This window comes from Paroedura picta, chromosome 12, assembly GCF_049243985.1.
Source record: "Paroedura picta isolate Pp20150507F chromosome 12, Ppicta_v3.0, whole genome shotgun sequence".
In the NCBI taxonomy this organism is placed as follows: domain Eukaryota; kingdom Metazoa; phylum Chordata; class Lepidosauria; order Squamata; family Gekkonidae; genus Paroedura; species Paroedura picta.
Genome location: NC_135380.1, coordinates 32,881,403 through 33,025,581, shown reverse-complemented (window position 1 = coordinate 33,025,581; position 144,179 = coordinate 32,881,403). Strand labels below are relative to the sequence as shown.

The following is a 144,179-nucleotide window of genomic DNA, read 5'->3' as shown; positions in this document are numbered from 1 at the left end:
TTTTTTGCTTTGTTTTTTGTTGGAAATATGAGGCTTTTGGTATCACATCCCATACAACAACAACAAAAAAAGGAAGCCAGAAATCGTTGGCTATCGTGTTGATCCATGGATGAAAATGAACCAAAAAAAAACAAAAAACAAAAAAAACCCTTGGGTAATGCCTTTAATATTAGGATTAAAAAAAAAATATATATATATCATAAGAGCAAAGTTTTGAGTCCAGTGGCTCCTTTAAGATTAACACCCTTTTAGTCAAGAGATAAGCTTTCATGTCAAAGCACACTTCTTCAGGTATCTTCTGATACCTTTATATCAGAAGATATACATAGAGCTTTATGTCTGAGGAAGTGGGCTTGCACACGAAAGATTATGAATAAAACCACCACCTTTGATCTTGGCCAAGAGGCCGAGAAGCGATAATAAAACTGTGTGGATCTTAAAGGTGTTTTTGGAGTCCAGCTTTATTCTGCTGCTTCAGACCAACACAGCGACCCGCCTGAGAAATATCACCTAAATAGTGAGTGCTGTTTTTTTGAGTCCCTGTAGATGACACAAATGGGGCAGGGGGTGGGGAGGACAAATTTGTTTCAAGGCCGACTGGCAAAGCCTCAAAGCCAGCAGTGGGAGCAGCTTTCTGAAAACAAAGATGAGGAGGTGTTCTCGGTGCAATTCGATTATGTGGGCCTGGGTGCAAAGGCAGAAACTAGTTTGGCGTTATCGAGCGGACTCTCATATCATTTTTTCCCTTAAGAAAAATATATTGGATGGAGGAGGAAAAAGGAAGAAAAAAAAAACTTTAATGGAAAGTTTTTTTTAAAAAACTAAGAGTGACAGAAAACATGGTAGTTACCTTTGTGTAAGTGGTCACCCAGAGGGAAGAGAAGGGAAGGGAATTTTGGGAATCAGGTGAAAATTTGATAATATAGTTAGACTCCCGTCATGCTGCTAAGCTAAGGCTTCCATCCCATTTGGCTTGGCAGTCCTCAGAGGCTCCCACTAATAAGACAAAAGAAGCGGGATATTACCAATAAAATGCAGGGAAGCAACATGTGTCCTGGGGGGTGAACCATTAGCCTGTTATTTCATTCTCTAAAAGCACGAGGGTCAGATGATTAGCTTGCGGGAGCCAGAGAGATCAGAGGCTGGTTGTAACCCGTGTCCCCATCGTAGCGGAGAGATGCCGTTTCCCTTTTTTGTGGTTTGAATTTTTTTTAAAGGGTCTCCCTAACTATTACCTTGCCTTGAAAAGGGTAGGATTGGAGCTCTGCATTTTGAGGCATCAGCCACAGGGTTCTGAGCATTTTTCATCTCATCGATTTCCAATGGGGCATCAAGATTTCCATTCCCCCCCTCCCCACGGACACTCAGTGCTTGGATGAGTGTGTTGTTCCCTTGCCTTCTCACGTGTGCACTAAAGGGAACCTCCTCTGTTTGGAGCCATTTCTAGATTCTCCTGGACAATCAAAGGTTACATATATTAATGCTCCCTTGCCAAGAACCTGTTGCAATTTCCACTTTTCTTAATGAGGTTTGAGTCCGGCGGTAGCTTTAAGAGGAACAAAGTTGTACACAAGATGCAGGCCTTTGCGTGCAAGCACCCCTCTTCAGATGAGAACACAAAAGCTTGCGGGTGAATAAGACTCCGTTGATCTTAAAGCTACCACTGGACTCAGTTGTTCTGATACTTCACACCAACCTTAATCTATCTGCTTTTCTTAATGTTATAGATATGGGCGGGGGAAATTCACATCTCATTTTTTTTTTCTTTTTGCTGCTAGGAAAGGCTTTGTTAGCTAGCTGTGTGTCTACCTGTCTACCAACCACCCATCCTGGCCTAGCCGTCCAAATTAGTAATTCTGAAACTACTGAAAGTTAAGTCATTTTAATTCCCCTCCCGAATTAAAATTGGAAGAACACTTACATCTACTCATGCTTTAAGTGTGTTAGAATAAGAATTAATGACTCACAAAAAGGTCTCTGGGCTTTTGTCTGAATCTCTGTTCTGAGTGTGAGTGTTGACTGGAAGGGGGATTCAAGCCCAGGACGTGACTCATGGAGAGAGGCAGCCCTCCTTTGGACTTGGGTGTTTCCCTTGTGAACCTGCACCGTAACAGTTCAAATGCATCAATAAACCCTGTGCGAGGGAGAGCATTGTGGGCTGATAGGAAAGAACAAAAGTGAATGAACTCGTGCAGAGAGATGACAGGCAGCCTCCCCTGTAGACAGGTCCTTTGAGCTTTCAGGAACCCTTAGTTATTTCATAACATAAATTTATTTCTAATTTGTTCTTTTTCATGGTAAACTAACACACATAACATGAAAATCTCCCATTCAAAACACATTTTCAAATTTCTCTGGAATTTCAAACTAAAATATAGTTGGTTTCAGCACAGGTTTGAAACTTATTTTTAGTACAAAGCATCATGCCCTAATTGTTTGCAAGGAATGTGGAAATGCTAATGGTACCGAGAGATCTGTGGCCACAGTCCAGACCTCGTAGAGTCTTGAGCTGTCCCTGGTCCAGTGGCTTCAGCCCATTTCCTTTGCAACTGTAGCCTACAAGAATTTGCCATTTGTTCAAAGGAGGATTTGGTCTGGCCAGAAACCTTTTTTAATGCATGAGTCACAAGACCTTTAAAAGCAAGCATTTCCTTGATGGAGATTAGCAATATGACATTTCTCTTGTTTTCTGCTGTTTATTTGTACAACCAAGTGACAGCTGTTAGAACTTTAAAAAAAAAACCTGGAATAAAATAAAAGTCATTTTCAACTCCTGGCAAATAGTTCTGAACAATTCTAGGGTTTCTGTCTGACAAACCATTTACTCTGAATTAATTTCCATTGTGAGGAATGGGACCAGTCCCTAAATATGTCATTTTAGGATGAGGTCCCCACTAACCTTGGTGTGACTTACCTCCTGAGTATACATACTTAGCATTTAGCTGCTATGGCTATCCTGTGCCGGTTGTCTTTGGAGCAAATTGAAGACTGAGGTCCCAGATCAGATATTATTGTTACTGTTGTCATAGAATAATATGTATTCAGTCAGCTGATGTGATTTTGTAGTCCACTGTTAATCCACCTTGAGGATATCTAGTTTGCAAATCTAATAAATAATCCTCCAAAGTATCCCATTAAGCATTTTGTAGCTAATAGAAATAACAGCAACAGTAACCACTGCACAGGAAAGATCTAGGTCCCGATCCAAAAATCATTGTATGAAGTTCCAGGTATGCTCCTTTTTCTGGACACTGACTCTTATGACACCCAACATGCTTTCCAAAGAAGGAAAGTTTCCATTCCTATACCCCAAAGCCTTGCATGCTCTGGATTGTGGCTACATATCATGTGGTATGAAGGTTCTGTTCTGAAACTTCTAGTCCTCCTGAATAATCCTCCTGAATAAACCCTTAAATAAATTTACTTCTTATTGCCTCTGTTCAGCTTATTCTTGGGCCGATTATGCATGGGTGTTTCCCCCTTGCTTTCATTGTGCATGTCCACTGGATTTTCTTTGTCATTCTGTATTGATTTCTCCTTTTGGTGCTCAGTTAACTTTCTGGTTGCTATTTCCCTGGGTTTTCTGAGAGTGTGTGCCATTTTTTTTTTTTTTTTGCTTTTTACTTCCAAGCTGAATGTACTCCAAAAGCACACAAACTGCCCCCTGCTGCCCTTTTTGCCACCCCTTCAAGGTCACTCCCGACCCATAACAAAGTCGTTCCACCCTCTCTGCATCTTCTGCCATCCTACCCTATTCATTGGTGCACAAGCTCAATTTCCTCTCCTTTTAAATTAAAACAAATATTTTTTTACCACATGGTATAAATCTAGCGATATGAGATTATCACTAGTCTTGGATCACTAAATTAAAAAATTAAAACAATGAGGGAAAGTTTAAAAGGAACTGTGTGAGAGGTTTAGTTCCTGGTATTGACTTGAAAGGAGGACTGGAGAGGAAGTAAACAGCAGTATCCCAAGTGCAAAAAAAGAAAAAAGTATTTCAGAGCTGCAGGCAAACAAAATTTAAAGGATTGTCAGTGCAGGATGAAACTGACATGAGATGTAAAGAGAGAGAGAGAGAGAAAGAGACAGAAGGATGGGAAGCCTAAAACTTTGCAAACATTTTTCTTTTTAATGTTTATTGAAAAACGTTGGAGGGGGGACCATTCTGGCAGGCTTGAGAAGCTTAGCATTAAAAGGGTAGCTGAGGCACCAGGACCTTCTGTGAACCACCGAACATAAGAATCACTTGGCCTTGATCCATTTGTAGGAAAACTGCAGTTCACACAGGACAGGCTTTTGAAAACTGCAAAGATACGTGAAGTTTCTCCAAACTGGAGAAACAAAGAGAAAAACTGCAAATTTGCAAGGAAGGGCAGGAAACCAGGATTACTATGCAGCTGCACACTATGGCATTGGCAAAAATACCTCCCCCATTTTTCTCAAATTAGTGACACAAGACTAAAAAAGCTATCCAGAGCTTCTGCTATAGGACTTCTCCCCCATACACATTGCAGCTCTGCATAAAGTATGGTGGAGTTGCAGCTGACTGCACAGGCATGCACACACAAACTCACACACACTGCCTGGAATGCCAGGGTCAGTGGGTCCTACCATGCATTCTGTACACACAATATGTTCCCCCATATTATGAGATCATGTGACTCTGCCATTTTTCACAGTGGCTGATAAGGCAACAGATAATCCCCTAGTGCTTTGTAAAAATGGAAAGCAGGGCTTTGCAGTTCCTTGTCAGTTTCAAAAAAGTCTGGTCAATTTCAGCATAGGGTTTTCCCCCTTTGCCTGCTTTTCTTTTACCTTTTATGCAACCAACGTATGTGTAAATGCATGTGCAAAAACTGAACCGCAAGGATTTGAATGAAAGGCGCTTCCTGGGTGCAACTTTACAGCTGTGGTAGGGCAATTGCATAACTTAAAAAAAAAACTTTGGACACCTCCCCTGACATACACATGTGACAAGCGATGTTCCATCCCAATTTAGAAAAAGTGCATTTTTAAAAATAGTAACTGCAGAATAATTATAATAGAGGAAAAAAGAATGGTGTATAATGCGGGCACAGAATCTGAAGTCAAGATTAAAGGCTTACTGCTCTGAAAATCTGCAGTAAGATGTGCGTGCGTAATGGGCCTCAGTTTACAGGAGCTTGTGTTTGGAAATGGTTATTGGCTGGTTTTCCAGAATTCCTCAGAAGAAGCTTTGCACGCCACTTTAGCTTTCCATTTTTTAAAAAAATCATGCATTAAAGGAGAAAGAAAATACCACCCACTTGAGACAGAAATTCAAGTGTAATTAGGTAACTTACAGGAGGATTCGGACCAGATCAAAGCGCTTTCAGAAAGGAAAGGTTTAAGAAGTTAATACAATATGTTGTTCCATAAATGGGTCCCCCTCTCTCATTTTTTCTTTAATAGATGTTGGGCAATGCTAAATCACACTTATTCCTGCAGCTGTAAAGTTTATGGCCTGCTTTCTAGAAGGTATCCTGGTGTTCTCATATCTTCCTAGGTGGAGAGAACTTCCCAGGCAAAAAATACAGCGCCAAGATAAATGTGTCATTCCAAAACATTTTATAGACCAGTCTAGTGGAGTTTTAAAAAATAAAAAAGCTAAGCATCATCTCATGGAAAACCAAACATGCAATGAAATGGTAAGTGTCTCAAATCTCTGGCCATTCCAGATGAAATAATGGGCCACTGAGAGCCGGTAATCTTGTAAACGATATTAAAGAAAATGTAGGTGCTTGCCAGGAAAGGGGAGGGGGGAGGCAACACGGAGAGGAGGAAGAAATCATCACAAGCTGGCCAACAAAACCCCTTTCCCCCCTTGATCCAGTGATGCCTTATGGTTGCCAGAAATCCATACTGGTCCTTGCCTCAATGGGTGATTCACCAGTTCATGTTCCTGGAAGTTTTAGGGGCCCCATGTGGTCTCACCAGATTTTCATGGATTTGTGGTGAATCCATTGGTCCAGAGCAGCCTTTCTCAACTTTTTTACCTTTGAGAAACCCCTGAAACATTCTTCAGGCTTTGAGAAACCCCAGAAGTGGCATGACCGTGCAGAATATGGTTAAGAAGCATAGCTGTGTCTATGCCCACCTGGAGCCCTTCCCCTTCCCACACCCTCCAGGCCATCACTGGCCATTTTGGGAGGGGGGAGGGCAGGTCGACATGAGCATATATGGTCATAGCATATTTAAAAAAAAAACAGATTAAAAATTCATTAACTCCCACCCATCTGGGAAATCCTTCCAGAGCCGTCAAGACATCCCGGTCCAGACACTCATTCTGAAGGGAAAGAAAATGGCTTGTAAAAGTTGAAAGCAACAAGGATCTTCCACGTGGATCCCTCTTGTTGGGTTTGGCATGGAATGCCCATATAGTTTTGCTCCATAACAATGAGACCTTCACTCTGGAATGACTATCAGTTTTGACAATCAACCACACAAAGAGATCAGGGACTGTGGCAAAATATACTTCTGGCTCTCTCAAAGACCTGTGGCAAATAGAGTAGACCGCAAGACTACAGAGGTGGGCCGGACCAATGGATTAGTTTCTGCCCCGAAATAAAGAGGGGTGAAATGTGTTGCTGGAATTCTGTGAGTGGAACTGCTGATGCCGCATCCCTAGAACTCAGCAGTTCTTTTAGAGCTCTCTCAGCCCCACCTACCTCACAGAGTGTGTGTTGTAGGGAGAGAAATGGTAGGTGATGATAAACTGCTTTGAGTCGCCTTTGGGTATAAAAAAGGTATAAAAAAAAACAGTTGTTTTTAATCCCCATACCATTTATGCTAACAAAAATGGTTGCCTTAACTCGCTTTAAACAACAGGGGATGATACACTTACCCATAATGCATCAGTGGTTTTTTTTTCTGTGCTTTGGCTTGAAGCAGCTGTGTGTATGTGTGTGTGTGAGTGTTTCTAAATTGTGGAACGAGCACAAGGAGAACAGTTAGCCCAAAGCCCAGCCCAATGAAATCGGGGACACTCTTCAGGGCTAAACATCACACTGGGAGATCCAGTTACACAACTGACTTCCCATTCAGTTTGGGCCTAAATAATCCTGCATGTGGCATAATTACCCACAATGGAGCAGTGTAGCCCAGTGGATCGGGACCTCCAGCATTCAAGACAGAGCATTTTGAGGAATGCAGCCCACATAAAAGCACCATACTTGAGAAGGATGGTTCAAGATAGCCCAGCAGTTCTTCTGGATAAAAGTGAGGTCTCATCCCGATGATCAAAGAGTTAACCAAGTTTGTCCCAACCCACAAAAAAGGCCGGGTGAGATAATTAGGAAACAAATTCTGCAGACATCTTGAAAGGGGCCAGAGACCTTTGATCTTTATAGACAAGAAAGCCCTCTGCTACCCCTTAAGGTTTCAGGGGCAGAGCGCATGTCATGAAGAAAAAGAAAAGAGTCAAACCGAGAGAGGACGATACCGTTCACAAAAAAATCAAGTCACACCTAATTCCATAGTAGCCTCATTATCTTAACCGGCTGCATATGTTGCGAGGTATTTGGCCAAAAGATTAGAGGGGAAAGCAAGACTGACAAAATAATTAAATCTGCAATTTGCCAAGCTTGGCCAATATGGCTTTGAAATCACCTTTGCAGGAAGTTTTACGGTTTGTCCCTTGACATATATATTGCTGCCATCAGATTCTTGGCTAAGCTCTTTTGATTACTTTAATGGATTAATACCTGGGTACCATTGGCTTTAAGGCCAACAATGTAACCTGCTTCTAATTTGGCTAAAATTGTCCCAACTTCCTCTTTGGAGTTTTGATCTCACCAAAATATTACCCTTCCTCATATCCTACGTGCACATGCGCTATATGTACAATCTCTGGTCTTTTAATAACCCTCCCCTCATTTTCCATGGGGTTTCCATGACCCTTTAAAAAAGGCCTGTTTTGAGCATCACATTAAGGCTGTTTAAGAGCTTTTACACATGCCAAGTACCGAAGAACAAAATGAGAACTCAGTTAAGCCGTTTCAAGTAGGCCTATCATTGTGGCAAGAGTTAGTGGAATTTCTCCATTACCCACCATGACTGAGAATAGGACAGCTGCTTAAAGGGATAAACAAAGACGGCCTTCAGTGTGGGGTCTGAATCCTTCCCAACCAAGCTGCTCCAGGACTAGATTTCTCCAAGCCGTGATGTCAGTGATTGGCAGAGGAGGTCCTAGCCCTACCTAGTGAGAAAGGCCCCTGCTCTGAACAAAGAGAGAACTTATGACTTTCTTCTTTAGGAGACGTTACACAGAAACTGGTCTGGAAGACCATTGCTATAGAGACCCTACAATCCATTGCACTTAAACTACACCAGCCATATTCATTCAGTGACATCGCATTGCCAGGTTACAATATCTTGAAAGGGTTAAATGAACTGCCTTCTACTGAGAGAGACCCTTGACCCATCAAGGTCAGTTCTCTTGTCTGTCCTGACCAGCAAGGGCTCTCAGACAGAGATCTTTCACATCACCTCCTAATTGCTCCTTTTTGCTGGAGATGCCATGGACTGAACCTGGAACCTTCTGCAGGCAAAGGCAATGCCCGACCTCCAAGCCATGGCCTTGCACCTTAGCAGAAAACACATAAAGCTGTCTTCTCCTGAGACAGCCCATTGGTCTTTCAAGGTCAACATCTCCTGGAAACTATGTTGGCAAGAGCTCAACATAGTTTCCAGGAGATGTTTTTCACATCTGTTCTTCACCTCTTTGAGGTGCCGAAAATTAAATGTGGGACCTTCTGAAGAGGCTCTACCATGAGGCCGTGGCAAAAGTCCTAAGATTATGGATGGAATGAAAACAAGGCATGCATTAAGGTATTTTGGTTCTTGAAGCAGAAATTTTAAACAGCGCCCTCCTCATGGTGCTGAAAAATCTGATTAACACACAAAGATCTGACAATATTTAGGAAATAAACCAATAGTTGGTATAAGATAGATTCATAGGCACATTATTTATTAGATGCTCTCCTTGTAGATACACCAGTTATTCAGGAGTGTTGCTAGCTGGTCATCCTGCAAGAAGAGCCCTGCTGGATCAGACCCATGGTCCATCTAGTCTAACATCATGCTCCCCACAGGGGACAACCCGTTGCCCTGGAGAAGGGACCACAAACAGGGCATAGAATATAAATTCTCCCCTGATACTCCCCCCAGCACTGGCATTCAAATGTATTCATGGGGCATTTCCGCACCCGTTAAATATAGTGAAATGCTTACCTTACATAGTCGTTATATTCCAGCCCCTCCAAATGATGTCGCCAACATCCAGCATCTGGGCAGTAACCGCTTGGCTACATCCTCCATTTTAAAGCGCTAGTTGGGGAACTGCATAAAGTGGATTCCTCAACCTATTTAATGCTAGCTACTGGACAGCAACCAGCAGAGGGAAGGTATGGAGGCTCAAACGCGCTGCCTCATCCCGCCCTTGCACCCACCTCCCTCTCCCTTGTTCCCGGGGATGGGAATGTTTTTTTTAAAAAGGTCTAACAGTGTGGAGCAATGATTAGGTGGACAAGCATGCAGGTGATGCCAGAAATAATCCCCCCCCAAATTGTAACACAAAGCATGCCTCTCTAAAGTCCCCCCCCAAAAAAAAAACAGGAACTAGATTAATTTTTAAAATCTATATGCATATAGGCATTTAAATGGAGAACTATGAATTTGAAAAAAAATTAGCGGGCATTGCAGGACATTTAAAACATGGAGAAACCGGATTGGCTGCCTGGATTGATTGACAGGTAGAAGAGGGTCGCATTTAAAGCGCATTACTCTCTTCTTCCATTTCCAGCAGCACTTGTGGAGGGTAAGAAGTGCAAAAAGGTAGCAGACGAAAGCAAGACAGCAAAAAAGAGAGGAGGGGCTTGGAGGCATGATAATATTATCGCTACGCCATTCAGCTGCCGTAATGCTATTTTTGCTGATGTGCGGAATGCCCATAGTCTCTGCTTATGGAGGCTCCCTTTAGTTACTACAGCTAGTAGCCACCAATAAGACACTTTCTTCCACAAATCTGTCTCATTCTCATTGAAAGCCATCTGCAATGACATCCTAAAATGCACTAAATGAACCAAATTCTCCTCGGTGAGTTTTAATCTTTTGAAGGAGTATAAAAATAAAACCAGTCTCGAAATCAGACATCAGATGGAGTTATCTAAAACCTGGGGAATATTTGACAACTCCCCCCGCAAAGTTGAGTCAACCAAATATTTGCAGAAGACAATTCTGAAAAGAGCACAACGGAAGTTGGCTTTAAATTCAAAGTAAGTCCTTTCACTTTGTCACATTTCACTCCTTCCAGGAACTTCAGGGGGCAGGCAAGCTCCTTCCAAGAAGCCAGTGTGGTAGAGGTTAGGCTGAGAGAACAGATCAGGCCCAAGGCTACTCCAGTGAGCGTCATGGTTTCAAACTCGGATCTCCTTGCCCTGCGCCTAACAGACTCACCCACCCCACACCGGATCGCACGTCTGTCCCCTTTTGGACAAAGAGATCACTCTAAATATATACAAACTTCGATGGTGGTTTATCAGGAAGAACAGTGGCCACGAAGGAAGTGCCAAAAGACTGAAAATTGGGCCATTAATATAGCCGGTGAGAGAAAAAACACAACCAAGAGAGGTTCAGACTGAAGTTCAAACTGTACACTTCTTCTCCCCCCCTCCCATCCTCATTTAAGACCACAATTTTATGGTGACACAAGAAAACAACCCTATTACAAGTACCCAGAGACCCCATCATTTAAATCTGGAACATTAGATACATTCCATTTATTTCAGGGTCAATTTCTCCCAGCGTGTTCCCTTCCTCACCAGTGCATAAGCAAAAAGACAGAGAGAGAGAGAGAGAGAGAGAGAGAGAGAGAGAGAGAGAGAGAGAGAGAGAGCACAAACCCAAGACATATTTATAGCAACCGCTACTTATTGGCTTGTTGTAAATATGTCTGTGCTCAAATAAATCAGCCTCGGGATTATACAGAGAAGTAATCCCACGGCTACTCGGGAAGTGTCGGTGAGATGCTGGACTGCCAAAGCAAAACCTCAAGGCTTGGCGATGAATTTATTTATTTAAATACGTCTCTCAAGCGTGCTTGAAGTTCGGGGAAGGCTCACGGCACTCCAGAATCTCCCGCCCCTCCTCCTGCAGTCCTGAGCTTTGAGGCATGCCTGCGTGCACAAGCGGGCTTTGTTTTATGGACTGGGTATTTCCCTTTGCACAAGGTGTACAATACCTGTCATGTGACCAGCAAGAGCCTTGTGCACTCACCTTTCCCCTTCTCTTGAAAGCAACAGAACACTGTTGCGAAAGGAAGGGGCCATGTGACCCTTCAGAGAACTGAGTGCAGGACCCAGCCCATCAACCCACTGATCATTTACCATTTCCACTGTGGATAACGAAACTTTGGCTTTAGTTGAAGGTTTCTTCTCTTCAGTGGGGGGTGGGGGGGAAGGCACCTGCAGAGGGTTAGGTCATGCCACTGCTTGCTCAGGTGGGGCTTGGTGTACTGGTTAGGAGTGTGGATTTCTAATCTGGCAAGCTGGCGTTGATTCCCTGCTCCTCCACATGCAGCCAGCTGGGTGACCTTGGCCTTGCCACAGCACTTATAAAGCTGTCCTGACCGAGTAGTGATATCAGGGCTCTCTCAGCCTCACCCACCTCCCAGGGTGTCTGTTGTGGGGAGAGGAAAGGGAGGGTGACTGTCAGCCGCTTTGAGCCTCCTTCGGATAGAGTAAAGCAGCATATAAGAACCAACTCTCCTCTTCCTCTTCCTCTTCCTCTTCCTCTTCCTCTTCCTCTTCCTCTTCCAGTTCTACTACTACTACTACTACTACTACTACTACTCAGATTCAAATTCATTAGATAGGCCTTACTGGGTGACCAAGGGCTGGCCTCCTAGTGACTAGCTCCACTCACCCACTAGGGAGAAACCTTTTCCTACCATTTAGCTGAAAGGTAAATGGAGGAAAGACTCTGGGGCGGCACCAACTCACAGATCCAGCATGAAAGCCCCAAAGACGATGAAGAGGGACTCCCGAGGCCTTTGGGCTGGGGCCTCTGACAAAGAAGAAGGATCTCGCAGAGGCCACTGATCCCTGCCCGAGGCTTCCAGGCCAGAGACCCAGAAGTCATGCAATCTGCGACAACTGCTGAGTGAGCCCCCCCCCTTCCCAAGGTCTCGGGGGGGGGGGTGTTCTTCCACTGCCAGGGAGGAACCCAAAGGTTGAGCTGCAAAAATAATTTTCAAATTTTCAAATATGTATTACATAAAGTGCACTAGTACAACATATTAAAAACATAGTCATCATACCTTAAAAGCATCACATTTCTAGCTGCACATGGAATAGACCAACACAGAATGGACCAAACGCATTTCGACACAGAGGGGTCTTCCACAGTGGTCAAATAATTGTGAGGGATGCATTCATATATAAAATCACGGGCCTTGCTAGGTGGCAAAGCAAAACCTGTTAGGTGCTGCAACAACTAGTCTTTCTAATGCAAAGGTATCTGATTTGGAGCCCACCCACTAAAACAGGGGTAAGCAAACTGTGGCCCTCCAGATGTCCATGGACTACAATTCCCATGAGCCCCTGCCAGATGATGGTCCTTTTGAAATCATGATATGTACAGTTTGGGTAATCTTTTTATACCCTTACTAAATATATAATTGCATAGTAGATTCAAATGGGTAGCCGTGTTGGTCTGAAGTAGCACAATAAAATCAGAGTTCATAGTCTGAGGAAGGGTGCTTGCACTTGAAAGCTCACACTTTGAATAAACCTTTGTTGGTCTTAAAGGTGCTACTGGACTCTGATTTTATTGCGTAGTAGTAATGTTTATGTCATAGCTCCTAATGAAATAAATTTTGATGTTGCCTAACCACGTCCCCATTTGCTTTTGCGTCTCCAGGTGGCTCCCATGGGCAAACCACCCAAAGCATTAAAAGCATAAAATTTAACCAACTTTGTAAAATGCCAACCAGAGCTGGCAGGATGGGAATGCTGCCCCCCAGAGATTCACCTGCTCCTGGTGAATTATCACTGCAAGACCCTTTGGGATGTTTTACTCTTCCACACAATGCAGGGATACTTTAACTGTAAGGTAAAGGTAAAGGTATCCCCTGTGCAAGCACCGAGTCATGTCTGACCCTTGGAGTGACGCCCTCTAGAGTTTTCTTGGCAGACTCAACACAGAGTGGTTTGCCATTCCCTTCCCCAGTCATTACCGTTTACCCCCCAGCAAGCTGGGTACTCATTTTACCGACCTCGGAAGGATGGAAGGCTGAGTCAACCTTGAGCCGGCTGCTGGGATCGAACTCCCAGCCTCATGGGCAGACAGCTTCAGACAACATTTGTGCCACTTACCACTCTGCGCCACAAGAGGCTACTTTAACTGTAGCAGTTTTTAAATAAAGATCTATAATCTCACTGGCTTTTGCATATTACTTTCCCTTACTGGCCTTCACAATGGCTGCTCTATTAGAATGGTGATGAAAGCCAGCACAATGTTTTGATTTGTGCACGAATTTCAGAATCATCCGCACTAGGATGCTTAAAACGTTAAAAGGTGCAGTGACAGAATTTTAATTGAGACATTCCCTTATGTACAACACTGTTGGGGGAAAATGTCTCACCGCACCCTTACCCAATGATATTACATGATAAACAGAGCCTCCATGTACAGTGGCAGTATACCTCTGTATGCTTCCTAGAGGCCCTGGCACACCTCAGATGAATATGGAATGCCTGGCTCTGGAGTGTAGCAAGGCAGTTGTTTACAATTCCAGTTAGGCAATGCATTTCCCAGTGGCTGCAAGACTGAGCCAGAGAAACGCTCCCTACTGCAGATCCCCCTTCTGTTTCCAGCCCCAGCTCTGCTCCCATCCCATGGTGCATCTGCTCTGACAGAGGTCACTCCTGGGGAAGCCGGGCAGCCATAAAGTGTGTGTGTCTAAGAAAAACTGTTTCCTGACAAACGGGGCCCCTGGGAAGGGCAGGCACCAGCCCCACAGCAGGTTGGGAAACGCTACCTTCTGCCAAGGCCTCAGGATTTGTCCCCCCCAAAAACAACAACAGAGAGCCTGTTGACCTTCATTCACCTCCAATTAATAACTCAATTCCTACACCAACCTCGATTTTACTCCTTGGCCCTTGACACAAACCAGAGCGATACACTGGGCCCAACCGCCTTGGTGACATTAGAAACGCAAGCTCTGCCTTCTGTAGGCCGAGATGTTTTTTTCTGCAAGGACAAGCTCCAGACGTGGCTGGGTTCAAGCAGCGGCTGGACAGATCCTTATCCTGAATGCTTTAGGCTGATCCTGCATTGAGCAGGGGGCTGGGCTAGATGGCCTCTATGGGCCTTCCAGCTATAGGAGTCTATCAGTTTTGATTCTCCCTTGTTAGAACGCTTGCCAGACTCCAGGTGGTGGCTGGAGATCTCCTGGAATTAGAGCTCATCTCCAGGTGATATTTATTGATTCCCCTGGAGAAAACAGACATGGGTGGGGGTGGATTCTAAGGCATGATACCTCATTGAAGTCCCGCCCATCCCCGAATTCTGCCCACTTCAGCCTCCATCCAAAACATCTAGGGGTTTCCAAACCGGTGCTGGAAACTCTGCTTGTTAGAGCCCAAAACAGGCGCCTGCCTTTTTTGTGTCATTTCCCCCCCTTGTGCTGAACTGAACTGGGTATTAAAAACTGCTGCTGCTGCTGATCCTCTTCCAGCAGCAATGAAAAGAGTTAAGGACTTGGCCTTTTTTTTTTTTTTTTAAGGTGGAAGTTCAGAGGGGCTTGGACATCATGGCCACAGGCTACATCCCTCTGCAGTGAGTGAGCAGCTGTTAGATCCCCGAAATCCCCAGTGGCCGACTAGTGGTGAGTGGGGGAATGGTAGCCCTACAGTGGCTGGAGCAGGAGAAGCGCTGGGTACTGCCAGGGAGATGGGCTGTGGCCGCTGCAAATGTTTCTGGAGCTGCAGACAATGGTCCCCATGCAGAAGCAGCCTCTATCTCAGCCTGTCTCAACTTCTTTACCGTTGAGAAACCCCTGAAACATGCTTCAGGCTTCGCGAAACTGCAAAACCAAACACCAAAAAAACGGAGTGCCAAAACTGTTGAAGAAATTGCAAAAAATGAAACAGGGAATGTTTGCACAGAACTACCTGGCCAAACTTTATTGACATTATTTACAGGCTGCCTGTCTCTCTTGGGCTCAAGGCGGATTACGCAACTGAGTCAATAGAACTGACGGATGGGGCATTCGATGAGCAATGTAATAGGATTAGGATTGTAGAAACAACCAGAGGACTAAAAACAGAATGAAAGCAAGGCACGAGTATTAAGATGGCACATTCAATGATGCAAAATTCCACAGAAAGATCCTAGTTTCAATAAGCCATGCACAAGAGTATTGCTGAGGGGTAACCAAACTGTCGTTCTCCAGAAGTTCATGGATTACAATTCCCATGGCAGGGGCTGGCAGGGGCTCATGGGAATTGTAGTCCATGGACATTAGAAAGCCACAGTTTGGCCAGCCCATGGCCCACAGTCCCTACCCTAGTCATTTTTCTTTATGAATTGTTTAGTACAGTGCAAGCTCTTGAATGTCCAGGAACTGAAAGCAATTGTTCAAAAGGCAGGAACATTAATAGCACACAAACTCAACAAAAAGTATGAAATTCTAACAAGTTCAGTATTACCTACTGGCAAGTCTCTCCTTGGCTGACCTGCTATGATCTCACAGAAGTTTAGACGGGAGCCAGAGAGACAGAGATGCTAGACGCTGACTGGCTTGGCTGGGAGGAGGAAGGGGAGTGGCAAAAGAAAGGGATTATGCTCAGGAAGAAAGACAGAGAGACAGAAGCGGGTGTGGGAGTGGAGAAAGCCTATAGCGGGGGAACCTGCCAGATTCTCTTTGCATCTTTGCTGCATGCAACAACAGCCAGAGAAGTGGCCCATGAGGCAAGCTTCCCTCTTGCAGTTCCCTCCTGTGGTTCATGTCAGCCTTTAGCTAAGCTGATGCTTGTGGGCTGATCCTGGGCAAGAACAATTGAAACCCCAGACTTCTTTGAAAGAAGCAAAACAGCAAACCTTCACAAGCTCCTCCCCCTCCCCCCCAGTTGGATCAAAATCAAGCTATAATGATTTAGGGAACCCAGCCAAAAAAATGAGTGAATCAAATTGCACAACTGATCAAGAGATCCTTAGACTGCTCCTCAAAAAAATTCTGATGGAAAAATAATTTGAGCTATGAAGAATTGTTTCTGGAGAATTCCACTGTGATTTGATTATTTTTCTTCCCTTGACACGGTGGGTCTTTTATTAACCACCGCTTGGCTTTCAAAAGAAGCCATTTATGGCTTTGCTCGCTCAAAAGAAACCCATGGTAATGTTTAAAATTATATTATATACATATATATATATGTGTGTATATAATATACCCTCCCCCCCCAACATTGTACTTCAAGTGTCAAGATGGATTACGTTGACCGGACTGTGTCATTTCCCAATGGGATGGAACTTCAAAACAGACAGTGTTTTCCCCTGGTAACGTATCATGGATTGCATTAGAGCCGGCATGTGGAATTCTGTCACTTAATGTGTTAAAGTTGGCACGCGTTTGTATCCTGGCGCAAGGTGAGAAATTACTTAGCACGAACAATACACTTTGCTTCCCGCTCAGGCCTGGTTCTCTCTCCCCCCCCCCACCCCGCCCCTTTATGAGCCTCCAAGTGTGACTCTTTCGCCAAAAAATCCGTGCCTTTAGCCGTGAAAAAATGTACATTAAAAAAACCCCAAAACACATCAAATGGAAAGAAACGACCAGCTGGTTTTATTCACAACCAGAATTAATGGCCTTTTCAAACTCTTTATAAATATTAGAAGCAGATGAGTTTACCGTAATCGAGAAAAGTTTCTTTGTGTTGACAAGACAGCTAATTATCTTGAGTTTCTACCAAATAATAAATGAATGTTTCCGGGGGGGGGAGGGGGGACCAGAGTGGGGAACTCCCAACTAAATAAATATTTTTTCGCATATTAACCATTTTTTGCGGGGGGGGGGGAACTTCTCTTTCCCCTGCTTACCAGAGCTATTTTGAAAACTGTCCCTCAAACCCCCAAAGTTGCAAACTGTTGATTTTCTTTTGTGGTCACCCTCAGTGTTCACATCTTTTGACAAAGCCAGGGAGAAAGTGGAAACATCTGAACAACGGTTACATCAAAAGAGTGTAGCTCAGTGCAATCAGGATCATACCGTGACTGTCTTTGTCTCTTTAAGATCTGGAGCAGAATGCTGGGGGGCTTTGAGCCATTAGCCTCACTTCTAGGCCTGAGCCATTGAATCAGCACACAAGTTAGCACAGGAGGCCAGGATGGTGGAAACATGGATAGCTGGCACCTTCCTTGGCAAGAGAACGAAACATCTCCTAGACCAGGGGTAGTCAACCTGTGGTCCTCCAGATGTTCATGGACTACAATTCCCATGAACCCCCTGCCAGCTTTTGCTGGGGCTCATGGGAATTGTAGTCTATGAACATCTGGAGGACCACAGGTTGACTACCCCTATCCTAGACCATTTATGCACTGGAGGTTTCATGATGGGCTGCAGGCTGGAGTTTTAGTTGTGGCAGGTTGCCCCACCTCTTCCTGCACCCACACGGGGGAGCATTTGGCCCGGTGCACCTCATCTGCCTCCGATTTGTGCTCCTGCATGGGAGCTGGGGCAGTGAAGTTCCCAGAAAATTGCCCACTGAGAAGGGCAGAACTTCCAGCTTTCCTTTTTAATTAATTTCCTCTGGGTCTTCCGCTGCCCAGTGCTTGTCAAGCACAGGGGCAATTTACTGCCTAAAGGAATAGCTGCTTGCCACTGCTAGCCTCTCTCCCTTTCCTGGGGCTCACCTTTTAATAGCTTTTCCAAGATGGTGGAGGGTCTAGCTGGTACAGAGAACCACGATCAGCATCCAAAGTAAGGACGTATTTATTAAAAACAAAATGTTTACAAGCACCAGATCGAGCAAGAGAATCAAAAAGAGATTTTGTAAAACACAATGCTTCTGGTCCACTTACTAAACACGACCTACCAGATGTTACAATATAGGACAGGCTCCTCTAGATTAACAAGTTACAGATCTCTACCACATTATCATTACTTGAAAGCCTTTTCCAGCTTTTCAGGCATCTCCATGGCCAACAGCTGTCTGGGTAGACCTTGAGAGAGAGCTTTGTCCCCCTGGGTGGAATCCATGCGAAAGAGAAAGTCTTCCTTCCTGCCAGGTTTAATCATATCTGTTTCTCTACCCACTGCCCAGGTCAAGCTAGGTCAGAGAAGCATACCTTGAAGTCTCTAGGAATTAGTTCCTGAAGGTTATTATGCCTGGAGCCTGTCTACAGTCCTCCACATTTCTGGTCTCTGCTTGGAGAAGGGGCGGAGATGATCATTCCATTACCTTTAGCCAGGCACATTTGCATTTGTATAAAGGTAAGTCATTAACTGTCTTCCTTCCTCCCTGCCTGGTTTCAGTCCAGATGGGGAGGTGGGGGGGGGGGAGGGGGATGGTTTACCTGCTCAAAACCTCCACAGAAAATACTTATTTCTTTACAGGCTCTAATCTGAGGAACTGGATTTAATTCCCTCCTCCATCTCCATCTGTAGTCTGCTGAGTAACCATGGGCCAATCCCAGTTCTCCCAGAGCTCTCTCAGCCTCACCTACCTCGCAAGGTGACTGTTGTGGGGAGAGGAAAGGAGGGCAAATGTAAGCCATTTTGAGACTCTACCTTAAGTAGAGAAAAGTGGGGTATAAACGCCCTTGCTAATTCATCTTCATCTTTGAGCTTTAGCTAATCTTTGAGCTTTAGGGACATTTATTCATTTCCAAATACAGTTTCGTTGGGCAAACCTTTTCACCCCCCCAAGGGCAGCACCTACCTTGTTGAATCAAGAGTTAAGTCCAAGGCTAACAAGATTTCTAGGATAGAAACTTTCACAAATCAAAGCTTCCTTCATCAGATATCTCATAAAGGGACCGTTGACTCTCAAATGTTTATACCTTGGAAAGAGGGATGCCAATCTCCAGGTGGGACCTGGGGATCCTCCAGTATTACAGCTCATCTCCAGACTCCAGAGATCTGTCCCACTGGAGGAAACCAGTGTTTTGGAGGCTGGAGTCAATGGCTTTAGACCCCACTGTCCTCCCTAGGCTCTGCCCCCAAATCTCCAGGAGTTTCCCAAACTGGATCTTCCCCCGCCAGTGGGGATCTGGCCACCCTACCTTGTCGGTCTTTAAGGCAGGGGTAGTCAACCTGTGGTCCTCCAGATGTTCGTGGACAACAATTCCCATGAGCGTTTGCTGGCAGGGGATCATGGGAATTGTAGTCCACGGACATCTGGAGGACCACAGGTTGACTACCCCTGCTTTAAGGTACTCCTGGACTTGAAGCAACCTTTTTTACTGCAGACCGTCATGTCTTTTCTGACACAAAGTTTTAATGCTGGCCTGGTTCAGCTGCCTCAGAAGCCATTTGGCAAGGGAAAATATAGTCTTCCTAAATAAATACTAAAAGACAAAACAAAACACTAAGCTGGAAAAACTGCAACCCCTATATTCACCAGAGCAACAAGAAACAGTGCAAAGAACAGCCTTTCATTTTGTTTCTTTAAGTTTTGCTTTTGATTGGCTACTGAACAGGGGAACTTCCACTTAACTTTATAACACTTGAGAAGTGGGGGGGGGGATCCCTGGGGTTAAGGGTATAATCCCTAAACATTTGATCCCAAAAAACAAAAGGATGGAAAATAAGTTAAAATTGGCAATACCTCCCCCCCCCCCCCGCAATAACAAAAGGGCTGGTTCTCTTTCACTAAGAGTTCCTCTGCTGGAGAAATAGTCCCCCCCCCATCAGAGAAGGCCTTTTTCCACTGGGGGAAAAACGGTCTTTGTTCACTTGGGGGGAGGCTTGGCAGAAGCAAGTCTGAGACTCGACCCAAGAAAAACAAACATTGCTAATAATGACTGCAACAAAAATAATCTTGAAATGAATATGACCCTGCAGGGAGGGGGAGAGAGGAAAATAACACCCCTGTGAACCCCAAACAATGGGCAGATGCGGTCACGCTCTTAAGGCACGGAACTTGGAGCTCCCTTCATACCTCTTAATTTTTCAATCAAGGAGTAGAAATGTTTGATCCTAAATGCCAACCCATTGGGTCAGACCAAAGCCCAGCCAGTCTGGCATCCTATTTCCAAAGACCACTGACTAAAATTTGTGAGAACTCTGTAAGGAGGGTGATTGCCTTATTTGGTTGTTTGCTTCCTTGATTTGTAATTCAGACGTAGGTAGCTTCTGCATATGGAAGTTTCATTCCACAGTTGTAATTATGAACCAATGGACAGACCTTGCCCACAGTCATTTTTAATAGCCCTGTGCTGGACACCACCATTATCTGAAGTGGTTAGTCCCACCTTGTGCGAGGACATGTAAAATGGACGTTAATGAGATATGAGTTGCAGAACAAAAACAAAAAAGAAGACAACTTCTGAGTTCAGGAAGAGTGTACCTGTGATCATTGGAAGAAGAAGAGGAGTTGGTTCTTATATGCCACTTTTATCTTCCAGAAGTCTGAAAGCAGCTTACAATCGCCTTCCCTTTCCTCTCCACACAAGAGACACTCTGTGAAGAGAGCCCCGATATTACTGCTTGGTTGGAACAGCTTTATCAGAGCTGTGGTGAGACCAAAGTCATCCAGCTGGCAGCACGTAGGGGAGAATCAAACCTGGTTCACCATATTAGAAGTCGCCGCTCCTAACCACTATAGTTTCTGCTGCTGTCTAAACTTTCTCATTGCTTCCTAGCGTCCTTAGAATCATAGAAACATAGAGATGGATGGGTTCAGTGCAGGATCAACCTAAAGTATCCACGATAAGCATCTGTCCAGCTGCTGTTTGAAGACCACCAGTAAGGGGGAGCTCACCATCATCCTAGGCAGCGGATTCCACTGCTGATCTGCTCTGACTTTCCCCCACTGATATCTAGCCGGTACCATTCTACACATAGTTTAAATCAATTACTGCAGGTCCTATCCTCAGCTACCAACAGGAACTACTCCCCGCCCTCCTCCAAGAGGGCCACGATGTCCCCTCTCAACCTCCTCTTCTCCAGGCTGAACATTCCCATGTCCCTCAGGCTTTCCTCACAGGGCTTGGGCCTCAGGCCCCGGATCATCCTTCTCGCTCTCCTCTGAACCTTTTCAATTTTGCCCGTGTCATTTTTGCAGTGAGGCCTCCAGAACTGTGCACAGTATTTCTGGTGTGGTCTGACCAATTCTTTGGTTGGTTGCGGTTCGAAACAGACTGCTGACCAGCGTGGATCTCGGTCTGATCCAGCAGGGCTCTGAAGAGATGTTTTGTCAGACAAGCACCCTGCATGCTGCTGGCAGAAAGACACGGGGCTGCCATTTTCAAAAGAAACCCTGTGATTCTCCCTTTTAGTCAACATCCACAGTATAAAAATACACCGTTTACTAAGTCTGGACAGGAGGCAAGGGGAGGATCTTGCTCCCAGACAGGAGGCCGGGTAATTCTGCTTAACATTCTCCCTGCACTTCACGTCCTCCCACTCTCGGCCCCTGAGATTCAGGCAGGTGCTGGTGATGGATCCCCCGCAGCCTTTGGAAAGACACCTCCTCCCCCAAGCGTTCCCCGCCTCCGTAGCTCCTCAGGGATGACTGCAGTTCGTTTGGAAGAGGAGGTTATCAAAACACAGAAAGCCAAAAAATAAGAGCATTCATCTTGTTTAATTCGAAGGCCACTCAAGGCAAGGAGTGGGAGGCGGCAGGGCTGGGGGGGGGGGGGGACGAGGGAACGAGAATAAGGAAAGCAGAGAAAATGCAGACGTATCACTTACCCAGCCAGGTTCCGTCAACGTTTCTGACGGAGTTTGGTTCTCCACTGTGAAAAGGCCTCTGCGCTTCAGCATGACAAAAGGAATCAATTCCCCTGTCTCTAGCTGGTGGGAAAAAAAGAACTTGAATTTCCAATTCTCCAAAGAGCCACTTCACTGGGGTTAATCACAGAGCATCAACAACTGTCTAATTCAGGGGTAGTCAAACTGCGGTCCTCCAGATGTCCATGGACTACAATTCCCAGGAGGCCCTGCCAGCGAACGCTGGCAGGGGCTTCTGGGAATTGTAGTCCATGGACATCTGGAGGGCCGCAGTTGGACTACCCCTGGTCTAACCTTTTAATGCTTCCCAAGACTTCCTGGCCCACCTACCTCTTGTTCCTCATTTCTTGTTTCATGCCTGCTGGTGACCAAACTGGTATGGTGCTTACAATTCGGGCAGCCGGCTCCAGGCTGGGAAATTTGGGTCAGTGGGCAGTTTGGGGTTCTGTCTGCTACTATGAAATGGCTATCATGGGAGGCCCGGCCTGTCACAGAATGGCTGCCATTTGGATTCAGCTATTTGTTTTCAGTTTCCAAAGAATGAGAAGGGTTGCTACCAGCAGTTTCAGAGAAAAGTTGCCAAGCCCAGAGACATGAGAAAGTCTGTGTTTATAGCCAAGCCGGGGGCACATGGCTGCCATGCGTTTGCTTTGGATGAGCTCAGCACTTTGTTGTTCAGTAAGCTCCTTTCTCCCTGCAATGCAAGAAGCATGCAGGTGCCAAGAGGGTCAGGGGGGTGCACAGGAGTCCCAGATTGGCTGCAGTTCCCTGTTATGCCTATATTACAGGGGTAGGCAAATTGTGGCCCTCCAGATGTCCATGGACTACAATTCCCATGAGCCCCTGCCAGCATTCGCTGGCAGGGGGCTCCTGGGAATTGTAGTCCATGGACATCTGGAGGGCCACAGTTTGACTACCCCTGGTAATTGTACAACAGTGCCATTGTGCATGACTTGTTACAGAGAGCCGGAGACCTTATGTTCTCTCAGAGGGAATGTGGCCATGAGAATAATGTCACACTAGAATCCCAAAGATCCACATTCAAATCACCTCTTGCACCGTGAACCTCACTGCTGATCGAGTGGTGATAAAAGAAATGATTACCACCTTTCAGGGGTAGTCAAACTGCAGCCCTCCAGATCTCTATGGATTACAGTTCCATGAGACCCTGCCAGGGGCTCACGGGAACTGTAGTCCATGGACATCTGGAGGGCTGCAGTTTGACTACCCGTTTGATCCTGCAGCTATTGGAAACTGGCTTTGGTCTGATCTCTCTTTCTGCACGAAGAAAAGCTGTTTGTTGTGCATCACTTTTCACCTGCAATGAAATGGCTTATCGTGTGCCTTCCAGATATGCTAAGAAATTATGTTTTAACAAAGATTCTAAATCGCTGTGACTTCACGTCATGGATGGAACAATGCCTGATACAAGCAGGTGTCAGGAGCGGAGGGTTGTTTAGAGAATACGCTTTGTTTCTATAAGTTTGAAGTTATGAGTCCTGATCTACTGATCCCAAGCCACATCAGGGGCACCGGGGCTACCTGTAGGCTTCGGAGGTGGTCCTGGAGAGGACACTGAAGGAGTGGCATGATTGCATTGGTCCAGGCCTCTGAGGTAGACATGAGTTGGAGGTATAAAACCCTACATAGCCCTCTGTTCTTTGCACAGGTTTTTCAGTCTGGTGTGTATTTGGATAACGCATGGTAAGCAAGGCCTCTTGGCCCAGGACTGACACTGGCTAACCTGAGGCCCGATGCTCTCTCTCTTTCAGCCTACCTCACAGGGATGAAACAGGGGATGGAGAACCATCCATGCCATCCAGAACTCCTCGGAAGGGCTGGGCCGGTCTCTAAGAGGGGGTTGTGTGTGACTGACGGCAGATGCCTGCCTGGATTAGGCCCTCCTCCCCAGATTGTAGCTTTTCTCCACAGCTGAAGATGCTTTAAAAAGCACAAGCGAGACTACTGTGGAGTGAAAAACTCCACATGAAACCCTGGTTGAGGAAGCCTGAGATATGTAATCAATTGCTGAGATCTTGCCCTTATGGGCAATTACCATGAGCCCCGGCCAGCGCCAGCATGATGATTGTAGTCCATGGACATCTGGAGAGTCACACACTTGGCCACCCCTGGTGTACACTTTGCTGTAAGCCAGTTCTTATTATGGAATCTTCATAGAATCAGAGTAGGAAGGGGCCATACAGGCCATCTAGTCCAACCCCCTGCTCAACACAGGATCAGCCCTAAGCATCCTAAAGCATCCAAGAAAAGTGTGTATCCAACCTTTGCTTGAAGACTGCCAGTGAGGGGGAGTTCACCACCTCCTTAGGCAGCCTATTCCACTGCTGAACTACTCTGACTGTGAATTCCCCCCCCCCCCTGATATCTAGCCTATATCATTGTACTTGTAGTTTAAAACCATTACTGCGCATCCTTTCCTCTGCAGCCAACGGAAACAGCATCCTGCTCTCCTCCAAGTGACAACCTTTCAAATACTTAAAGAGGGCTATCATGTCCCCTCTCAACCTCCTTTTCTCCAGGCTGAACATTCCCAAGTCCCTCAACCTATCTTCATAGGGCTTGGTCCCTTGGCCCCAGATCATCTTCGTCGCTCTCCTCTGTACCCTTTCAATTTTATCTACGTCCTTCTTGAAGTGAGGCCTCCAAAAATCTTGCTGTAAGCCAGTTCTTATTATGGAATCTTGCATCATTTAACTTATCATATTACTTTGCTTCTATTCTGTTTCTTTTTTTTCCTTTCAGAGATCTGGATGAAATCTCATTTCATTGTTTACTGGATGGCCCATCCGCTGATTCTATCTACACGCTCTGTGGGAGCAATAGAATATAAATGAAAAAATACAGGCTGCCCTCAGACCACACACAAAACCATGGTTGAACTTAACTCCACTATTGTTTGTTTAGGATCCTTGGAACCAGGATCTGAAACCATGGTTTGAAATCTGGTTATCCACCACCATTAATCTTACCTGGGGTTTTGCGTGATGCTGGAATGCAGAAATCTTGGCTTTGTTCCATGGTCACAGCTGGCCCAGGGGAAGGCGATGGAATCAGCATGTGTTGAGGCTACCCCAAATCTGAACCATACCCAGTTCATAAACATAGCATAATAAAAATAAGCCCCGACTCCCTGTGTTCTGAACGGAGCCATACTGGAAACAAGATCAGGGCAAAGTTTGTTTGCACGCCAGTCTGTGCTATGAGCATAATCTTGACACAAATGGTGTGTTGTGGTTATAACAAGGAAATAGATGCAAAGCGATTTCAATACCCTGTTGTCATATACGAATGCTTCAACCTCCTGGAAGCAGGGGATAAATTGGATGGGTTGCATGAAAACAAGCAGCTCTTCCAAAAGGAAGGCGGAAACTCACACCTCAGAATAGTGTGTGATCAAGTCCTCTCCGCATTTCAGAAGGCAGACAGAAGGCTCGTGTTTCTGGACATCCAGTTACCCTCACTCGTGGAGAGCCAGAATTTCAGGAAGGTCAGCACGCTTCTCCGAATGTACTAACTTTCTACATACAGGGAGATAATTGTTTGCAGGGGGGGAAACCTTTGAACATGCAGTTCCTCTGTCTAAAAGGTTCTCATACAATCAGCCCTCCATTGTTAAACACACTGCTTTGTTAAACACACTGTTTAGGCTCAGTGTTGCAGAAGAATACAGCTAGTCTTTCAAGCAAAGAAGAACAGATTAAAACAAACTTTTATTTAACAAATTATATTAAGAATACAGACTAAATCCTCACACACAAAAACTTCCCTTTGCAAAATACAAGGAAGGCCGTCTAAAAATAAATATGAAAAGATATTATTATTAATAGGATTAGTGAACAAGTTAATCCACTTCCAGCACAAATAAAATGCATAGCATCTTAAAAAAAATAGAAACAAGTACACACACAGTGACACACAACACAATCAAAGATTCTCAACCGTGTAACACAATGTCATTCTTTTTTGCCTGCAGGAGCTGAGAGCAAAATGAATGCTTTTTATCCGGGCATTTCACATAACAAATCCCAGAAACAGGGTCATTTCACCTCCGGTAGCCCCACTCTTTGAAAAAAACCCATAACACTTTTCAAGGACAAGAGGCGCAGCCCTGACCACAAGTGGAAGGTGATTTCCTGGCTCTCTCAAACTACAACGTCCTTTCTTAGGCCATTTGGAAAATGTTACATTTACTCCACAGGATTGGTCCACTTTGAACCAGTTCATACCATCAACAGCGGCCATGAAATCACCGACGGAAAGGAGTACGAATTAGGCTGCCCCCATGGAGACACCTGCAGATGTTTCCACAACTTCAATCAGTGCCATTTCCACCTATTTCAAAGACTGGTTTTTCTGTGCCCACCAATAGCCGGAATCACACTAGTGCGCTGCTTGTGTAATTCTGGAGTCAGGATTGGGCCACGGCTGCCCCAGGGCAGGAAACGTAATTGCATCACTCTGTCTCCCCCTAATGGCGATGGCTGGGATGGCACAGAGGAAAAACACAAAACTTCCAGAGACAGTGAGGAGAGCACACACTGGGAAACCATAGTGGGCAGTTTCTTAGCATGCACGCACATAAAGATAGACAGCGTGCAATACTGATAGGAGATACTGTACACACGGGCTGCATGCTCCTTCAAAGCAAGGCGGAAAGCATTCATGAGTTTTGAAGAGGCCCAGAGCACTTCAGGTGCGCTGTATCCCAGTGACTATCAAGAGGAAGAGGCTTGCATCTGAGCATTTCTTAGCCACGGCCAGTGGGGAAGGGAGAGAACATGCAGGCCTTGGTGCGCCTCAGCCCGGCTACCTCAAGGGGCAGGGAGACTTTGGGGGGGGGGGATGGCTCTGCCCAAGTTGTTGCGAAGACCAGTCTGTCTACAGGTGAAATGATGTGCCCTTCTCTGGCAGAGCCTGGGGCAGCGATCTTTCCAAGTTTGTTAAAAAAGGGATAAAATGGCAGAACACTGGCAGACACTATGCAGTAAAGAAGGCTTCCCACATTCAAGAAACTGACCACTAAGACCAGGAGGTCATATCTAACATCCCTGCCAAACACTTGATTTTTCTTAAAAAAAAAAAAAAGATTGCTAAATGTTCAATGTAGAACCAACCAACTAGCTAGAACAGGAAAGATGCAGTCACCACACTAAGAGGCACGACTGCTCCTGTATCAACCCCAGGAGTAAGGAACCCTCAGCCACTCACCCCTCTTTGCCTACAATCGCTTAGAACTTCACGGGCCACATTTTGGACGGGATCTGTTCCCTCAACCACAAAACGCTTCCACTGCCTTCCTGGAAACAACCGCGCTTAACTTCCCAGCTATGATCTCGGTGTATGGAGAACCCTTTTTTCCCCTTATGCAGCCAAACACTTCTCTGGCCAGTGCTGCCGATCCATTTCAGGGCCTGAGGCGAGAAAATTGAGCTGGCAGCAAGGAACAGGGTGGGGCAGGAGTGCAGAGGTGGAAGGAGCTGGAATTCTAGGCGCACGACGGATGGAGGTGCTGTGCCCGGGAGCTTGTGCTCAGCCCTCGGAGCTGAAGCAGAAACACCGAGAAGGCAAAGCCATCATGCTGACCGATCTGGGAACCGATGACTCAGGGGGCAGGGCCCTGCAAGAGCAGGTGACGACCCACCCCAGTCTGAGATATCTGTGCAAGTTGTTCATTGTGCGCAAACATCCAGCTGTCCCCCGAGCCATTGAGCACATGCGCAGGGAGGGAGCTGCCAGCTAACTGGATTTCGCCACAGGTCTAAATGGCAATGCCATTTCCCCGGAGGTTGGGCTTCCCTAAAAATGCAATTCTGAACGGTGGGGTGGGGTGGGAGAGGGAGTCCCTGTTGCCAAGAATGGGGACTTTCTTTCTGGACCCAAGCCACCTGCTAAGCTCTGCAAGAAGTGCAAAAGGATCAGGTGAAGGACAGCCAAACGACCCACATGATGAGCAACGTGACCACGGCAATTATTTGCATTTTAATACAGTTAGACAGTAAGTATATACATGTTCCACATCCCAACCTACCCACCCTTTTGTTTCTTGCCCTTTAAACAAACAAACACACACCCTCAACCCCCCTCCCCCCCCAAAAAAAAATCTGCCACAATGCAGAGCTTGTCCTCTGGCAGGGACTTGGGACGAAGCAGCACAAGAGATCTGATAGGACTTTCCAAAACAACGTTTCAGTAATAGGTTTCACGGTGGCATGCTCAGGGGCTCGTGTCAGGAGAGCGGCTGGAGAGCCCCGTGAGATGCATGCCGGAGGCTGAAGCTTCATTGTTTCTGGGCTGGACAAACTGTACCAGCTTGGTTAAAAAGTGGAGTCTGAGGTCCTTCCAAGAAGGTTTCTGGAGGCACACGTGGTGGTCGCTCTCATTTTAAGCTGCCGATGGGTGGGTCCAAGAGGAAAGAAGTAACCAAAGTAATTGACACTCTCTATTGGGCGTTTAGTTTGTTGTCGTGTTCAAGTAATTTTGGGAGCAGAGAGGAGGTCGATGTGTCTTTCGGGGCTTGTGATGCAGCTGCAGTTCTGAGAACGTCAGAAACATCTAGGCTGGTTGCTCTCCGTTGAACAAGGGAGGTAAAAGCAAAGGCTGGGAAAACTGGGTTGGGAGAAATCTCAACTGGAGAACAGGGCAAGGTGGATTCCAGGTTTCATGAGCCAGAAGGAAGTCCAGGCTAGGAAAGGTCTTGAGGACGTTCCAACCATGAATGAGCAGTTGTGCGATTTTCGTCACTAAGGTGGCAAATGATTGGCTTCATCCTCCCTTCATGAGCCAGTCCTGAACGAAACAACCACAGGTTTATAGAAGAGCACTGACTGACTGAACCAACACGTTTATTGTCTTTATACAAACTGGAGGGAACCACTTTTACTGAGATACAGGTCCAAGTTTAGGGCAGAGGATGGGTCATCGTTCTGAAGACTCATTTGCCCACTCGGTTAGCAGAAACTGCACTGAATTCCAATTCCGATCTCCCTTCCAGGACAAGCCAATGAACCAGGGATCACAGTTAAAATCCAAGGGCCAGGCGGGTACTCCTGCAGAAAGGGGTCTCAATGGGATTTCAGAGATTGCTGGCCAAAGCCAGTTCTTAAGTGGGGGAAGATGTAAGAGAGGATGGGCAGGAGCACCCTGCGAGGTCTCTGTTAATTCAGTCGTGAAATGGAGCAATTCCAGAAGAGGCCGGAAGATCGGGAGAGCCGATGAAAAGGGTTAGCCACAGCCCAATCCGACTCTCCAGAAAACAGATACAGAAAGCACACACAAACGCAACCAAAGAGTAAGATGTCCCCGTTGGTCCTATTGTACAAAAAATGGTGATTCATTAGGGGGGGAAAACCCCTTTTGCTAGGAGAGGCTCTCCAGTAACACTGCTTGTTGGGAAGGGTGGGGTGGGGGGAAGGAGGGCCAGAGAGTCCGTCCCCCCTCCCGTTCAGTAGTACATGTGCTTCCCTTCCAGGGCGTTGAGGGACCTCAGGACTGTGGTAGCTGCTGACATCTAGTGGGGCTGGGGGGAAGCCGGGCTGCAGCGCTCTGCTCCGTCCTGAAGCTGTAGTCATACTGTGGGAAACAAGAAGAGAGAGAGAGAGAGAGCAAGAAGCGGTCAGGCAGCATTCTAGGAAAATGGCCACCCCCTGCACCTGTCTAGAAAACAAAAGGAACACACAGAGCAGACCCGACCAGCTGGAAGTGCTTTTTAGTAGAGGTGGGCACAAGCCAACCCACGGGTCTCTGGGAACTCACAAAATGAGATAGTTTGTAGGTTGTGAACTGGGCTTGTGTGGCCACACCCCAACCTCCACGTACGACCACATATGGGTCTTACTCTTCTGTGGGGAGCGGAGTTTCCTCCCTTGGCGCATGTGCGTTGAGCATATGAAGTGCGCAAAATCTCTCTTCCAGCATAGATGAGGCTTGGAAGGGTTGCCTTTTGGTTTCTGTGGCTACTCCAATGATTACCCGTTTAGCTTGATTGGCATCCTTGTAAGCCAAGAGTAGTGCTCCCTTTAATGTCAATGAGAAAGCCTTCCCCAAGAGAGCTCATTGCATTCTTATGTTCCCGGTGGGAGAGGGTGAAAGGGAGACATGCATAGCTATTTGGAGGGAGAGAATTTTGCGGGATAGGTGGGGGGGGGGGGTTAGAGAGAAGGAGCACCTTCAGTGCTACCTGTGGGTCTTCAGGTGGTCATTTATGCCCCCCCCCCAAGAGGCTGACTGCCTGTTTATCAGAGCCTTGCTGAATGCAGGCAGACGTCTTTTCATTTTTGTCTTTGAAGGGAGGGGGGGATTTCCTGGAAACATTTTCTCCTAATGTTCTTTTTGGGAGTGGGGTGAAGGATCACAAAAAAATCCTGATTTCTAGTTACTTTTGAACAAAGGGCTTTTGGGAGGGCCTGGGTAAAAGCTGGATCGAGATGATTTCAGACGGCTCCTCATGAATTCATAGGATTTTTGCAATGAAATGAAATAAAACCACCTCCATTCCGTAGACCATGTCTTAGACCAGGGGTGGCCAACTGTGGCCCTCCAGATGTTCATGGACAAGACCCATAAACCATGTCCACAATGGGGCAATACAGTCAGGGGTCTCCACGGTGAATTTCACATGTATAGCTCCCCCCAGGAAACAGCTAAACAGTTCGCGAACCCTCTCGAACCCAAAGGTGTGCAGGTTTGGGGTTTGAGGTTCATGACGTCCCCCGGCCTGAGACTACCCAAAAATCCAGCAAACTTCCATTTTCCAGGTTTGTGCCCACCTCTACTCCTCAGATCACTCATAAAAGGTTCCTGCCCAATAAAAAATGTTTCGGTCCTGAAATGCACCATTTTTGGTGGACCAATTAAATCTGCATTGCCAGAGAAAAAGGACTCCACTTTTTAGTTGTCAGGAGGGGTTGGGGGATTTTTTGGGGTCGTCTAGCCCTTTCTAAGTTCCTGTCCCATGCCAGCATGACCATGGGAGGCTCTATCGGTCTGGGAGATGCAGAGCAAAGAGTAGGACCATGCAGAGTTGAGTCTCGAGTGACAATGGCCTCGTGGGTGAGGATATCCAAAGTTTCTCACTTCAGCAGTATCCCAGAGTCCCCCACAGAAAGGAAGATTTCTTTTTGTACTACCTGAAGGCCTCTCAAAATAGCTTGCAATCACCTGTCCTTCCTCTCCCTACAACCAACACCCTTGTAAGGTTAGACTGAGAGAGCCCTGACAAAACTCTGACTAGCCAAAGGTCATCCAGCAGGCCTTGTGTGTCTCAAAGCCGCTTACAATTGCCTTCCATTCCTCTCCCAAAAACAGACACCCTGCGTAGTAGGCAGGGCTGAGAAAGCTCTGAGAGAACTGTGACTGGGTCAAAGTCACCCAACTGGCTGCATGCAGAGAACTGGGGGAATCGAACCTGGCTCCGAGGCTGCCGCTCCTAACCATGACACCACCCAGACTCTCAATTACATTTAGATCCTGCCAAGCTGCCCCCTGGTTTGTACTCCGCCCTAAATTAGGCCTTCCTCCTTGCCTGCAAAAGCTTCTCAGATATCAGGTTCGAACATTTCCTCATTGAATGCTCTTCTGGAAGGCTGACAGGTTCCTAACTGATACAAATAAATGACAAATCCAAAACGTCCCTTCCTTGTTTCTTTTGCAGCATACTCCAAAATCCCTCTGTACAGAAGACAGCATAGTATTAAGAAATGCAAAAATGCCACCCCCTCGATGCAATGTTACTAACCCCCCCCCCCCCCAAATCGTTCTGAGTTCAGGGTTTTGAACTCTGGTAGCTATATAATGCCTTGTTGAAAAAGAGAAAAAAAGCTAGATCCTGCCTTCCTTCCATCCTGGACTCCCAGGGTCCCTCCCACCTGGACACTGACCAGACTCTGATCAGCTTCGATGTGACACAGTACTTTCTCTCTCCCCCCTGGGACTGATGTATTCTTGCCATTCATTCTTGAATAACCGGGGCAACGTGGCGTATTTTCTGGAGAGACCTGTGCAACTGTCCTGGCTGACCTGCTACTTGGATTTCTCCCGCAGGGGCTCCCCCTTATCCACAAGCTCCTCTGAGCACTGACTTGCATTGCTTTGGAAATCATAGTGTAGACTGAGTGGAAGTTAAGTAACAATGTCCCCACTGGTGCGGCAGGTATTTTGAATGCCTGCCTGCGATTCCCCCAATGGACCCTACAACTCACCTCCCCCACACCCAGGTCTAGCTGGTCAGGATGAAAGTGGAGAAAGGCATCCATTCCAAAGCCAACGCTAGGGAAGGGCATGTAGGGTTGGATGCCAGTAAAGGCCTTGCGATTTCTGGTTCTGAAATGGTAATACTGCCACCGTGTGGCAAAACCGCCACAATACAGCTAAACAAAATTTTCCTTTGGGTATAGCGGTGTATTCAGACTTGGGTTTTCGTAAGAACCAAGCAAGCTGCCTTCCTGTTCAGATCAAAGCACCATCCTAGCCCTCTGCTGAATTCCTGCTGCAGAAAATCTTAATAAAAACACTCCTATAGCACGTTTGAGGGTTCACTGTTCTTGGACAGGGTCGACCCCCATCAGCTCCAAGTCCCCAACTGAGCTAAGAGCTGCTTTGTCCAGGAGCTACTGCTCTGCTGCTCTCTAGGCCCAGCAGAAAATAATGCTTTCTTCTCATGCCAAGAGGTCAGTTCTATCATTTTCAATAGGGCTCATCTGCCAATTTAAGGAATCTGATTTTCAGCCTCCCCTGCAAGAGCCCAAGGTGGCAAATGCTGGGTTACTTCATTCAATCTTCACTAACAGCCACTGAGGTAGGCTTGGCTGAGATCGACGGCCTTAAGGGAAGCCAGGGAGCTTTTGGTCACAGAGTGGAAATTTGATCTTCCTGGTGGAAAGTTCAGCATTCTTCCCCGGGCGATCACTAAAGCAGCAGGGTCTACCTATCTCCTGTAATTTTAGCCTGCGCTTCTTCCAAGGCTCTCAGAGACATGTACATGGCTCTCTCTTCCCCGTTGTCCTCACAACAACCCTGCTAGGTAGGCTCAGGGGCGAGAACAGCAGGTGTAAGGACAGCCAGCAGACAAGCTTCCCAGATCCTAGCCATTTTGGGAGAGGTAGGTGGATCAAATTAGCTTCTAAACATTGTGTTTTGTCCCCAAACCAGGGTGCCCCCAGCTTCTGGGTCATGTAGGCATGTTATGTTAATTTCTGGCATTCTTCCCTTTTGGGAGGGGGTTAAGGCTGGTGAAGGAGAAGCACAGCCTGACAGCTGAGTACCCTTGCCCCGACCAGTAGGCCTGGCCTCCCTGCCATGGTTGCTCCCCACCTTTCGTTCAGTGGCTGTGGTGGGCTAGTGGGCCACAGAACAGGGGAGGAGAAGGGTAACAAGCCTTGGTTGGGAGTGGGTAGAAACAGACCCAGGTTGAAATCCCCACGGAGACATCCATGCAGCTGCCTTGTACTGAATCAAAACCATCAGCCCACCAAGGGCAGTACTGTCTCCTTGGATGGGGAGGGGGCTCTCCGGGGTCTTGGGCAGAGGCTGCTTGACTCACCTTTGGCCTGTTGACTGGCAATGGTGTGGACTGAAACTGGGACTTTCTGCAGGCCAAGAAGTTTCTTTCCTAGGAAGTCAAAGCTCATCACACACTCTGCCTACCCTCCTACTCAGGCTGGGCTTCCCTAGGATACGGGCTCAGCTGTGGGGCCGACTCCTCCAGGAAAGGGTGGTCACAAAAGATAAAATGGGGGAGAGGGCAGGCACAGAGCTCCTTGGAGGGGCGGGGGATCAATCTGAGCACCCCCGCTGGCCTGCCCAGCAGACAGTCACGCATCACAGACCACCCCTGAACCCCCACAGCTGTTGGCGTTCATTGATAACGATAAATCCACAAGGTGTTGAGCCAAAGCAAGTCTCCACTTCAAAGCTTGCTGCTGCCGCTAGGCCTTCACAAGGGGGCGAGTCTGTCCCACCCCATCTCTGACCCCCCCCTCATAGAAAGTGGGGCTCATCACATTGCCTTACCTTTCAGAGCTGTTTTACTGAAGATGGCTGGGGCAGGGCTTAGTTTGGAAGTTTCTAATTTGCAGGATGTTTGTTCATGAATGTTTTGATCTACATCACTCTGAGCCCCCTTGTGGAAAGGGGTGGTCTATACATCAAACAGCACCGTGCTCTGAACACCTCCAAGGTCCCAGGTCAACATTGTCCTATCTAGCATCATCCTACCTAGAGCGGGGTGGCCAAACTGGGGGTCTCCGGTTGCCCGTGGAATTGTAGCCACAGTTCGGCCGCCCCTAATCTAGATGGATCTTGGTGGGGAGCCAAATTTCCTGACCTTCAGAGCCACACGCAGTCAGCTTCAGAAAGTCAAGAGCCGGAAGAAACACACCGTGTGTCTTTGGGGAGGGCTTTTTCTTAATGCTCCGTCTAAGGCAGGGGTAGTCAAACTGCGGCCCTCCAGATGTCCATGGACTACAATTCCCAGAAGCCCCTGCCAGCGAATGCTGGCAGGGGCTTCTGGGAATTGTAGTTCATGGACATCTGGAGGGCCGCAGTTTGACTACCCCTGGTCTAAGGGAAGGGGAGCGGGATCCAGTAAGCAAGAGCTCTGGGCAGCTGAAGAAGGACAAGCCACCAAATATCCGTTCAAGGCAGGAAATAAAAGGTGCGCAAGTACTGAGGAAGCCACAGAGTGCAGCCACGTTTAAGCTAACTGTAGAGGTGACAGCTTGGAGTGGTGCTTAAGAGTGGGTGACCTTGGGCCAAGCACAGTTCTTTTAGAACTGCTCTGAGCAGTTCTCTCAGAGCTTTATCAGCCCCAACGACCTCACAGGGTGTCTGTTGCGGCCAGAGGATCGTAAGCCCTTTAGAGACACATGAGACCTGCTGGCTGACCTTGGGCCAGTCCACAGTTCTCTTAGAGCTTTCAGCCTTACCTACCTCACGGGGTGTCAGTTGGGGGGGAAAGAAGGAAAGGTGTTTGTTGAGTCCTTCGGGTAGTAAAAAATGAGGCACAAAAAAAGCAGCCCTTCTTCTTGATAGCTATGACCTGGCCCCCGCTGCTCTGTCTGATATATATCCCACCCACCTCCACCCACAAATTTCCTTCAGGGAGCACTAGACAGGGGGGTTCTTCATCATCACCATAACCCTGTGAGGTAGGCTAGGCTGAGAGAGAGAGAGTGACCCCAAGTGACATACTGAGCTTCCGTGCTCCGTGGGAACTTGAACTCAGGTCTTCCCAACTGATACACCATGCCAGCACTTTAGCTGTTGTTACTATTATGGAGCTTCAGGACGAAGGCAGCTTGCCCTCTGTGTTTTGAATATTGAGAAGGCCTGGTTTGTGAGAGAGACAAAACCTGCCCTGATCCCAGGACAGACCCACTCAGAAAAGCAGGATTCTCTCCCCTGAACCCCACCCTCCCAGAGGCCTGAGGCCGGTCATGATCCCTCGACCGCAGTCTCGGGACCTTAGCCCAGGAAGGCCCTCTTAGACAGCTGCTCCAGGAAGAAGAATAAGAACAAGGAGGAGGAGCTGGGGCTTTTTACTACTCAAAGCGGCTTACAATCGCCTTCCTCTCCCCACAACAAACCCTGTGAGGTAGGTGGGGCTGAGAGAGCTCTGAGAGAACTGTAACTGGATCAAGGTCACCCACTGGCTGTCTGTGGAGGAGGAGTGGGAAATCAAACCCAGTTGTCCAGGTTAGAAGTTAGAGCAGTTCCTCAGTGGAACAGGTTTCCTCGGGAGGTGGTAGGTTCTCCTTCTTCAGAAGTTTTTAAGCAGAGGCTGGATAGCCATCTAACAGAAACGCTGATTTTATTAACTTTGGCAGCTTGTGAGTGGGTGGGCAGGAAGGGATATGCCAGTGCTTACCTCTTGTGGCCCTTCCTCACATACCCAGGGAATTGCTAATGGCCACTGTGGGATGGTAGGTGAATTTCCTCCAGGCCAGGCTGGATTCTGGCGATTTTTGGTGGTGGTGGTGGTGGTGGGGGGGGGGAATCACTTGGGCATGGAATTGGGGTCACCATGGGTGGGCAGATAGTGGTGATTTCCTACAGTGTGCAGGGGGTTGGACTAGATGACTCTGGAGGTCCCTTCCAACTCCATGATTTTACAAGGAAGGGAGAAGGGAGAAACACCTGCAAATGCTCAGCGTGACTTCCAGCAGCAGGAAGCCATTCTGGGTGCTGTCCGGACCATTCTGCACACTGCCGGGCCTTTCCTTGGCTGAATATGCGCAGCCGACTGAGCACAAAGGGGACACTTGTGTTTCTCCTGTAAAAGGTTCCCCACCGGCTGGCAGGAAATGAGCGGGCTCCCCCCCTGCAAGCATGCTGGAAGGGAAAACCGCACTGAGAACAGGCCTGCCACCCTCGGTGCCAGACGCAAAACCCACCCGGTTCACCGCTCTTCATCCTCAGACCACCTGGCGCCCCCCTCCCCTTCACCCCTGGCACTCATCCATTATAGGCTCCTTAGCCTGGCCTCAGCCGCTCTGCCAAGCCTATTCATTCTCTCCAGGTGGGTGTGGTGCTTAAGAGCCAGCCTGGATTCCCCGCTCCTCCACATGCAGCCGGCTGAACGACCTTGGGCTAGTTGCAGTCCTGACAGAGCTGTTCTCACAGAGCAGTAATGTCAGGGCTGTCTCAGCCTAACCTACCTCAGTGGGTGTCTGTTGCGGGGAGAGAAAAGAGAAGGCAATTGTAAGCCGCTTTGAGATTCAAGTAGTAAAAAGTGGGGTATAAAAACCAACTCTTATTCTTACTGTTCACAGCTCAGCAGCCCCTGAGGCCTTAAGGAGCTTTCAATATGGCACCATGCCTTTTCTATCTCCTGCCTCTTCACTGGGGGTGGCCAAAACTGGGGCTCTCCAGATGTCCATGAACTACAATTACCATGAGTCCCTGCCAACCTGGAGCTCATGGTAATGGTAGTCCATGGATATCTGGAGAGGCACAGTGTGACCACCCCTGCTCTACACCTTCTGGACTTCCGTCACCTTCCCTTGACTGTCATCCCCCTCCCCATCTATTTCCTTTCTTCTTTTGTTTTTAAACATTGCTTTGATTTTGTTTCTGAGTTAACAAAAAATTACCCCAGGCCTCTGAGCTTAAAACTTTAGCCCAAATGAAATGAAGGCCAAGTCTGCATTTGCCGTTTTGGTTAAACTTTGGTTTAACTCCTTGGGGCAGAGATCTGTCCTTCTGTGCTTGAAGGATGGAAATTCCTGACTAGTGCGGGGAGGTGTGATGTGCCATGAGAAATATTGCCAGCATTTAAAAGCTCCCTCCGTGGAACAGCCAGCTCCAGAAGTGATACAGACGACTCCTCTGAGGAAGAGGCAGCTGCCAGAACTGACTGAGAATCACAGCCAGGGACAGAGGCATTGCAGGAGGAGACAGTCTCTGAGGAGCCAGGCCTGGATCGGCAGCCAAGCACCAGTGCAACGGCCCCTCAGCCCTCAGCTGGCAACACCTGCTGGCCCATCCACCTCCCCGGTCACCAGAACCACAGGAACAGCATAGAAGGAAGAAGAGGAAGGCGCTGCAAGGCAGAAGGTGCAATGCCCGACTGGCAGCACAACACTGGCACCACATCAGCAATGAGGATGAGCGTTTGCAGGAGCAGGGCTGAAGTGGCTGGCAGGCGTTTAGCCTGGGGCACAAAAGCAGCTAACAAGGAAGTGACTGTGTGGAAGTGATGTGTCTAGTTCCTGGCCTTGCAGCCTGTATTCTTCATTAATTCCCTTGACTCTGGCCCTGGCCTCTGTTCTAGAACTCTGCTTTTGGATTTCCCGATGGACATGAAGCTGAAGGTACCTCTGGCTGCCTGCCGTGGGCCTGCAATCGGGATACTCCCGTGGAAAAGGGCTGTCCCCTGCAAGAGACTAGGAAGCTCTCATTTCAGTTTGCAAAAGAAAAGAGAGGCTTCAGCTCTGACACACAGTGAAGGATCGCAGGAACCAACCTCACACTTTTCCAACCTGGAGTCGAGTGTAGAGTCTTGTGCAGGAAGCTGCGACGTCTGCCTGCCCTGTGAATCATGAGACTGCTAACAACACTTGCAGGGGCCCTTGGAAAAAGCCCGCATGGAAGATGCCAAACATGCAGGGAGCAAGTTACCTTCAGAATTGGAGCTAATCTTGCTGGAAGGAAGGCTGGAGGAAAACTGCCCAGTTTTGATTAGAGCCACTCCATTTAGTTTCCCTGCTATGGGCAACGCAGCTAGTTGGCTTTCGACACAATCCCTGGTGCTCGCTAGACCCTGAAGGTAATTTTCACCAAGAGGCAAGCCCAGACAGAGAACCCAGAGGCCTAGATCCTATCTGGTCTGAGTTCAATGTCCTATGATATTAAAACATTTAGATATTTGTGTGTGTGTGTCCCCATACACAAGACATAAGAAGCCAAATGAGGAATAAATTTATGATCTTACACACTTGCTAGGATAAGCAAACAAGAACTGATTGCTTATTGTGACTGCTGTGCTACTTGGTATGTTGTGGGACAACTTATGAGATGCTTCAGTTCCGTCTGGTGGCTTCTAAGATCCTAACATACTGGATGCTGGATGTCCTACTGTGTTGACTGTACTGACTCCCTCCCTATGTAGCCAGCCCGGGGAGCTTGGGCCAGTCACAGTTCTCTCAGAGCCGTCTCAGCTCGCAAGGTGACTGTGGAGGGGAGAGAAAGGGAAGGCAATTGTAAGCCGCTTTGAGACTCCTGCAGATAGTAAAAAGCAGGGTATACCCCCAGCTCTTCTTCTTCTGAGCCCAGGCCAAGCTGGGCTATTCAGGGTGCCTCCACATTTGTGCACATGTGTGTGTGTGAAGTACCACTGAGATGCTTCCAACTTATGGTAACCCTATTACTGTTATTATATTAATTATGTTTATTACCTGCTGCTATTGGACAAGCTGTCTCACGGCGGGTTACATAGAACTACTCCACATAAAATACATTACAAATCCTTAATCCTTATTAAAAACAGCAACTTGGTGGCAAAAAACTATCCTCCCCCCTCCCAATCCTACAGTTCATCCCCCCTCCCCATACCACACACAACACAAGAGATTATCTGTGGATGCTGACTCTACTGCAGATGATCTAAACTAGAAGGGCCCATCTGATCTCCTGCATCCTGGCCTCAGCCAAAGACCCAGCGGAAGAGCTCCGTCTTACAGGCCCTTACAGAATGTTCCTTCAGGGCCTTCAGCTCTTCCGGGAGCTCATTCCACCAGGTCGGGGCCAGGACAGAAAAATCCAGGTGAACCTCCCAGGTTGAGGCCAGGTGAACCTCCCAGGGGCCGTGTACGACCAGCAGGTTGGTACCCACAGAGCACAACCTTATGGGGGGCATAAGGCAGCAGGCGGTCTGTCAGATATGTGGGTCCCAGACCACGCAAGACTTTTAAAACCAAAACCTTGAACCTGATCCGGGCCGCAAGTGGCAACCAGTGCAGCTGCCTCAGCACAGGCTGGATGTGGGCCCTCCAAGGAGTTCCTGTGAGGACTCCAGCAGCTGCATTCTGTATCAACTGCAATTTCCGGGTCAGGGACAAGGGTAAGCCAGTGTAGAGCGAGTTACAGAAATCACGGTGACCATCACATGGATCACAATGGGTAGGTGCAATGGGGGCATTGATGGCGCTAGTAGCCTCGCCTGAAATATGAATTAATGGCCTCCAAAACATCCTTGTTGTTAACAGGTCTTGCCAACAGACTATTATAGTTTTATTCATGAGCTGCTAATGCGAACATCCAACTCAAATTTTTCCCCTCCCGATGCAATAGTCAGTGCTACCACTAGATGGCACTTTTAGGCCGCAGGAGGCCTGGTGTTTCTTTTGTGCGTTGTTCTTTAAGGTGAAATTATTCTGGAAAGTTTGACATGTCAGAAAAGTTTGGAGGAGGTGAAAGAAAGGAATTCAGGCGTTATCCCAGAAGTAGGGTGGTGTGCTGCCTAGGTAACTAGGAAACGGGCACGGAGTGGTTGCAAACAGCAAAAGGCATGCCTGCTATGCAAAGAGGGAATATCAAAAATGATGTACAGGAACGCTTCTCCCTTCACTTTTTTGGGGGGAGGGAGGGGGAGAAAAAAAAATTAAATGGCATGAAGGAGAAGGAGACTCCTTTGTCGAGAAGGAGCCTTTCCAAGAAGGGCTTAAAAAAAAAAATTGGCACGCATGTCTTCATTAATTTTATGTCAACGTCGCCATGTCGCGGCGAGCAATGAGTGCCCACAGCTAAATAAGCAATAAGCGCTATTTTTCAAACACGCAAACGCATAAAGATGTCATCTCAAACTGTTTACTAATTAACACTTAAAAAGACACAAATTAGATATGCGTGGGTAAGAGCAATTATAATCAAGACGAATTTCTCCAGTCATTTGGGATTGGGGGGAGGAAGGTAGAGGGTGGGGAACAACTCCCTCCCCCCCCCCAAACTCCCAGCTAATCGCTGGAATCAACATTTTTTTTTAAAAAAAGAAACCTGAATGCTTGCCAGTTAGCAAATCTGTTCGTTTAAAGACCACTGCACGTGACTGTGCTCTGGAGGGTTGGCTGCTAAAAAGGAGAAGCAGGGGAGAAGAAAGAGGAAAAGGGGAGGGCAATACCTCCCCAACCAACTTGCTGAGCTGCATCGCATTAAGCCTTCCGAATTCTTCCTTGTTTATAGTGCCTTTGTTAAAAAGGGCTTGGGAAGACATTGTTGCCGAAATTAAGCAGTTAAACAAACACCTCCCTTGTCAGTTTTAAGAGAGTGATTAATATTGAGCATTCGCACTGCTAATTAGAACCTCCCAGGCCTCTTCCAAGCGGAGAAGCTCAGAACAGGCTGCCTGGAAGAGGGAATGGAAGCTGTAGAGGGGCCTGCAGGGCTGGAAATGAGACACTCTCTGCCTGGGGTTGAGACCGAGTCAAGCGTGGTCATCGGGGACTCCTGCAGTTGTGCCTGCAAGCCCCCAGGGGTGGCCTAGGCTCCTAGGCTTTGGCTGGAGAGAGACCTCACGTTTCTAGCCCTTCTGGTTGGAAAGATTAGCTAGAGTGCATGAAGGCAAGGCTTGGTGAAGCCAGAGAAGTTTCAGGAGGCCCTGAATAAGACTTTTTGTAGGTTTCCTTGCCCTCATGGGGCTTTTTCAGACCTCCTTGGAGACTAGTGAAGCTAGAATGCATGATGCAAAACAGTAGGAAAAAAAACTGAAAAATTATGCAAGAGAGATATAATTTACAGACACTCAAGGATTTGGCTTTAAAGAGAAAAGAATTTAGGTTCCCTTGGTGGTTAAAAAAACCAAAAACAATCGAGCACATGCCAAGTCCTCATTGTAATGGAAGAGATTCTCACCGAACCATGAAAGGCACATGGGTGCTGAAGGAGTGAAAGACAACGTCCCCCTAAGAACTTACCTCCTTTTCAATTTCTGCCAAGGATTTAATGGTGATGCCCAGGAGATCCACAGGCTGCATCTAGAAGAGAAGCCCACAAAAGCCCGATTTAAACCGAGGGTATAATCATGCCAATTAAATTCTCTCGTTTCTAGCGTTCGCTAGCCCATCTGCAAACATAACTGGGTAATACAGTTCAACCCAAGCCAAAGATCTGCAAAAGGGTCATGTTTTTGACCAAGGTTACTGTCCACAACAGTGGATGTGTAAATTTCAAGAGAGCCACCTGTGTCCACATATCTCACTGCCCTTCTGTGGGGTGTTCTGTGTCTCTCTCGGGCACCATCTTCTACTCTCCACTTTCAATCATAGGATCCCTTTTCTGCTTTTAAAAAATCATCCCCCAAAGAGGACCAGCCATATGAACGCTATGGAAATAGCAGGCAAACACTAGGAAGGGGCTTGATTTTGACTCAGCGGTTGTTTTTAATGGATTGTTTTTAATGGATATGACCCGTCTTTAGGGTTCCCTTTTTTCCTGGGTTGAATGTTCCCAAGCACAGAGCTTACATACTACTCCAATGCCCGAAACTCTTCATGTTAAGCCAGGGGTTCATGGGAGCTCCAGAGGGGGTTTCAGGTACTCTGTCCTCTCCATCCTGACAATGGGGAGCTAAGTTCCTCTCCTCCTTCCTGAAAGCTGTTCCAAGGATCAAGGGAAAAGGGAAATACATTCCTGAGCATCCCTTCCAACCCCTTCAGGAATTTCAGGAATGGGGGATGGAGAGAAACATTCTTCACTTCCTGCTCAGGGTAACAGCAGATGGAACCAGCTCTGGACAAGCAGACCTGCTCTAGCTCTTGCTTCACAGTTGCAGTGGAGAAAATTAGGTGCGTGGGGCAGTGGGGAACGAAGTTTTAAAATTGTTTTTAATATATTAAGCCTTGTTAATTTTGTATTTGTATTTGGAATTTCGATGTTAACAGCTGCAAGCTGGCTGGGTCAGGACCAGAGGCCTATAAATATAATGAAACAAACAAATGAACAGCGAATGGGTATGAGATCACACCAATTTCTCTTCTCAGGGAGACAGATCAAGACGGGTATCCATGTTAGTCTGTCCGTAGCCTCGGAAAGAGTCAGAGTCCAGAAGCACCTTGAAGCCTAACAACGTTTGAGGCAGGAGACGAGCCTTCATCAGTCACTGCTTACTTTGCCTTGAAGGCAACTGGACTCTTGCTCTCTTCTCCCCAGGGAGTGGCTGTAGAAAGCATGCAAGGAGTCCCCCTTGCCATCTCATCCAACCTGAGAGCAATCTAATAAAAACTGTTTTAAGAACAGTGCCTTATAACTCTTTTTCAGAAGCCCCTTTGCCTTGCGGATGCCTTGTGGGCATGCCGTCTGCGCCAAACGTATGTTGGCAAGAGCATGTAAAGAATCTTAAAGGGGGATTAGCAGGGGCTTAAATTCCTCTGGCATTTGGCCTAGCAGCTGTGGAATTCCAGCATCCTGGCAGCAGAAAATGACCTGGAGACAAATACATTCCCCTGCCCCCAAAAGGCCACTCTCCAGGAAAGCTATGCTCTCTAGTCCCCAGGGCTGTCTAGTTACAGCACGGTAGTTGCATGCAAACCTCTGGCTCAAAAATCTGAGTCTGTTGTGTCCTAAAGGCACCTAGCAAGGAAGAGAAATATAAACAGATCCTGTAGGTCAGGGGTAGTCAACCTGCGGTCCTCCAGATGTCCATGGACTAAAATTCCCATGAGCCCCTGCCAGCATTTGCACCTGCTGGCAGGGGTTCATGGGAATTGTAGTCCATGGACATCTGGAGGACTGCAGGTTGACTACCCCTGCTGTAGGTTACAGGTCAAACTTTGAGTCCAGTGGCACCTCTAAGTCGAACACAGTTTTATTCACGGTATAAACTTTCATTAGCATGCACACTTCTACAGATATGAAAGTTTATACCTTGAATAAAACTGTGTTGGTCTTAAAGGTGCTGGTGGACTCGAACTTTGCCCTGCTTCTTCAGACCCACGCGGTGACCCGCCTGAATGTATGCTACAAGGTTGGTCAACTTAAAAGGTGTCACTGATTTAGTGGGCAGCGTATTTTTTTAAATGATTTTTAGAAGAGCTGTTTTGTTTAACACCTCGCTTTTCAGTACCTGAGGGAGTCCCAAAGTGTCTTACAAAAACCTTTCCCTTCCTCTTCCCACAACAGACACCCTGTGGGGAAGGTGGAGCGGAGAGAGCTCTGAGAGAACAGCTCTAAGAGAACTGTGACTTGCCCAGGATTGCCCAGCTGCCTGCATGAGGAGGACTGGAGTTCTAATTCCAGTTCTAAGACAGTGTTGTCAGGCATCATGCATATAAACATAGAAGTAAGCATCAGAACACTCATTTTTATTCCTATATGGCAGGGGTAGTCAAACTGTGGCCCTCCAGATGTCCATGGACTACAATTCCCATGAGCCCCTGCCAGCATTTGCCAGCAAATGCTGGCAGGGGCTCATGGGAACTGTAGTCCATGGACATCTGGAGGACTGCAGTTTGACTACCCCTGCTATATGGCTTTCGGCAAATGTAATCAAATTAATCAGATGTTTAAAACTCACAAAAGTAATCACCTAAGACTTAGTCAATTAGGTGACAGCCTTAATCTGTACGTTTCATTGAAATAAGGTGTAAGGCATATTTAGCGTTTGACTTTGCAATTATGCTGGCATGAGTCAGCTGGCATTGGACAGGGTGTAGTAATGAAAGAAACGCGAGACTTTATATATAAATATAAATAAATAAATAAAAATAAATAAAAAGTTACCAGCTCTCAAGGATGGGCAGAACTGGCTTGGAAACATGTGGGAAATGTCTCAAAATGCAACCCAGTGCCAGCAAACATTTATTAGGCTGGAGGGGAGGATCTGGGGTCTTCTTTCTTTTGATGCTTTCTTTGTATATTGAGTTGCACAGAAAGTCAGGATACACTTGGCTTAATGCTTATTTATTTGTACTTATATGCCGCCCTGCCTTGCGGCTCAGGGCGGTTACCTAAACATGTCCATGTGACAGCTAATGAAAATAGAGGGAACCCAAGTTTTGTAAATCAGACACAAGGGTCATGGGAATGGATAAAACGGAGAACTATGGAGCAGAGCTAGGAATGTACAAAGATGCCCCCACTCAAACACCTTCCTTCTTTTCTTGCCGTTATTGTTGGACTTTTCATTACCGATATCCCCGTTTCACTTCTTTTCACGGCCTTTCTGAGCAACATGCTGTTCATACAGCACTGACACAAAAATGATACGTGGGTTTAATTCGCAGAAGAAGAAATGAGACCGGAAGGGGGATTTTCGTGCAAAACTGGGACAGCTAAATTCGGCAGTGCCCAATAACAGAGCAATCGCTGCCCCCAGGTAGAAACTCTATACTCAAATCACGTACAAAATTAACCAGTTCTTGGGGGAGGAGGAGGGGAGAGTCTCCATTATCCTCATTTGGGAAGGGGAATGCACCTATTGCCCATTTCCATCTCCGAATACGTCAACAAGCCCACCACAACTTTCCAGCCAGAAATATTGGTACTGATGAAGGTCTTGAGTTGGTGGGGGGGGGGGGGGAGTGGGGAATGAACAGAGAAGATGGAAGAGGTTTTTCTTGAAGCCCACGTTTCTGTTGCCTGGACTCCAGCGGAGGTCCATCTGCTGCCTCATTAGGACATAACGACCTCTCAACTTCCTAGAGTGGAATTGGTAAACAGGGCCAGAGAGGCCTCTCGCTCTGTGGCGGCTGGAGGTCAGCCAGCATCACCATGGAAACCAAGCCGAGTTGGGTCGGCTAAAGTTACTTTGCACTCCATGGGTGGAATGGCTGACATTTTTCAAGATTTAAGCAGCTTCCAGAAATAGGGATCAGGAGGAGTCGCAGACTGGGTTTTATTTGGATGGAGAGCAATACTGGTGAACAGAGAGAGAAGGGGCCACCATTTTAGTCCTGGGTTTAAAAAACAAACAAAACCTAAATGCTTCCCCAGAACAATACCTTAGCAGCACTTATTTCTGGCTTCATTCTCACCAAAAGCAGAGGAGGAGTTAAATGGGATCAGCTATTGCATTTTCTTCATCCCAGTCTTTCTCCAAGAGGGTCAGGGGAGTGCACATCAGGAGTCTCAGATTGGCTGCAGTTCCCTGTTATGCATATATTACAGGGGTAGGCAAATTGTGGCCCTCCAGATGTCCATGGACTACAATTCCCATGAGCCCCTGCCAGCATTCGCTGGCAGGGGCTCATGGGAATTGTAGTCCATGGACATCTGGAGGGCCACAGTTTGCCTGCCCCTGATATAGTACATGGGAAATCTGACTTTGTCTCCATATAAGGCAGGGTTTCCCAAGCAGAGTTCTGGGAAATCCTGGGGTTATGTGAGAGTTCCCCAGTGGTTACGTGGCCTTTCCCAGAAGTTCAGATGGCCACTGACATCACTAGAGCCCACTTCCCCTTCTTCTACATGCCTACTCTTTTTCTCCGCAATGGAAACGGTAAATAATCGACTGATAGGTTACCTACAACCTGATATTTACTGGAGATGCCAGGGATTCAAACCTGGGACTTCCTGCAAGACTCATCCATGAGTCTTTCCTCTTGCAAGAGCCGTCTGAGCCTGCATCTTGAACCCATTTTGAATTGGCCTGCAGGGTGTTCCAGGCACTTAGGAAATAGGGGGGAGAGCGTCACTCCCTGGCAGCAACTGCAACAAGGTAGGCCATTTCAGGGTGGAGATGAGTTGTGGGTCAGCGGCGTTAACTCACCCCTTCAGAAGCGCAGGCAAACTTCTCCGAGATCATAAAAGGCACGCCTTCCATGGCTACAAAGAAACAGAAAGAGGGCATAGTCATCAGTGAATGTCTCGTTACCAACTGGCTGGTTTCCAGGGACCTTTTGCTTGACGCCTCCTAAGTGGTCCACAAGACCGATAACACACAACAGGTACAACGGAAGCATTTGGCCTGGCCTGGATGGATATCAACATGGTTTTCAAGGGCCTGCCCACATTCCAGCTCTCCAGATCACAAGATACGGATAGCTTTGCTCAAGATGCAAGAGCCTACTGAAAACTAAACCCATCAGGGGCTGGTCAATGCCTGAGACCTCCTGGGAACTGTATGTGAAGAACTTTAGATTCCATCATGAGGGAAGAGAAGCAAGACGTCAAGTGCAACAAATAAAATAAAAATAATTCAGAATTACCAAGGGACCATCTCCCTTAGGGCAGGTTCCATTCACCACTGTCCAAATGATGCTGATTGCAGGAAGGTAGGCACTTCTTCCATTAATATTTATTATTATTATTTATCGAATTTTTAGTCTGCCTTCCTCCTTGGACTCAAGACGGATTACATAATGGAACCCTATATAACCCACAGTCTTAAAACCAAGAACCTCAGAGGGAGTGATCTTAAAAGACCCGGCCTCAACCAAAGACCTGGTAGAAGAGCTCCATTTTATAGGCCCTGTGGAACTATGGTGGCTCCGTCAGGGCTCTCAGCTCTCCCGGGAGCTCATTCCACCAGGTTGGGGCCAGGACCGAAAAGGCCCTGGCCCAGGTCTCTGAGGCCAGGGATCACCAGCAGATTAGTACCCACAGAGCGAAGAGCCCTGCGGGAGGCATCAACAAAACATGTAAGTGCACAGCACTTGGAGATGCACAGTGGGGCGGGGTGGGCACATGTGTTCACTCAGCCTGCCTGTCCGCATAGGTTGTCTGCACAGGGCTAGTGTGACTATACATAGGATTGTATCAGGATTCTCTGTGGGATGTTTAATGATGGAGAGAACCATACTGGTAAAGCACTACAGGAAAAATAAAAGAACTGATACAGTTATACGCACAATCACATCAGGACTGCTTTGTTGTAAGGTTTTATTCATGCACACTGCTAAGATAAAGGGAAGGAATGGAACATCCTGTGATAATGGATTTAAACTGGAAAAATTCTCATAGTTAAACAGGAATTCAAAAGGAGAGAAAAACCCAGCACAGAGAAAAATTACAGAGTAATAAAGACAGGCGAAGCGTGTGCGTGTGTGTTAATCCTCTCACCCCTAAATCAAACCTTAATTAACTTTGTTTATTTTGCATGAACAGTAACCTCTCCACATCTTGGAAAAAAAAACCCTATGTGATATTTTATTAATTTGCTTGGGTAAAACAGAAGAGAAAATGCACACTTATGAGGTACACAAATAATTGCTGCTACAGTAAATCAAAGATGTCAATTATTGCTGGTGCTTTATTTTCCCAATAAAGTAAAAAGCGTTTTTCGATTTTTTAAAAACATTTTAATATTTCTCTTTATCCATGGTAATTTGTTAACTTGGACACAGTAGCGAGACTTGGTTTCTTGTTCTCCACAGAAATGCGAATGAGTGAAATATTCTTTAACTTTTTAATTTTCTTTTTGCAAAATGTATAGTAAGGAATTTCTTACGCAGGAGAAAGCGAACCACCGGAGGATGAGAATTCCTAAGCTTACTGTAGGTTTACTGTTTAAAGGCTACTAATTTTGTCCACAATTAATACGCAATGCGTACGGCAAAGTTCAATGCTTTCAACATTATAAAGTCTAACAAAAATCCAAATATGGTGCTAGCCCTATTGTGCATGTGTAAGACTGTTTCTGTAAAAAAAACAACAACTTTATTTTACCCACAAAGCTTTTGTTTCATATTTTCAATTCTCCCACTGTAACCCCACAGCATTCAGATGGGGGAAAAAAAATTAAGACACATAGGTTAAAGCAGCACAGCGTGCATTAGTTTACATCTCTCTCTCTCTCTTAAAGGTAAAGGTATCCCCTGTGCAAGCACCGAGTCATGTCTGACCCTTGGGGTGACGCCCTCCAGCGTTTTCATGGCAGACTCAATACGGGGTGGTTTGCCAGTGCCTTCCCCAGTCATTACCGTTTACCCCCCAGCAAGCTGGGTACTCATTTTACCAACCTCGGAAGGATGGAAGGCTGAGTCAACCTTGAGCCGGCTGCTGGGATTGAACTCCCAGCCTCATGGGCAAAGCTTTCAGACGGCTGCCTTACCACTCTGCGCCACAAGAGGCTCTCTCTCTCTCTTACACTGAGCATATTCACAACATTTCTTGTCGTGCAATCATCAGAACTGTGTCTTTCTGAGTCCATCAACTGCAGTGGACTTCACAGGGGACAAGTCTGCTGAGGCTGGCACTACGAGACAGTTCCTAAATATGCCACATAGTATAACCGTACAAGTTATAAACAATATATATTTTATTACTGTTAAAGCAGCAATTTAACTTCATTTATTGTCTTAAGGTAGAGGTATCCCCCACTGAGTCACGTCTGACCCTTGGGGTGACGCCCTCTAGCATTCTCTTGGCAGACTCAATATAGGGTGGTTTGCTATTCCCTTCCCCAGTCATTACTGTTTTACCCCCTAGCAAGTTGGGTACTCATTGTACCAGCCTCGGAAAGATGGAAGGCTCAGTCAACGAGACGGCTGCTGGGATCGAACTCCCAGGCTCATGGTCAGAACTTCAGACAGCATGTCGGCTGCCTTACCACCCTGTGCCACAAGAGGCTCAGTTATATTGTCTTAACCCCTCCCAATTTCAGTGTCTTCCTCCCCCCCCCACCCCCAAGACTGAGCTTAGAGATTTCTGCATACCACCCATGTGCTTGGAACACAGGAAGTTCCCTTTGATACCAAGTTAGATCATTGGTCCATCTAGCTCAGCCCCCTCTACTCTGTCGTGCAAACCATGTGCTTCACTGGTGACCCTCAGCCCCTCTAAGAACCTTCATTTCCTGGGCATTTCCAGCATAATGACTTATAGAATCCTGGAGTGGGAAGGGGCCATACAAGCCATTAAGTCCAACCCCCGACTCAGTGCACGATCAGCCAAAAGCATCCACGGTGATTATACAGATAGAATCAAAGACTTGTGTTGTCTTTGCAATCAGTTTGAGGGAGATATACCATGCCATTTTTTGAAAGTGGGAACAACAGCTCTATACCAGCTGCACAGTATTCTGTGAATCTTGGTTTTCAGGTTTGTCTTTTTTTTAAGCCCAAATTTCTGACCCATATGGTTTACAAGCTTTAGAAGAGCTGTTAACATGGTAGTCAGCTGTTTAAACATAGTAAGGTGTGCAGCAAGTTTAAGGCCCTATAAAACAATTTTTACAAGGAACGGCACTGAGTTGCACAACACCAGCCTCAGGTTTCTGGCAGCCAGCTGTACCCAAAGAGTATTGGCCATCTCCCTTCCCTTGCCACTAAAACTTCCTTGAGATTTGGGGCAAAACCAGACTCTCCCAACAAACACTGTGATCTCACTTTTGTCTGATCATAACGTAAAAGGAACAATTTACCTTAAAAAATGGTCCATCTCCTGATTCTGACTTGTTTGTCCCCCATATATTCTCCAGATCACACTTGCTTATACTAGTGTATTAAGACTGCTATTATTATTATTATTATTATTATTATTATTATTATTATTATTATTATAAGGATGTCCCCAAATTGGCCTTCATGAGAAATGGGTTGAAAGGATTAGGTGACCTTTGATCCAACCTAGCAGGAGTCTTCTCATGGAGTGAGGAAAGCATCCACTTCTTGCCTTTATCAGTCTAAAATAGCTAAGCAGAGAAACCTAGAAGGAGTTGCATCTGGTTGGCGCTGGTACCATTTACGACTTCTTGTCCCATTCCTTCTCCTAGACAGATGTCTTTGAGGAATCCTTTAACTTACAAACCAAAGTTCTTTATGAAAAAAGTAGATAATGTTTTTCCTAAGAATTTTAAATTTGCTTGTTGGCAAAAAAACAAACACTCTTACTATAAAATTCTACACTTGTACTCTAGAATTGGAGTTCAAATGGGACATTCAGATGTCATGAGTGAAATTCCATTTCTGGAGCCCCCACCCAAATGAGACAGCAGCCATCTGGTTGACAGCAAATTCAAGATTTGTTAAACAGCATTTGAGAACTTACAACGCCAGTGTAAAATTTAAGTTTGAGTGAAAGAACAATTTTGAGATGGAACTCTCTGCATTAAGATTTATGAAAATCTATGTACGATCAAAGGAGTCCTGTCAAACCCGAACCAATGATCGTTCAACTCCACCATCTTGCATCCTATGGGTGGCTAACTAGGGAGTCCACAGGCAAGGTACCAAAGGCCAGCACCTTCCCCTCCTGCAGATCCCCTGCAACCAATTTTCACAAATGCACTGCCTCTAAACGGCAAAGTCTGCCTGTGCTAGTTCCTCCAAGGGTACAAAACTGAGAGGCCAAGCCCAGAGAAGCACAGCCGCTCAAAAGTGGAAGATCTGCCAAACGAGCCTGACAGCGTAACGTGGGTTCTCCCAAGCAAACGCGTTTCCACAGGGCTGTAATTAAACAGGCATATAATTAAGTGGATGCCCTTTATCGGAACGATTGCAGTTAAAAATGGCATCATGCACAATGTAGCCTGTTATTAATGTCGTAATCCCAAAGAGAAGGAAACACACACTGGCAGGAATACGTTCCCATCAGGCCTGTCACTGCAAGATTGTTGGCAATATCTACGTGGGGGGAGCGACAGAAGGTGGGCGGAAGAGACACGAACATCAGAAAGGAGGTCGGACCCATTCCGTAGCTTCTTGTTTTCGAACGCTGAAAGTCAAGAGGGCAAGGGATGTTTTTCACCAAGACTCATTTTCACGTGGCCAGAGCTTGGCTTGTTCCTTCCACCCAATAATACCCCTGCTTGCCTGTGCTCTCAGCTCTCTGACTCCTCCTGAACCCTTCCTTGGGTCATCACGACCGCCGCTTGCTGAAAGAGGAAATGACCAGCTTGCTCTCTCTGCTACTCTTCAATGCCACCATGTCAGATGGCCAGAGGATGCTCCGACATCTACCAGTCCAGTAGAGATCAGGTGATCGACGCATACAGCAAAGGGTTATCTGGTCCTGTTCAGCTGCAGGGTCTCGCCTCAGTGCAGGTGGCTCACCGACTGCCTATCCCTGCTTTCTCCAGATCAGCCGGTCACTGTGTTTTTATAGCCAGTCCTACTTTTCTACCCCAGTCCTTATCTTCTGCAAGCTGGGATTTTGCAGCATGTAGCAGTCCTAATGTATACATGATCCCCAGTCATCTCTGGCCTGGATATGTTCATTCCCAGCTGCTATAATGGGAGACGAGCTATATCCCATGCCAAGTTCTTTAGCTCCAAATATATGAGTACAGCTGAAACAGGACACTGTTCTGTACACAGGGCCAGGGAAAATGCTCCGGGATGATGATGAAAACAATACTCATCCTTGTGCAAACCAGTGAATGGAGCTTCCTACCCATGGAACAGATAGAAGAAGAGGAGAGTTGTTTTTTAACACCCCACTTTTCACTACCCGAAAGAGTCCCAATGTGGTTTACAAATACTTTCCTCTTCTTCTCCCCACAACAGATGCCCTATGAGGGAGGTGGGACTGAGAGAGCTCTGGTGAGACCAGCTCTAACAGGACTGTGACTAGCCCAAGCTGGTTGTATATGGAGAAGTTGGGAATCATCCCAGTTCTCCAGAATAGAGTTGGCTGCTCTTCACCACTACATCCCGCAGGGCAAGACCAAGGGTCCATTCTGTAAAGTATTTCATTTATCTGGTTTCCCTCTTGTTTCCAACAAGGAAATGTGCTGCCGTGATGACATGCCAACTAAACTGTTTCCACTATATTTTTAATTTTTAAAAAAATATTTTGTTTTTCACAAAGCAGCAGAAGCCTTGGCGGCACCACTAACAAGAAAAGGGGGGGATACCCAAAAGCGCACTGTCACTCCCTCCCCGCAGAAGCACATTATGCGCTGTAATGAGCTTGCCCTTCTTCCTCGCACACCAGATCCTCAGCTTCAACCTCAATTGTCAAATCAGCAATTCATCTCTCTCCAAATAGCTATATTTTTAGCAAAGGCTACCAACGCTACCCTAAATTTAAACACGGCGATGAATCCCCATAGGCTGCATCCACTAAATATAATGAGTTTCGAGAGGACAAAGAATCTGAGCTGGAAGAGAACAACATTTCCCCAGAATAATGAGCACTTGTTCTCTTAAAAGAAAACAAATAATGGGATCAGAAACAGGAGGAATTCTAACTAATAATTGCTGTTATTATCCCAGGGGGGGGAAAAAGCAGCGATTCATGGTGATTATGAAAACGCGTGCCTTTGTTCCTTTTCACTCACTGAAAGATCAGATGGCTTCTTCAAATTGCTGCTAATAAAGATCACTCTGGGACAAAGAGGATGACAAATTCAAAAAAGGATCTTTCAAATAATAAAAAAACAACAATACCCGGTATTTCAAATATAGCTGTCAGGAACCACTGGAGCAAGAACAAGGGTGGCACTGAGTTTGTGCCCGCAAAAATGGGGGTGGGGGAAGGAAGAAAAAGTTTTGCAAGAAGCCCAGCTTGCTTGCTTTGTTTAGAATCCTAGAGATGGAAGGGGTCAGATAGGCCATCTAGTCCAGGGGTAGTCAACCTGTGGTCCTCCAGATGTTCATGGACTACAATTCCCACGAGCCCCTGCCAGCAAATGCTGGCAGGGGCTCATGGAAATTGTAGTCCATGAACATCTGGAGGACCACAGGTTGACTACCCCTGATCTAATCCACCCCCCAGCTCAATGCAGGATCAACCTAAAGTAGCTTTTCTGAAGCTTTTCACCGTTGAGAAACCCCTGAAACATTCTTCAGGCTTTGAGAAACCCCAGAAGTGGAGCAATTGGGCAGAAGATGGTTAGGAAGCCACCCACCCGAGGCCCCTCTCCACCTCCTTGAGGCTCATCATTGGCCATTTGGGGGTGGGTGGGCTGACATGACCATATGTTGTCATATCACCTGATAAATGTTTAATAATTAAAAAATAATTAACTCCCAACCATTCAGGAAACCCTTCCAGGGTTGTCGAGAATCCCATGAAACCCTGGTTGAGAAAGCCTGGCCTAGAGTATCCACAATCTGTCCAGCCGCTGCTTAAAAACTGCCAGTGCACTGCTCCACAGAAGCTGGCCTTAAAAAGTATGCATGCAAACCAGAAGCAGGTGGCAACTAATCTACCCAAACCTTGGTATCAAAGGGAACGTAGAGAGTACAAGAGCACTCTCAGAGTTAAATATGGGGTACAGAGACCCAATCCAACACAAAGCTCATGGGAAGAGCTAAAGGAATCTCAATACAAAGTTTTATTCAAATGCAAAAAGCTGGGAGATTCAGGGCTGGGACCAGTTATGCCAAGCAATCAAGCTGAATAACACATTCCAATTTGGGAGACTGGCCTCTGGCTATACACGTAAGTTTAATCTGAGTTCAGCTATCTTACAAGAGATTTGGGGCAAACATTTCCGAGAACTGAAGGGTGTCAGGGAAACTTGGAACAGAAGCTGCCATCTAAACTACAGCTTCAGCGCTGTTCAGAAAATACAATGCGGACCTCTTCCTCATTGTGAAGGTGTCACAGTAACACATGACACCCTCTCATCTCCAGTCATTTGTTTGTGGGTGACAGCGCACAGGAAAGACCGCCCCCAGTCAGGAGACTTTTACAATGCCCTGTTGCCAACTGGAGACTGGTACATAATACCACAAAGCCATATAAGAATGGCAGTTTCTGGTCTGAATCAACAGATATTTTCCCTTTTCTCTCCTCGAATTGCTGAGACATGGTGCAAATTTTCACAGAACGCATCAATTCTTGGGTCCGTGGGTCAATGCTCTGCTGCACTCTTGTGGTGAGGCACCAAGGGCTGCAGATCAGAGGACAGACAGACCCCTACAGCTCAAGGATAACTCCAACCACCAATAAGTTTACTTTTAGTTAGTAGGGCTATAAAAGCTTTGGGGGCACAAGAATGAATTTCCTTGCCAGGCACTAGCTGGCTCGTGTGTGTGGGGGGGGGAACACCAATACCCTAAATCCACCAGTCTTTTCAAGGATCTCTCCATTCCTCCCCCATGCAAAAGTCGGGAGGTGCAACCTGCAATATTAAACCATCTAAAATCACCTACAGATTCCACACTACTCTATACAAGCTGCAGAACAGAGAGGGAGTACCACTGCATGCCACAGAGATGTGTACATGTGCAGAACGCATCTATGTATCAAGGGCTTAAACTTTCAGTGCTCCACAAGAACTGCCCAAATCTATGCCTGCATGATGAAATCTTCCATGCCTCTAATAGTGTGGGATGCTCAGGCATTTAGGAAACACACAGAGCCTCCCCTGCCCCTCGACAATGGAAGAGGGTCACCATGGGCAACATTCTGTGAGCATGCTGATGCCAGAATCGGGGCCATAGTACTCAACTCCACCTCCTCTTCAGGGGACACCCTCAGGCTCCAGCTCCTCTGTACAAGGGTCCCTAAGAGCTGGGTTCGAGCCATTATTTATGCAAATAATTAATTACTCTCGTTCCCGTCAAGTGGTTTGTCACGACACATTAATGACTTGATAGACTTCCATGAACTGGCGAGAACCGGAACAGCCCGCGCGTCTTTATCGTCATTTAATTTAAAAACGATCCTGTGTGAAATTATCTAGTCGTGAGTGATGGGAGCATAAAAAACAGACTCAGCAAAGCTGCTTTTGGATCATTGCTTTATTAATGGGACCGTCAGGAAAATGAAAAATGCCGGCATTGTCATACTTAGGCTCCCGGAAGAACTGCCTCGACACTTGGAAGGAGAGCTGCGCTTGGCACACCACAGTGAGCGCATTGATTGGGACACAAAACAAACGAAGCCGTCTGATATGAAGCCGGAACGCTGGCCCGCCCAGCTGAGTCTGCTTTGACTCATCAGAGCTCTTCAGGGTCTCGACCAGAGGAAGGTCTTTCCCGCCACTAGGATGGCAACTAGAAATGAACATGGGACCTTCTCCATGCAAAGCATGCCCTAGAGCAGGGGTAGTTAACCTGTGGTCCTCCAGATGTTCATGGACTACAATTCCCATGAGCCCCTGCCAGCATTCGCTCATGGGAATTGTAGTCCATGAACATCTGGAGGAGCACAGGTTGACTACCCTGCCCTAGAGTGTGCTCTCTGCTATAGAGATGAAGATGCCTTATAGCAGGGGTAGTCAACCTGTGGTCCTCCAGATGTCCATGGACTACAATTCCCATGAGCCCCTGTCAGCAAATGAGTACCCCTGCCTTATAGCATTGATCTAATGGCTCATCAATGTCTACCAAACCTTCTGGCAGCTTCCTTGGGGGTCTCAAGTGGAGAAAGGCCTTTCCTAGCACCTGAGAGCCTTCAACCGGAGGTGCTGAGGATTGAAGCCGCAACCTTTGGCAAGCAAAGCATGTATTCTTCCCACAGTCTTCCTCTCTAAATCCATTAAGCTGCTTTACACTGTCAGATGATTGGTCCATTTGGCCCACCTTTGCCTACTTTGACCAGCTGTAGCATCTCAAGACAAAGACACCCCCCCCCCCCCACGCACACACACACCTTCTTGGTGTAGTGGTTAAGAGTAGCATCTTCTAATCTGGTGAACCGTGTTTGGTTCCCTGCTCCTCCATATACAGCCAACTGGGTGACCTTGGGCTAGTCACAGACCTGTTAGGGCTGTTCTGAAACAGCAATCCTGTCAGAACTCTCTCAGCCCCACCTACCTTACAGGGTGTCTGTTGTATGGAAAGGAAAGGAAGGTGATTGTAAGCCACTTTGAGACTCCTTCAGGTAGTGAAAAGCGGGGTATAAAAACCAGTTCTCCTTCTTCTGTTGCTGGAGATACCTGGGACTGAGCACATATGGACTGCTGCTTAGTTAAAGCTCCTCTGTCTAGTAACACTAGGACTGCCTTACACAGACTGAGATCCTTGGTCTATCTAAGCCCAGGGTTCTCCAAGCTAACCTCCACCGGCTATCCAGGTTCTCAGGGAGAGACATGACTTTCCCACAAGACCCTTTAACTGGAGATACCATTTCAAACCGACCCCAGGATTCAATGGCTGACTGGGAAATAATAGTAGTTTTTTGAGCAAGAGAAATTTGTTTTCTTTGGCAGCATCCCTAACTAGTATATTGAGGCATGGTTTGCAGATTTCAAGGGCCACCTGGAGAGTGTTGCATGGCTCCGTGCAATCTACACACAGAGACTTATGGCACACGTACACCCTACATGCACCCATTTACCCTTCCATGGCCCTTACCGCAACAGGAGTGACCAACAGCCATTAACAAAGATTGGGGTAGCTGAAGGGAGAGGCTAAGCTTGCTTCCTGCCCCCAGACTCCAGAGTGCCAAGCTGCTGAGAACCACTCGTTCCCTATCTGCACAAAGCCACCCCTTCACTTCAACTGCCAAATCCTGGATTTTCTTTGTGGTCACACCACATTAAGAATTATAACTGTGCAGGGCATCCCTTTTCCCCACAGGAACAAATGGCGCACGTGTACTTTTATGGAAGAACATCAAGGGGCAGACTGGGAGATGACACTGGGATTGGAGCCAAGTCTAGGGCCCCAGCCAGTGCCCATCCAACCCAGCTCCTGTCAGTACAGCCTCACTCGTTTCATCTGCATTTCTCTGCTACTCCCGGCCTGACCTTGTCAGATCTCAGGAGCTTAGCAGGGCTGACCCTGGCTAGTATTTGAATGGGAGACCTCCAAGGATTTGGGTGGTAGTTCCTATAAGGAACACTAGGGGTCATAATGTAGAGGAAGGAAATGGCAAACCACCTCCAAACATCTCTTGCCTGGCTGCCAGACAATCCTAGCATCTCATAGAATCATAGAGTTGGAAGGGGCCATACAGGCCATCTAGTCCAACCCCCTGCTCAATGCAGGATCAGCCCTAAGCATCCTAAATCTCCCGGCTATACTGCACACAGGCCGTACAATAAACAAATAAACATCTCTGCTTGTGAGTGCAACACGATGCTGGGAGCTGTGCCCTACAGACGCAAACCCTTCTTGCCCTTTTACTTTCCCCCACCACGAGATGCCTTCAGCACAGAAAGATGGGACAGAAGTATGCCAACGAGACCGAAATGGCCCCCCTCTCCCCAAAGCCTCCCTGCCTTACATCTGCAAGAGGCAGATGGAACACCTGAACAAAAATTTCACACCCGAACAAAAATGGGGATTGTGTGGTGAAGGGAAATAAAACGAGTCAACTCTCTCACCCAGTAGAGCGCCACGACATGATAAATAGGGCTGCTGACAGGGCAAAGACGTATGGAGGTTTACTTTGCTGTTTGGGCCTGCCATCTGTTGCCGTACCAACAGAGGCTGCCTCTGCAGTCTGCTCAGAGAGGATTAGCCAACGTCTAACAGGCCTCGAGAGTTCCACACGCTCAGCCCAGGAACCCAACCATAATCGTCTGGGGGACTCCCAAGCTTAAAAAATAACCTGCCTTTTTCAGGAAGATCCAACTATCTCTATTTGTCCTGGTGTGGGTTGAGATTGGGGCTTTTGTGCTTTTGTGATCTTGTTTTTAATTCTCGGAAGATCGGAAGCCACCTTGGGAGCTGCGGAGCTGAGCCCATGGGTTGCAAACAAACCCCAACTGGCAGCATATTCCATTCCCCCTCCCCAACCATCATTCTAAACACAACTGGGAAAGTTGTCTCTGTCAACCCTATGAAGCTTTTCACGAAACAGAATTTGTGTCCTGGACTGAACACGGCAAACGGAACGTGAAATCTGTATCCGAGTTTCAGCCTTCTAAATCCGCTTGCCTCTGATGGACTTAGAAAATCATGACTTGGCTTAGGATGGCCCCGTACACAGGGTACCTGACTGCTCTGTACGTGTGGAGCAGCAAACACATGCCTGGAATCCCAGAAGGATCCCACTCAGTGGGGGGGAAAGCAAAAAAAATACTTCACTGCTCTTGTTCACTGCTGTTGGATGCTCACTTATGGAGGCAAAGAGAACTGGGCAGAACAATGGTTGGGTTTCAGGGCCTTTGCTGTATTGTTCATTCATTCATTCATTCATTCATTCATTCATTCATTCATTCATTGGAATTATAGCCCGCTGCTCCCACAAGGCTCGCGGTGGGTCACATACAGTAAAAACACATTTAAAAAACCCAATATAATAAAATCCTCGTAAAAAACTAACAACCCAATCTGGCCCAACCCAATCCAAGTGGCAGCGGCTCTATATAACTCAACCCAATCCTGAGGGAAGGTATAAACGAACCACCAGAATAACCCTGGGGGGGGGGGGTCCGATCTACCGTCCAGGTGCCGGCCTCAACCATATACCTTGCGGAAGAGCTACCTCAATGAAGCCTCTGGAGAGGCAGCATATACATTTTCTTAATAAATAAAAGCATGACGTGGTGGTTGGACTCGGACCTGGGAAGCTCAGCCTTGAATCCCCACTTTGCTACAAAAGCTTGTTGGGTGACTGGGGTCAGCCTCACACACTCAGCCTTACCTGCATTGCAGGGGTGTTGTGAGGATAAAGCCAAGTAGAGGAGACTGATGTAAGTTGCTTTGGGCCCCCATTGGGGAGAAGGGCAGGGTACAAATAAAATTGATAAAGCTGAAGATCTGCTGGGCCACAGTGTGCCAATCTGCCATTCAATATTGCCTTGGTCCTTCTGACACTCCTCTCTCCAAATGAGGCCATGGCTGAATAACACAACATATACCTTACATGGAGGTTCTAGGTTTGATCCCTATCAAAAGGACTCTGACCTACTGGAGAGCTGCTGCCAGTCAGAGTAAGATGAATGGACTCAGGGACTGACTCAGCGTACAGCAGCTTTCGACTCATACAGCTTCCCTGCTCTCCTACAGCATCTTTACGTTCATTCATAGCAATCGCCCCAGAAGCCTCCAGTGAGCTTCCAGCTGAGCAAAGACCAGAACCCAAGTTTGATGCTCTGTTATCTGCCCCACAGTGGCTCCTTCTGCAGTGGGCCAAGAGGTATTTTCCCACAGATCACTCAATGCTCACAAGATCCCTTCTCTGCCTCTGATGCACGTGCCGTAGTTTGGCACAGAACCGGCATCAGGCAACACCTTCCTTTCACTCACTGATTAAATTTAAATTAATTCACTTAACCCCCTGTGTTAGACAGCCTCCTGTCTCCCTGGTATATTTAGTGGGTAGATATATTCTGTAGGAGTGAATTCATAAAGGAGAGCAATTCCGCTGCAAACAATTTAAAAACTATTAGGAGGGATCCCGTTGCCGAGAGTCATCTGGACAGCAGTGCCTTTCTACTAGGTATGTTTTACTTGCTAGGCAAACTCCATCAAAATATGATGCGCCCATTAATGTAATTGCTAATTACATAATAATAGCCACCAATCTCCATATAGATCAAATGCCCAAGTCTTGTCGCTATTAGGGAAATGGCGCTTTGTAATTAAGATCATCCTCCTTTCCAGATGCCAATTAACGACATAATTATTAGCTCCCTTTTGCTAATGCAAAATTAAGGATTTTCGCCCTTACTGGGTAAAAGGGTTTTTTTGGGAAAAAACTTATTGCTTTAAAAGGAATTGTGGCAACCAACAAAGCTCCCTAGAAATGTTACCCCATTTTCAAAGGTGAAAAGGTAAAGCCATCTTCCGTAACTCTTCCTAAAACAACTGAGCTTTGATTAATTGATTCAATGACGGAGCTCACTCAGCAATTAACACTGACAGAAAAGCCCCTCTTAAAAGTTATTTACTGGATGATGATGTAGTTACACAAAAATATAACAGCCCTAGTGGATCAAAGCCCATTATCCATGTGGTTCCACATCCTATTTCCAGCAGTGGCTGACCAGTTGCCCCCTAGCCAAGCCCTACAGTGGCTCTTTCTTTAGGTATTAAAGCAACAGACTTTCCCTGTTGCTGCCCACCCCAAACGGCTATGTAGACCTACACTGCCACACCACCTGGAGTTTTCATTTAGTCATTTTCGTTAGTAACAATTGATGGACCTCTCCTCCATAAAGCATCTAAATCACGGCCATCACGGCATCTTGTGGTAGCGAAATCTGATGAATTGGACAAAAAAGCACTTCCTTTTCTCTGTCCTGAATCTACCATCCACTTAGAAGAAGAAGAAGAGTTGGTTCTTATATACCGCTTTTCTCTACCCAAAGGAGTCTCAAAGCAGCTTACAATCGCCTTCCCTTTCCTCTCCCCACAACAGACACTCTATGAGGTAGATGGGGCTGAGGGAGCCCTGATATTCCTGAAGAAGAGTTGGTTCTTATATGCCACTTTTCTATACCCAAAGGAGGCTCAAAGCAGCTTACAATCACCTTCCCTTTCCTCTCCCCTGTGAGGTAGGTGAGGCTGAGAGAGCCCTGATATTACTGCTCTGTCAGAACAGCTTTATCAGGGCTGTGGCAAGGCTAAGGTCACCCAACTGGCTGCATGTGGGAGGAGTGGGGAATCAAACCCGGCTTGCCAGATTAGAAGTCCGTGCTCCTAACCACTACACCAAGTTGGCTCTCTCTTGGGTTAGCCTAATTTTACTATTATGGGAGAGAGAAAATGTTATTTCTATCTATTGTCTCCACATCACACATCATTTAAAACCCTGGTTGTCACCTTTTGTAAGATACAAATTCTCAACCACGTTAGCCTTTCTTCCCAAAGGAAAAATGTTCTGATGCTGGGCCCATTTTGGCTGCTCTTTTCTGTACCTTTTCCAGATCTACAAGTTCTTTTTTGAGTTGGGCCAACCAAATGTAGCTACACCATCCTTCTATACAAGGCCATTACGATACTAGCCATTTTATTTTCAGTCCCTTTCCTAATAATCTTTAGAGCAGAATTTGCATTTTCACCAGTGTGGCTCACTGAGAATGTTATACACTGCCTCAAAACATTTCAAAGTGGCATCAAAAGAAATCTTGCAAACACAACATGAATGTTAGAGCCAGATGAAATCAGTAACAAAGCAAAACAGAAAAATAACTCAACCAATAAGGCAGACTGGAAAAATCTTAAATCACCTTCCAAATAGATCAAGGGGAGGTAAACAAATTTCCCTCCACTGGGACAATGACAACGAGGCCTTGATCTTATGGAAGCATATTTAGTTGCCATGCCAGATGGAATTTTAGGCACACAGGAATTTTAAAGAAAAAAAAGTACCAAAGTAAATTATGATGAAGGCCATTGAGGACATTAAAGGTCCAACCAGCATGGGAAATTGGGGCCTGGGAAGGAAGCTAGTAACCAATGTAATTGTTTGAAGGAAGATATATAAGCATAGTAATCTGTACATGTTCACAAGCCAGTGACTCTAAATAAAGTTTCCAAATCATCTTTAAGAGCATCCCCTTTCTAGCCAAGGTCTTCCGCCTAGGACCACAGCCTGCAAAACAATCAAATACAGACTTTACAATCTCCCTTCAGGTCTTTGGAGAGGACAACACATTAGGGTACCCTGCGAGTGGAAGCTTAATTCCAAACCAACCTACCAACCAAGGCTGTTTGTTTTCCTCAGGAGCTTCCTAAGCCAAAGGTGACACCATTCAAGTTAGGTTCCAATTCACAGCTCTGAGCTAGAGAGCAGCTCTTTCAAACACTTCACAGCCTCACTCAAGGTTGGGCTCTGCCAGTCACCTGGCACTGCAAAGGGTTAAAAGGGATGTTAGTTCAACTACTGCAACCTCTTGGAACTTTCCAAGGTCCTGAAGTTCCTCGCTCTGCCAGCCTCCCTTATTTGCTCCTTATTGCTGCTTTCTGTTCCGGGTCAGTTTCTCAAGACCTCGCCCACCCTCCTGGAAGCTCTCAAGCCAACCAGGTGATGACAAGCTGGAGACATCTGTGTACCTAACTGGAAGGGTGATATAGCAAGCTACTCTTAGAAGATACTCTGTGGAATTTGGGAAGCAAGAAGTGCCTCCAATATTGAGTTTTTGCCATGCTTGAAATGACAATGAATTTAAGCTGGCACCTGCACCCAGTGACTAATGAGGGCTACCTGTGCGGGAACAGAAGGCCAGACAGCCAGGTAAGGCCCCCTTGGCAGGAACCAACTTGGGCCACGACACATTCATCATCCACTAAACCAATCCACCGGCTCCACACCACCATTTGTCATTAATTATGCTAATCAGTAGACCATTACTCTCCAGATGACAATGCAGCACTTATTAGCTAGTTATAGGGGGCTTCTGCCACCCCCTCCCCTCAATGCAGAGCTTATACATGAGCCCACGGGGAAGAAGTGCCTAATTACAGAAATAAGAAATTTGCCTCTATCTTCTTCTGACAAACTAGCTGAGTAATTTTTACTACTTTCAAATACTCCCCTCCCATAAGATCAGGCAGTTGCCACTTAAAAGAACCTGGCTTTGAAAACAAATTTTGACTGACTAGAGAGAACCATAAGATTTACATGTGTGCCCTCATCCACACCCAGGGCAAAACATAACGTAACAAGCATTTCTTTAGAAGCAGAATATCCTTATAAATAGCTAGTTCTGTGCTAGGCTTGGAAACAAAGCGCCAAGTATAAATGTTTGATGCAGCCAATTTTAAAATGCATCCATTTTATTTCCCCTGTTTCAACAAAAGATGTTGTGCTGGAAAGTAGAACATCAATACAAATTTACAAGGGGACTAGAGCATCTTCCTAAGGAAAGGGCAAAAGCTTAGAGCAGGGGTAGTCAAACTGCGGCCCTCCAGATGTCCATGGACTACAATTCCCATGACCCCCTGCCAGTGAACGCTGGCAGGAGCTCATGGGAATTGTAGTCCATGGACATCTGGAGGGCCGCAGTTTGACTACCCCTGGCTTAGAGGAAGGCTGTACACTGAGGAGCCAACATCAGAGGGGTTTTAAAAATTATGAGTGGGGTAGGGAGACATTCTTTCACCATCTCTCACAGGATTAAAGTCAGAGTTACCCAATAGAGATGGATCAGCAATAGGTTCCAGAGAGCAGTACTTCCAGCATGGTGGCTTCTAATCTTGAGAGCCAGGTTTGATTCCCTGATTCCAATGGTTATGTGGTATGCAGTTTATAATTATAGAATGTTATTGTATTCAAAACCACTGATAAAGTGTTATAAGTCTGAAACTTGTGTTCTCTGTAATATATCAGCATCACAATGAACTGTGAGCTGTAAATCACCCTGAGCCACAAGAGAGGGTGGTATAGAAATGGAATGAATGAATGAATGAATGAATGAGGCCAGCTGGGTGACCTTGGGCTCACTGCAGCTTTGATAGTGCTATTCTGACTGAGCAGTGATATCAAGGCTCTCTCAGCCCCACCTACCCCACAGGGCGTCTGTTGTGGGGAGAGGAAGGGAAGGAGATTGTAAGCCACGCTGAGATTCCTTCGGGAAGAAAAAAAGCAGGGTATAAAAACCCACTCATTATTATTTAATTCTGAATTAAAGATAGGCCTATGATGATTTTTCCAGTTTTAAGGACAAAAGTAGTGCATTGGAGGAGGGGCAGAAATGTTTCCCAAGAAAGCTTTCAACTGTGGATCCCCCCTGGATCCCCCTTCCCCATGTATTCTGTTTCCTGTAACTTTGGCTGCTTTGGCAACCCCCCCCCCCCCCCCGCCTCTTTCCTTAGTCCCAGGGACATCCACAGTCACTCAGGGATCAGGCAGAAAACGGAATGCTCTCAGGATACTGCAGCACTAGAAATTGTTCAGTCTTGTGTTGCACACTATCACTTCCTTCACAGGGTAGTTGTGAAAGTAAAATGGAGAAGGGATAGCCATGTCCCGTCCTTAAGCTCCTTGGGAAGACAGCTCCTTGGGAGCTATAGGAGGCTCCCTTTGGCCCAGGAAGTGCTAAAGGGAATGGGAAGCTCCCCCCCACCAGCAGCAGCAACAGGGCTTTGCGGCCCGCAGGTAAGCTCCAAAACCCTCTCCCGGCTCCCTCCCAGCAGGAGTGTACCTGCGGGCCACAAAGCCCTGTCGCTGCCTCTCTCTTCGTGGGCGACAATGGAGGCCGCAGCCACAAGGCTTCTAGCAAGCAAGGAGGAAGGTGGGAGCTGGAGGGGAAGGGCCAATCAGGGTTGACCTGGACGGACAGGGCCCTGGACAGTCTCCTCCCAGGAGGCTGTTTCCCAAATATATAAGGGAGCGAAATAGTGTTAAGGATAGTATTTATATACCAGCACTCCCAGGAATACTGGCTCGTGGTGGTTTACATATAAGGATAAAAACCCCATACATATAAAACCAAGTTGTTGTTGTTAGGTGCGAAGTCGTGCGACCCCATGGACAATGATCCTCCAGGCCTTCCTGTCTTCTACCATTCCCTGGAGTCAATTTAAGTTCGCAACGACTGCTTCAGTGACTCCATCCAGCCACCTCATTCTCTGTCATCCCCTTCTTCTTTTGCCCAAGTAAAGCCAAGTAAAACATTGCAATAATTAAATCCTAACCCAATTTATCAAAAAAGATAATTTCAATTTCCAAAGATGGTGGTGTAAATACTAATGATGTTCACTGAGCCTAGATCTCAAGAGCGCTACATAACAGCGCTGCCGACATGAATCTCATAGAATGACAGAGGAATGTCAAAACATTGTCAAGAAGGGGGGGCAGCATTTAGAGGGGAGGAGTAGCCCAATCTTTCATTTGTGTATGAAAGGACACCTGCCCCAATTTTCTTCAAAAAGGGTGTGACTGGCCCAAGGCCACATAGCCTGCTAAGTGAGGGTCTCAACTCTTTGTCTCCTCCATCTTAGACCAATACTCTCACCAACTATGCCACTCACATACTGGACATGCAGCGTGACTCTCCAAACACATCTCAGAGCCCACAGTGAACACTGGCTTTTCCGATACCAACCTGAAATCAGGGGAACGCTTGTTTGGGTGAAGTGGGGTCCAGGTCAGTGGAATCACCTCACTTTCTGTATTTGGAGATCTAGCTTTATCTCCTCCCATGTACAGATGCACAGAGACAAAAATAATTATGGCTATTCCCATAACTTCCATTTCTTTTTCTCTACAGTGGCAAGTTTTAGGATGCCAACATGATTTAGTCTGAACTTCTAAAGATTCCAAGGGGGAAAAATGAAGGGAAGGCAATGGGGAGGGTGGCAGGTAAATGCCCCAAAATCCCAGATAAAGAAAACCAGAGTTGAGAACCTCTGTGCAAGTGGAGAGGATGAGCCTGTAGTTTAAGTCTAAGAAGCTACATCATGCTGCCCCCACAGTATGGATAGTGCATTGCCCCCTTGGGGGGGGGGTGAGCCCTCCTGCTTCCAGTAGCTTATGCCCCTGGTCCCAGGAGGCTATTGGGGGAAGGGGAAGATAAAAGGAAGTCCCTTTTCCATCAATGGAACTGGAGTAAGATATGATTTTAACTATCTTCAAGTATTTAAAAGGGTGCCATATGGAGGATGGGGCAGAATTGTTCTCTCTTGCCCCAGAAGGACAGACCAGAACAAATGGGATGACATTAATTCAAAAGAAAGTCCATCTAAACATCTGGAAGAAGTTTCTGACAGTTAGAGCAGTTTCTCAGTGGAGCAGGCTTCCTCGGGAGGTGGTGGGTTCTCCATCTTTGGAAATTTTTAAACAGAGGCTAGATAGCCATCTGACAGAGAGGCTGATTCTGTGAAGGCAAAGGAGTGGCAAGTTACAGTAGATGTGCGATTGGGATGTCAGTCTCCTGCATAGTGCAGGGGGTTGGACTAGATGACCCGTGAGGTCCCTTCTGACTCTATGATTCTATGATGACTGTCACAGAACAAGAATGGCGGCAGTCAGGACACTGTGTCTTGGATACATCACAGGGGTGATCTGCAATCATGTAGGAGATGTGATACCACAGTTATACACAGCAAATCAGATTTGGCTACATGACATCATTGAGGGCAGAAGCCAGTCAATTTAGAGTGAAGACAATGCTTCCTGAACTGTTTCAAAAGAGTTATGAAAAAGCACACTCAACAGGGTGGTGGGTAGCAGTGTCAAACTCACTACTGCCAGGAACTCTGATAGCCAATAGTTTAGAGATCTCTAAAAAGGAGTGAAGTATACATTCCTCAAATGATGGCAAATAAGTTCCAAGGCAATGCCATTGCTGGATACCATCTGCTGGGAAGAAACAGCAGGAGGTCATTAACTTCCATGCACTATCTATGAAGAAGAAGAAGAGTTGGTTCTTATATGCCACTTTTCTCTACCCGAAGGAAGCTCAAAGCGGTTTACATTCACCTTCCCTTTCCTCTCCCCACAACAGACACCCTGTGAGGTGGGTGAGGCTGAGAGAGCCCTAATATCACTGCTCAGTCAGAAAAGTTTTATCAATGCTGTGGCGAGCCCAAGGTTACCCAGCTGGCTGCATGTGGAGGAGTGCGGAATTGAACCCGGCACGTCAGATTAGAAGTCCGCACTCCTAACCACTACACCAAACTGGCTCTCTATGAGCTTCCACAGGCGACTAACTAGCCACTACTGGAAACAGAATGTTAAATGACAGCCCTTTGGCCTGATCCGGCAAGGGAGTTATTATACTCTTAAGGTTCAAACATGGAAACTGAGATTGGGGCACCAACAATCACTACAAGCTATGGAACATCTATACAAGTTATGGAACATCTAATTGTCACAAGGATGGGAGGACGTAGGCTGACTCAACCCACAAATTTACTGAGCAATCGTGCCCAGTAGGAATCCAATTGATCTGAGGATCTTGTTCCTACAGTGATCCGGGAGCATATCCCTGCCTCTTTGCAGTTCCTCAAGTTGTTTTGTACGGTCGCAAACTCTTATCACACATTAAGATTGTTACACCAGTGGTAAGAGCTCATTAATATTGGCCAAGTAAATGGGCCTATTAAACCATCTTTAAGCAATATTGAAGCATAAATCTCCTTAAACTATATTTAATGACTGTACTTAAGATACATTATATGAGACTCTTAATGAAACATTAGATCGCATTTTGGAGATGAAAATGAGAAAATCCATGGAACGGCCATCCAGTTAACACACCCGAAAGCTACACTCATGAAATGCATTACTACCAAATGATTAGTTCATTAGGAGAAATATTTTCTAATGCTTCCTGATTTACATTATCAGGCCTGTAGATATTTCAACAATGGACAAAAACGACTTTCCCAATCACCTGCAACATACCATGCCAACGCTGTCCAATGATGCTTGATGACTTTTTACTCCCAAGTAGGTTTAAAGTATGGCTGTCAAGCAATTAAAAGGCTTCTTAAATGATCAATCATCGGTCTATTACACTGAGAAATCAATTAAAACTAAATAACCTCAATATAAGTGCCTCTTTGAGATACTGAACCAAGTTTAAGATAATTTACATTATAACGAGCAAAAACTACCCATCGGCATGAGAAGAGACCACTTTTAATCATTCGTTCTTTGTTTCTCATTGCAGTAACATACCAGAAGCAAAGTAGTAGCAAAAAGTCTTTAGAAGTCTAGGGATTTGAGCACTGATGGATCAGGTAATGGTCAAGTTATTATTCTAAAACAAAAAATCTGTACTGGAAAGTAGAATAAAGAGGTTTCAAGCAATACATTTGATACTTATATTCACTAGGGGTCGCATCAGGGCAAGCAGCTTGGCCGGGGGGGGGGCACCATCCACATAACAGCCTTGTGGGGTTGATTGAGATAGAGCATTGGTCTGTCTGGAGCAGCGGAAAAGAGCGAGAGCATGGTGGGACCAGAGGCAGGACTGAACTGAGAACCCCCCCCCCAAAAAAAAACCCCAATTTATAGACAATCACAAAAAATGCCATTGGTCAGTTTCAGTTTAATTTCTGTGAAATTGGTTGGGGGTCACCACAACATGAGGAACTGTATTAAAGGGTCACGGCATTAGGAAGGTTGAGAACTACTGCCCTAGAGAAAGGGCAGAATAATACTATGCTAATGGATTCATTGTAGAAGTCACAATAAAAACAAATTGGATAACTGCTTAGATTTGTGTTTTTAAAATATAATCTGTTACAACTCTGTGGTTTGGATCCACTGAAAAAAATGCTGCTGAGAGTTGGATTTCCACCAACTTAAGAGCTTTGTGTGAAAATTCCTGAAGACAAGGAAAGTCTCACAATCATAATGTGTCCTAAGATATGGTGCTGCAGTAAAGTAAGGGAATCCAGTAAGGTCGCCGCTTCTTCCTCCTCTCCTGTCTGCATTGGTGGAAAAAGGGCAGTGAAGTATGATATAAATTACTTAAAGTAATCAACAGAAAGATTCTGCACTCATTCTTGTTGCCAATAGGAGATGATACAATAAAATTAACCTTTGGCTTCCTTTTAAGAGAAGTGTAATTTCAATTCCACTGAACCTGGCTAGGCCAGGACAGCCCGATCTGATCTCAAATGCTAAACGGGGTCAGCTCTGGCTACTGCTTGCATGGGTGACCATGAAGGAACCCCAGGGTCGCTATACAGACAAGGGCAATGGCAAACCACCCTGGACTGCCCCTTGCCTTGAAAATCTTACAGGGTTGCAACTTGACAGCACCTTCCACCCCCACCAAGTGCAATCCATGTCATATAAGAATTTCTGCTTCACGTCGCAAGAGGAGTAGATTACTTTAAAAGCCTAAATGTAGCATCTCATATGACAGGCCTAACCTAAATTGGAAAAGGAAAAAACCCTTACAGAACAATCAGGCAGAAAGTCACGGAGGACCAAAATGGTATTAAACCTCCTGGCTGGTGGAATGTCAGCACAGAATTCCAACCAGTTGAACCTCACAAGGCAAGTCATTCCTGGAATGCACGGCAGCTATGGAGAAAGCTTGGCTACACTGAAGAGTCAAGATTAGTCTCCTCCTAATGTGAACTGTATATCACGGCCTCATGAGCTCACCTCTGTTCATGAAGAGAAGGGAGAGAAGTTTGAAAGAACATGAGCTTGTTGTATAGGCTCTCTCTCTAAGGGCTCTCTCTTAAGGCTACCGTATCCTTGAATTTAGGCTTTCCGGAAGCCTCTAACAGTTGCAGAACGAGGGCAACATTTTTGGCATAATCCAGGAGGACAATGGTGGGACTGGTTGATGTGTAGCATTGGCATAGAGCTGGGCAGCTGCTGTGATGAACCATTGGGCGAATGCAATCCACAGCACATAGCCAGTGAGTGTCAAGGTCATAAGCAAGATCTTCAGCACCAAGGACAGTTCCGAGGCAGCTGCTGAGTTACTTCAACAGAGCACGACACTCAAAGCCTTTTAGGCAAGTTGGAGGCCTGCAGGATGACGCAAGCTTTAGCAGAGGAGGATATGTTCAGGAAACAGGGCAGCCCTTGGACCTGGAACTTTGCACCTTCTGGTCTCACCTTGGGCACTGGGATGCTGACTCAACAACGATTCAGGCCATCCATGTGGGGAGTTTTAGTTGCTGACATCGTGGCCCAGATCTGCCACTTCCTCTCAGGCTGAACTCAGTGCTTCTGGGTCTGTAGCACAGATCTCAAGATGGCTGCTTGGGGCTGGAATAGCAGCAAGTGTAAGACCTTCCAGCATGGATCATGTTTAAAACACATCTCAGAAACAAAACAAAACAAAACACAAAGCTGCCTTTGCTCTGATGTATTTGCACGGGCAAGGACGCAAGCTTGCCCTGCATGCAAACGCCTGTCACTAGACAAAGCCAAAGAACTAAGCATTCCAGGAACGAGTCTTTCCGATGCTCAGCACAAACAAGAGTTCATCTGTTACACAAAAATGCAAACAAAGTGCCTTGTGGCGCCTTCTAAACTCACACAGCTACTGCAGCAGAAGGTTGGTGGGCCAGAACCGACAATGAAATTTCCTCCATCTCCTGAAAGCTTCTGCTGCAATAAATGTGTTCTGTCTTTAAGGTGCCACAAATCTTTATGAATGGCCTTTTCAATGACAGAAAGTGGACCACTGAGATATCAAAATGGCATTAAGTAGAAAGGGGGGGAGGGTGCCAACGAGGCCCGTCAACAGAACGCAGACGGTGCTGGCTGCTCCTCTTAATCTAAAAATAAAATCATACAGTTTTGTCACACGAGTCATTAAAAGAAAATCTTTCTTGATTAGGAGGAAGCCGTATAAGCAGAAAGATTCCTTAATTCGTTCTGCCCAGATCTGCTATCAAAACAGGGGAACAATTCCTATGCGGTGTATCTAAGCGCACGAATGCTCCATTAGGCATTTTTCATTAACAGCCGCTTCCTTCTCTCCCTCTTTTTTTCTATTAGGGACATTGTAAGGAACAATAGCCAATATGTTATATTCTTCTTCATCAAGCCTCCAAAATGAGGAGACAGAGAAAGAGAGAAAAAGAAGCCGCTCTCTGTTACATTATAATAGCTGTTGGTCAATGTAATGTAGTAGATTAAATTCAACTTGTGTGTGTTTTAACACACCATAAAACAGCACGATAAGGCGGCTATAAAATTTTTTTTAATTTCACTCTGAACCATCACGCGCATCATATACAAGTACTGGAGAGAGAAAAAATTGTGTGAAAAGTAATTTTGCATAATCAGTACACGCCATCTGGAACAATTAAACGATTTCTATAGAACTATGGAGGATCAGTCATATCTGCTTATTAAAGATCAGAAATTATACAAGTAATAAATCCTTGAAAAAACTGAGCGTACTCCCGCCTGTCAATGCTATTTTAACTTCAAATAGTGAAGAATGCTCGATAAGGCTGAAAAAGGAGAGATTAATATATGCAAATTACATTGAGCATTTAAAATCCCCTACAACTGTCTCCGGTTTCCCTGTCCCCTTATTGCAGCGTTTATGTTTTATTCATTTCACCCAACTCACCTGTCACTTCATAAGCTATAATATTATGGGGGTATTATTAAACAGCATAAAAGCCCCCGCTTTAATTGGAAAGCTTCATTGCATTTTCCAATTATTTGGACTAAATTAAAAGCAGATGTACATGGTTTAATAAGGAGTCTAATATCAGTTCCGGGAAATCAAAATTCATTGTCATTACTGTGGTACGATACTTTCTTTCTTTCTTTCCTTTTTTTTTTGCACACCATATTCCATTTTCGGGGAGTGCTTCCCCCCCTCTATCCAAAGGAAATCTGTCTCGGCAATCTGTTAATTGTCATTCCGTTAATAACTGTTTAAATATCTGAACGGCACAGCAGCTTCCTATTAAAAAAAATTAAAACACGAGGGCGCGTACAAGCAAAACAAATAGACTGCCGATTCCTGATAAACCGGGCGCTCTCTGCCGCAACTGGTACATGATGCACGCAAGCATGTTTGATTAGGGGAGCAGTGAGGGGTGGTGGCTCTTGAACCTACCCTTCGCTCAAAGTTCACACTCCTCGGAATGCAAACTTATCGCTCCCCCTCACCTCAGCAAGCAAACCAAGAACAAAACTCCCTTCCTCATGCTAAGAGCCATTCCGAACACCAGAGGGCAGTAAAGGGAGGTGGTTTGACAAGGCCTCGAAATTCACAGGGGATCTACCCAGGTTGGTGGAGGAACTCCTTCAACCAACAAGGCCTCCTTTGTGGTCTCTGCTTTCTTCCTTGGGCTTAACTAAACTAGGAACTACTGTCAAACTGAACACAAGTGGCAACATTGGTATGCAAGTTCCAAACATGGTAACTGACGGATGGCTCGGCTTGTTTTTGTCCTGGCTGACACATGTAGGCAATAGAATTGACTGTATCTCCTCATGGGGCGCATGGAAGATTGCGTTTTGGAATACTCTTGTGTCCCTTGAAACTCCCCATAAGGAGAAAAACAGCGCTGGAAGCGAGGGGGTAGGGGTGAATCCTCCTGCGCTGGGCTTTCTTGTTACAGCAAGTTTATGGTGTGCAGGACTAATCAAAATGAGTATGAACCCCCTAAAGCAGTGGTCCCCAACCCCTGGTCCAGGGACCAGGACCGGTCCGTGGATGAGTCGGTACTGGGCTGCGGCTCCTCCTCATCCTCCTCCCCCTCCTCCCCGCCTGCTACCACGGGGGCTGCGCCACCACTCTGCCGCTGGCTCACCTTTGGTGCTCTCCAGTGGCCACCATGGCAGTGCCCCCCAGCAGATGGCGGTAAGTCAGGGGCGCCAATGGGAAGTCAGGGGCACCGGCGGGAAAGCAAGTGGAGCAGGGGTTCAAGCAGCGGTGATGTCCCGCGGAAAAAGTCTGCCCCCCCTCCTGGCCTCAGTAAACTTGTCAAGCGTTGACCGGTTCCCAGTGATTAAAAGGTTGGGGAACACTGCCCTAGAGCAAGGATGGTCAAACCCAAAAAGTGCTTTCTCTTCTCCTAATACCCAGGGGCCAGCATCCAGGCTCAGGAAGAGCAAGGCAGAGGCAGCAGAATCTAAGAGGTCCATTTCCTCCTCTTCAAGTACCACCTCAGACATTATGGGGCAAAACCCCCAATAAAGAGCCCCCTTACCGAATCCAAGGTGAGGTATGAATTCCATTTAACTATTGCTGTTTTGGGTGTGAAAAGGTACGTGGCAGTGACAGGCAACTGCTGGGGTTCAGGGCCAGGTGAGAACAAAGCTGCAGGGAGGGGGATATTTTTACATAAAGTATAAAGTATGAGGGGTCCAGGGAGGGAGGCTCATTCCACGCTCCCCAAAGTAAAGAGCTATGGGTCTGAGCAGGGTAATTCCCTTCTCTCCATTTTCACTGGGGACTTTGCTTCTTCATCTGAAGTCCAGTGTGCCACTCCTAGAGAGTGATGAGCATCCCCCATCTGCTCCTGACGGTTTCCCATCATCCCGCTTTTAAATTTACAAACTAGTATTTGTCGGCACACCTGGGAAGTCCCTCGCATAGGCAGGAGTGCCAGTCATACCTGTGGGTGGCCCTGTCTTGCTGTCCTCTGAATAAGCCCTCAACCTTGCTATTCGAGGGACCGCTGTTTGCAAAAACACCCAGAGACTGCGTTCCAGAAGGAAGCTGAAAGCAATCCTTGTGCAGCGATTTAAAACAATGGCATCTCCCCCCCTTCAAAATTACCTTGTTTAAATAAAGAAGGCATACTGCGCCTAGCAAACTATTTAATTATCTTTGAAGGGGGGGGGGAGAGGAATCAAAACAATAGTTTTTTGGGGGAGGGGATATGACTAAGCCCTGATTAAAATGTCTAGCCTCATCACATGCAGATAAAAGATACAAAAATTGCATATTGAGGAGCAGCAAGCCAGCAGTATCATGGCAGGGAACACCTGACATTTCTGGCACCTTGGAGGGGAGGGGGGGGATTATAGTCTGAAAGAAAAGCGGAGCTTTTTGCTGCTCCCTGTTTGCAAAGCAACAGAAAAAGGAAGGGTTTTTGTTTATTATTCAAGCTGCCTCCCAACGCTCATTAATCAACGCCAAAATACTTCAACGGGCTCCAGGTTTAAGACAAAGCTACTTCCACCCAAACCGTTGGCTGGAGATTTCACATTGCAAGCCAGTTGCCACCTTGGAAACTAGAGCCTTGTGTGACAATTAACATTTGGGCCGCGATGCTTCATCCCACAGTTATGCAGTTTGTTTAGTATCCGGAGAAAAGTTTGCCATGCTGGGGAGGGTGGGGGGAGACAAGGAAAAGAACCAGCACAGTGTAGTGGTAAAGAGTGGCAGCTTCTAATCTGGCTAGCCGGGTTTGATTCCCTGCTCCTCCTCCACATGCAGCCAGCTGGGTGATCCAGGCTTGCCACGGCCTAATAGAGCTGTTCTCTCTATCAGGGCTCTCTCAGCCTCATCTATATCACGGGTTGTCTGTTGCGGAGAGAGGAAAGCGAAGTGACTGTAAGATCCTTTGAGACCCCTTCGGGTAGAGAAAAGTGGCATATAAGAACCAACTCTTCTTCTTCAAATGTAAAACCTTGATGGGTCCATATTTGTTGGGGGGGGGGGAGGGCTTTGCAGAAATTAATAGAAAATGGGTGAGATCCAGCCAGGATTTCCACTGTCGAAATAGGGAGCAGGGGGCTACTCCTTGAATACAACAAAAAAAAAAAATGCATGCTGGGAAAAATGGGATCTACATGGATAAAAGTCATGTGGAAGAGGGGCTGCGGAAAGGTGGGGAATCAGGTAAGTGAGCAAAAAGTGCTATCTGGCTACAACCCAATGTATTATGGTCAACGTATTATGGTCAACTCTGTGGATGGCCTCTCCTTCCCCCCAGGACCTGGAGAGGCTGCAGGCAGCTGTTAGGGAAATCACCTGCAAGGGGCAGCTCTCACACAACAGGGATCTGCAGCCTCCAAGGAAAGTGGAAGGAGGAGGGGGTGGCCAGGGGTGGGGGACAGAAGGCAACTGGCTGGCCACTGGACAGACAGGCAAGCCGGTTGAAGGAGGAGGCACTCAGGGGCGGTTTAGACAGTGGGTGTTTAGTGCTGAGTAGTACTTAAGCCATGAGACACGCTCCTCCTCCAAGGCCTTACCAGAAATATATAGTGGAACAGATATGCAACTTTTATTTGGGAACCAATCAAACATGCTCTGGAGAGAGTTAGCAACAGAACCCATGTGTGCACCCCCAATTTTGCGTGGAAGCACAGCATGTAGAGGGGCATGCCACCTTCTGAAGCACCACCACCACAAGGCCTTGCAAGGGGCACAGGGCTCCTTGGGAGGGGAGAGGCTGTGAAATCCTCATGCCGCGGTGAGGATCCGGCGCTATCCGTGGATCGTGAAGCCTTTAATGCCCTAAAATAAGCCAGGCAAGCAGAACACACACACGCCCCGCTGCCAAAACACACAGACGCTCAGGCTCCCTAGATAACAAAAGGATCTCCGTCTGGCATCATTCATTGTCTTGTAGACAATGGTGAGACAAAACTGCAGAATAATGAGCTTCTTTTCAGAGAGCTGACAGATCTGCTCCATCTCAAACCTAATCTATGGGACCTAATGTTCTTTGCCGTGAAGGCAGCCGAGATGTTCATTGCTGCTCGCGCTCCTTTTGTTTTAAAGTCAACAGCTCCCCAGGGGCACGAGGAGAACGGAGAAAGAAGGAACTCCGGAGGGTGCCTGGAAGCTGGGGCATAGTATGGCAGATCTCCACAACCTGGCCTCTTGGTGTCAGGCGTTTGAACTAGGGTATTGTGGGGAAGGGGGAGAGACATTCCCCAGGAGGGGCTGTAGTTCAGAAGTACAGCTCTTGCTTTGCATGCAGAAGGCACCTACTTCAATTCCCATCACCTCTCGCTGAAAAGATAGCAGGGTCACAGAAGAACCTTTATCGGCTTTGGACCCCTGAGAACTGTTGCCAGTGAGAGCACACACTTCCACGCTCAATGAAGACATAATCGGACTGGCTGGGTCAGTTTAAAATGATGCCAGGATTGGAACTGGGGAGACTGGGAGTCTGAGCGAAATGCTAGCGTACCGAACTCTGGGAACATGGCCTCCTCAAGTGTGAAAGGAAACAAGACGATGCAAATAAGTCCCAGTTAACTGGCAAGCAGTGTGAGGCCCATGGATTGACCAGGCCTGGAATAAGCAATAATGATTAATCTCAAAGGTATTTCTGGCATGGCCCCTGTATCTTTCATTTTCTCTTCCTGGCGCTCTGTATTCTTGCATACTAGCATACCTCTGGTAGGGTGTGCATTAAGTAATCCCTGAAAACACCCCTCTGTGGTCAAGGAAAGAGATCTCCAACGGACCTTGGTCTGCTCTAGCAAGGGCTGTTATGTTAATATCGTTTTATTATAATGCCACGAATACTACTTATTTATTTACTTACATTATACTCTGCCGTTCTCACCAGTGAAGAACCAAAGCAGCGGACATCTTTCTCCTCTCCCCCATTTTATCTTCTGAACAATTTTGTGAGATTGTTAAAGCTTAAAGCATGTTGCTGGGTCACACGGAAAGCTTCCATGGCAGAGTGGGAATTCAAACCTGTGGTCTCCAGATCCTAGCCTGGCATTCTAACCATGACACCACGACAGCCCATGTGTATCTGAAGGACTGCTGCTCCGATTATGTCCCCTGAAGAGCCCTTTGTTCAGCAAACACCAACCTGCGGACAGTCTCAAGACCCAGAAGGGTACGGCTGGCCTTGACCAGAACCAGGGCCTTTTTGGAAGTGCGAGCCCTTACAGAACTCCCTACGTTCCGGAGGGTTTACAAGATGATACTCTTCCACTAGGCATTTGTTAAGGCCAGGGATTACCATGATCCCCAAGTTGGGCCCTCCAGCCAAGCCCTTCATTATTCTCCATTTGCACCTGATAGACCAACTATTTTATTTTCAGGTATACAGGGTGAGTGGGAGCGATGTACGTAGTCTGTTTTAATGTATTTTACAGCCTAAATTATTGTACTGATTTTCATTTACTTTGTAAGCTGCCTCAAGACCGTGAGGAGAGGGCCGGCCTATAAATTGAAGCATAAATAAATATAACTAAATACATTACAAAGAAGCATAGTGAACACAAATATATAAACAAGATCCATGCCCCATAAAGCTTGCAATTTAAATTGTGGTCATACTTTGGATATCCTCCATGTCTTATTTTTGTGCCCAAACTAGCAATGTCAGTGAGGTGGGAACCTGACAAACTTCTTGCCTTGTATGAATATTCATCTTTTCCAGTCCTGAATTGATGCTCCTCTCCCAGCTGCCAATGCCTATTCACATGTGGGAGAATCACACAGGAGAGCCTATCAGGGATCAAAAGGACACCTGGATGTCATGATGTTACCTCGATCAACAGACTTGGCTGTGTAATGATAGTGACTGTGAGAAAGGGCTTTTTGAACGAGCGTGCATTTTTGTGTGGCATGCCGAAAAGTCATCCAAAAACGGCGCTTTTCAGCACTGCCGAAAAACATTTGCCAAAAAGTGGGGGGAAGCAAATAGTTTGGCCACATTCATTTATAACTTGTCCAGAAAGCTGTCAGAGGGCTTTTGTGTCCAGGGACTGCAAAGAAAAAGAAACATCTTGCTATTGAAATGGCTCCATTTCCCAGCCAAAGTATTTTTTTGGAAGCAAGTCCAATCCACATCCCTGTGGGGACCATTAACATATTGTCCTGAAACAAGCTGTTTATTAACTTCACCACAAAAGCTGCCGAGGTATTAAAAAGCTCATTCATTTCGCACAAACTTTTGACGGAATATTTGCACTCCTTAATTTGACACTTTAAAAAAATATACAGATGCAATCCTGGGTCCAGTTGCCCACGCTGTAATCTGACGGAAATCAACGGTTTGGAAAGAATGAAGATTAAGCATATTTCAGACTAAAAATATTGCTAACTGGCCACCTTAAGTTTGGTTCTATTATTTTAAATTCCTTTAAAAATATGTGAATAGGAATAGAAAGGTTTTAAAAACACAGAATTGAATACAGCCAAATTTGGGGCCTTTCTATAACCCTCCCATCTCCAGAAAGTAATTAAGCAGGTAGCAAAATCTTACCCATGAAAATAAATGTGATGTAAGTGCTTAATTTGCTGATGTGTGTGTTATCATTTCTTCCTCTGCTACTCGGGGTGACCGAAAGCCAAGGCAGAGATATCACCACCCACCCCATAATATAAAAAAAGACTCTGAAAATTAAAGAGGCGGGCGGGGAGGGGGGAGGAACAACTTGAACAGCCTAACAAGGATTGAGCATGGTTCAGGAGGTGAAAAATACTGAAAGGTAGCAGAGGGTCACATAAGGAGAACAAACTGAGGGTGACAAACTCAGCTTCCCAGCACCTTATAATACCCTGGAGAATTTGAATTGTGGAAGGGATTTCCCTGTTTATTCTCCCCTGACACCCTAAAAATTGTCCCTAGCTCCCAGTTTATCATTTATTTCTGCACTATCTAACAAGCCTTTGCACCTTACACTTTACACACTGAAAAAAAGATTATCAACCCATTGTAATCATTTAATTAATTAATCTTCTGCCATTTAACCAACAGACTACATGGAAACAAGCCTAGCTATCACCATAACCTCCACACACACAAAACATTTCTGAGAGAGCAAAAGAAATGCGAGATCATTTCCAATCTGATAAATTAAAACCAGTGATCCCGCAGAATCAAAATAGCCTAATAAATAAATAAACAAGCCAACCAACAAATCCCAGTCCGGCCATCAACCAACTATGGCTTTAGTTGCTGATTAATCGACCAATTAAACTGATTAAAGATTGCGGCCGTTATCTACCTCTCGGAAAGGGGCTCCAGACTTATTATTAACAGATAATTTACAGGCCCTTCCTCCCGCGGAAGGAACAACACGCTATAAATGCCACATTCGTTTTAATAATACACGTTACACTCTGTGCCCAACATCTGCAGAAAGGTAAAACAGACTCTTCCTCTGAGCGCACCCCCCCCCACCGCCCCCGCTTTCTTCTTCTTGACACGTCCCTCTTTCTCATCCACGCCTGGGCTTATTGTTTCTTAAATGACGGAAGGTTTAATCAAGAACGCAAGCAATTCATCAATCGCAACGAGGCTGCCTGCGTGGGCCTGACAGCCCCCACATGGTTTCATACAGTGGAAAAACCTGGCCACCTGTCAGCCGCCAACCTTTTACATCGGGATATACAAACCCACTCCCCGATCAATCCTCCAGACCTTCCCATCCGTCCCCTCCCTTCGCCTGATTATATCCACCTTTATGTTCGGCACCATCCTCCCTTCCCCCCCCCGGCCCAGTTATTGGCAGGGACAGACGGGGAGAGACTAGGCACGGAACTGCTGTTTATGCGCCATCGTAAAAATTTATGCACCCTTAAAGTGACTTATTCCCCCTTCTGTTTGACTCCCATTATTATAAATAATCTCCCCTGCTCTTCATTCAGGATTCTGCTTTGCTTTTTATATTTTATTATCTGTTGTTCCTGTGTGAGAAGCGGTCGGGCTTCCCTCTGCCAACACTCTCTTGGCCAACCTGACTGACCCTGCAGCTTCGTTAGGCCAGAATGATACTATGTGAGGCGGCCTGAAATAGTCTGGAAGCCGACTTTAATTAAGTCTAAGGCCACAATGTGCAGTGTTTCATGCGCTTGTGTGAGGAGGAGCGGGTATGTGGCCAGTTCTCATCTCTCAATCTGTCACACTCTACTGCGACCAACAGAACCTAAGATGGAGCAGGATAGATTTCTATTGGCTGGGATTGGGGGCACGTTGAATTGCTGCCCCAGCGCATGGTGTCATCTCATCCTGCCTTTATTTGAAAACATTTCTATTCCATGTTTTTATTGACAAGTTGTTATACAAAGTAATTTATCAGAACCTTTTAAAAGTCGAGTTAAAAAAAAAAAAACGGGGGAAAAACAACAGCAATTATTTCAGTCACCCCGAACACCATCACCAGAAATCCATAAACCACATTATAGGACTTGAGTGCATTAGAAAGGTCTTTAACAGACCCTGAAAGAATGTTGAGACTTGACAGATGAACCTGGGAGGACATTCTACAGACTCTGATGCTTATGAAAGTGGACATTCCTGGAGCAGAGCCCCATGAACAGATTATTTATTTATATTTACATACTGCCCTTGCGGCTCAGGGTGATTAGCAGGGGAACAAGCAATAGATAAATCTACGGCACTTAAGAAACAGTTTGGTAGTGGGGACCAAACTTGTGAGTGCCTCTCAGCTTCTGTAGAATTCATCCCCCAAGAAGTTATAGAATTCACTACTGTTCTGTTTGTTTTTTTAAGAGTGACAAATTCCTGATAGATAGCAAGGTTGCCACCTGACCAGGAAAGACCTGGCCTAGCCTGACCTGCACCTGAGATTTTCTTAGCACCTGAAAGTCAGGAGAAGAATCTTATCAAGGCACGGGGAGGAGCTTCCTGACTCATAGGAGCAAAGGCATCTATCTGGCAACTATCTGGCAACCTCAGAGCAGAGATGTACCAATCATCCTTGATAGCCAAATGAAACTTTTATGATTTGTGGCACTATTGTGTCAACGCCATATGCTGGGAACAGCCAGCATCATCCTGGAGCCAGAATAATCCAGGGGATTGTGTGCACTGAGACTCTTGGCTCAAATCCTACCTTTACTGGAAAGTCATTAGGTGGCCTTCAGCCAGAACCTCGGTTCCCCATCTACAACATGGGAATAACAGTCCCAGCATATCATGCACAGCTGTTAATATATGCAAAGTGCACCTATTAATTAATCAAAGTCAGAAGGACTACATACATGTTAAGGGTTAAACTTCTAAACTTTCTGGATGCATTTGGCTGCCCACCAGCTTTTCTCAACTTTTTCACCATTGAGAAACCTCTGAGCATTCTTCAGGCTTCAAGAAAACCCCAGGAGTGGCGTGATTGTGCAGAATATGGTTGGGAAGCATAGCTGTGCACATGCCCATCTGGGGCCCCTCGCCTTCCCACCCCCTTCAGGCCTCTCTCCCAATAAATGTTTAACAAATTTAAAAAATATATATAAAAAATGAATTCACCCCCACCCATTCAGGAAAGTTGTCAAAAATTCCCTGAAACCCTGGTTAAGAAAGCCTGCTGTCCACTCATGGAAACAGTGCTGGGCTAGATGGACCTTTGGTATGATCCAAAAGGTTATTCTCATTAGTGCACTTTGGTTTCCTCTCAAGCAATGTCCAGGCAGAAAAGTTATTTGAAACCACCACTCTGAGTAAAAACCACACACAGAACTTTCCTCTCCCCTCCACCCACCATATGAGGACCATTGTCAGAGCAGCATTTTTGCTTTCCCATTTCCAAGCCCATTAGACCAGTAGAGTAACAAGGGAAAACTAACAGTGACATGAATTACGCCACTGTTATATTCTGGCTATTTAGAAAGCGACAGTGGCAGTTTTAGCACGATATTACCGTTTCAACGGCCCTTTCATTAAGGTACATGAGTTAACGCCATGTTCCTCTGATATAAGTGTCACTCACCATTAATAATAAAAAAAACAGAATAGGAAGGGGGGGGGGGGAATCAGCTAAGAAGCTCATTTCTACTTCTTGCTATTTAAGTCACCAGATGTACCCTGCCAGAATTCACCATTCAAACACTTGGGAAATCCCAGTTGTTCCTAGCAATGCCCCTTTTGTATAAAGTTACACTATTAAAAAAGAATCAGGGTCCATTTAAGTAGCGCTCTTTTCTTAACAGAAACTAGACAGCTGTTTAACAAGCAAGAACGATGGCCACTGCTTGTTAGGCCTAGCTAAGATTAGGAATTCAGTGGTAGATCGCCTCTGCACTTGGAAGCTCTATCATGGCTAATATGTCCTTATAATGACATTATAAGCACTACGCTACAGGATCAGATCTCAAACATTCACCTTTTCCACCTCTCCAATGACAGCCAACCAAATATCTCTGGGAGTGCCTGCCTGGTATTTAGGGATATGCCTGCCTGCATACATGGAGCTTCCATGGAGCTATCATAGCCAACACACAGTGAAAGGCCTATCAAAAACACATACCACTGAACATGACCAAATATTAATCCAAACTGTTTCCAGCAGTCGCCAGCCAAATGCATCAAGGAAATCTAAACGCAGGGCAGTGAGGATAACAGCCTGGTGTCTGTCCCAAGCAGTCCAGCATTCAGAGGTAGCCAGCCTCTAAAACCAGAGGTCCTATTTAGCTATCACGGCTAATTGCCTGTGACAGACCTATCTGTGAATTGGCCTAACCCTTATTTTTATAAAAGAGGTCCCTTAAATCTTCGGTGATCACAAAATCTTGAGCATACCATTTCATAAGACAGTTCACTGACGTGAGATCCTCCCATTTTGCCTGAAAGATAAGGCCCCCATCAGTTCTGTTTGCAAAGTCTACATGGTCTGATAAGTTAGTTTAAAATCTGGCAGGATGTCCTTTAGCATAAAAGACTCAGAGCATTTAGAGGGCCTAGAGCAAATATTGGTCATACTGTCACTCTTATTTCTCTTCCCCCTACCTTGGGGGGGAAAAAAATTTAAGACCAGACACAGAAAGTAATTTTCTTCTTGCATATTACCATAATTGAGCATGCTCTGTGAAAATGTAACACTGAAATCAACATGCATGACAGAGGCTGGATGAGGCCACAGGGTCTCGAGGTGCTCGGGAGAAAGGTGGCTATATAAATATATTAAGTGAGGCCATCCTATTCCCAAAGAATCAGACAACCCTGAAGAGCTCACAAAGCAGGACATGGTGGAGAAAGTGATACGCAGCTGTTTCCCCTGGAATATGATAAGCTGAAATACGTACATCATCTCTGAATACAAAAACTTTATTTTCTTCTCTTGTAATGGCTACCAGAACTGGGACAAGATACTTCATGCCTCTACCTGGCTGGACTGCAGAGACAGTTCTGACCAAGGATTTCTTGCACTGCTTTGGCGCAATTCTCCAACGCAACAAATTCCCAGAGGAAGCCTAAATAAAAAAGCCTCCACATGGCTGAAGGCTCCAGGTGACAGTGACAGCTGTTAGTCCTGACAGCTGCAACAGTCGGACAGAGATTTGTGTCCTAGCCCTGCCTCTCACTGCCACTTTCTACAGTCAGAATTTTTGAGCGACTGTTTGGACACCCATGGAGCTATCAATACGCAACTGGTATTTTAATACGACGGCTCAGAGGGGCACACATGTGCTCCTCAGCCCTATCCTCACAACATGCAAACAGTAGTTTAGGATAAACAAACCAACACTTAATTTTATAAAACTGAAGAAGTGCCTAGTACTGGGGAGGTATCCCAGTTCCACTGCACCCTTGGGTCCGAGCAATGGAAGGTAAGGAAAGGTTTGTTTCTAACCAAACAATCACACAAAACACTGTGTGTCTTTCAGTACACCTTCCCAAATAAGAAGGCTTCAAATGTATTTGTTTTTGAATGAAAGCTGAAATTAAAGCACCGAGTCATGTCTGACCCTTGGGGTGACGCCCTCTAGCGTTTTCATGGCAGACTCAATACGGGCCAGTGCCTTCCCCAGTCATTACCGTTTACCCCCCAGCAAGCTGGGTACTCATTTTACCGACCTTGGAAAGATGGAAGGCTGAGTCAACCTTGAACCGGCTGCTGGGATCGAACTCCCAGCCTCATGGGCAAAGCTTTCAGACGGATGCCTTACCACTCTGCGCCACAAGAGGCTCTAAGCTGAAATTAGGGAAGCGGAATATCGAAGGGAGCCAGGCCCCCCGGTGGTGACTATGAGCCAGCAGCTCAGGGATTCTACCTGCAGCCACAGAGAAAGAAAAGATTCTCAAGGCAATGCTGTGCTGCTGACATTGATTTTGGCAACGAGGGGAAAAAAATCCATGCAATGGTGAGTGAACAAGTGGGCCAGGAGCAGCTTGGGAAGAGGGGGAAAACAGGACCCTCTAGTCATCCAAAATGATAGCTGCTGCAGTATGATGCCCCTCTCTTTCTACCAGTAGAATTGCTGTAGTGCCAAAGAGGATTAGAGGTGTACAAATGAACAATGGTATTTCCCAACTTCAGGTATACAGACCACCAAAAATATTGGTATTTCCAGATATTTCCAAATCCTAATTCCTTCGGCTCCATTATACTTTATGGAGTCCATTGTAGTCAGTGGTTCCCACTGGGTATAATGGATAATTGATCTAGGGGTATCTGGAAGGACTTTGAAAAAGAGGGGGCCAGGAGGTCCAGTTCTATGGGTCCCCCATCGCTTTCAATGGAAGGGGGGGAGGTATATAAGTCCCTTTAAAATTTAAATGCCTTCTGCAATTTGCGGCACGGGTGTTAAAAGGGCTTGTAATCTCTTTAAACACCTTCACTAAGCCATGAGTTCACCCAGAAGTTGTTTAAAGGGACTGCAACCTCATTAAACCCCTTCAGCTTCAGCTACCCAGTGGTCCCAAAAAATCCAGAACTTTTTCAAGATTTTTCAGGCTTGGCCATTTTGGATAGCTGAAAAATATCAGACTCTATATACAGCTGATCTCATACCTGAAAAATACTGACAAAGTATTTTGGGGGAAATTTTTTCCAGCTCGGATTAGATGAATGCACGTCTCCTAAAGAGTATGTATACGGACATGTAGCAGCAGAGTAAGGAATGGAATGGAATGGAATGGAACCTCTGCCTAGTTGTAGGTCCCAGTAAAACCAAAAACTACTACAGTCAGAGAGCATTCACCACATGGAGGGTCCTTTTAGGATTCACATGGAGGGTCCTTTTAGGGCCACTCTTTATGTCCTCTGCATCATGGTAACAGATTATGGGGTTCACCTTTCACATCATATTTTTAATGTGTGCCCATAAAGTTAGAGCTGCTACTGGCGGTCAAGCTGGTCCTTAGAGTTAAGCCCATTCTTAACAAAAAACTCCAGCAACCAATGCAGTCAGTGTCTTACCTGATATGGCATATAAATTAGAGTGCTGGTACTCGAAGTCCGGCCGTGTGCCATGCCCTTTCCCTCGAAAGCTGGCGGGAAGTGTCAGGGATATATGCCTAACGAGGAAAGAAAGGAGATACCATTAGCAGACAGCTATAAAGAGAAACTGCCTGCAATATACTCAGGAAAGAGCCCTGGATGCAACTCGAATAGTGGCATAAATTAAGCAGTAAAAGATCACCTATTATAACAAAGATATCAAAGCCACCTTACGTGGAGTCAGACCTGGTTCCATCCAGCACAGCGTGGTCTATTCTTTTACTGTTGACTCTTCAAAGCCTTTCACAACCCACCTCCTTAATATTCTTTTGACTGTATTTTTTGCATCCTATCTAATATGCTGATATTAATATTGCTATGTATCTCCCCACTCCCCTTCCTGATGGTAGAAGAAAAACCAGGCACCAGGAGGTTTAGTGAGGGCAGCTGGTCAGGCAGAACACAAACCAGTGAGGCTTTGTATTGATCTTGTGCCTGCAGCCTAACACAATAGAGAACTGCATTTTTGCAGTTCACTTCGTGGCTGAACCATGAACCAAGATGCCCATTTGTGAACCAAAGCGGTCCATATTGATTTCGGAGCCATTTGAAGTTTGAACCCCTTCGGCTCCCCGTGGCTTTTCATTGGGAGCAGAAAGTTCATGAACCCCCACAAACTGCATCAAAATTCACGGACGTTCATGAGGGTTCTTTAGTTTACGAACATTGCATCACAAACTGACCAAAATTAATAACGAACTTTAGTTTGTCAGCCAATTTGTGCCGATCCCTATTTCTAGCCCCTTAGGCTGCAGAAATAGACTGCAATATTAGTAAAACCTGATGAAATTACAGAAGGGAAATAGGAAAGGTAAACCAAAGGACAGGATGAAGACGGCATGGTTTTAGAATATTTCTGAAATAAGCAAAATGTTTACATGTGTGCCTGATACATGTAATTTGTACACCAAGCCTACATGTGACTACAAGTCACCCAGTTTGCCAGTCATCTTGTTTCCAACAGGACCCCCCCAGAAAGCTTTTATGGGTTTGCAATTTTACAGCTGCTCTTTACACCCAGGCCAAAGAGAATGTAGCAATTTTGATTTGGAGCCCTCATTGGCAAGGCCCTGTTTTGACCTTACCAGAAACTTTCTGTGCCAATGCAAGTTAAAGCTTGATTTGAAAAACTTCACTGGAGGGAGAGGCAGTAAAAGACATATGAACTGCAAAGTATACTGATCCACAGTTTGGTGGAGTGGTTAGGAGTGCAGACTTCTAATCTGGAAAGCCAGGTTTGATTCTGCACTCCCCCACATGCTGCCAGCAGGGTGACCTTGGGCTCGCCATGGCTCTGATAAAACTGTTCTGACCGAGCGGTGATATCAGGGCTCTCTCAGCCACACCCACCTCACACAATGCCTGTTGTGGGAGGAGCTAAGGGAAGGCAACTGTAAGCCACTTTGAGAGTCCTTTGGGTAGAGAAAAGCAGCATATAAGAATCAACTTCTTCTTTCTTCTTCTTCGTCAGTATTGCCTGTGCAGACTGGACATGGCTCTCCAAGGTCTCAGGTGGACATCTTTAATATTACCTATTGGGACCTTCTCTGTATGTAAGTAGATGCTGAATGAAGCCAGGGGCATACTGCCAATGCCAACCAGTGCAGATGATACAAAAAGTCTATAAAATGCTCACTAAGGAGATGAGCAGGATTATTTTGCACTAGCTGACACTCGTTTTCAAGGACAGCCCCAGGCAGTGTGTTGAATGGTTGGCAGGCCCAGATATAACAAAAGCATGGCAAGATCTCTATCATCCAGGGAATGGCAGAGAGTATACAATCCTCCAGAAGCTGAAGGCACTGCAGGTAGTGTCAACAATAATTAACTTGAAGGACAAATGTTCTGACTTGGCCAAATGTTTCTGGACACACTTGACTCAGTTTGCAGGACAAAAGTCCCAGGTTCACTCCTTGGAATCTCCAGGTCAGGGGTATCAAGGAGCTGGTGGTGGGGATGGCTGGCATCTGAAATTTCAGAGAAACTTTCAGAAAAGACAATAATGGGATAGAAAGACCAACTCAGGATGAAAGCCACTTTTCATGACCAGCAGCCAAGAGCTCAGCGGCCATCAGAGTCACAGCTCTAGGGACCAATTGTCTGATGTGTTATAAGGCAACCACCACTGCATGTCTCGATAAGCTGCTTTGATAACTTTTTGGAAAAGTTGAAAAGTGATACTGCAAATATAAGCACACCCACATACCTCTGCTGCCAACCACAGGGATAAAAAAGGGATCCCAAGTTCCATAATATGGAAATCAAGGGAAATCAAATAAAACCACAGGCCACCACCTCCCATTCCAAGCCCGGAGCTCGTCCTGCTAGCACCTTCTCTGGCTCATTCTGGGCTCAGCTTCGCCTTTTTCACCTTCATTTGTTTGACCGCAGCAGGTATGAGCATCTACCTGCTAGTCGATGGCAGAAATGCCTTTATCTGATGGGTATAAAACACCTTGTCATTTTGCACTAGAGACAGGAAATCAGATATGTGGAATGTTTCCCCCGCCCACCCACCCACCCACACAGGCACCATCGCTGGGGAAGAAAACCAGCCCAATTTATAAAATCCCTGAGTTCCTAAACACATATCGTTAAATACGCGAGCAGCTTGGCAGCATATGGTAAATCAATTACTAGCTTCAATTCTGAAACACACACACATGGGGGGGAAACCCCCGAACAAAGCCGGGGTGGGAGGGGGGAGAAGAGGATCAGCAATCGTGTTGCAGGAACAATCAAGGAACAATGGCTGAGTCGAGATTAACGGCGGCCACGGGAGTTTGGAATACAATTAATCATCATTCCAGGCAACGGGAAGCCATATTGACACGGGTGCTACATTTGAATATTTAATTAGGGTGAAGTTCTTTATCAAATTATCACAGGCGGGGGGGGGAGAGAAAGAGAGGAGGGGGTCTGGAACAATTCAAAACCAAATTTTCTCATTTCAAACTGCTGCTGAACAGCCCCATTTACATGCTCGTCACCCCACCGCCACCTTCCCTGATTCTGATGCTGCAGGAGGCATGCAAGAGAACCGAGTTGGGGGAGGGAATCATTTAAGTTGATTAGAAATGTATTGTGGGCGGGTCGGTGGGGATCTTTGCTGATCCTAAATGAAGGAACACATTCGCACACAAAGGCAGTTTACAATATATATACATATATATTTACTAAACTGAGCACAGGCTACCTTGTCCGGAGAAGCTCACACAATTATACCCTCTGAATGCACCCAGCTGAGCCTTGAAGGTGTGGATGATGAAATCTTTGCATTAAATCCATAATGATTTCAGCAAGATATGCATGCCCCTGCCTTTCCACTTTGCCTGCCCGGCAACCTTTGATGCTCAGGTCTAATCTCAACCTTGACCTAAAAATGAATCTAGTCCTTACTGGCAGAAAAAGAGGGAGCTGGCAGCTGAATGGCAATCAGGACTTCCTCTGCCCAGCCCTCTGACTCCAAATTCTCGGGAGAAGACATCAAGCAGGTCCTGAGGGACCAGGAAGGGCCCAGCGCTGCAGAGATGCCTGCTGCTCATGTTCCAGCACAGCCAGACACATACACCCCTTGCCAAAGCTTACAAGGGAGGCTCTGCCACCTGCCCCTGAAATAACCACCAAGCCCCTGCTGGGCAGGATGCCAACCCAGACCTTCAGGGGACACTCTCACTCTGTAGGAATAGTGCGGGCAGAAGGCTTGGGCCGAGGTGGCCCAAAAGAGGTGAAGCGCTCTGCTGGCTGCAGGCAACCCCATCCCAGAGTCCAGCACATGCTGACAGCAATTCTTGACAGAATCCTGCCCAAAGCACAGGCACTGCTCCCAAGGATATCAGTCTGCAGAGCCCAGGACAAGTGCATGATAGTGTGAATCAACCTTATGATCCACCATTTCTTGCTTTCTACCGGCAGTGAGCAGCTGGTAGAGGCTGCTACAGAGCCTGGCAACGTCTGGTGATCCGGAGACGCCAAAACGCTCTTCTTCTGTGGAAACACAAAAGCCTGTTCAGAAGTTCTCAACTTCTTGTGCATGGTACACGAGAAGAGAGCAGGGAGGGGAAATCTGTTCTAATGAGGAATGAAACCATCGCAGCCTCTCTGGAGCCATAATTAGGACAAACTAATTGAAGTAGTGTTTTGACACACTTTCCAAACATACGGGCGACGCATGACAGATTTGCAACTTTGCCCGCCGTGCAGCGAGGGCACCACGTGCAAGGGAAGGAAGCCGCTCAGCACACAACGCCCATTTGCATTCTTCACGTGCCAGCGAATGTGCCGTTCGCCACCATTCCAGCCTCGGCTCTGAAACGCTGCCAGTGAAAGATATGAACAGTAATTGCGAGGACTTTGGGAGAATCTCTAATATGAGTTTGGGGGAAGGAGGGGGGTCCTCATTAATATGAGCTAACACTTTTTTTTTTTTTGCTTCTGCACAAGGAGCCAACACGAGAATAATTTTTTTTGCTGGTTGTTAAACATTACAGAACTGAAATGGGGTCATGGAAGTCTAGGCAGCATTACTCCAGGACTAAGCTGCCCAGGACTAACCTGCCCCAGGAAAAAGTCTGCCTGCCCTGGCTCAAAGGACAAACCCTGCCCACTCGCCATGGAAATCCTGGCCATTTGGGGAGCAAGCTCCACACACTCCGAAATCTCCTCTTTCACCTTCTGCTCTGGAGTTAAAACCCGGTTCCTGGGTTTTTCTTTTGCCATGGAAAGCAAGTGGGCTGGAAAAGTGCTTCCCAACCTTTGCCCAAATTTACTTTGTATGATGACCCATCCAGGGCTGGTTCAAGGTTTTCGAGTGATTAGGCAAACAATGCCTTTGGCACCCGCCTATTCCTACATTCTATTTTCTATAGTGCCAACCTGCAAATATCACACAACGGGTATTGCTGCTCCCACTAGGAACCCCAAGCAAATGGGAGTTCATCTCTGGGTCAGAGAACCACCACTGGGGAGGGATGGTCTGCAATCCACTTTCAGAGCTCTTGCAGCCCATTTTTGGGCCCTGGCCCACAGGTTGGGAAATAGTGGGCTGGGAGGCCAGTAGGGAAAGGAGACGATAGTGACTTTTATCTGGAAGTGTAAAGAAATTGCTGAGCCCTGGAAGAAAAGCCATCAGAGAGGGGGAGTAGTCTGGAGTAAGCTAGCAGTGGAGGAGTTTAAGCATCTTTTTATGGCACTACACTTCCATGAGATGCAAAACCATTGGCAACTTGAGTGGAGGGGCTGTGACTCATTGGAAGAGCCTCTGCTTTGCATGCCATTCAAGTTCCCTCCGATTCCCAGTTCTCCTAAAAGCAAACATAGGCTTTTTATCACACAAATGAATATTATCTAGCAAATACCAATTTTTACAGACACTCCTTTTTTGGCCCACAAATATTATTGCAAGAAAGACTGCATATAATCTGATGACAAGCAGTTTCTCCCCTTGTTCTCCCTGAGTAATTTCTTCCTATCTGATGTTAAGGCTTTTTGATAAGCAGACTGGAATATGCGACTTGGATAACCCCTACTAGCTAAATTGTGCTTAAGAGTGGAAGCTTCCCTCTTGAAGGGATAAATATTTGACCATTTTTTTCTAAGCCGTAAGAACAGGCTGAATGGTAAACTACTCCTCAGATGTTTAGAATGGTGACTTATCATGTCCTGTTCCCTTATGATCATGACATCAAAAAATTAATTTTCTTGTCATTTACATGGAGGTCAAATTTATTTTATTTGTTATTTAGATTTCTATTTTCATTACTATTTTCATTCTGTATCTTCAGCCAAACATGAAATTCCAGCCAAGTTATGTGGTCATCTTCCCAGCTTTATCTAATCTCTTATTTACAGGAAGTTTCTTTTCCTCGTGCAATCTCAAGGACAGAACAAACGGGTTTTTATTCTGATCTTTTACAGCCTGGATTTTGACCTTTACCATTATTTATTTAAACTCAGGGCTGTAATTGTATACTATATATTACAGATTCCTCTGATGAAGTCTGCTGGTGAAACACGTAGGGAATTCTTTGGGCATTTTGACTGAGTAATAAAATATATTTTTGCCTGATTTTGCACCATCAGCCTTGGCCTCATTTTTTGTTTCCTGTGACTGGGGCAGCCCTTTTATTTGCTTCTTGATAACTTTCCTAATTTCCATACTTCAATGAATCATGCATTGAACTTTGATATCTTCACGATCAGATCTCACTGTATCATGTACAGGGACTGTTTTCACTGATTGCACTGTACTGCTGGCACCGTATTAACAGTTGGCTTGTACACAGCTTCCCCCCCCTCCTTTTGAATGGCCTCTGTTATTCAGTTCCTTTTGTGCTCTCTCCCCTTGCTTTTGCTCTTCTTTCTTTTGGTTTGGAGACAGCTTTCCCAGGAAGCCTTCCACCTGATCACAAGCAACAGTCGAGTCTAGCTGCCAAACTTTTAAGGCGTCAACAGATCACCCCAAACCACCAGAACTAGAAACTTGATTCTTACTTTGAAAAAAAAAGCCCAAAGCCATCATCCATGTCTTAAATTAAAGCCATATTTCCTGCCAAGGATTACTGCAAGGTATTCCTCCAGATGTCAGCAAATGCCGACCATTGTGCTGTCTGTAAATGTTTAAACTCTCACCAAAGCCCAGTAAAATATAAAACCAAGCTGCTCTCGAGTTCCGCTATTTCTCCCTTGGTTCCTATATGGAACTTTCGGAGCCAAGAGCCCTCCCCTTTCGCCTAATCGCCCTCATCTGCAGCTGAAACACAGCGGGAGGGGATGGCTTTCTGCAGCCCCCCTCCCCCATCCAGATGCAAACGGTACAGATAAGACCAACTTTAGAGAACAAAGCCCTTTCTGCAGATAGGCCCTGGGTGGTGAGGCCTAAATGGAATCCTTTCAAGCAGGCAAGGCTGGGGGTGGTGGTGTCTGCTCAGAACCCCCAACATTTGACCAGGTACAACTTTCCACCACCTTGGGATGGTCCAAAGGGCTGCCAACAGACAAGAGGCACTAATGCCACCCCACCAACGCTTGCAAGAGAGCCAAAATGCCAAGGTTGAAGGCTCTGCGCTGACTTCCTGAAGAAAGGGATTTCAGAAGTCTGGTGCCACAATCAAAAAGACCCCGTCTCTGGGTCGCCAGCTGCCTCACTTCAAGTTGTGAGGGATGCCAGAAGAACACTCAGGTTCGTATAGGAACAGGCAGTGCTTCATGCACCCAGGGGCCTAGAGCATTTGGAAACGATTTATAGCAATGACAGACTGTGGTGACTATCGGTGCTGTTTTCTGGCAACCAGCAGGGTTTTCTCGTGGTCCTGCTTTCCTCGAATTCCGTGGAGCAGAAGGTGCGCTTCAGAAGACCCCAGGAGCCATCTTCTGGACCTGCAGGGAGTGCAACGCTTGAAAATGGCTCCCCTTCCCCATCTGAGTACGACCCTGGTTCATCAAGGTCAAACTGACAATGGCTCCCTGAGATCTTAGGCAGAGGACTTTCACATCACTTCCTACCAGAGCCTTTTAATAGAAAATGCCAGGGACTAAACCAGGCAAAGCAGATACATTACCACAGAGCCCTCCCTGTGGCAGAAGCCCTGAAAGCTTGCAGCCTCACCCCCTCTGGAGGGCTGTGTATGTGACACAGACTTCAGTGGTCCCTCCTCCATTTTAATCTGTTTCTCTCTTGAGGTGATGCTAAGCCCTGGAACTTCCCAGCCCCGTGTCTACGGAAGTTCTACCGCTCAGCATCATCTGAGTAAGAGAACCTGGCAGCTTGCTCCTGTCCTCTTCCCCCCCCACCACCCAAGAGTAAACCATTAGCCTTCCCATCAAGAGGCCTGTCCTGCAAATCGGCAGAGTCCTTCCTCAGGGTCATCTGGCACCCTGCTCAACACCAAAGGATCAGAGGTTGGGGAGAGGGGAGATGCTGCACTGACATTCATACGTGGAGACTGAAATCCCTAGGTCTCAGTAAGAAGGAGATTAAACGCAAATGACACATCTTTTGCAATCTGAGAGTGTTCAATTTCCCAAAGTATCTGTCACAGGCTGATAACATCCACGCCAGAGGAAAAAGAGAGAGAGAAAGTTAAGCACAATTATGTCTGTTGCTGTGGGAAAAAAATACACACACTTCGGTAAATCCAGAAGTGACATTTTGCTTGAAGATGACAAATTGCTGGGAGACCTTTTGAGCAATTGTGGAGGAATCTCCCGTGGCACCTCGGGAAGGAATTCTGAGTGCATCGGCAAACCAAAGTAAATAACACAGGATGAGACATGATGTCTCTGAGGCCTGGTCTTCACATACAGCAGGAAATGGTGGGAGCTGAATCTCCAGGTGGTCAGATCACAAGCATAAAACACCCTTTTTAAAGCTCACCCCCTTGTAAAAAAAAAAAACCCTCCAACACCTCAACTTTTTTGTTCTTTTCCAAAAATTAACACATCAGGGGAAATGACACTAGCCCTCTGCCCTGTTGTGTTTGCTTTCTACTTGTGTGGCAATTTTGTCATGTGAGAAAATTTTAAAAATTTAATATGACAATCTGAAGCCCATCTCACCACCTCAGGACTCCCCCACGTAGAACAAAAAAATTTATAACAGAAGGGCTGTGAAACAAATACTGCTGAGAACTCACAAGCAAAAGCTTTGCTCCTGAACTCAGAGAAGGGCCAGCTACAGGAGAACATCTGTCTCAAAATTATGACTACCAAAAGGACAGTGGGATGCCACAAGGAATGTGAAACTTGCCCAGGGCGATGATGGATACTTCATTCTGACTTCTCTCAAAAAATTTTGGCTGTACTACTTGAGGAGGAAACTCCACATTGTCTTTGAAGTTTTCAGGATGTAAACCAGGGGCTTGGAGCAGAACCTGCTTCCAGAAATGGCCAAAATAGTCTCAAAACTCTAGTGGAGACCAAATGTGAACTCTAACTTCTACTCTGAAAAAAAGCCACATTCTGCCCAAGAAGTACATTAGGATAAAGTCTGTGATGAATTATTCAGAGAATCCTGGAAAGGGATCCGAAAGTTATTGATCTGAGTGCAAAACAGCAAGCTGGCCTATACTGCCGATTTAGTAGTTTCACCTCTTGCAACTGAATATACATTTCCCCAGGGAATAGGGGAAAGCCAAACAGACACACTCAGGAGGCCCAAGCTGTAATGGGAAAGCCTTACCTGGGAAGGTTAGCGGCTGGTGTCGTAGCTGGAGCTTGTGGAGAAGGTGTCGTGGGTTGAGACGATTCATGATTTCGAGGGACCTTCCCCATTCTGTACCAGATGATCATGTTGTTTAGTTCCCTTTGCAACACACACAAAAAAACCCACCGTTAGCCACATAATTAGCCACAATCAACAGCTCACTCCTGGTTTTCTTATGGAACTCACAGCCACACGATGTTACAGATCGGGGTTGAGATGGCTTTTAAAAAAAATTGATCAGTGACGATAACAGTGAAGAACCATGCCCTTCGTTAACAGATATGTGGAACCATCAAAGGATGACTGTTATAATGTGGACAGGAGGTTCCTTGGGGCAGGGGTAGTCAACCTGTGGTCCTCCAGATGTTCATGGACTACAATTCCTCCAGATGTTCATGGACTACAATTGATGCTATGTTCCATGAATTGTAGTCCATGGACATCTGGAGGACCACAGGTTGACTACCCCTACCCTGGGGGATCCATCTGGCAGCTTCTGAGACCAGCACACAAGCCTCTGGTCTGACAGTAGACAAGGCCTGTTAGCCATGAGACTCCTATGGTATGAAAGAAGGGGAAGTAAATGGTCTCCATTTGTTGGGTTTTTTACACTGGTTTACATTTTTGTCAACAGTTTGATCCCTCTGCATTTTGCTGATGGTTTGCAGGTTCATTTGTATCATTTATACATGAAGTACAAGTTTCCTGGGCAATTTATACAGTATTTATATTCCTGTACTTCAACTATATGGCTAATGAGCAATACTAATTCACACCAATTGCACTAAAAATGCACAGAGATTACACCAAAATACAAGAATTGCCGGTTCACATAATGCAGACAGCAAAATCAAAATGGGGAACTGCTAGTCATAATGGCAATAATGAGAAGCCTGAACCCAGTCCTAGATCTTCAGCAGCAGCTAAGAGTGGTGCCTCTCTGCCTAAGCCAGCCCTTTTGAACCTTTTGACCATGGAGGAGCCCCTGAAATAATATTGCAGACTACGGGGATCCCCAGAAGTGATGCCAGCTGGCCACACCTCCTGGAAGTGACATCACCAGACAGACATTAACAGACAGGTTCAAGGAGGTGAGTGGGGAGAGACTCACTCATGCTCAGGAAGTGTGTGTGTGTGTGGGGGGGGGAAAGTGGGAGCAATGTTCCCTAGCTTGTGACTGGGTCCATTAAGACAGGAAGGGAAGGACTGGGGACCCCCCTACAGAGCTCCCTTGGACCTCTGGATGGGATTCCCTAAGCAATGCTTCTGATTAACATGTGGTAATACATGGTAACTAACTCAACAAAGCTTTAGAACAAAGTCTGAGTCCAGTGACACCAACAAGTTTAATTGTGGGTTTAAGCTTTTGTGTGCATGCATTCTGAAGAGGTGTGCATGCACACAAAAGCTTATACACACAACTAAACTCTGTCTGCCTAAAAGTTGCCACTGGACTCAAACTTTGTTCTATTGTTTCAAAACAACACGGATACCCATCCGAATCTATCACTAAAGCCTTGCTATTTTGCATCATCAACAGGGCTTGGGAAGAAACACAATATCTAAATCTATATGGGCAGAACAGTCAGTGAACCCAACTTTTTCTAAATCTCAATGCTAGCTTCTCCTTGGCAGAGTGGAGGCAGGAAGGGAAAAGGGCCAAAGCAGAAGGAGGAAGAGGGCAGATTCTGACCCCTTCTGGCTAAAAGCTTCCCTGGCTAAAAGTTCCTTTTTTCTAAAGCTGTACCAATTAACTGCTAAAGCTGGTCAGGGAAGCAAGCATCAAGCCCCTTGGTTTGAGGGAAAGAAGAGACAGGTCCTTACCCTATGAACGTATATTGAGGAGGAGCTTGCTTGCCCCGGCCCAGGATTCGGATATCACAAATGGCAGCTTCCGTGGAATCCCGAGGAATGAACTTGATGCAAAGCCTCTTCTTTCGGAAGGCTGTTTCCTCTGCAGGGGCACAGCAAAAGAGTTAAGGACCACCTTTGTAGTGATACTTCTTATGCTCCCCTCCCCCCAAAAATCCCCTTTGCTCTCTTCCCAGCCTCTCTCTCTTTCTTTTGATGATCCTCTTTCATGAGACAGGAACAATGGTTATCAACCGTCTTCCCCAAACAACATTTCCAGCCTGGTAAGAGGGTTTTTTGTAGTTACCACTAAGTCAAGGGTTAGAATAATTCTCCCCCCACCCCTCAACTTTTTGAGGAGCTTCACGTTTTAGGTGAACAATGTAACTTTTGAGCTTGGCTCCAACCACTAGAAGGGGGAGGAATGGGGTTTCCTTCTGCGTTCATCCCAACCCACTTCTGGGATACATCCTGTCTCAGTCTTGGCTGTGCTGCCCAGAAGCATCCATACCCAACACTTGGCTCTACCTCTTCTCTTCTAGGTTCTCTTCTAGGCCCTGCCCAAGCACCTGAGTTTTTGATTTCAATAGTTAGAGTTAGCAAGACTAGCTTTTTATATGTGACTCATATATTGATTTGCTTCTGTAAATTCCCCCATGTACTAATTATTACGGGAATAAGGAATAGCAGAGCCAATACGCCCACATGCTACCAATCTGGATGTGACTAAAGCCAGAAAGACCGACTCACGTGTGTCCATGGTCTCTTGGATGGGGATGAAGCCCACCGGCAGTGTGTCCTTGATGTCAATGAGCTTCATGTCAACCAAGACGTTGCCAAGGTGGCTCTTTCGAGAGAGAAGAGAATAGCAAAGTTACCCTCAAAGTGGCAGCAAAGTCAGCAGAATGAGAGTGATAACTCTGGACAACTGAATGTGAAGGGTCAGTCAACACAAAGACTGGGAGTACGTGAAGGAGAGAGAAGGACTCAGAGCCAACCTGGCCAAGCTCTGTCAACAGACCTCCATTTCCAGTTTCCATTGGGACACTAGTGCTGAGCAGAGGGTTGGTGTAAATGATTGGAGCAGTGCAATGGTAAATGTTCAAATACTCAGTTTGTTAAGGGGCCAGCAGATGTGTATAGCCAGGTAGGGATATTTGTATTTCTCTTTTTCCTTCTTGCTAAGCTACCTCCTTGTTTGTCTCAGGATGCAATTTTTGGACTTCATTCCTGCTGCTTCTCTCTTCCTTTCTACCATCTGCACAGAGGGTTCCCAACTCTGGTTGGGGAAATTCCTGGAGATTTTAGGGCAGTGTCTGGAGGATGCGGTGGAGATGAAGATGTGATGCCATGGAGTCCACCCTCCAAAGCTTCCATTTCCTCCACATGAGGTGATCTCTGTAGTCTGAGAATCAGTTGTAAATGCAGGACCATTATAGGACCCACCTCGAGACAGGTAAGTCTATGTAGCTACACTGATTCGCCTTCACTCTGTCTAGTAGTGCAATTCTCCAAGAATGAATAAGAGTTTCCTGTGTTCTTTTTAACCCCCAAAACAACTCCAGCACATTTCTTTATGAACAAAGGAAAATCTCAACTGTGCCAACCATAAACCCTCCCCCTGATCCTTGTCCCAATATAAACTGGCCCCTTGGGGTGTTACTTGCCACAGTAGGGAAAGCTTGAATGTTCTGCATACCAAATACCACCACCCAACAGCCTATTTACTTTGGGAAAAGGAGACAAGGGGAGCATGTTTATTTTAGACTACTTTCATCCTGCCTCCCTACTTAAAATAAATATTCAGGACTGCTTACAAAAGCAAAAATTTTAAAAAAACAGCAGTTAAATAGAAGTTAATCCCCTCCCTCAGGCAGCACTACAGTTCTGATCACACCACTGAGATTGTTATTTAGAGAAGTTTCAAGTAACAGGAGATCTAATTACGGATTTCCAATATCTTGTCTAACTTGGTCCTCAGCAGTATGCCCGTGGGGACTATTCTGTATGCAGGAGAGGATTACTCTGCTAAGCGTCTCTTATAATTGGGCTGCGTAAGAGTCTCCTGTGCATGTGCAGACGGCGGTCTCCCATGACTGAATGCTTCCCACTGCCAAAATAAAAAACCCCCGGCATGCTGAAAACTGGGAAGTCAGGTGAAAGGGGTTTTTTTTTATGTAGCCTCCATCCTGTAGTATGCAAGTGACCACATGAATATTTATAAGCCCACGCCAGCCCTGCATATCTCACTGGCTTTGTTCCCAGGCACTGTTGGTTTTTAAGAACCAAGAGAAAAACCGACATTTGGATTTTTAAAAGGGCACACCCCCTTGGTTAATCAGGTCAACTACAGGCTTTCCCCCCCTTGCCCCGAAAAGGGAAAATATCTCTATCTCAGATGCCAGGCTGCTGAAACTAAAACCTATTATCAGTTGAAAAGCTGCCGATTTTGGTTGATCTGCAAAATTATCTCCCGAGCGGTTAGAACTGAGGTGTGCAGTTATCATGCAATATGATGTTTTCACACCCCTGGCTCCTCAAATGGCTGGACCCTAAAAATTCTCCCAGGTGAAAACTTCCCAAACAGCTAGCTGAAAGCCACTCTTTGCAACATCCCTGTATTTCTCTCTCCAGCCGCTTGATTAATAAGAGAAGACGTCAGTTTGGATTCTGAGCACGGTTTCTTGATCCAACTGGCATGCGGGTGTTACTTCCCCTCCTCCTGTTTTGGAACTTCAGTAGATTTTGGATCTAGTAGCTAACATATTTAGAGCTAATTAGCTAAATTTATTACATGTGTCTTTTTCTGTCCAGATAAAGCTCTTCTGTGCTTTTGTTTGGTCTGTACAAAGCATTGTGTACTGTTGCTGGCTTAAAAAACAGGGGGCTCTTTGCATGCCATCCATCTTAGGGATAAGCCATTCATTTCTCAAGTTATCACATCTAATTCAATATCACGTCCTTTGAATGGCAGCTGATCTCCAAGATTTGTGGCAAGATCTCTCCCAAGACACAGCATCTTTCAACAGATGCCTCCAGCAACTCAATCTGGCATGGCAACTGCAGGGCCAATGAGCTGAGGATATCTCTCAAGAAGAAGGCAGGACACAGAGAGAAAGACATGAAACTGCACCCTTCTCATGGGTGTGGAAACATTAATGCGGAGGAAGATATGCAGAGAAGGTTGGGTAGGGGTGCTGGGCAAGAAGGCCCCTTGCTTGCAACCCTGGCACAAGGGATAGGCAGCATACTCATCTTTCTGCAGCTGCTGTTATAAATTCCACCAGGCAAGGGTCTTTCCCACTTCCTGGGACATTGGGTATAAGAAGAAGAAGAAGAGAAGAGCTGGTTCTTATATGCTGCTTTTCTTTCCTCTCCCCGCAACAGACACCCTGTGAGGGAGGTGGGGCTGAGAAAGCCCTGATATCACTGCTCAGCTGGAACAGCTTTATCAGTGTTGTGGTGAGCCCAAAGTCACCCAGCTCTCTGCATGTGGAGGAGTGGGGAATTGAACCCGGCTCGTCAGAATAGAAGTCTGCATACTACACCAAAATAAATAGCATGTGCTATGGGCCCCACACTTCCGGGGGCCCTGCATGGTGTCTCCCCCCCCCCCCCCCCGGATCAGAGCCATAGCCTCTCTCCTCCCCCTTTGCCATCTTTAAAGGCACTCAGGATGACACTTCTTTCCACTGGGGAGGGGCCTTGACACTTCCCCCCCCCCAAAAAAAATCTGGTTGTTCCCACCGCAATTGTACTCTGCTATGGCCCTGCAGATTCTCAAACTGTCTTTGTTGCTATTTAGCTTTGTTGCTAAATCCTGGTTTTTTCCACTGGAAACACTGGGGAGGGGGGGAAGCTCTTTAGAAGATTTGTCTCTGCCTCTTATTTTTCCAGGCCCTCAAATATCTGATCATACAGCTTGTCGATCTAGGTCAGTTCACTCTGTTCTGACTTGCAGCAGATCTGTCATGCTCAAGGATCTTCTTCTGTTACCTGAAATCCTTTTAACTAGAGATCTAAGGGATTAAAACTGGAACCTTCTGCACACAAAGTACATCCTCTGCCACAGAGCCACATCTTCTCTGGAGCTTAGATTTCTCTTTTTCAACCATAATATTTGTTCCCCTTTAAACCCAGATATGCTTGGATGACATTGACGGTCCTTTTTTCTTTTCTTTTCTGCACTTAATCTATTAGCCCCAAGTTTACCAATCTTAGAAAGGCCCTTTTGACAATGACAGGCATTGTGGGGTAGCGGTAAGAGAGCTGGCCCAGGACATGGGAGGCCCCAGCTCAAGCCTCCATTCCGCCACACTGAATGACTCTGGCCCTTCATGTGCTCTCGGCTTGATCGACCGCACAGTACTGTTGTGGTGATAAAATGAAGGGAACCACAAACACCATCTTCTGCCCCCTAGAGCTGGGGTAGTCGAACTGCGGCCCTCCAGATGTCCATGGACTACAATTCCCAGGAACCCCTGCCAGCGAATGCTGGCAGGGGTTCCTGGGAATTGTAGTCCATGGACATCTGGAGGGCCGCAGTTTGATTACCCCTGCCCTAGAGAAACAGTGAAATAAAAACAGATGGAGAGGCAGAGATCAGTGCACGGCAGTGTCTAAATCGGTCACTCTGGGCCGCCGCAGCCAGAACCTCACCGCGCACCTTCCCTCCCCCTCCCCCCCGCAGTGAGGTGCTGGCTGCGGCGGCCCAGGGTGGCCGATTCGGACGCCGCCACACACAACCCTACTACCTACTCTTCCAGACTCTTAACCACTACACTCTTTGGTGTAGTGGTTAAGACCAGCATCCTCTAATCTGGAGAACCAGGTTTGATTCCCCACTCCTCCTCCACATGCAGCTAGCTGGGTGACCTTGGGCTAGTCAGTTCTCTCAGCCACACTGACTTCCTAGGATCCCTGTTATAGTGAAGGAAAAACAATTGTAAGCTGCTTTTGAGACACATGAGACCTGCTGGGTGATCTTGGGCCAATCACAGTTCCCTCAGAGCTCTCTCAGCCCCACCTACCTCACAGGGGTTTTGCTGTGAGAGGAGAAGAAAGATGTTTGTAAGCCACTATGAGACTCCTCATAGTGACAAGGTACAAAAACCATCACCTTCTTCCAACCGGGCTTCTTTTCCAAATGGTGCCCCAGGAGATGTACGTGGATAGTAACCCCCCCCCCCCACACACACACCTCAAACCAGTATGCTTGCTTATTTATTACTAATCTTAAAGTACTCCTATCTATTTTTCTGTTTAAAAAAACAGCAATATGCACAGTCACACAAGCACGAATGAAAAATGCACAACAATTAAACTAATTAGTAACGAACAAGCAATAATCATAAAACAGCCACTAAAAAAAACAGCAGGCAATACAAGACTAAAACAGTTGTCAATAAAATCTTAAGACCAGCAGTTTATTAGCATGACTTAAAAAAAAATGAAACAAATTAAAAGAACCGATGACAAATGGGAGAGGAGACAAAAGTCATTTAAATGATCTCTATATGAAGCATCTTAAAACTAGCCTCCGGAAGGCTGAAAGCAAGAATGTCAGGGCAACCTCCTGGGTCACTTCCACAGTCTTGGGGCTAAAATTGAAAAAGCCCTGAACTGTGTACTCACCGATACTGCATGCTCTCAGCACCGAAGCAACTGATATACCCCCAAACCCCTGGAAATCTAGCAAGTCCAACGTACATCTCACGTGTACAATGTGCTACATGAAAGAAACAACCTACAGTGAATGTTCCATGCGGAGGAAGAATGTCTTGGGAAGAGCATCCAGTCATGCCAGCTCTCCGCCACTGTCTGAAGCAGCACAGCCCAGTTCTATGAGGACTAAGCTGGAGAGACCAGCTCCAGAAAGTAGCCTCTCCAGAAGGTGCAATTATGGCATTTTTCACCAATGAAGTGCTTTATGGTAGAATGCTTCATGCCAGCATTCCTGAGTTGCCACAGTTCTGCAGCAACGCGAGTCAGAAGGCAAAACCCTGCTTTCAGCAAGTAGCTGCTGTTCATTTAAGGCAGTGGTTCTAATGCCGTGACCCTTTAGTACAGTTCCTCATGTTGTGGTGACCCCCAACCATAAAATTATGCAAGTCTTCTTTCACAGAAATTAAATTGAAACTGACCAATGGCGTGAAGATCCATTGTTCATGACTGTATATAAATTGGTTGTTTTTCAGAGGTTTCTCAATTCAGTTCTGCCTCTTGTTCCGCCATGCCGATCTCACTCTTTTTCGCTGCTCCAGACAGATGAATGCTCTATCTCGATCTACCCCACAAGGCTGTTGTGTGGATGGCGCCCTCCCCCCCCCCCCGGCCAAGCTGCTTGCCCTGCCGCGACCCCTGTGAAAGGGTCATTCAACCCCCACAGGGGTCCCAACCCCCAGGCTGAGAACCACTGATTTAAGGAAACCAGGGGAAACAAGCCCCTAAGCCAAGCAGAAATAAAATGTAAAGGAGTTCTGTGGCACCTGAAAATCGAGCAGGTATTTCCGTAGCATAGAATCCACCTAATTAAATGAATGAATGGTCTCCTCAGCTGGCAGACATGGATATGTACAAATGAGAAAAAGTTCTCTTAAACAGCAGGGTGAATGGGTGCATTGCACAGAGCTGGATAGCTGGGTTTGAGTCCTTGCAGCTCTTCCTGCTTCATGAGCATCTTTGAGTCTGAGGAGTTCAGGAGGGGTATAAATATTTGAAATAAGCCAATAAATAAAAAATCGGATGAAGGGGACCCTGGTCCACCAAAAGCCTCTGCCACAATAAATCCATCTGTCCTCCAGGAGCTCTGAGGCTCCCTTTAGTTTTGGCAGCCACAGACTTCTGTGGAGATACTTCTCCGGCACCTGCTGCAAGTTAAGAGTCTTGCAATCAGACTGCACCACTGTTCAATCTTGCCCTGGGTCTCCCCAATAGTTCTCAGGCTGTGTCTGCTGTACCACAATGAAAATGGCACTGATTTTACTAACAGGAAGGTCCTCTGCAAAAATACAAGCCACTTACGTTCTCTTTCGAAAATGTCCGTGTAAAGCACAGAAATCGGGTGACCTTGGATTTAAAGAGACCGTCCTTCCAGAGGTCAGCATCTAACCCATCGGCTGTTTGTGCAACCTGAAAGGGGAAAAAAAGCAGAAGGGATGGGGGTAGAGAAGAACAGGTGAGCCACACTGAAGCACATATATAGGCACTGAATCCCTAATTAATGGTGGCCTGAAGCTCTCCTGACACCTCATTAAGTCTCTCTTCTACTGTAGAACACCTATGGGAAAGGGAGGGACCTCAAATACAACAGGGTCAATTCTAAAAATACTGTCACTGGAGAACCAACTAATAAAAGAGATTCTAGTGCTCAGCACTGTCTACAAGAAGACATAACTTGGGTCACTGCTTATTAGCTAGGCATTTTGCTTTGATTTATTTATTTATTTTTTACAAGGGAAGGGGGGAAGACACAAGCCCTTCTCCTTTGCAGGCCCGGGATTGGGAAAATGGAGAAACCAGCGCTCACAAGGAAGAAACGATATCATTGTCCCCCAATGGTCCTATACTCCAAGACAGAACTATGGACGGGTCTACCCTTCACGAGTCTAAGGACAGAGAAATGCAGTGAATTGGCAGAAAGGGGGCAGACTGAGAAAGGGGGCAGACTGATGTGGAACTCTCTGACCGACAACAGGCTGAAGTAGGTTTGAGGGGCGGCCTGATCCCTTATTAAAAGATTCCGGGTCAGACTAGTTGGTCTGGCTTCGCCAAGAAGGGACTGTGCCTTGGCTGTTTTTGTAACAGCCCACTTGAGTTCTCAGGTCCCTTCGGCACTCCCACCTGGCCACCAGCAGAGTGGGCAGTTAGGGATGCCAGATCCAGGTTAAGAAATTCCTGGAGATTTGGGGATGGAGCCTGGGGAGGACAGTGGGGTCAGAGAAACGGTTCCTAGGTGTTTAGTCTTAGCAAAAGTTTGGAGGTATTGTATCTTCAATACAGAGATTTTCATCAACAAAGTCTGCTTCTTGGGCTGAACTCTGACAAGGAAAGGGAAATTGACTGTGGTCTTTACTACTGTGTACCGTACGTACTATCTGTTGCTGTATATACTAGCCTACTACTTAATTTCTGGATTGTTTAACTGTCAAGTTAATACTTATGCTTTGGTTTAGATTTCTGCATCCCCAATCCCATTACATCGTTTATTGGATGCAACATTCTGTATTGTCTTAGTACAATCTACTTTGAGTCTCAGTGAGAAAGGAAGATGATAGATATAATGTAAATAAAATAGGTAGTGAGTACCTTACATTGCTTTCTTACATTGCCATCTTAAGAGTTACGCCCTTTTACTACCATGGATTTAGAAGGGTGTAGCTCTGCTTTGGAAGGCACTGTTAGTCTTGAGACCCCTACCCAACACAGGATAATAATTCTGGCCTACCTTAAAGGACTACATATGGGATAATGATCCCAATCTATTTTAAAGGGCTTTTAGCATTTGCACAGCCTCTTCAGTGATGGGTTTTATTATGACTAAAGTATTGTCTGGTCAGCCAAAATTGTCTTTTGTGAGATAAGAGTACAACAGCCATGGAAAACAGATGACACCACCCTTTGGCAAGAGACTTCAAAGCCATTGACATTCAAGTTAAGTCCCCTCAAATCCATTTGAGCTATATCACCTTTATAAGGAACTCCGTGTCTAGACAATGGAGCTATTTTTAGCCTTTGTCAGTTTGTATTTTTAAAAATAAAATCTTGCAAAAGGAACAATCAATGCAAGGGCCTAGAAGCAAACCAGAATTTAATTTCCAGCATAAGTTCTTGAAGTATTCTACAGAAAGGAACCTTAAAATTAAAATACATACAACAAAAAACCAATTTTACACAAATAGATTCTTCACCTAAAAGTAAAAGATGTCTTTTCAGATTGTGTTCTTCAGAGCTGAGGAAATTCAAGAAGGGTGGTAGATGTATTTGTTTAAATATTTTGTCTTTCCTAGTTAGCGCACAGAAGTTGACAAATTAGGGAACAAGACCAAGACTGAGGTCAAAACATGCAATCACCAAAAGCTCCAAATGAAGCAGTAGAAAACACATATGCATGTGCACACACACACACACAATTAAATTTTTCATAGTACAAATAACTCAGCCCAATTTGAGCGCATGCCCTTGCTGGAAGACTTGTACGCCTTATGAAGGTGGGGCGTGATGTTTAAAGTTTTGATCTGGGACTCGACAGACCACAGCTCTAATCCCCACTGAGTCCCTGGAACAGACTCTCTTAGGGAGAACGTTGTCCATGCTCCAAGGAAGAAAGGTGGGAGGAAAAAGGAAAGAATATCCTTAAGTGCTGCTGCTGCTGCTGCTGCTACAATAGCCTTTTGGAAGTCCATTCCACAACACTGATGCTACCATGTATGCAGCTCAGGAATGGGGACAGGTGGAACACCCCCCCACAAAGAGTGGGACTGGCAAAGAAGGACCATTGCAAAGGGCGCAAAAGCACCAGGGTTCCCAAAGGGGTCACAATAACTCTGCTACGCCAGATTTATACAAACTTTCCTATGTTCAAACCACTTCATACACATTTTCATGCTATAATGAAGATCGGACCCCCCCTCTGAACCATCTGAACCATCTGAGGCGGCTCATGACATTCCCCCATGTCTACCCTGGAGAGAGTGGGGGGCGCTCTTTAATTGGTTTCCACTGCGGTACATCTTGGACTTGTAGATTATGTGATTTTAGACATTTTTAGGGATTATTGGGGTTTTATGTAGCTATATTCTGTAACCCGCCACGAGCCTTCGGGGAGTGGCAGGATAGAAATTCAACAAATAAATAAATAAATAAACAAACAAACAAACAAACAAACAAACCTTTATAACAGCCCATAAAGTAGGTTTATATTATTATTATTTAAATCACAACTAAAATAGATGCAAAAGAGGTCTCCTTCCAGCTTAAGGAAGTTATGCACTCTTCCTGTGAAGATTTGGGGGGGGGGGGAGCCACCCTTTATACGTTTTTCTCCATTGACAGTTTTTGACATAATTCTGTTATTCACCTTATTTGTAAATAGAAGTCGAAGGTATCCTTGCAAGCCATGCTAAGCATAATTACAACAATCATAGCAGAACCCTTTAAAGCAGTGAAAGCCAATCCTTCCTACTCAGCAACCACAACTCCACAAGTTAACTCTAGAGACATGTAGTCACTGTAGCACTGTAAACACAGAAGGAGACGGGGCCATAAGAACAGTTCCAGTCAAGGCCTGCATTCCAACAGGAGCAAAAAAAAAGCCTTACAAGTGCCTCATTTTTTTCCGAAGCTCTTGTGAAGGTTAAATGTTGCTGCAAAAGCAAAGAAGCAAAAGGCATGTGTGCTCGTTTTTTAATGCACATAAAGTGTACAAAATGTCTGTCCCCCTGACTAGCAGAGTCATTTCAAGACAGACTGGGGGGAAAGTGTGAAAGGACCTTTGGCTTTTGCAAGCCTAGGAATGTTCCGACAAGAGTTACATAGGCGATAACAAATATGAGAGTCAACCTGATTCATTTCATTTGCAAACGCTTATTTTAATGTTTAAAAGAAGCTGCTTGGGTCTGCCAACACTTGCAGGCTCTAGGGGAAAAAAAACAAATATTCCAAGTGGCTAATGGACGCTGTGTGTGTATGCATGTCTCCTGCAAGCCACTTTTATCGCAATGGGAGGTAACGTGGGCAGACTTCTGGCAGACCACACAAAACCAACTGGCCTCTGGCTTGGTGGACTGCAGTCACATCCTGCTATGAGTTCCTACATTCCAAAGCAAGAATCAATAACATCTGAGAAAGAGTCAGAAAGTATCTTAGCATCCTGGCCCAGTGTTGTGATATTCATGGTCCATAATCCCGTTTTGCTCTTTTGGGTCCCGCTGACGAAATGAGCTACTTTCCCCCTAATTCAGAGGATTTTTGTCTCGCCGTGCTATTATAAATAACACCTAAAGCAGCTTACAGCAGATCAGAATGAATTAGAAAGAATAAGCACAGTAAAAACAACAGCCTGCAGAAAGCTAAAACACAGACAAAACAGCAGTAGACATTGAACTTGAAAATCACTTAAAAAGCAGTTAGTGATAAGGCAATCCACTGTTCTGCATGTCGCTGGATTTGGAACAAATACACTGTTAATGAAGTTGTTCAAGGGATTCCAGGTCTTGGCACTTTGTCTGAATAATCCTCTTTTGCATTACTTAAGTTTTCTCAGTAATGTGTAAAGATAAAAACATACAGATACCCCCAGTACATATTCTTCAAAGTCTTAAAATGCATCAATGCACCAGAAGGATTCTTACAGAAAAAGTAACTATGAAATCAGTCCTACCTGGACTTAATTATTCCCGTTCCACTCCACCCCCTCCCAAAAAAAGGGGGGAAGGAAAATAACTTAAAAATGCAACAAGTAAATAGAATTTTAATAGGAGGAGAGGAATACATAGAGATTTAAAAAATTGTACTACTTCAGGACAAAAATCAGGGTCTGTGTATATGTACGTATATATAGATCTATGTCTTGCTTTACAAAAAATGCACTCTATCAGTTTTTTATACTGCGTTCCCATGCAGCTTATCAATAAATCATTAGACCAAGGGTAGCCAAACTGCGGCCCTCCAGATGTCCATGGACTACAATTCCCATGAGCCCCTGCCAGCATTTGCTGGCAGGGGCTCATGGGAATTGTAGTCCATGGACATCTGGAGGGCCGCAGTTTGGCTACCCCTGCATTAGACTGTCAAGAAAATGGAGTTTAATGTTGCCCCCCGCCACAAATGCTATGCCTCTACATGCAAAGAGTTACTGCAGTGTGGTAAGTAGAATGCCAGAGTAGTTAGTTCTAGGTTCAAATCCTACCCTTGCCAAGATGCGCACTTTGGCTGTGAGAGAGTGACTGTCACAACCTACCTCACAGGGTTGCTGTGAAGGCAGCAGGATTAGAGCCTCTCAAAGGAAAAGCAGAATAAAAGTATGAATGCTAGGTTTCTGTTTTGATGGAGGAACATACAAAACAAATTAGGCCTACAATGCCAAAAGTCCATCCCCTCCCACTGATTGACTCTATTTAATATTAATCCAGGAGTTATCCAACGCAAAAGATGTTCCCCATCTGACTGAGAAAAACAAAAGCCTTTTTGGAAGGTCTGAGGAATAAAATTGCAAAGCCATGCAATAAAGAAAGAAGTTGGTTCTTCAAACACCCGGTTCTCTCTTTAGTTCCTTCTGTTACAGAATAAGTCTGATTTGATTACTCAAATGAGATTGTACAGAGGGGCTTCAGAAATTCACAGAACCACCTGCTGTCTTTTTGGAATGGGACATAAGCACTTCAGAGTGTTCCACGCAAAGGCAAACAAAGATTTAGAAGGGCGGGGGGGGGGGGAGTAGTTCTTGCCAGCACCACCACAAGGGTAGGCCTCTTCAAGCACCTCACCAATGGCTGATTTGAAGCAGCTCTGACGTGCCAGACAGAAGTCATATTCTCTGGGCCAAAGCGTCTAGTGCACAGATGTTTCTGTGACCTCCCCCCCTCCATTTTGTATTAACAAAAACTGGAGCTTCATTCAAAGTCAGTTTTCCTTTCACCATCATCTTGACCCCTCCAGGTTGCTCTTCTCCCCACAGAGGCCAAAAATATGCAGGTGTTTGGACTAGCTAACATGGCCATGAGGGGGAAAAAAAGCACTTGCAGGCTACCTGTGGGAACAGCACCTGCTAGGGGCACAACGGATAAGCACCCCATCCCCACCAGTCATTTTTTTTCACTCTCGGTTATTTTTATTGAGAGAGAATGCAAGTTACACAGAACTCCATCTCAGTTTGGCCCTTTCTGAGGTACTCAACCTGTTTCTGAACTATTCAGACTACATCTTCTGCTATATAAAACAAAAACCCCTGCATGCAGAAATCTAGAGCGTAAGGGAGAAGCCTGCTGTATTGCCACCCACCTACAGGATTCTGCATTAATTCTGCATTAATAGCCCCTTGTACGAGCCTTCAGGGAAGGGCGGAATATAAATGTAATTATAAATAAGTAATTATACATAACTATTATATTTGCATTGCATCTGATACTGAAGGCCTGCATAACCTCCTTTGGATGACTAATCTAAAGCTAGACATAAGGGATACTGGAAGCTGGTGCCAGTATGCTGCAGCGGGCACAACGTCAAACTAGGATCTGAGTTCAGATCTACATTCTGCCTTATAGTGTGCTGAATGATATTAATTATTTATTATCAAATTTCTACACCGCTGTTCCCTGGGGCAGCTTACAACATGTCAGTACATCCAAGTTAAAATGTTTGAATTATTAAAATTAATTTATATTAAAACCAATTTATATTAAAACCCAGGAGCTCCCGCCCCCACCCCAGGGGGAGGGGGGAGGAATAAACTGCTGTGTTGAAATTGACTCTACAGCATCCGGATGTTATTCCCGGTGTAGGGAGGTCAGTGATGGTTTGTGATCTGTGGGCTTCCACCATGGACCTGGTGGAACAGCAGTGTCTGTCCCGCAGGCCCCTGATCCGACTTGGAAGAGTGTTCCGCCAGGCTGGAGTCTGGGCAGAATAAGCCCTGGCCAGTTCCACTTCTCTGGGGCCAGAGATCATGAGCAGATTTTGTGTGCTCAAGCATAAACTCCTCTGAGGAGCATCAGGGAGGGGTCGGTGCCACAGGTACAGCGGTCACAGACTGTTACGAACCTTACAGCTGGATACCAACCCCTAAAAATAGATCTTAAGTCAGTCATCATCTCTTAGGCTAACCTAGCCTTTCTCAACTTTTTAACCCTTGAGAACCCCCCTGGAAACATTATTTGGGCTTTGAGAAACCTAAGAAGTGGTATGATAATGCAGCATATGGTTGAGAAGTATAGCTGTGGACACGCTCACCAGAGGCCCGGCCTTCATTAGCCATTTGGGGTGGGCGGGTCAACATGACCATATATGGTCACATCACCCAATAAATGTTTAACAGATACTGGGCCCCCCTCAGACGCCCTTCCATGACTGAACAAATTTGATCTCCCCAGTGTTGTTGTTATTTATGTTGTGCTATAAATTGTTACTTGGTTGTGATGATGTTGTAGTGAAGCTGTATGCTATAGATTAAATTATTATAATGTTCCATGTAACATTTCATAATGTTCCATGTAAACTGCCCAGAGCTGTAAAGAATGGGTGGTATAAAAATCCAAATAAATAAATAAATAAATAAATAAATAAATAAATAAATAAATAAATAAATAAATAAATACATAAATACATAAATACATAAATACATAAATACATAAATACATAAATACATAAATACATAAATGAACGAACGAACGAACGAATGAATAGCATGTGTGTGTGTGTTTGTGTGTGTGTGTGTGTATCACACACAGGTTAATTAACTACCTATTCGGGAAACCCTTCCAGGACCATCAAGAAACCCCAGGGTTTCACGAAAGCCTGGCTGAGAAAGACTGGTCTAACCTCTCTCACCAGATAGATTCAGGGGGATAGCTCTTTTGATCTGAGGCAACAGAACAAAGGCTGAGTCCAGGGGCAACTTTCAGACCTACAAAGTTTAATTCTAGGCATACCTTCAGATCTGAAGAAGTGTGCATGCTCCTGAAAGCTTATATCCAGGTGACACTGGGCTCAAACTTTGTTCTACCTCACCAAGTTGTTGAAAGGACAAAAGTGGGGCAGAAAAGAATAACGAGAGCTTCTACAAGGAAGAACAATTAAAAAAAACAATTTAAAACGAAATACACAGAGACATATAAAGTCACATTATATAAAGCCAAGCCACTAATCCATCTGGCCCAGTGATTTCTACGCCAACTCATGGAGTCTCTTCATCATCTCAGGTGGATAAAAGCCTTTCCTGATACCTACCTGAAAGCCTCTTAACTGGGAACTGAACTGATACTGGGAACTGAACCTCCATGAAAATCACACCCTCTGTCCCTGAACCTCCTCTCCATCAAAGGGACACAGGATCAAAGAGACCTCTGCTGCAGAGAACTCTTTCTAGGTCTTCTTGCAAAAGCTATTAGTTTAGTAAAGGTGTGGTGAAGCTGCAGCTTGAGAAATCAGGGTATTTCCTGGAAAACCACCATCCTTTGAAGTTGCTACTGGTAATTAGGAACTCTTATAAAAGATGCTCTCGACTTCTGCACTATTGTTTATTTAGGCTTGATGGGATCTGTTACCAAAAGATGGGGAGGCAGCAGAGAGTGGAGAAGGCTGAGAGAAAATGTCACCTACCCTGAGGAACTGACACCTCATTGAAATCATGCAAACACTGTGAATGGTCAGAGGGCCTCCAGAGGGCCAAAGCAGTGCAGGAAGGGGGATGCTTTCCACCCTGCAGCTGTGCAAACCCCTTCCTTAGCATTTTCAAAGCGTTTTAAAATATGCAAAACTTCAAGCAGCTGTCCTCCTTGCAAACTACTGGGATTGTTAACCAAAACCAAAGCCACTGACTTTTCAGCTGCAGTTCACATGGGAACTCCTATATTTAACTCTGATGGATCAGATCATGACTTTTAAAGAGAGGTGATTTAAAAAGAAGGAAAATAGGAGCATCAGCAGCTTCCAGATAGATTTAGATTCTGTTTTCCATCTCTCGGATTAGGGACCAACTAAACTGAGCAAATGATGGTTTGAAAAGGGTCTAAAGCAGTGGTCCCCAATCTTTTTATCACCGGGGACCGGTCAGCGCTTGACAATTTTACTGAGGCCTGGGGGGGGGGGGAGTCTTTTGCTGAGGGACATCACTGCTGCCTGAGCCCCTACTCCACCTGCTTTTCCACTGGTGCCCCTGACTTCCCACCACCCACTGGGGGGCGCTGCCAGCAGTAGCTGCGCAGTGCCACGCTGAGGGGGAGCCCCAGACATGGCGGATGCCAGAGAGCACCAAAGATGAGCCAGTGGCAGAGTGGCAGGGCAGCCCCCAAGGCAGCAGCTGGGGAGGAGGATGAGGAGGAGCTGCGGCCCAGTACCAACTGATCTATGGACCGGGACCGGGGGTTGGGGACCACTGGTCTAAAGCATCTAACATCTTTCACGGAATCTGGGCAGAGTCAGGCTCCTGCTCACTCAGGTGACCTATAAATGCCTCCAGGGTTCATTCCCATGGGATCTCATTACCACAATCTTATACTTCTTGTAGCATATAAGAGAGTATCCCTGGCTGCCAAATGCAAGACAGAAGGTTGGATGTGCACTGCCCCACCCTTTGCCAGGAGCTAGAAAGGCACTATCTAGCCTCTGAATCAAAACTAGGCAAAGGCCCATCCTACATGACAGGGGAAGGAGAGGGGAATCTGAGACGCGCAAGAGGAACAGCAGCTCCCTTCATAGCTCCCATATCCAAGGTTGCATGCCACTGTGCAGCATGTCTTGGGTTAGTCAAATGCACAGAGAGTGCAGAACTTTCAGCTGCTATTAGCTGCAACTGTTCCATGAGGCCCCAATTTTCATAAACCTCATTCTTCCAAGTACCAGAAGCTGATATCCATAATGGTAACTGTTTGCATTGTTTCAATGAGGTGTCAGATATTTATTTATTTATTTTTATTGAATTTGTTTTTTTTTTAATTTTAGATTTCTATACCACCCATAACCATTTAGCAAGGGAACCTCCTAACAGGCATGTGTCAATTTCCAAAAGAATAACAAACCAGTCCTGGTGAATTACCCTTGTTTGTAAACTTCAGTCAGTGTACACTGTGACGATCAATGGATAAAGAGATACAATGAAATACAATGGCAAATACTCTGTGTTCTCTCTGCCTCCAGAACATGCAGTGGCAACTGGGTGTGCATTTGTATTTGTGTGTGTGTGTGTGTGTGTGTGTGTGTGTGGGAAGGGAGGGGAAGGGCAGGAAACCAGCACAAGGGGGAGTTTTCACATTGCCTCTTGACCTAAGCTTCAAGTGCCTTCATACTTAAAGCCAAGCACTAGGGCAGATGCCTCCTTCTCTGCTTTGCTTCCAGCACTGTTATGCCTTACTTGCAAGTTTTGCCAGAAGCAGCGGTTTGAACACTGCTGGCATCAGAGTCCTGGATTCAGCGAACCTCTGGCCTGATCCAATCGGGAGGAGGCAAAGCAAAGAGGGCAAAGGCAAATAAGGACATGAGCAGAGGGTGGCACCAGCACTGTCCTGGGGCTCAGTGGAAACACCCCTGGAAACTCCTTTCCAAACTGTTGCAGTTTGCGATATTATCTCAAACGAGCAAATTAAGCCAAGATCACTCAACCGGAATTGACTTGCAAATCCAAGGCATGGCAGCGCGCCATAAAACTCGCTTGACGAGGCAGTGGAGAACGGAGACAGACGCACACAAAGTTCTGCAGCAGATAGACTGATGGGAGGATATCCCCATTCCCTTTTTCATTGGGCCCTAGATGCATTTTGCCCTGGTACCTGCAAAAGAATGCTGGACTCTTCAGCCCCCAAAAGCAGAATCCTATGCCAAGAACCAGGGCCCAATTGTGTGGAGAGGAGCAGAACAGATATATTTTAACGGCGGTCTGGTGCATAAGTCTATTGCCATGCTACGCTGTATCCAAAACCCTGTTCACATGGTACAGTGAACACACATAAAACTTGCATTTATATGTGTATACCTTTTTGAAAAAAAGCCAATGCACATTCACTTTACAATAATTATACACACACACACATATATATATGATGTTTCAAGGATCCATCTGTACATGTGTTGAATGTAATATGAGAATTATTCAATGTCCATATAAAGAAAAATCAAATATACATTGTACATGGATTGTCCACATGCCCCTGATAACTTATGAACAAGGCTTCTGACATTCCAGAAACACACAGAATTTTTATGAGAGAGGAATCAAGGTGATTATTTATTTATTTTATTCATTTATACTGCACTGTTCTCCTTAATGGGGACCTAAAGAAGCTCATATCGTACTCACCATTTTCATTTTATCTTTACAACAACCCTGTATGGTAGGGCTTGCGTGAGACAGTGTGACTGCCTCAGGATCACCCAACAACTTCCACAGTACAAGTGAGGATTTGAACTTGAGTCTTCAAAATACTAGTCTGCCATGCTACATTATACTGGCTCTATATCATAGAACTGGAGAAGCACCATGTTCAAATCTGTATCAGAATATGATATCAGACTTCACCCAGACCAGTTACAGTATAAAATGCAGAAAAGGGGTCCAACCCAATAGCTTGATTTTGTGGCATGAGTTTTGTATTCACAGCTGAACTATACCACTTTCATGTCAAAACATCTGGATCACATTCACTATACCGAACTAAGTGGGCGATTGATGGAAAACCAGCACTGACTTATATAAGCATTTCCGACAGGAGGAATCTACAGCTGGGTGACTCATTCATTCATTCATTCATTCATTCATTCATTCATTCATTCATTCTTGGCCTGGTAATATTCTATCCCTCCTCAGTGACATCCCTTACAAGGGCTGACACATTGTTTCTCTAGGCAACCTTGCAACACACTCTTGGCTGCAATCCGATCTCATCTATACAACCTCATTGGTCATGAAAGAAAAAAATTCCTATTTTATTTCTGAAATAAAACCAATCACAACAATAACAGATCACAAAACAATCTTTCGCCTGGGTATCCCCACCTTGGGTTGCTGGTTAAATGTTCATCTTAATGTTCCTTCTTTTCTTTCACACATCTATATATCAGAAGGTAGCTATTAACAATTTTTTTTCCTGGCCCCAAATATTTTTCCTCTATTGCATCATCTCAATCCTTTACTTTCTTCTTGTATGCTTGTTAATTTAAAATGTGTGAAAATTTGTTAGGGACTTTATTTTGTTTTTCGATTTAAAAAATCCTTTTTTCCTTTATTTTAAAAGTTTGCCTCTACCTATGTCTTTTGGTTAGGATGCTTCTCCCCATATACACAAGTTGAGATCTCGCTTGTTACCCCTCTCACTTAGTACAGCTCCTAGAATCGCTAATTCTCCCCATCGTATATTCAAGAGACAACTATATTTGGTAACACCCTGGGGTTGCTGTAAAATGAATTTAATCCTCTCCATTCAAACCCATGTTTGTCTTGCTGGGAACTTAAGATTAACTGGTCAATAAAGCTACAGGACTCTTGACCCACTGAAGCCTATCCCCCCCTCCAAAAAAACAAAAACAAAACACTGCTGCTTAGCTCCCACTTTGGACTCCAAGTCTTCCAAAGCCAGCCTGTATGCCATGAGAACTGTTTTGGCCTGTTTTAACAAAAGCAGAAATCCTTGAGTTCTTAAATAAATTCTACACTCAGAAGTCATGGTCCAAAGCCATGAGTCTGACAAGTATGAGAGCTTACATCTCAATGTAAAATTAGGGGAATGTATTTTTAGCTATCCAATACTCGAGAGCTCTTCATAGCTGATTTTGATTGCAATCTGCAAGTTTGTTTTTATTCCTTGCTATGATGTTTATTTATGATTTTATTTTCTTTGGAAGCTGCCTGAAGCCTCTTGGGGTCAGCAGGAGATAAATTTAATAAACCAGACAGAACAATACCCATTTGGAGGAAGAGACTTGTTTAAGGCAGAGGCACGTCACATTTTTCTACTTTCGATGCAAAAACCACACACAGGCTGTTGCAGGCAAGTCTCACAAACAGGTATGAGCACATTATCCGTGAATGCCTAGGGGACTGCATGCACAACCTAATCTGCAATTAAGCCACTATTTAATAAACTACACCAGAGTTTCATACCTCTGGTGTTGAAAGAGGTATGCTTTTTACATAGCACATTCAAGGGCTTAAAGCACTTCTCACAATTTCCAGAACTTACAATAGGCAACTTAGTAATATTTACGTATCACTGCATTGCAGCTGGGGGCACGGGAGATTGAGAGAGAGGGAGAGCGACTTCCCCAAGGCCACCAATTGAGTTCTAGGCAGAGGTAAAATTCAAACTGGAGGCTACCTGATTATCAGGAGTGTCTACCAGCCATTGTATCCATTTAGGAGACAAAGAAGCACAAAAGTGTTTGCAGACAGGTAGCAATTATGATGGCACTAGGAGATAACTGATCATGAGAATGCATTTCTGAGTGGCGAGAGAAACAGGCAGGCCAAGTTGTGGGTACTTTATAATATTTGTATAAAAGATTCTGCACTAAATAGAGTTCACATTATCAGCCAAGGAAAGCTGAACTCTGACAACACACGTTTAACGGGAATGTACATAAATGCCGAGACAGCTCCCAACTCCCTTATACTTACTACATCGTAGCCTGTAGGCGCCCGGTTCCGAGAAGCAACGACCCCAACTCCGGTGATTGGGTCCATCTGCACCTCCGGCAAAGCATCGGCAAGATCTCTAACCTCAGGCATCGTGGACTGATCCTGCAACAGCAAAAAGGATTTAGTGGAATGACAAGGTCACCAGGCTAAAAGCCAGCGGACGTTATCATCGCATAGGAAAAATGCTACCAAAACAAATACTCCATCTGGGCAGGGTGTACCCAACCAAAGGAGCACAATAGGCTTGCATTTAGAACAAGGGTTATACTCTTCAGAACATTTAACTGGGGAGGATTTCCCTGCAACAACTGCAAAGGAGCAAATGGAAATCGGAAGCCAGGCCAGTGCATGGACTCATATCCACTCTTCAGAAATGTCAGGGTTTGTTTTAAAAAAAATCATAGCAAATTTCTAGACTTCAAGGTAGTCAAAGGAGCTGTGACTTGGGCTGAAATTCCAGAGCTTTTCACCACTCTTGTTCCACTGCACAGCTAGGGGATCAGCAGCTTAAACTGGACACAGTTATGAAAAATACGTTCAAGTTCACAGAATTTATTCTGACTGCTGAATCTGGAACAACACTTAAACTTTTGAAGCTGGGGTCAGCAAGTTCTTCTTCTTCTTTTTTTTGCATGATACCCGCCTTACCAAGAGCTACACCCTGACTCAACGGACAGTCTGCAGACTTCAGAAGAATAGACAATTTGATTGCAGAAAGTACAAAAACTTAACCTGTCACAGATTTCATCTATGTGACTCCCTTCCTTTCTACAAGAATTTTGGCCAGACATAAATCAGTGATTCAGGAGTTACAATCACATGTATGTGGGTTAATTGCAGTTAGTAAACTACATGGTATCGCACAGGCACACACAAACACACACACACAGTTCCCAGTTGGGATGATGGTATATGATGTGGGGTGGAAAATTTTCTGATGCTGCATTTTCCCATGGAAACATTTTTTCCACCCTACGTATACTATCTGCTTATCTTTAGTTGTCAGAGCAGGCCATCTAATCTAAATGTAGAATATAATGAATGGTCAAGCCCCAATAGTTATACAAGCTCCAAGCCTGTACATAGAGTATTCCCCTCCTTTTGCTAACATTATTTAAATTCTACTCACATGATTTGAATATTTTAATTCTTCAAATAAATTTGAATGGATTCAAACTTTCCTGAAAAATCCACCTCATTGAAGATGGTGCAGGGGGAAGGCCAGTGCCACAGTCCTGATCTGAACTGGGCTCTGCAGTGCATGGGCAACCCCAGTCCCTTGCGGGTGACCTGACTCGGGGCTAAATATTTTACGTGCTCGGCCGTCTACAGTTTAATACGGTTTTAAAATCCTGAGTAGGAAGACTGGCTTGATCTACTTGCCTAAGTTAATATGTAATGAATAATCTAAATTAATTTCTATCTGGGATTCTCTGCATGGGAATCAAGGAGCACAGCAGGCAATCACCTTCAGCCACAAGTTAGGCACATGCAAAAGGAACAGAGCTGTCAAATATCTGTCAAAAATATTAGGCAATGTTTACTGCTTTATAAGTATTAAACTATTTTTTTCATTATTTTCTAATTTTGTAATCTAGTTTAATTTCATTGGATGTGTGTGTTGTTATACATTATTGTAAGTGTTATACTGTCAGTTTTGCATTCTCTAATTTTGCAATTCAGGCTTAATGCATTGTATGTATGCATTAGAAGAAGAAGAGTTGGTTCTTATATGCCGCTTTTCTCTACCCGAAGGAGGATCAAATCGGCTTACAGTCGCCTTCCCATTCCTCTCCCCACAACAGACACCCTGTGAGGTGGGTGAGGCTGAGAGAGAACTGATATCACTGCTCAGTCAGAACAGTGCCGTGGCAAGCCCAAGGTCACCCAGCTGGCTGCATGTGGGAAAGTGCAGAATCGAACCCGGCATGCCAGATTAAATCCGTACTCCTAACCACTACACGAAAAGCATTTTTCTGTAACATTCCATTTCATGTGGCGGGAAAGAAGAAAACTGTTTTTGAACACGTAGTCCATCTCACTCCAAGTCCTAGTAGTCAAGTCAAACTTTATTGCACTAGGCCATCGCAAGATGAGATAACAATAAAATTGTTCAAAACAAACACAGATCTGACAGGGTTATCGCTTAACCAGAATAAAAATTACACTTAACCCATACATTCTGCTCATTAGCCCACAGTACTAGCCAAAGGCCAGCTCGAAACTTTCTTGCGGCCAAAGCCAAGGCAGCCCTTTGTGTCACAAATGGGTCTGTATCAGAAAGCAAAGACCTTACTTTATCATGAGCTGAAGTCCTAGTAACATTACAGCAAAGCCAAGAAATGTGGGATATGAGTACTTTATGCCAGGGGTAGGTTTGCTGACAGGAGCTCATGGGAATTGTAGTCCATGAACATCTGGAGGACCACAGGTTGACTACCCCTGCTTTATGCTATTCGTACAGAGAATCAATAAGCTAAACCCACAATCTCTGAAACACATGCTCAATGGAATGGGATGATTTCTATATGGCTTTTTACCCTCCCTTGAGGAGCTTCTTTTTGGCGAGTGACAGTCTTTGGAGCAAAATGCCCCTCCAGAAACCAGGCAGAGCTTCTCTGGTCTAAGTAGCACCATACATACACACACATTTCTGAAAGACAGCCCATTCACTTTCCACTCACATCACACCCCCTTCAGCATCAAGGACTCCAAAACCAGATACCTCTCCAATTATAGCAGGGACTGGGCCTAGCTCTCAGTGAGGCAGTCTGCTGTGACCAGATTCTGCCATATCAGGTTGCCATGGTCTGCATTTAGCTTAAGTGCTTGTAAGGGCAGGAAGGCAGAAAATACATTTTGCAAAATAAATAAAAATATGGATATCATTTTAGACTGCTATTTGATGCTCCTGGATGGTGTTTTTTTTTTTTACTGTTAACCATGCCTTATGCTGTTGTTTTTATAATTCTATTCTATCGTTTTTGCTTTATGAGCCATCATCTATATGTTCTAAATGACTAAACAAAACTGTTCTCCCCAATACACTGGATTTTTGTGTGGAGAGGAGAGGGAGATTCCAGCTTCAGTCAAAAGTCAATCAAGTCAACAATCGGACCTAGAAACATCCAGCAGTCCCCCTCAAATCATACCCTCCGTAATCTGAACGTTTCTGACCTCCGTAGGGGCTTGTTAAAGTTGTTCTAACGAAATTGTTCAATGAGTTAATTATGCTAACCTGTTAAACTTGTATTTACTGCTGGAATTGTCATTAATATATTTTTGTTACTGTTATTGATGTATAATGTCTATGTATCCCACAATGTTCCTGGGCCGTATGGGAGGGTGGTATAAAATCTAAGAAAATAAATAAATAAATAAGCAAACAAACAAATAAATAAACAATTGTGGGCTTAATGGTAGTGCTTAAGATCTATACTGCTGGTTTCAACAACTGAACCAAGAGTCCCTCCACTGAAGAATACACCTGGATTTACCTGCTTCACAGCTAGGCCAGTCCTCATACTGGAACACGAGTTTGCAAATGTAGCCCCACTGCCAATTGAATGCCATCAGAGCACTGAAAATGGGTCTCCTCAATTTTATCCTCACTATATCCCTATGAGGTAGGCTAGGTCAAGTGACACCAAAAAGCCCAGAGTCACCTAATGATTTAAACCCTGTTCACCCCCCAGTTCTAGTTTGGCACTCTGTATGAACTTGCCTCTGTACGATCTCACTGTTGGGGTGACAAAAACATATACAAAACGGCTGTGCTTATATGCTTTATAATTCACCTCTTCTCTGACCAGAAATTCAGTTCACATGAAAGAGTCACAGTCTGTTTCTGCTGAGACTCAGGAAATGCTTATCAGCATAGCTGAGAGCAGCATAGAATAAGAACCCTTTCCCATTTGCTTCATGCATTCCGAGCTGCAATTCTTATAGATGGCCATTGCGTTCAGAGCAAGTTACGTGACTAACATAGATTCGAATGAATCTAACTAACCAAAGAACAAAGAATCCTAGTTCTAGCACAGTGTTTCATGCCGAATGAACTGACCACAAGTAACCAACTAGAAGGAGTTTTAATCAGCATCATTTACATAATAAAAGCAACACCCTCCAGCACCATCTTTACACCCCCACACTAGCTCAAGAACTGCACATGACATAACCAGGGGATCCCAACAAGAGACTTTGGGGGTTGAACTGGAGGTTACCATGCAATTCACCATGTGCCTGTATTGTAATCAGAGGTATAAATGCTTTGTTTTAGAGAGCCTGCATGCTCTCTGCCTTTTGGGTCACTGCTTTTCCTGCAGGGAGCCTATTCCTCAGCAGATGAATAAAAACATATTTTGGTTTCTTAACCTTGGTGTTTTCTTTAATTCGAGTGTTGGGGACACCCAAGTTATCGAACCTGTTTGACTAAAACTTCAGACAGCATCACAAGAACTTCTATTTACACCAGGGGTAGTCAAACTGCGGCCCTCCAGATGCCCATGGACTACAATCCCCATGAGCCCCTGCCAGCTTTTGCTGGCATTTGCTGGCAGGGACTCATGGGAATTGTAGTCCATGGACATCTGAAGGGCCGCAGTTTGACTACCCCTGATCTTCAAGCTATTTTGGTGACTTTAAAGTGATTAGGAGTTTTTTCACCCACACTTCAAGTTACATTAAGGCTGAGTTTCGTTTCATCTTGGCCTCATCAATGGAATAAGACAGTGCTCTGAACCTGTGAGGTATCAAGAAGAGACTATTCACTGAGTACCTTTCTCTTGCTGAAGTGCTGCGATCAGCTATGACTCTTACAGGGCTGAAGGTCAGCTAGGATAAAAAGCCAAAGCGCACAACTTCTAGGCTGGCTGAAGCCTGCAAATCAGTGTAATCAGCAGACTAACAAGATGGCTGCCATCTTTTCGAACAACTGCTGGTGATCCAAGTGACCAAATGGGGCCAGCAGTTTCTGGGTGTATTTTGGCACAAAGAGGAGCATTTCTCTCTCCATTAGGAGCTGCCAAAAATAATCTAAGCCTTCTCTTCTGGAAGGAAGAATGAGAAAGAGAAACCTTTGTCAGGCTGAAGGCACAAAAGCGGTCCTTGTGGGGGTGCAACTCGGAGTGAGCGGCAGGGGGCGAGAGGAAATCCACATCAATTCGGACTTTGTCACTGCTTCACAAAGACCTGTTTTGTAAAAGGAATGGCTGAAAGGGGGCGGGGGCGGGAAAATAGGCTCTTCTGGGGGTGGTGGGTTGAATCACCAGTGCTCTCTGGGTGGAATAAGGGAGCAACAACCCAGGCCCCACACTAGCACAGGCAACACTGCTTAGCTCAGAACTCAAAGAGATCCACACATCCAATTTTCCTCGTCTATGGGAATCAACTTCTGGCACATATTCATATGCCTTTAATCCAAATAATAAAGGAGACTGTGGTACATTGACTCATTATATACTTCTCTCCCACCCACCTCTGCCCTAATCATATCCTTGATTTCCTGTTTCTTAAGACTCTCAGGACAGGTTCCCAAACGTACATTGGTTTGACAACAGCAACATAATACCCTGATGCACTATCTAAGTAAAGTGGTAAATCCTGAGCACAGGAGATCCTTTACCTTCCTTTGTCACAATGCCCTACCCTCTGCTTACCTGAGTGGGGAATTTGATGGACTCCCTCTCGAGGAACGGTTCTGTATTTGCAATGAGGGTCAAGTAGAGACCACAGAACATGTCTTATTTGTGTGCAATCATATTTGCACAGGTGCAATACTACCAATGATGATAGTTTTCTCACAGCCTGAGAAAACATTGACTGCAACTATTGCTACCGGACTCAAATAGTTTTTTAACTAGCAAAATAGTGAAATTTGCTTGGCTCTGCCAACCTTCGAGCAAGAAGAAACAAAGTTAGATGTGCCCAAACAAAGACAGGAACAGGACACGTGAACTCACCAAAACAAGCACAACTGTTTTGGGAGAGTATTTCTTACATACAAGTCTATCTTTTAAAAGTGTGCAGGGGTGTATAGGGCAAACACAGGTTCAACCACTCTAGGCAAAGCTTACACATTCCCTCACATCACAACAATTGCAATATTTTTCAATGGTGTCGGTTCACACATTCAGCTGCCATTCCTCAGGATCCAAGGAACTGAGTTATGTACACACTTTGTTGTGCATGAGGCTTTAGGGTTGCTTTGTGTTTCTGTATACTCCGGAGCATTTTGGACCACACAGGGATCCGTTGTCAGAGAGCAACACTCAAAGAAGGCTATGGCTGGTGTGTGGCCTTCATTTGACAAGCCACTGCAAGGAGCAGAATGGGAGACCAATGGCTCCCTGTTTTGATTGTGTTCCAGTGTCTGCTACAGTGAAGCACTGGCCAGATCTTATCACTACCCCCTAGTCCCAAGTGAGGACACACAAGCACACTCCCCTGTGGTTACACATCTAGAAATAGCAAGCCTGTACACAACTAGCAGATTTTTTGGCAGGGAAACCCATGTGGTAAGCTTCCGAGAAATCCTTTAATTACCCAGAAGAGTCTGAAAAACAAGAATCAATAGTTGCTGCAGATCCAATGCCTATTAACGCACATGAGTCGCTGCAGTGCTACAAGTAAGAAGCAATAAGGCTTCCTGAGTGAGCCAGCCCGAGAAGATGTGCAGTGTAAGGCCAAACAGGATTTGACAACAATTTCATGTCTGCCATGGGGGTGCTGCTGACACGTTACAAATGCCATAAGGGTGCCATGCTGATTAGGCCCAGGACACTGTGGGCTGAGGCACTCCTGGTCCTCCTGCCCATGATTTTTCATGCTGAAATAGCTGCACACATTACACTCTGGGCCAGTTTCAACACTTGAAAAGGTGTGAGGGACCAGGCAAGTGGTTCTAAACCACTCTGAAATGGCAGCAGCATCTTCACAACAGCCACAAGGGTGCCATCATGTCCGTTTTGGCCCTTAAAAGACTGAACATGGGTTTTTCATGCAGATAGCTGCAAGGCCAATCTTCTGCATCTCCAGATAAAGTGGTCACACTGAGCATGCAGTGAACTACGCAGTCTGGAAGTCCAGTTCCCAGAAACACTACAGCTTCAGAAACCCTCCTTCAAACAGACATATAAACCTGTTCCATATTTCATGCTGCAGTGCCACTGAGTCAAACAACCCAGCACAGAAAGGCAGGCTTTCTCCATATTTTTATCACTGAGAAACCCCTGAAGCATTCTTCAGACATTGAGGAAACCCAAGAGTGGCACAGTCATGCAGAATGTGGTTGGGAAGCATAGCTGTGTCCATGCCAACGTGGGGCCCCTCCCCTTCCCTCCCCCTCCAGGTCCATCCTTGGCCATTTTGGGTGGGGGGGCAGTTCAACGACCGTATTTATTTATTTGATTTCTATACCGCCCTCCCAGTGAGCTGGCTCAGGGCAGTGCACAATCACAAAACATAGCAATTCAAGAGATAAAACTATATAAACATGAAAAATAAATTTAAAAATCAATTGATAGCTAAAACTAGGTCAGCAACAACTACCCATTTCCAAGATGTTTCCTATATTCTCCCCAATATCATATCAACCAATAAAGGTTTAGCAAACTTAAAATATATATATATACACATATTAATTAACTCCAACCCATTTGGGAAACCCTTTGAGGGCCATCAAGAAACCCCAGGGTTTCACAAAATCCTTGTTGCGAAAGCTTGGTTTAGGGCAGGGGTAGTCAAACTGCGGCCCTCCAGATGTCCATGGACTACAATTCCCATGAGCCCTTGCTAGCGAACACTGGCAGGGGCTCATGGGAGTTGTAGTCCATGGACATCTGGAGGGCCACAGTTTGACTACCCCTGGTTTAGGACATTATTTTTCAGTCCTGCAGGCTGCGCTTACACTGGACCTAAGGAAACAGGATCTCCTTGAGACATTTACATTAGCGTCACCCAACGACTTCAGAGAGATTGCTAGGCTCACTTGTTTGGGGATGAAGCTGAGGCTCTGAGCTATCCCCATGCCGAGCCTGAGACACTGGTCAAGTTCTATATATCCCGTTTCTTTAACCATTTTGGGACTTGCTGTGAAATTTTGTTTTTACTGTACAATCCTGGGAATAAAATAATATACACAAAAATATGGAGCATTCAAGAATTTCTGCATTGTATCTTGCGTCAGTGTGGTGTGCTGGACTAGGGCTGGGCAGACCCGACTTCCAATGTTTGCTTGCTATGAATCTCACTTGAGTGAACCAGCTCCAGTCATTCTCCCTGGGCACAGACTACTTCAGAGGACTGCGGTGAAGATTAAAGGAAGGAGGGGGGAACTAGGAATGCCCTGAGGGCCACAACACAATCAACATCTGAGATCCTGGTGGATCTCAGAGATTATGCAACTTGGCTTCATGGTCCATTGAGGACATAGACCAAAAGCCAATTCATAAGATGATCCCTCCTGGAAGGCTGCAAAAAAACGTGGCAGAACAGCTAGAGCAGAATCCAGGAGGTCCAGTTCAACCCTTCACTCTGCCATGAAGTTCCCCCCAGTGGCTTTGAGTTAGTCGCTCTCTCTCAGCATAGACCTACTTCACAGGGTTGGCTGTAAGGATGCAATGAGGCAGTCATGCACACTACACACGGACAGGACCAAAACTTAATCTAAACATTCCCAAAGCTAAGGATGCACCGTGAAAGGACTCAGGAAGACCTGTTGCATCAGGGCCAAGCAAAGGACCTATGACCCAAGAGGTCCTTGGTTCAAATGTCATCTTTGCCATGCTCTCACTAGGAAGTCTGAGGCAACTCAGCATTCCTCAGCCTTAGGTTCAACTCTGTAATGCAGGAATGTTACTGTCCTACTTCATAGGTCATTGTAAAGGTTACCATGTTAGTGCATGGTGTGCAAGAGAGAAAGAGAGACTGTACATTAGAAACTATACATGATATGTGTGTATTGTATAACAAATGCTTATTATTTATCATCTATCTATCTACTCCACTATATATTTCTGATAAGGCTTTGGAGGAGGAGCATGTCTCATGGCTTAAATGCCACTCAGTGCTTAACACCCACTCAGGGCAGCTGTCCCACCCCTGAGTGCCTCCTCCTCCAACCGACTTGCCTGGCTGTCTGTCCAGCGGCCAACCAATGGCCTTCCATCCCCCACCACTGACCACCCCCTCTTACTTCCACTTCCCTCCGAGGCTCAGAGGCTGCAGATCCCTGCCACCTGAGAGCTGCCCGTACCGGTGAGTTTCCTAATAGCTGGCTGCAGCCAGGACCTGGGGGGAGCACCCCTGGGGGGAGAGGAAGCCATCTGCAGAGTTCTTCCTCCCCACCACCCTAAACTAGCACCCATTGTATTCCTGAATGCAAGGGGCTTGGCCTCTAGTTAGCCATAAACAATAGAACCAAGGTGTACAGTGGGGACTGGTAAGAGGGCTTTAGCCTTTCTATTTCACCTGTGGGGTTCCCAGAAATATCTGGGTGGTCACTGTGAGAAACATGCTGGCGGACTAGATCAAGTCTTCTCAACCAGAGTTCTATGAAACTCTGGTCTCCTTGATTGTCCTGGAAGGGTTTCACAAATGGGTGGAAGTTAATTAATTTTTAATATATTTTTAGACATTTATCAGATGACATGGCCATGTTTGGTCATGTTGCCCCACCTCCCCCATCCCCAAATGGCAAGCAATGGTCCTGGAGGGGGCGAAAAGAGGAGGGGCCCCAGGTGGGCATGTATACAGCTATGCTTCCCAACCATATTCTGCACAATCACACCACTTCTGGAGTTTCCCAAAGGTAGCAGGTTCTCAATGGTAAAAATGTTGAGAAAAGCTGGACTAGATGAACCTCAATCTGTTCTAGCAGGTCTTCCTCAGACCCTTTAGGAAGCCCCGTTTTCCAGCCACCAGCTGCTAGAGGGTCTTGGCCAGATGCATAGAAACTGTCTGGAAATTGCAGACGTGCTGTTGCCAGCCAGTAACATATCATCTGTTGCCATGCTCAGGATTCTAGTTTTGGTTAAGGATGCATGAAACTTGCCCCTTTTTCACACTTTCCCTTCCCCTCGCACTGTGGCTGCACACTTGCGGTTCTGTCACAAAGGGACATATGTGGTCGTATGGATTCAAAACCTAACCACCATTGCACTTTGCACGGATGGTACCATCCGCCAGTAGCTTAATCGAGCATCGACTGTACATTCAATCAATTTACTGTTGCATAATCTGAATGCAACATTACCAGCAGAGTCACCCGTGGTGAAGAATGCTTGCCTTAAGGTGAACGGGCAAAAAAACATTCCTCCACGCAGACACCCCTTGTTGGTTTTAGTCTGTAACGACTTCTGTAGGGGTGCAGGCTAGCTTAGCAGTATGTTATTGTATGCAGCCAGCTGGTATGCGATGGCCACGGCTGGTGTAGCAGTTACATCACTATCATTATTATTATGACCCCCGCAGGGCATTTCGCTCTGCAGGAAAGAATCTGCTGATGATCCCGGGACTCCGGAAGGCACGCCTGGCCTCAACAAGAGCCAGGGCCTTTTCAGTCCTGGCCCCTACCTGGTGGAATGAGCTCCCTGAAGAGCTATGGGCCCTGTCGGAGCTCTCTGAGTTCCGCAGGGCCTGCCTGCAAAACAGAACTCTTCCGCCAGGTGTTTGTCTGAGACCAGGTAGTGGCCCCGGGGCTAAGATTGGGCCCCTCTCCAGTATTAGACTGGCCTGGTTCCCTAGATTGTTCCACCCATGCCCAACTATCCATCAGCTCCCTTCTGCTCATCCAGTGGGCCTGTGTGGGAATAGTTATTAATCGCCATCATTATGACTGAGTCATTGTTTATGGGGTTTTAATGGGGAATTTTTAATGGTTTTAATGTATTTATTTGTAGTGAGTTATTGTGAACCGCCACGAGCTGGTTTCCAAGAGTGGCGGTCATACAAATCGAATAAATAATAATTATTATTATTGATATTATTAATCATCATCATCACACATCTATGTAGCATTTTAAACAGTCTGTAGTGTTTTATATGCAACAGGCACTGTAAAGCAATCAACAGTAATAGACTCATATTGCAGAGTCAGGCCAGAAGTGTCTTTCTTAAGGCCATTATAGGAAGTTCATGGCAAAGGTGAGAATCCATTCAGGGGTTTCCCAACGCATAGCTCTGTTAGCTAACGGACTACAGCAGATGGGAAATCCCAAGCTCAAGATTTAACATGAGGAGAATGCCATAAAATGATTTTATTCCAGAGGGTATTTGGTGGAAGGTACACTGTTTGGGCAGATTAGTCTACATTTTTAACTGTACTGTTTTTAAGAGTGTGTTAACATTGCATATTTTTGAAGTGTGCCTCTTAATTTTATATTATTTTTAGCCTGTTACTAGACATGTATGTTTTTGGGTCCACTCATTCTGAGAGGATCAGGTGGGGTACAAATATGTTTTGAAGAAGAAGAAGAAGAAGAAGAAGAAGAAGAAGAAGAAGAAGAAGAAGAAGAAGAAGAAGAAGAAGAAGAAGAAGAAGAAGAAAGAAGAAGAAGAAAGAAGAAGGAGAAGAAGGAGAAGGAGAAGAAGGAGAAGAAGGAGAAGAAGAAGAGTTGGGTCTTATATGCTGCTTTTCTCTACCCGGAGGAGGCTCAAAGCGGCTTACAGTCGCCTTCCCTTTCCTCTCCTCACAACAGACACCCTGTGAGGTGGGTGAGTCTGAGAGAGCCAGTCAAAGACTACTTGGTTCAGAACAGTTTTATCAGTGCTGTGGCGAGCCCAAGATCACCTAGCTGGCTGCATGCGGGGGAGTACAGAATCGAACCCGGCATGCCAGATTAGAAGTCCGCACTCCTAACCACTACACCAAACTGGCTCTCAAGGAGTTCTCATAGGTTCCTTTCCCCTACCCCACGCTGCCGAGCCTGTGATAAAATTAGTGGCCTACCTTTCATGGCCATCGCAAGGAAGCCAGAAAGAGTAAATGTTATTTGCTTTTAATGCACTATATGCATGCTAGATTGTGCTATTTTGGCCAGCTGCTTAATGCCCTAATACATGCATAAGACAGGAATGCCTATTGAATAAAAGCATCTGGTAAGGATATTGGGTTTCTTTTCTGCTTTGATTCCATCTTTCCAGACATGTGGTGTGGCTAATTCTACCCTGAGCTGTACAGCAGGTGGCGATAGGGAAAGAAAGCCGACATTGTTATCAAACAGGATGAACGCTCTCTATTTTTGCTGGTACGTCAATGGAAGCATTAAGCCCTCCCCTTAAGCTTCCTGTGGATAAAGCAAAGGAAACACAGATGATAGAGGAATGGGGGTCTTCAATCGTACTTCCCAAAACAGTTGATCACGCAGATGGGTATCATGGCAGGATGTGGACTGTTGCACACGCCAAAGAAACCCAAACTGGACAGTTGCCCGGTTAAACACGTGATCATTCCGTGTCAGACAACATGTATGGTTCAGACAACAAAGAACAATCTAGTGGTGCAGAGTTATACCCTTCTAAATTCAATGACTTCAGTGAACTAGGAAAGGTTTTAACACTACTTAGGAAAGTGCAGCCAAGGTAAGAGACATGCAATGGCTGACCGGACACACAAGGAGCAGAGAGGAGTGCCAGAATTCTAACACAGTAGAGTGAATTCTTCAGACTGCCGCTGGGAGTTGTCATTTTTTAAATCTGCCCCATGGAAAAATCCCATACTGGTAAAAAAACTTGCACATCAAGGGGGGGAGGGGGAATCTGGCTCAGCCCAGTACTACCTGTGCCAATGTTCTACTATTTTAAGGCAAGGAGCATTCAAAAATATGATCCACCTCCTCTTGCCATCTGAAGTGGTCCCACCTGAGGACGCCATTGTTCTGCTGTTTGGGTCAACTGCACACCCATTCACACCCACCCTCTTGGGTTTTTCAAGTTTGACCCACACATAAATGTTAACTGTCCAGCTGGGATGTGGAGTCGTGTATGTTTGATTACTTACAACATGGCACACATACCACACTTACTGAAAGGTATGTTAGCAAATCTACATTCTATACCTGCAATGCAATGTAAAATTACCCCCAGTCTAAACCCATTCAAATCAATGGGCATTGCATTATTAATGGACTCATACTGCAAGACACATGGATAACTTGCTAAGGGATGGGTTTTTGTGGCAGCATCACAAGAATATCCATGTACCTCCTATGATTCTTTTCTGTACTTGGATGAAAGACTATTAACCAATTTTTTTAAAAAAAATCTGTTAGGAACACCCCGTTTAAATTGATTCAAGGAAAAAGGCACGTTAATTATGCACCATCGCAAGTAATGCCCTAAATTTGCTGCCATGCATTCAGTGACTCTGGTTTTCAGTTCTATAAAAGGGATGCTTGTTTTCCCATCCAAAATTTCATAAACCGCTTCCATGTTTTCCGTTAGCTGAATTCTTTCCTGTGCTCTAAAGACCAAGATGTTTTCACTTCTACTTGTGGGAAAGAGACGTTCCACCCTCTTCCTTGTTTAGGCTGCCCTTTCCTCAACATATGAGCCTCTTGTGGCGCAGAGTGGTAAGGCAGCAGATATGCAGTCTGAAAGCTCTGCCCATGAGGCTGGGAGTTCAATCCCAGCAGCCGGCTCAGGACTGACTCGGCCTTCCATCCTTCCGAGGTCGGTAAAATTAGTACCCAGCTTGCTGGGGGGTAAACGGTAATGACTGGGGAAGGCACTGGCAAACCACCCCGTATTGAGTCTGCCATGAAAACGCTGGAGGGCGTCACCCCAAGGGTCAGACATGACCCGGTGCTTGCACAGGGGATACCTTTACCTTTACCTTTCCTCAACATTTCCAGCTCTTGTCTTTTCACAATACAACTACCAGGATGCAGGTCTACAAGCATTTTTAGTATTGTCTCTTCTTACACTGGGTTTTTAACACCGTATCAGAAGAAAACTGCAGAGTCATGTCTCATTCAGGGCCTTGAGCCTTTCTAACAGCAATGAGTTCCACAGATCTGCAGCACAAACGGGGAGCGGATCCTCCTTCACTCCCTCTTCATGCCACCTAGATCCTCTTTGTATGACTCACTTGACTTGCTGCAGGAGAAAGCATCCTACTCAAAGTGGCAACGCAGGAGAGGGGGGAGAAATGGAAGCTTTTTTTTTTTTCCTTTTAAAAATCCAACTATGGTGTTATTTGTACAAGAAACCAGCACAGGTTTAGTATGCAGATGGTCCCTGGATCACTTCTTGGCATCTTGAAAAGGATAGAGAGCATACTAGAAGGACCCATGGACTGAAACTCAACAGAAGGCAGCTTTCTGCCTTCAAGAACCCGGAGGGGAAGAGTTATAAATATATATATATATATATTACTGGGGGTGCGGATTTGGGGGTCAGGGTTCATTAAATATTGTGCCAGGTCATGCTAGATTGTGGAGAGGGCAGGAGAGGAATCTTCATTTCTTGCATTAGAACTGGGCACATATTATAATTGGGGGAGGGGGGCGCTCCATAAACAGAAGACAAAGCCAGTCTATTGTTATGAACCCTGGCCAGGAAATCGCTCTTGCCAAAGTCTCCAGCTTGTCAAAAAAAAAGCCAAAAGCAGGAAGCTGCGTCCCCACAATGAACAGCGCCCCACAACATCTTCCCCCAGCCAAACCGGGGAGGGGGGGAAAGAAAGAACCGAGCCTCGCATTGTTGTGCATTAGGTGGAAAGGAGGGGACGCGGTTCGGTTATGAGGAAGCCCCCCACCTACCCCCCTGCCCAGCCACCCAAAGGGGGAAAATCCAAGCTAAAGGAGAACTGGAGGGGGGGGGCGCCACGGAAAGGCACCGGGACCAAGAAAGCAGAGCGAGGGGTCGCAGGGCCCAGCCCGGGATGGGGCTCCAGCCAGGCCTGGCCCCAAAGGCTCCCGGGGAGACACTTAACTGTTGCCCGGGGCGCTGGCGGCGGCTGATCCCGGCTCCCCCGTTTCAGGCAGAAGCAGCTTCTCATTGCCCGGCAGGGCGGGGAGCGGAGTAGAGGCAGCAGGAGGAGGAGGAGAAGGAGAGGCGGAGAGGCGGCAGCGAGCGAGCGAGCGAGCGAGCGAAGGAGCGGGGAGAGAGACGGCCTGCGCGGCCCGCAGGAAGACAAGGAGGAGGAGGAAGAGGCGGCGGCGGCGGCGGCCCTTACCAGGCGCGCCCGAGCGAGGCCCCCGGCCCAGTGCGCCCAGCGACGGAGCCGTCAGGAGCCTAGGCCGGCGGCGGGAGCCATGGGCGAGGGCGGAGGAAGCGCGGCCGAGGCGAGCCTGCCTGACGCCGCCTCCGAGGAGACGCCGACGCCGCGGCGCAAGCACAGAGCCCCCTGCCTCCCGGAGCCCGCACTGCCGCTCGCTTCCCCGCCAACAGCGGCCGGGCCGAGAGCGGGGGCTGCCGCACACCCGGGGACCCCCGGCGCGCCATGGCGCACGGGGCCCTTGGCCGGCTGGCCTTTGCGCCCTGGGCGCACGCCCGGGCTGCCTCTCCCCCTCGACCCGAGCCAGGCAAGCCCGGGCGCGACCAGGGACGAGCCGCTGCTGGAGCCCGGGCCGCCCCCGAAGGCGCTCGCTCACCTCCTTCCCGGGGCCGGAGAGGTGCACGCCGTTCAGTCCCCGACACCGAAAGGGCTCCGGGATCGCACCTGGCGATGCAGGGGAGGCGGCAAGGGGAGCTTCCGTCTGGATTCCTAGGCACGTGGACGGGAGAGAGTGTCGGCTTGCAAGCGGTAGCACGTAACTTCCGAACAAGGAAGGCTTGCCTGGGCTGGCTTGCGCCGCAGGCTGCAATCCAACGGGAAGAGGACTCCGTGAGGCTGGCTGCTGAGGAAATAGGCTGGCCGGGGTTCTTTTAGCCCAGTGTTCTGTTTCCAGCAGCGGCCAGGCGGATGCCTCTGGGGAGATCAGTAGCGGGGAAGACACCTCTGGCCTTTAGGGATATACTGCCTCTGAACCTGGAGGCTCTCTGTGCAATTATCATGACAGGCGCGGTGGATAAAGCGCTTCCTGCCTTTATCTAATACTTCATAATGCTCCTTAAAGCAGCGACTGTGAATGTACTCACAATAAATCCTCTCCAACTCCGTAGGACTTTCTTCTGATTAATCATTCATAGACATGGGCTGCAAATTAATGGCTTCCTGGCACACCTCGTGATACTCTCATAGGTTAACTATGTCGGGGTACTTGAAAGGCTGCCTGCTCCCATATGCACATTCTGCCGGGAGGTGGAGGGAGGCCAGTTTGTTGCTGCTCCAGGGTAACTGGCTGGCCACTGTATAAATCAGGATGCTGGGCTACATGGACCAGGGGTACTCAAACTGCGGCCCTCCAGATGTCCATGGACTACAATTCCCAGGAGCCTCTGCCAGCGAATGCTGGCAGGGGCTCCTGGGAATTGTAGTCCATGGACATCTGGAGGGCCGCAGTTTGACTACCCCTGACATGGACCATTGGTCTCATCCAGTAGGGCTCTTGTGTTCCTGTGTAAGGTGAATAGCCATGCAGACCAGGGCCTTTTCTGCTGTGGTGCTCCATCTGTGAAATTTTATTCCCGTATTATTTATTTATCTTTTTTTATACCGCTCTCCCAGTTTGCCAGTGCCTTCTTGGGGAAGGCACTGGCAAACCACCCTGTATTGAGTCTGCCATGAAAACGCTAGAGGGCGTCACCCCAAGGGTCAGACATGACTCGGTGCTTGCACAGGGGATACCTTTACCTTTACCTTATACCGCTCTCCCAGCAAGCCAGCTCACGGCAGTGTCCATCAATATTCCCATGCTTTTACAATGTTGCTTACAGTTATTAACTAGTTTAGAAAAATTAATGTCTGCCTTTTGGCTAAAATTGAGAAAAACAGAACCTTTCCAAGGCAATCGGTACAATAAATTTTATATATCAATAATTTTTAAGGACCAACCAAAAAACATTGACTGACATTCCCCATAATACTTTACAGAGCTGGTGGCCTGCTTATCTATCTATCTATCCATCTATCTATCTATCCATCTATCCATCTATCCATCTATCCATCTATCCATCTATCCATCTATCCATCTATCCATCTATCCATCTATCCATCTATCCATCTATCCATCTATCCATCCATTCATCCATCCATCCATTCATCCATCCATCCATCCATATCTAGATAGATAGATATAGATATAAATTGCTTGATAAGAGTATAAGGAATCAACCACTGAAGAAAAATTGTGAAAACAGAGTATATCTAGAAACCGTTTTGGTTGGTCCTTAAAAAATTATTTATATATAAAATTTATTGTACCAATTGCCTTGGAAAGGTTCTGTTTTTCTCTGTTTATGTTTTGAACCTTCCTTTCTTATATTGTAATTTCATTTTTGCTAAAATTAGCATCGAAGATGGATTTCAATAAAAGGGGGTAAAATAATTTCTATGAGAAAACCCACGAGCATGGCTGCCAGACATCAAACAGCAACACACTCCAATTTTAACAATAAAAGACCCCAAAACCATGAGCAGCAAAAATCAAGGGATCAATTCAGTTTATTTGCCACTAAATATCCACCTGACAAATAGGCTAAAAAGATAACTGGCAGGCCAGAAGTTTAAAAAAAAGTTTCCTGAGGAAGGAAGTTCCACCACAGAGAAAGTCCAGCCACATACAAATCTCATATCTGTAACATAGACCCCAATTTATGACAGCCATTCAATTGTTTTCTTGATTTTATTTGTTGAGTTTTATTGAGGATTTGAATTGTACTTTTGCTTTTTCAAATATTATATTTCTTTAAAGTATTTCAACACTATTTCCCCATGCAAATAGGATCCCCAAGGCAGCAAACATTGAAACAGCATTTCAAATAATAAAGTATATATAAAAAAGCAATTCAATAAAAACATATCGATGGACCAACACACATAACAATACAGTAAAGAAAAAGGGCAGTAACAGTTACTGGGGTGGGGGGGATGCCAAGTAATGCAAAAAAAGTCTTTGCCACCTGGCAGAAGACAACAATGCAGAGAGACAGATGAAACTCCCTAAGGAGGGAGTTTCAAAGTTTTGGGAGTATCATCCACATTTGGTGGCAGAAAACCAAGAGGAAAATGGAGACTAAACTATGCTCTTTTTGTACAAGATGATGATGTCATAAACAAGCATAAAAAAGAACAGGAAGAACAAGAAAGATATATAAGTAGAAATTAGACAATTAAAAAATCAATTATGTTAGAAATGGAAGTGGTTCAGAAAAAAAAATTAAACAAAGGCATTCTGAACATGCAGACAAACCTGGCAGATATTTGGCATACTGTTTTAGGAAGAAGAAAGGAAAAAAGACTAATAACATGTATAAATGAAGAGAACAAGGTTTCAGTCCAGTGGTACCATTAAGACTGACAAAGTTTAATTCAAGATACAAGCTTTTGTGTGTATAAATGAATAAACAAAGGACATCAAACCATATACCATATGCACAGAAAAAGAAATACAAGAACAATATACCAATGCTTTCGGAGGATTCTATAAAAAGACATCTGTTTCCGAAAATGGCATAAGAGAATATTTAAAAGATATCCTGATTACAAAATTATGCCAGAAAACAGAAATCTTACATCTAATAATTCAAGAAATTTCCCAGGCAATAAAAATATGAAAAAGGACAACGCACCAGGCCTAAATGGGCTGACAGCAATGTAATACAAGGAAGAGGAGATGATCAGGGGTGGGGGACGGAAGGTGATTGGCTGGCTGCTGGACAGACAGGCAAGACGGTTGGAGGAGGAGGCACTCAGGGGTGAGACAGCTGCCCTGAGTGGGTGTTAAGTGCTGAGTGGCACTTAAGCCATGAGACACACTCCTTCTCTAAGCCCTTATCAGAAATATATTATGTGGGACAGATATTATCAAGTAGCTGATTAGGGCTGTATGGTGGACAGGATTAAAAATCTATGACAAAGAATAGTAACATTTGAATTAGCAGGCCTAGATGAAGGTTTGCACAATTATTTATTGATTAAGAACTCAACCAAAAGGATCAAAGGAGTCATATAATTAGAGATGGACTTTTGAGCATATGGTTCAAGTGCCAGAACATAGTGAGTCCTCTAAATTTTCTGTTTATGTCTCCAATAGATGTTTGTCAAGATAAGAATGTGATAAATAAAAGTTGCTTTTTAACATATGGCAATAGATAAATGCTCAAGAGACATTCAAGTCCTGGCAAGATATTAGAGATAAATAAATCAGCATTTAATGCCTATTATATTACCAATCAATTTCAAAACAGAGATGACTGATTACAAAACAACAATCATTTACTGAGATGGATATATAAGATTATTTCAGTTTGAAACAAAAGAAAATTGAAAATATGTACGATTAAATGAATGCAGAATTTTAGAATGCAAATACCTATGTAGGAATTGTTACTGCTGGGGAAAATAAATTGTTCATAGATATTAAGAGAAAATTGCTATAAAGGGTTTTTCAGATGGTATATTACTCCAAAGGATATTAAGAAAATGGATGAAAACTATAAAGGAAAATGTTGGAAATGTCAAGATATAGAAGGAACCTTCCCCCGTATGTGGTCGACTTGTAAAACAATAGCAAGATAATATGCAGAATATATTAAAATTTCAATTCTCCATGGAAGCTAAGAATATGCTATTAGGAATATTGCCTAACAAATTACCAAAAGTTTTGGAAGACATAATCGAATGGCAGCAGCTAAAATCATCTGTTGAGCAAAATGGAAATTATACAAATGTCCAAGCTTAGAAGAATGGGAAAATTCAAGACAGCAAATTCCATGCTGACTATGCAATAATGGTGAAATTAACAGCCTATTTGAGAAACAGATCAATTTCAAAATTTGAGGTTGAGTGTTTATTACACAAGCAGGAGACACTTAGAATGAGATACGGTAAATAGTAACAGTAAATGTTTTGTCATTCATATCAATTTATTACAATACAGAAGCAGAATGAAAACGTGTTGGTGTAGTGGCTGGTGGAGTGGTTAGGAGCAGTGACTTCTAATCTTGTGTGCTGGGTTTGATTCCGTGCTCCCCCACATGCCACTAGCTGGATGACCTTGGGCTCTTCACAGCCCTATTAGAGCTGTTCTGACTGAGCAGCAATATCAGGGCTGTCTCAGCCTCACCCACCTCACAGGGTGTGAGGAGAGAAAAGGGAAGGCGATTGAGACTCCTTCTGGTAGAGAAGAAGCGGCATATAAGAACCAACTCCTCCTCCTTGAATATAATGGTATAAGGCAGTGGTTCTCAACCTTTCTAATGCTGCGACCTTTTAATACAGTTCCTCATGTTGTGGCGATCCCTAACCATAACATTATGCAAGTGTTCTTTCACAAATTAAAGCGAAACTGACCAATGGCATGAAGATCCATTGTTCATGATTGTATATAAACTGATTTTTTCTAGGATTTCTCAGTTCAGTTCTGCCTCTTGTCCCACCATGCCGATCTCGCTCTTTTCCGCTGCTCCAGACGAACGCTCTATCTTGATCTACCCTGCAAGGCTGTTGTGTGGATGGCGCCCCCCCCCGGCCAAGCACCTTGCCCTGCCGCGACCCCTGTGAAAGGGTCATTCAACCCCCAAAGGGGTCCTGACCCCCAGGTTGAGAACCACTGGTATAAGGGATTTTGAACAAAAATATTCTTACACAGGTATTCAATTTATTAAGGAATTCAATTTATTATCATTATAATTATGATATTATATAGATGATAATAATGTATAATTATGATTTATTAATTGTTACATATAGTCACTGAAGAAGATTGTGAAAACGGGTGTATACCTAGGAGCTCGTTTTGATACAACTTGACACAACTCCAATAAACTGAATTGCCATCGTCGGTTTAGGATTTTTTCCTTTTGGTGTTTGCAGCTGAAGGGTCTGCTGTATTAAAAGCTGTGGCTGGTATGTGGAAATGATGAAATAGGTAACTCTGAATATGTAGTCATGATGAAATTAATAATATAGCTGTGAAGTACATCCGTTATGAAACTTGAAATTTAAAAAGGTTTGAAATAAGGATTATAGTCATTTATAGAAACTGCCTTGAACATTATAATAAAGTCAATGTTGGGGAGAAATAGCCTCTGTTCCATATACCTAGTAATGTATAACAAATTTTGATATAGATGGTCTCTTTTGTGGGCCCTCTTTTCCTTTTGAATCCATTTTATATTATTACCCTGTATTTAACATTATTAAATAAGAAAAAGATGGATCTCTGAAGTATATCTTTCGTCAATCACAGTGTCCTCCACACCTCCGCAGCAAGGCTGGACCATAGTGCTGGACTGACAAAGTTCTTGAGTAAGCTGACAGAACACACTACTTTGAGGTAAGGTATAGTAAGGAGGCCATCTGAAGAGCAGAGCTGGCACTGGGACAATAACAGGAGAGGAAGGTACGAAAGCTCCAGGCCATGATAGGCTTTACAGGAGACAACCAGTACCTGAATTCACCTCAGAATCAAGGAAGCAGCACTGATGTTGAAGTTCAGTTGTTGTGCATTCCTGGTAGCAAACACTAAAGACTAATCTGCCTGGCTGCTGTCTTTTATGCCAAATGTAGCACCTGGATCATCTTCAAAGGCAGCTCCACACACAGGATGCTATATTAAGCCACCTGAAGTTTATAGTAACATGGATCTGGTAGCTGTGTCAGTAGAGTTGAGAGCCAGCCTATATAAAAGATGCAGGGGGGGTGTATTTCTAGCAGCAATGTCAACCTGCTTTTCCATTGGCAAGGCTGGATTCAGGAACACCTCTATGCTCTACCTGTTCAGGTAAGCCAGAGCTATCCAAGAATGGCAGGTGCAACCCTGGCAACAATGCTATCTTCCCAGACAGCATCACTTCCGTCTTGTCTGCTCCTAGCCTGAGGACCGTCTCATAGATATCTCTCTGGGTCGGTAAGGATTGTTTTTATATTGATAATTTTATGGGAGGATGTGTTTTAGAACCGCATTATATGTCAGGTACTTTGAGCCAGGTGCCTGAAGAGACTGTAGAGCAGGCTTTCTCAGCGAGGGTTTCAGGAAGCCCTGGGGTTTCTTGATGGCTCTGGAAGAGTTTCCTGAATGGGCGGGAATTAATTAATGTTTATATATTTTAATTTGTTAGACATTTATCGGGTGATATGACCATAGATAAGAGCCCCTTGTGGTGCAGAGTGGTAAGGCAGCAGACATGTAATCTGAAGCTCTGCCCATGAGGATGGGAGTTGAATCCCAGCAGCCGGCTCAAGGTTGACTCAGCCTTCCATCCTTCCGAGGTCAGTAAAATGAGTACCCAACCTGCTGGGGGGTAAAACGGTAATGACTGGGGAAGGCACTGGCAAACCACCCCGTATTGAGTGTGCCATGAAAACGCTAGAGGGCGTCACCCCAAGAGTCAGACATGACCCGGTACTTGCACAGTTGATACCTTTACCTTTATGGTAAAGGTTGGTAGGTAAAAAGTAGGTTATATCAACCTACTCACCCCTCCCAAAATGGCTAATGGTGGGTCTGGAGGAGGTAGGAAGGGGAGGGGCCCCAGGTACACATGCATACAGTTATGGTTCCCAACAATATTCTGCCCAATTGTGCCACTATTGGGGCACTATTGGGGTTTCTCAAAACCTGAAGAATGTTTCAGGGCTTTCGGTAAAAATGTTGAGAAAGGCTACTGTAGAGTTTCTGAATAAATAAACCAGTGCACAACAGAAGACAAAAATGACACAGACTGAATTTAGGTGGGGTATAATCATAGAGCATCATAGGTGCAGTACAACCACAAAGAAACACAGGAAGGGTGCAACCGCAGAAAAGACCCTGCCTCTAGCAAGGTAAAAACATGAGGCTTAATTTCCTCATTGAAATCAATGGGAGTGAGTCTGATTCAGCAAAGGAGTTCCTCTGTGCTCAGCAGTTTGGGGGCTTTGGAACAGAGCCTTCCTGATAATCCCAAAAATGCAATTTCGATTTGAAAAACGGAAATTGCCGTTTTCCTCACTGCAGCATCCTGAGACTATCAGAATGGCAATCTCTCTCTCTCTGTCTTTCACTCTCCTCTCCCCCCATCCCTCTTTAGTATGGAGAGTAATTTTAAGACAACAATGTTGCCTGCCGGAGGTAAGAAATATATGCCCCATACATAATAGATGCCCCCAACGCCCCATTAAGAGATGCAAGAAGCTTCCTCAAACTGGATTAAAAAAAAAAATCCTGGCACACGTTCTAGAGTGATAATGCTCCCCCACAGATGGGCTGTTTCTAAGACAGTCTTTAGTGTAATAATATTTTTTATAAACCTCCCGTTTCAATAAGAGCCAGCAGCAAAGGGAAATCCGTTGTTTCCCAAGGAAGAATCTAAGCGCTACTTTGCAGCCAGAAACCATCTCTATGCATATTGCAAACATATGTTTTTTTGTATGGCATGGGAGCCTGGTCCACATCATGCTCAGTTCCCCCCTCTGCTTCATAGGGACTAGCTGCTTCTTCATCAGCTTGGGCGGGCGGGGGGGGGGGTGGAACAGAATGTGTTCTTTGCTTCCTCTTTTCTCTCCTTGGATAGTATTCAAGACTTATTCGGAGCAGGGATGACCAACTGTTCCTTTTCATTCGCCCTCCCCCTGTTCTTTTTTACATTTGGCAACTGTTTCGATTCTGTTTTTTACTGTCGGTATTTACATATTTTTGTTCTCTGTTCAGTATGCATGTGACACACAATTTGAAATGGAGTCTGCAGAATAATGAATTTGCTTGGGCAACAGGTCAGGGATCATATTGGAAAGGGAGCGAGCGAGCATGCTGCAGTGGTGAAGAGCAACAGGAATCCGATCCGGAGAACTGGGTTTGATTCCCCACTCCTCCTTCACAGGAACGGGCTCGGTGACTTTGGGCCAGTCATAGTTCTCTCAGAACTCTTTCACCCCATCTATTTCACAAGGTACCTGTTATGGGGAGAGGAAGGGAAGGTTGCTTTGAGACTCCTTAAGGAGACAGAAATGGGGTATTAAAAACCAGCTCTTCACATATATAGCCGATTTCGGGTCACATGGAAAACGCGGAGGGGGAAGACACGAAGCACACCGGTTATGCACAGGATGGGACGCAACGGCGGCAAAACCCAGAGTAACCAATTATGCACGTGGCGACCCCGGCACCGCTTCTGGTTGCACCCCGGTCACCCAGAAGCTGCGCTTTCTTCCACGTTTCACTAACGCGGCTTTTTCAGCAGCATGCACCGAATCTGCGGCCGGTTGGAGCCGGCTCCGTGCGTTATCGGTGATTTTAGTCGCCGCCATTCCACCCCGAATGTGCGTTATTCCCCCCGTGCATAATGGGCGTATATGAAGCAAGCATTTATCCATCCCCTTGTCCCTTCTGCTGTTGGTTTGATAGCAGGGTTTTTGTTTGCCTGCTGTCTTTTTACAGGTTCCTCCCTACCCATTAGTTATTGTTTAGTGTTTTATTGATACATTTTTATTGTATCATGAGTACTTTGGAAACGTATTTGTGAGAGGCAGCATTTAAATAATTGAAGGAAATAATCATATCACAGAACAATATGTGTGAATGTTTGATGAGAGTCTTGCACAATGTACAAAACACCATGTTCTGACTGTTCCCTGACATGCTTCCCCAAATGTGGCCAGTCTTTCCTGTACAGTTTTCTTCCCTTTCTTTGACAGAATAACTTCCCATAGAGATTAATGGACCTCTTCGTTCTTCCCAAGCTCTTTGAGACAGCACCCACATCCCGAGTGGCAAGTTTACAACTCTAATTATTCTTACTGTTGCTCCTATCAGTTTTTATCTTATCCTTCCTAGGAGCTCATGGAAATATACGGGATTTTCCTCTCCCCTGTTTTATCATCACAACAACCCTGCGAGGCTGAGGGAATGACTGACTCAAAGCTGCCACAAGCCCCCAGAGAAGTGGCGGGATATAAATCCAAAAATTAATCAATAAATCAGTCAAAGGAAGGAAGGAAGCAAGCAAGCAAGCAAGCAAGCAAGCAAGCAAGCAAGCAAGCAAGCAAGCAAGCAAGCAAGCAAGCAAGCAAGCAAGCAAGCAAGCAAGCGAGGAGGGGAGGGGAGGGGAGGGGAGGGGAGGGGAGGGGAGAGGAGAGGAGAGGAGAGGAGAGGGGAGAGGAGAGGAGAGGAGAGGAGAGGAGAGGAGAGGAGAGGAGAGGAGAGGAGAGGAGAGGAGAGGAGAGGAGAGGAGAGGAGAGGAGAGGAGAGGAGAGGAGAGGAGAGGAGAGGAGAGGAAGTTAGTTCATCTGGCAAGTTTCATGGATTCAGCTTCAGATTTCCCATCAGGACTGTGAGCCTCCAGGTGGGGCCTGGAGATCTCCTGCAATTACAAGTGACCTCCTTGTAACCCAGCTACTGAGTCTGGTCTCCAGTTCTGCCCTTTCCTGGCTCTTTTCTGGACAGCTTTCTGGGCCTTGTTCTGACGTACCTTTGACTATCCTGCTGTTCCCTCTGCCCGACTGAAAAATAGCATTCCATCATATCATCCATGTAGTCAACCAGAAATGTGTATGAATACCACTTATCATTAGCTGCCAGCCCCTGTTATGTTTTCATGGATGTTTGGTAGAGTTAACCATTGATGGAGCAAAATTACAACTGGGGGTGGGGAAGAAACAATGCTGTATCTCTGCTGGACAGCTCCTGATGTTCTGCTGAGGCTGTGGTCCTGACTTTGGCCAACTTCTACAGTGCAGCCCTCCAAAATCCTGCAAGCCTCTGCATCCTGCATGATCTTTAGAAGAGAAGCATGCATTAGACCCCGGTTCTAATCCTGGTGTCCACAGATCTCTAGTAGCAAGGCTGGACAAAGACCTGTATGTATGTATGTATGTATGTATGTATGTATGTATGTATGTATGTATGTATGTATGTATGTTGCAAACTTAAATGGACTCCGGGGAATGGTAGAGGACAGGAAGGCCTGGAGGATCATTGTCCATGGGGTCGCGATGGGTCGGACACGACTTCGCACATAACAACAACAAATGTATGTATGTATGTATGTATGTATGTATGTATGTATGTATGTATGTATGTATGGATGGATGGATGGATGGATGGATGGATGGATGGATGGATGGATGGATGGATGGATGTAAGTATGTATGTATGTATGTATGTATGCATGCATGCATGCATGCATGGATGGATGGATGGATGGATGGATGGATGGATGGATGGATGGATTGGATTGGATTGGATTTATGGCTCATGGAAACCAGCTCGCAGCAGTCACACAAAAAATCCATACAATAAAACCCCATTAAAAACCCCAATTTGTACAATACAACAATAACAGATGGCAAGAAAAACCATAGCCCTTCTTAAAACAGGAAGGCCCTTATGAGGGCAGCATGGGGGTAACCAAAATATTTGGTGTCAAGATGTTCAGGCACCAATGGCAAGGGGGATCCATACCATCTGCTCTAGCACTGCCCCCAAATATAGACCTGGCAGAAGAGGTCCATTTTGCAGGCCCTACGAAAAGTGGATAGCTCTCCAAGGGCCTGCATCTCCTCCGGGAGCTCATTCCACTAGGTAAGGGCCAGGACCAAAAAAGCGCTGACCCTGGTTGAGGCCAGGCAAGCATCCCTGGGGCCAGGAATGATCAACAAGTTGGTGCCTGCAGAGCTCAAGGCCCTGCAGGGGACATAGGGCAAAAGAGCCTCTCCCAACCTGTCCATATTACTATGACAGACATTTACTGAAGTTTACTCAAACCATCGAGTCCGTTTTGTAGTTGACCAGAAATGTGCATGGGAAACCAGGGTTTGCACACCACACCAAAGGAAATGACACTCCATGTATGCAAGTCCTTCTTTCTGTGCTTTTGTTTTTACTACAATACACAGAATGCCTTCCCCAAAATGCAAGGAAAGCAGTTGCAGAATGCTCCTGCGCTATTTATGTATTAAGGATCATAATATTTAAGCACTCAAGCTGTAAAGCCATGAACTGGTTTTCCCTGCCAGACTCAGCAGTCTCCTAACAGCTGTTGGTAAAACAAGTTTATAAATTGTTCGTAAATTCCTTCAGAGTAATTGCCGACTGCACTTTGGGAAGTGGAGGAGGGTGGAATTGAACGAACCCCTGGGTTTTAAACTTGTTATATGCATTCCTAACCCAGCCCAAAAGACAGATTCCCTGATTTGAGAAGTGCCATCTTTGCATGGAACACTGGGCAATTTCTCTTCTGTATCAGGCTGCCTCAAAAGGGTTTATTTAGGAGTTTCGGAAACCTTGCAGGCAGGTCAGAAATTGTGTGGGCTTCCTCAGTAATGCAGAACAACCCACCCGTGGGATGCCCAAGAGTTCCTTGTTTGGTTTCTTTTTATAATCCTGTTTTTGTCAGCCCTTTTGGTTCTCCAATTTTTGCTCTTGATTTTGTGGATTCCTTTGCATTGCGTCCATATGTTGCAAGGTTTACTTAAGCAGCATATATGATCTCTATTATATGCACAATAAATGTTACAGAGTGAAAACCTAAAAAAAGTTATACCTTTCTTATCACCATTGACTTCATTATATTTAGAAAACTGTAAGATTGCTGAGGATTGCACATACATAGGCAATATACACATAGTGCCAATTTATTGATGCACAAATACAATTATTAAAAAAAGAGTACATTTTCTGGGGTGAAAAAAATCTGGTGTGGGAAAACAGCCAATAGCAACAAACCAAAATATTGTGGGTTTGGTTCGCACAAGGGAGAAGGAAATTCATAGAATCAGAGTTGGAATGGACATCCAGGGTCATCTAGTCCAACCCCTGCACAATGCAGGAACTCACAACTGAAACAGGGATCTCCTGATCCAGCTAGCAGGGATAAGAAAGCCCACAGCTTACCTGCATCTGCAGAGACCTTTTATTTCAGAAACATGAATTAAGGTTGGTCACTGGGGAGAGGAAAAGTTTATTTATTTTCAAATGTATGTGTTGCCCTTCCCCAAACGGTCAGTTTCACTGAAGGTTTCCCGTTTTGCTTGGTTGGGTGAGTTTTTA

General features: G+C 45.6%; 1 protein-coding gene across 4 annotated transcripts; it reads right to left on the bottom strand.

Moving 5' to 3' along the window:
• Positions 1 to 25,685: 25,685 nt before the first annotated feature.
• On the bottom strand, positions 25,686 to 131,837 carry MVB12B (multivesicular body subunit 12B). 4 transcript variants are annotated; one of them, XM_077304915.1, is made up of 10 exons: positions 131,703 to 131,837; positions 116,089 to 116,211; positions 102,792 to 102,899; positions 96,519 to 96,615; positions 95,742 to 95,871; positions 93,894 to 94,016; positions 84,635 to 84,732; positions 46,188 to 46,243; positions 41,398 to 41,457; positions 25,686 to 29,563 (listed from the first exon to the last, which is right to left on the bottom strand). In XM_077304915.1, the coding sequence occupies exons 2-10, from the start codon at positions 116,197 to 116,199 to the stop codon at positions 29,477 to 29,479; spliced, it is 870 nt and encodes a 289-aa protein (XP_077161030.1). In that variant the 5' UTR covers positions 116,200 to 116,211; positions 131,703 to 131,837; the 3' UTR covers positions 25,686 to 29,476. The 4 variants fall into 4 exon arrangements, with proteins under 4 accessions (XP_077161030.1, XP_077161028.1, XP_077161027.1 ...); XM_077304913.1 differs by lacking the exon at positions 131,703 to 131,837 and adding an exon at positions 131,285 to 131,431; XM_077304912.1 differs by lacking the exon at positions 131,703 to 131,837 and adding an exon at positions 131,042 to 131,389.
• Positions 131,838 to 144,179: the final 12,342 nt, after the last annotated feature.

Bases quoted from the DNA above. Each gene is read 5' to 3' on its own strand.
- MVB12B (XM_077304912.1), bottom strand. From the start codon at position 131,107: ATGAGAAGCTGCTTCTGCCTGAAACGGGGGAGCCGGGATCAGCCGCCG. The intron at 96,616-102,791 runs GTAAGTGGCTTG...CTCTCTCGAAAG, and splicing joins GGACATTTTCGAAAGAGAAC to AGCCACCTTGGCAACGTCTT. The intron at 41,458-46,187 runs GTGAGTTAACGC...CTTCTCTTCTAG, and splicing joins TTGCCTGCGCTTCTGAAGGG to ATGCAGCCTGTGGATCTCCT.